Below are 144,179 nucleotides of genomic sequence, written 5' to 3' on the forward strand. Positions count from 1 at the left end.
CGGACTGGAGGCATTCAAAATGCTTGCGTATGCGAAAATGCGCTTCCAGAAAATTTTGTCAGAAATAATTCACAGTTCACAGATGTCACATCTGCATATGTAATCAATGTGGACTTTTTTCCCAGCCTGTCTCAGATATTTCCCAAGTAATTTCATTTAACTTGGGGGCAGCTTCTGCATTCAGCTCAAGTAACTTGGTATTACTACAGGCTACTTTTCTCTTTATCTTTCTCCATCTCTACCTCTCTGACACTACTCGCTATGCCAGCAGGCATCAGGACAGCGTTATGGGAAGTGCTGGTAAACAAGCGTGCAGAGTGACTGTGTGGTGTCTTCACAGAGCACTGACTCATTGACGCCCAGGCAGACTATGTCACTAGGCCTGTAGTGGGAGGTAAATACATCTTGGAAGCAGTAGATTATCATTTGATTTTCTTTGGTTGAGATGACCAAGTGAGGGCAATATTTATGCTTTTCAAACAAGGAGTTCAGTGCCTTTTCACTATTCGACCCAACAATTACATGTCCACCTTAGAAGCGACGCTATTTCACTTCAAGAATGTAAATGACCATTGCAGTACACACGTCAGTGTGTACTGTAAGTGTTTGGTCTAACTATCCATCTAGTGAACAGATGACGTAAATAATGACAGAAACTTTATTTTTTGGGTTGGAGTTATGGTCCCAAAATGTGTTGGATGGAACTGGTGGTGTTTTGGCTGCACAAAAGCATTATGCAAAGTCTTGATTTTGCAAGTATTAGCTGTCACGGTTACAGGCATGGTTAAATTCCTATAGTGAGTTAATTTTATGCATTCATTTCAGTTAACTGTTGATTCAAACATTTGCTCTTATCTCAGATTCAAGCTGATTTTCCTCTATATCCGACATTCACATACAATTGCATTTTGCACAAACTTTCAAACTGGTTGTGAAGCAACCGTTACCCTACGCTTATTCACAATGTTAAATTGAATGAATAATCAATGTATATATTCACACTAAACAAATGACCACCAGTGCATATTGGTCAAACTTTGCACTCATATTTTTGTCTTAGAATACACCACATTCGCTCTAGCAGTCACATATGGTCTAGATGTAAAAGTTCAAATATTTCAATCAATATATCCAAAGCTCAACTCAGGGTGTGTTCACACTTTGTGTTCGCTTGGTTCGTTTGGTCCGGACCACAAAAACAGGTAACACTTTATTTTGATGGTCCCTTTTGAACATTCTGTTAACTGTAAGTAATGTTGCACTTATGTGTCAACTAACTCTCATTAGGGTATTAGTAGACTGTCTACTTAATATCTGCTAACTCTTTATTGTGATGGTCCTCCAACAGACATTCTACTGACTATAAGTAACTTTGCAACTACATGTCAACTTATTCTAACCCTAACCCTACCAGTCTACTAATACTCTACTAACACTCTAATGGGAGTTAGTAGACATGTAGGTGCTATATTACTCATAGTCTACAGAATGTGTTAAAGGGACCATCAAAATAAAGTGAAACCCAAAAACATTTTTTATAACTTAGTCCTGGTCCGCTTAGCATTCACTTTGCCATTTTTAACACAGAACTTAAAGGCATAGGGATACATTCACAACCTGACTGGTTGGCTTTTATGACATATATTTCGAGATGGAACTTACTGAACATCCAAAAAATCTCGTGAAGGGTTTTTAAAATGTTTTGGTGGTGCGCACCACGGTTCAGATGGTAGCGTTCACACTTATTCAAATGAATCGCACTGACAGAGCAATCACACCAGGGATCGTTTAAATTGAACCAAACGTGGCAAGTTTGAACACACCCTCAGATATCTTAAGGCCCTTTCACACTGAACGCGGTGCGATAAAGCTAAGCGAATTGCCAACAAATGGAGATTTCACACTGAACGCAAAAACGTGAAATGTTTTTATTTAGCTTCATGTTTCATCTGTAGCTCTCTTGACTCCCTGACTCATAACAGACATGCAAGGAAGAAAACAGTGCGCTGTACACTGTTTAAAGCTCTTCAGATCACACAATTCAGTGGAAAATGAATAGAAATGATAATCTGTAAAGAACATGATAACACTCAACATCGATTCTCTTCTCTCTTCCGGATTATTTTTCTTCTGTGTTCACACAGGTTTTCAAAACAGTGCCACCTCTCTCATACTTTTGTGCAGCGGCTTGGGTAAGCTCAAATATAATTGGACAGCTCTTTTATCGTGGAGCAACGTGGGGAAAAATCGACACACTGATAAAAAAAAATTCTCGCTTTGTCGTTCTGCGATTGAAGGCGCCCGGTGTGAATAGCTCCATAGGGATCTATTGTTTAAATTTAAGAGCATCATTGCATCGCACATTTTTGGCGCTCAGTGTGAAAGGGCCCTTAGACTGTAAGAAATAAATGGGGCCATTTTTGATCTGAGCTGCATTCATGATTCAGAATAAAAACCCAGTGCCTTCAAGACAGTATTATTGGGAATTATTTCAGTCAGGACTAAGTCAGGTTTAGATTTGAGCTTGAGGACTGTGTAATTTTTGTGTCTATAAAATCATAAAAAAAGAAAATGTCTGCTGAACATTTTTCTGAATACTTGCTTTAGTTCTTGTCCTTGGCCACTACTTGTAAGAAGTTGTTTTAGGTTCAGATGATGAATTAAGGTTTCAAAGAAGGAAGAGTGGATAGAGGGGCCAAAGAGAAAGGGGAAAAACTGCCGCATATGCGAGAGAGATATTTTGCACACCTTCAAAAGCAGAAAGCAGCAGATCGAGAACATTTTCTTTTCCTTTTTTCAGATTTGGAAGGCAGCCTAAAAATGTGCCTGTCGCAGATGTTTCAACAGAAGGTGTTTGCATGCTGTTCGTTAATACACTGCCATACGGGACACAGTATGACCACCACAATACCCAGTAAGTAACACTCTCTGTGTGTGGAGCGGAGAGCCAACTTTACCTTCTGTTTTTGGGGGAACTTATACCCTGTGGATTGAGACATACCTTTCTGCTGCTGCATTGCCCATGAATGATAATGGCATGTGGGAAGTAATGGTTCGGGGAAGATGGGAGCAAAGCTCTTCCTGGAGTCTGAGAATGTGTGAAGGGCTCAAGTCGATCACTCATCTGAAACATAAGGGATAATGGACCATTATTTTTCATGATTTTTCTCTTCATTTCTTGGCTGTAGTTTCTAAGATGGTCTTTGGAAGTGAGCATGTTGTGAGTTCATTTTTCCATCTATATAACAAAATAATGTGGAATTGAAAGGAAAAACAAAATAAATGATGTATGAGGATGAATTTTTAAATTAGAGGCTCCCTTGTTTCCCACACTAAGGATTGAGGGATTGGTCCATCCTCAACTGTTCTGATTCAAATGCAGTCCATGTAGACAAGCTTCACATTTAGACATGTTGTTCGTGTTATTAAAAGAATTGATGCTTTTCTGTTGTAAAATTCATAGGGTGTACGTTGCATTTTCTTTGGTACAGAATTTTAAATGAATTATTGAAGGCACAAACAAATCTCCAATAGGGTTTTTTTTCCCTTCAAGTTTTCCCAAAATCCCATTTCGTACTATGGTGCAGTAATGTGTCTAAAAAAAAGATATATTATTTGGATTTTTTCAGCTGCTAAAAAATGGCTTAAAACATAAGGTTGTTTTCTGGTCTTAGCTGGTTTAAAGTGGTTTAGCTGCTCTCCCAGCCTGGCAAAGGTTGCTAAGCCTGACCAGGATGATGTTTAGCTGGTTTAGCCAGCCTTTTCTGCTTTTTTGCAAACCAGCTTGATTACAATGTTTTTTTTTTCAGCAGCTCACATGTACAAAACCTTTTTAAAACCATCAACACAGACCATCTTAATCAGCTTGGCCAGTCTAGGAGACCAGCTTAACATATTAGGCTGGTTTAATCTGGTCAACCTTGCCCATACACAAAAGAAATATATTTGAAATATATTTTCAGGATATATTTTGGAATATATGCAAATATTTGAAATTGGCCCAATAAATATATTTCATACTTATATTTCATATATTTTTGTTATATTTCAGAATATATTTCAATGTATTTTTTTCTGTATGGGTCCCCAAAAGTGTCAAAAATATATGTGGCATATATTCCAAATACATTGAAATATATTCTTTTGTGTATGGGAATGTTTAGTCTTGGTGGACTTTGAGATGGGCAAGAGGGGAGGAAAAAACTCCTGTCCAATATCGGCTTCTATGTTTGCCATGACAATGAGTAGAAGTGGGAAAGCCGGGCCATCGCACCAGTTCCCACTGTGCCATGTTTAGAAGGAAGTCCCCTGTGTCACGCATTGTGCTGAATGACCCAGAGGGGACATTCCCAAGCTGTTTTCCAATACTGACATCGACATGGGATGGAAGTGTGTGAAGTGGGTTTAATAATACAGTCACAAGCACTCGCAACAGGCTCAGAGGCCACCAGAGACCGTAAAAACGAACACTCCGCCTTTTAACCTAATTCTGCTCCAGTGCATTACATCTGCTTAAACCCACACAGCGTGCGGCCTGCTCTCAATTACGGCATCTCCTCTCTTTCATCTGCTAAGAGTCTCTCTGACTTTCCAGAACAGATGCAGATATTGAGTAATTGAGACCGTCCCTGAATTCTTGGATGAGTGTCAAGAAGGTTTAACGTGACACAGTAGTTTGAATGTGTTGAAAACGCTTGGCACGGCATACTGAGTGGCACTTGATTGCTTATCTTCTGTATCTCAACAGAATGATTCTCGCTTATTTATGCTCTCCAAACACTGAGGCAAGTTAAATTCGTGAGTCATCTTGAGAGGGTTTGTCACAGTGTTGAGGAGTAACTAACTACACGTATATAGTGACACTGCTGCTAACCTATCTGCATTTTTCATTTGAAATTTTAGTGCAGATTTCCAGTAGGGCTGCTCAGTTATGGAAAAAATCATAATCACGATTATTTTGGTCAGTATTGAAATCACGATTATGTAACACGATTATTTCACATGACTTTGGGAACGTGTTGCATTTATTAAAAAGACACGGTAACACTTTACAATAAGGTTAATTAGTTAACATTATTTAATGTATTAACTAACATGAACTAACAATGAGAAATACATTTGTTACAGTATTTATTAATCTTTTTTAATGTTAGTTAATAAAAATACAGCTGTTCATTGTTCATGTTAGTTCACAGTGCATTAACTAAATTAATGTTAAAAAATACAACCCTTCATTTTAATAACATATTAGTAAATGGTGAAATTAATTAATATTATGAATAAATGCTGTAGAAGTATTGTTCATTATTAGTTAATGTTAACTAAGGTAGTTAACTAATGCTAATTAATGAACCTTATTGTAAAGTGTTACCAAAGACACCTTTCAAGAATTCTTAAAAAAATCGAAATTTGAACATTGATTGTACTTTTTGAACTATTAAAATAAATAATATATAACAGATAATACTTCAATGAGTATTTTAATAATTCCCGCAGGTCTACCACTTATAATGCGGGAAATTCCCCCGCAAACATTGATTCAGTTTAGCATGTAGATTGTATGAGTAGCCTAAATGAATCCACACAGATTATAAAATCAAATCAATCATTTTAAAACTTTCTCCAAGACGCAATTTCACAAACCGCGTGAGTGTTCAGCGGTGCTGCGTCTTCTCTCTCTCCGTCTCTCAAAATGCGCTGGACAAGGCAACCGTCGAAACTACACTCTCGCGTTTAGGAGTCGGGAGTCGGGAGTCGGGACATGATGGAATAGTCACTTGTACAATCGGGCCAGCATTGCATCGTAACTAAAGTTTATCATTTTCACTTCTTTTTAAGTTTTATCAGTTTAAACATTCAAGCTGAGAGAGTTTATGGCATCGGGAGGGGCGGATATGCGCGTGCGCGCGTCATTCAGAACACAAGACAAAATAAGAGCGTTCTTTCAAAACAGAACATGGCAAAATAATCGTTTTTACTCGATTATAAGATTATAACTATATATATTACTCGAAATTCAATTAATTGCACAGCCATAATTTCCAGTAACAAGTTGCAGGGAAGTGCAACAGAGCTAAATCACTATTTTTGGTTACCCTGTATGACTGGTCCTCCTCGCACCTGCTCCAAGCAGGATTCAAACCAGGGCACGGGAGGCGGGCGCACTAACAAGTAGGCTACGTTAAAGTCGCTAATGCACCTCTTGAAGCCACCAGGGAAGTGAGGTTTACATGCACACAGCTCTTTACTATCTGGTCTCAGTTCTATCTGCATTGTGTCCCTTTACATGCTAAAGCCCATTTCACTTCAAAATATGGTGATCTGGTGAGTAATCAGCTGATATTTAGTAATTTTGAGAATATTGCATTTGCCAATAACCGCATCCACTTGTCAGTTGTTACCTCCCCTTAATAAGTTACATTAAGGGGAGGTACATATGTGTGTGTATATATATATATATATATATGTATATAGTTAAATATAATAATTTGTTAAATAATACTAATACTTGATATAGTTCTTAAAAAATTTACTAATTCAGCATTAATTAAAAAAAACAAAACTTAACGACCCCAAACTTTTGAACAGTAGTGTATTTTGTTTTAGTAAATATTGTGTTGTAAGTATTGTAAAAGTATTTCAGCTTTTCATTCAGCAATTGCATGTTAATATAAAATTTTATATTGGCCATCCTAGATATTAAAAAAATATATAATACTGGCTGAGCACTAGTTCATAGCTAATTATATTTTGTTTAATAATGTTAACCTAATGGCTCCAGATGAATACCTTAAAAAAGCCGATTAATTAATCTATATCAGTCACCTATTTAAAATGATATTGCTGAATAAATGGTTAATACTCAATGTATTTCTAGTGTAGTGTGTGAAATACACATTACAACATCATTTGTACATCAACATCAAAACATCATTACTTTTGTCCATGTTAATGTTTTCTGTTACACTCGCTATTTTACACTTGAATATAAAATGTCCTCAAAATTTGACATATTGCATATTTGTTTCTCTGCTTCTCTCATTGACTTGCAAATGCATAGGAGAGAAAAAAAAAAATCATCAGTTATTAAAATTCAGGCAATGTATTCCTGTGTCTGCATTCTATTTGAGAAACGTTATTAATTTCATATATCAAGTTTGGAGCGGCCATCTGTTCGCTCTGCACTGCTGCACCTCCCTCCATCTGCCTGGCTTGAGAGAGAGAGAGAGAGAGAGAGAGAGAGAGAGAGAGAGAGAGAGAGAGAGAGAGAGAGAGAGAGAGAGAGAGAGAGAGAGAGAGAGAGAGAGAGAGAGAGAGAGAGAGAGAGAGAGAGAGAGAGGAGAGAGAGAGAGAGAGAGAGAGAGAGAGAGAGAGAGAGAGAGAGAGAGAGAGAGAGAGAGAGAGAGAGAATTGCATGGTGCCACGGGCTCAGGCATCATGGGGAAGTTTCAGCGGGACTTTTTGATTTGTCACTCATCAGAGGCCGGCGTTCGCAGACCTGTCCTCGGTTCCTCTATCCCCCAGATCCACACTGCTACTCGGAGTCAATAACCAGCCTTGCCACCCCCCTCATTCCTACTTCTCCTTTCCTCCTCCTCATCCTCCTCTTCTTCATCTTGCCTCTTTGTTTTCACTCTCCCTTGTCCTCCTCCCCCCTTCACATCCCTCCCTCCGTATCTAGAGGAAGCAGATTGTGAAGCCGGCACAGTGAGATGTGTCCCTGCCACAGTTAATTTAGCATCTGTGCCTCCATGAATATGAATACATTTACAAGTCTTGGATATAATTAGGCACTGAAGTGTGGAGAGGGGCACGCAGCTCCAGGTGGGAAGAAAGATGCTGGGAAAACAGGTTGGACTGTGAAGACTTGCAGACAGGTGACCTTTGTAAACAGCTCCTGAATCCTGGACTGAGCAAGATTGGGAACGACCGCGAAATAAAAACACCAGAATGATTGTATTTTGTCACTATTAATGTTTACGCAACACGGTGATGGCGTGTTTCACTCGAGCGCGTTGTGAGCTGACAAACGTGTGTGTGTTTGTGCATGTACATATGCTTACTGTATGTTTCCATTCAGAGGCTGTGACTGCTTCACTGGCAGTCCAGAATGAACATTGTCTGCGATAAGTGAGTCAATAAGTCATTTCTGATGATATTTTATTTACCAAGGCACTCTGCCATCCAGACACAGGGGAGGAACATGCTCCAAAATGGCTAATGTTGTGTAGTTTTACCATATGCTGCTGTGTACCAGCTTCAGCAAGCTGTAACAGCATTGCAGCACTGTTCATTTGACATCATACATAATATAATCTTGTAATAATGTAATTGGTAATAAAAAATATGGCATGTTGAATAATTTTTTATTTTTTTTGTCAAAACAGCATGTAGGACCAAAATGCATTTCCAGATATTTTCACCTAATGTTTAGCTTGTGTGAAGTGGGACTGTATGTAGTGAGGGCTCAGAAATAAGATTTTTGTTCTTGTAGTTCCAGTCTCTACTTTTACTCACTGGCCCCACCACACCATATAAACAAATTTGTTTATATTTTTTATTAAATGTTTTATCTTTAACATTCTTCAACATAATTTGTATTTCTATATTATAACTTCATAAATTCATTTATGAATTTAATTGTCTAATCAATGTCTAAATTATTATAATATTTGTTACAATTCTTTCTTTGCAAAATAATATAATGTTAATAATAAATACTATTGTTCATAGCCATGTTTTCTACTTAGTAATATATAACATGGTGAAATGGCAAATAATCAGATACTATTTGGTTATTTTGAGCATACTGAATCCGCTTGTCAATTAAATTTACCTCCTAATATTTTCTTTTGATTTGCTTTAGTTACATTTTTTTGTGAACTTTTAGTAAATACTGTGTGAAAGTATATCAGCAAATCTGTGCATCCAATTTACTGGCATTTTGACATAATGTTTAAGTTGTGTTCAGTGGGATTGTACATATTGAAGGTTCAACAATAATAGTTTCAATTTTTACTTGCACTCATTGGCCCCACTACAAAAAATGGTACATTTTTATGTTGTTTATATATCTATGTGGACAAACCATGTGCAAATTCATCAGTCAACACCATTGCTGAATATATTCCGCTTAAAACTGCAGTGTACCAAAGACAGTCTCAAAAACGCAGTTTGAAACCGTGTCCTAACCACAAACGTCATATAATATGTCATGATTCCTGTCCTGTGTTTCCCTTGTCTTGTGTGGACTTTTGTTATTTCCTGTCCTGTGCCATGTTTTGTAGTCCTTTGTAGTTTTTCTTGTTTTCTTGTTTGTCCAGTGTCTCTGGACAAGATGGCCGCCACCGCCGAGCCAGAGTCTGTGATGGTCCTGCCCAGCTCAAAGCCCTCTTTGCCGCTGGTCCTGCCCAGCTCAAAGCCCTCTTCGCCGCTGGTCCTGTCCAGCCCAGAGCCGCCTTCACCGCTGGTCCCGTCCAGCCAAGAGTCTCCTTCGCCGCTGGTTCCGTCCAGCCCAGAGTCTCCTTCGCCGCTGGTTCCGTCCAGCCCAGAGTCTCCTTCGCCGCTGGTTCCGTCCAGTCCATAGTTTCCTTTGCCGCTGGTTCCGTCCAGTCCAGAGCTTCCTTCTCCGCTGGTCTCGTCCAGTCCAAAGCTTCCTTCGCCGCTTGTCCTGTCCAGCCCAGAGCTTCCTTCGCCGCTGTTCCCGTCCAGCACAGAGACTTTTCCGCCGCTGGTTCTCCCCAGTCCTGAGCCTGTCTCCATCCCAGAACCTCAGCCCTCACCAGAGATGGCCGCCGGCATGCCAGAACCTCAGCCCTCACCAGAGATGACGTGCTTGTTTTTGAGCCAGTGTCTGTTCTTGAGCCGGTGTCTGTTCCTGAGCCGGCGCCTGCTCCAGCCCATGTCTCCGTAGCTGTCCCCAAGAAAATTTTGGGGGGGGGCAGTAGGTCCCGCGATTGGACCATGGAGGCCGCGCCGCCATGGTCGCCTCTTCAGCCAGCTCCGCCCTGGCCGCCTGAAGGGTCGTCTCCGCCCTGGCCGCCTGAAGGGTCGTCTTCACCCTGGCCGCCCGAAGGGTCGTCTCCTCCTGCACTGCCTGCTCCGCCCTGGTCGCCTGCACTGCCTGCTCCGCCCTGGCCTCCCGTACCACAGCAGTCTCCAGGCCCTCTTCCGCTCCACGGGCCTGGCCCTCCATCCCGCCCCCGGGTCCGCCTCTGCTCCACCATCCTCCTGAACTATTTCCTGAGGAGCGTCTGGAATCCGCTCCTTAAGTGGGGGGGCTATGTCATGATTCCTGTCCTGTGTTTCCCTTGTCTTGTGTGGACTTTTGTTATTTCCTGTCCTGTGCCATGTTTTGTAGTCCTTTGTAGTTTTTCTTGTTTATTAGTCTCCCCAGGTGTTTCTGATTAACCACACCCCTTGTTATCTTGTTTAGCTTGTTTGCCTGTGTATATAAACCTCTGTGCTTCAGTTGTTGTTTGTCGGTCGTTGTAGCTGTTTCCATGTTCCTGTCCTGAGTTCTGTGTTCCTTTGTTTGCCCTGGAGTTCCTGTTTGTTTCATTAAATTAGTTTTGCGTATGGATTCTCTCTCTGCTTCGTCCTTGCCTCATCATGACATAATCAATCCTGTCAACTTCCTATTATGCTCTCTAACACAGTAAGTACAAGAACATCTTTAAGAAGGGACAGGAAAAATCAGGGACATATCTATAAAGCGAGTGAATTTTGTATATATGATGTATATTACGATGATAAACTATATACCTTTCTCCACTAACTTTCTATGATGTTGAAAGCATTTCTAAGGATGCTGATTTTCATAAGGCTGCTGTCTGACTCTGAGATGGTGAACGGACACATGGTTTGTGCAACATTAGCAACACATTATTAGCTGTTTGATGAAGTAGTTAAGCCAAAGGCTTTCTGGTTCATACATATAGTGCTGAATTAAGCCAGTATTTCCACTTGCCAGTGGAACTACAGTTGACCGAGTGGATCAGATGGTCAGAGTTGGTGGGACTGAGAGGAGGCAGGGACAAATTTAAATATTCACGGTTGCGCATATACTTAATGAAGCAAGTGTGTAGGTGTAGAGATTCAAGCTATTCTAAGGCACAAAGAAATTATTTTTCACAGAAAAAAAAAACTTTAAATGTGTCATTTTAATGATCAAAGATGAGTTTTAAGGGATACAATTATTGACTGCTGGGGGACTTTAATAAATTCATTAATACACCTTTGCTGTAATTTTTGCAAACTCGATAAAACCTCATGCTAGCAAGCTATAACATTATCTTGGTGATTCAATTTTAATTTGCAATAGCTGTGTGGGATGCATCACAGAAAAGTGAAAAACACGAGTTTGTCAACTCTCTGATATCCTTATTTTTACAAATTTACAAAATCACTTTTTCTTATTACAGGAAGTAACCAATATTTTTAGCTTAGCCAGCTAATGTACGCGTTATAGCTTAAACAAACAACTCAGAGTTGGGGATTGTAATGATGATGACTTGCACTGGTATTGAAAATTGTTAATACTGACAAGCCTTTGATGAGAACATTTTATCAATCTGCAAGATTGTTATTGAAGAGCCGCATATGTTTATCAGTGGCTCGCATTGAATAGTTATCTTACAGATCTTTTGTTATTGCTCATTAACATACTCTAAAATGATCCAGCATGACTGGATTAATATAAAATTGACCTTCAGTTAGAAGTCAAAAACGAAATGGGGAAAAAAAGAGGTTAAAGTTAGTGATAGCCTCAGAGTTAGTGCTCGCTCACAGCATGAGATGATGAGAGATAATTGAATTCAGATGCAGCCATGTGGGGTGACTCACCGATAAGAAAGAGTTTTATAGCTGAATTATGTCAAAGCTCTGTAAAATAAATCACATCAAAGTAATAAAATAAAGGCATTAAAAGAGGACAGGGTACATGTAATTAAAGTCACACACCAGGCCCCTACTGGAATTGCCTCTGTGGGGTCTGGATACCTGAGGAGACTGAAAAATTACATTTGACAGGTCGTCTTCATGGAGGTTGAATTTATCTTTTAGTCAACTTTTTGTTTTCTTCCTGAAACTTAGATGATTGCCATAAATCAATTATGAGCAAATGAGTGATTCAAACCGATGCCTCATAGTAGGCGTAACATTTTCTTGTTAATGGACTCGAGTCTTTCTATGTGAACCGTGCAATTTAACATCCCTTTGATCACTGTTAGCTCAGGATCTGATGGGTTCTTTCATCTTCTCAATATGTCATTTTTCTCTTCTCTTTTCACAGTGAATTAAAGCACCAGGGTAAACTCTGAATTCTTTCTCTGGTTGGAGAAAAGGTCAGTATGGTGCTCGCTAACACTTATATGGGCAGATGGTGCCAGTTCAACAGGTGCATGTGGACCATAGTGCCAAGTATCTTGGGCAAGAGGAGATCTGAAAGGAAGTTGGTAGTTCTTCCCTCCCTCTCTTCCTCATCCTCCTCTTTTTGTGGTTATTTGGACATTCAGAAGTGAAGGAGGTAAACAGAGCAGTTTTTCTGGACCTTATCATCCCATACTTATTCCCTCAGTTTCCTCTATTGTAAGCGTCAGCACTATGCCAGAAGGAGGAGCCAGACATAAACAATGAACGATTACTGAGTTTGAGTGTTTTCCAGCTTTAGTTTGAAAACCAGCCCATTTCAATTTATTCTGTCCTTCACCCTTTGGCACATCTTTCATACGGTCTTAATTTCTGTATCAGTTCATTTGCTATCTCCCATTCTCTACTGGCTTCACTTTACACTTGCCAACTTCTGCGAAACTGAAGTTTGAGAGTTTCTTCCGAAGATGTTCCAAGTATGAGAGTGGCATTCTTTGGCAGTTGGTATTGGGGCAAGAATGTTAATGATGTAATCTAGAGCTGATTGAATGAAATGGGAAGGAGGAGGAGGCAGAAAATGTCACCTTGGTTTAGTTTAAATTGATGCTTTGTAGCTTTCCCGAACTGTTTCGGGAAAATCAATAAGTCAGACAAACTTTCTATCCAGCATGTATTGCATCAAGTCAGGCTCTGTGCAGGCCTGCGTAAACTTTGATGCACTCTGTCATACTGTCCAATAATGGTCAGTCATAAATCTACATTGAGTGGTATGTTGGAGAGGCAGCATATCTTAAAGGTGCAGTATTGGCAGCTAGCGGTTGAAGTGGATACTGCAGACCAAATTCAATATATTGGAGAGAGTGGTTGCCCCGCCCCTTTCTCCTCAGACTCGACGCTTACACGGGTTGCCAGATTGAGGACACGCAACATCGAGCGTAGCTGACAATTGAAGGCGATGAGCCTTACCATGTAATTTAATATGCCTCTGGTCATAGAGGTTTTTAGAAGAATGCCGAGGCTTTTTAGGTCGAGTAGAATCTGTGATCTCTAACCTAGTTTGTTTGTTGGCTTCTATGGCTGCAGTACGCCGTGTTTTCTGCCAACTGGCAACAAAATGCTATTGGATAAATTGGCAGTGGGAGGGATCACACTGACCAAAACAAAAACAGATATTCCGACATGGAACACCAATTTCAAAGTAGAATAATTGGCTGTAGCATTGTTTTTTGGAGAAACAAGTATGTGAACTTAGTATGATTCCTAAATATCTGCAAACATATTATGATATTTTTATGCTTTACTACATTCAAAAAAAATTAATTCAGCACCTTAAAACTGAGTCAAATTCATTGGTTGCTTCTACAAGTGAATTATTTAATTTTTTTACTTGACTGGCAAATGGATAAAGGAAAGCAATTGAAAGCAAAACTTTTTTTAAATTGTCAGTTACAAACATACATTTTTAAGTTTGAATTATTAAATTATATTATTAAATTACGGAAGTCCTACATACTTAAGTTCCTCTAACGGCACCAAACAAAATTGCAAAAATTACTCTTTTTCATAAGTTTTTCCTGACACGCCCCCTGGGGTCTTCCATTGGTTGGACAAAAATAACTTTATACCATTGGTTGAGCTCATGGGGCTGTGTCACTCAGTGTTTGTATTTGCACTTCATCATACAAATCATCATACAAATAGTTTACTTATAGTGGACTCAACATGTTCAGCTGCGATAGAGAAAAAAATACACACTTCGACTTGAAACTCCATACCTCCTTGGAGTTTCATACTATAACACTTTTTAATTTAAACAAAAACTTCAGTTATATCTGCGTGACATAAAAATGTTTAAATCTAGAACAGGGATGGGTAGCTTCGGTCCTGTAGGGCCACTGTCCTGCAGAATTTAACTCCAATCCTAATCAAACACACCTGAACAAACTAATCAGTGCCTTCACGTTTACTAGAAAGCTACAGGCAGGTGAGTTTTTAGGGTTGGAGCTAAACTTTGTAGGACAGTGTCCCTCTAGGAAGCCAGTCAGCGTTGGAAAAAGTTCTGTTTGTGTGTGCTGAATATTTTGCTGAGTGTTCCAGTACAAAATGAGTGAGGAATAAGGGGTGGGTTTGCCAGCTCAGTGAAGAAGCAGCTCTGACTTTAGCACATTGACATTGACCTCTAGAAAGTTCCTCTTTTGTCCCGGGCATCAGCGGCGTGCCAAAGCTGCAGTCTGTGCCCTGTGAGCTGGCAGTGCCAGCAGGCTGGAGATAGAAAAGGGTGGCACAGGCCATCTGGGATATCTCCAGGAGATGCACTGCACGCCTCACACTCATCAGCAGGTTTGAATTTGCACCATAATCACAAACAGATGCTCTCTTCCTCCTCCACCGCCCTCCTTCTGCCTCCTTTCTTCCCTTGGTTTGGCTCAGTGTGAAACCTTTGACCTTCACCACATTCAGAGGAAAAGCCTGACCTGATCAATGCGTGAAAGGAAAGGAAATGTTGGCCTAAAATGTCAATGTATTTCATGTATAATCCAACACAATGTTAAATGAAGTCTGTTTGGTGTTATTTCTTTTTATCTCTCTGCCCGTGTGATGTGCGGACTGTGTTTGATTTGTATGAAGAGTGAGCCTTCGGTACTCTCCTCCACTGTTAGGATTCTCATGTAGGCCCCACGATCATTATTTTATTTTATTTGTTTTGTTTAGTTTTGTTTCATTGTCTGTTCTGACCTTATTGCTACATGCACAAGCAATACAATTTTCTGGTGGAATTATTTATTTATTTTATATTTCTTCTTTTAAAATTGCAAGCTACTTGAAGTTCATCTCGTCATAGTCCTCAATTGATATATCAGTATCGGCCGATTGAAATTTAATTGTGCAATGCTCATTTCCTCTATTTTAGATTAAATTACTTTCACGAGTTCACATCTACATATAATTAGTACAATAAGTTTATGCGTATTTGGCGTGCTGTCCGGGGGTAGGGCTCCGAGCTAGGCCCGAACCCAGAGTACTCGACAGTAATCAACAGCTGTGCATAATTTGGTTAATTATCTGAACCTGCTCCTCCCGAACTTTGTTAATAAAACATCATTTTGCAGTCATCTAACTCTCACTTAAAGTTACTTTTAAATAATTTGAAAAATGTATATTATACAATTTTATATCACCCTTTTATCTGTTATCAGCCATAACATTAAATTGGCTGTAATCTCTTTCCATGTTAAAATCCATTTCAGTGTTATTTTAGTTATTGTATTTTTATTAGTATTTTGAATCCGCTTTATTTTTTATATTTTTAGTTTTCATGATAATTTCAGTGTAATTTTGTTATGTGTTTTAGTTTTAGTTTTTATTTATATTCAGTTAATAATTTCTGTCTCTACTTAAACTTATTTCAGTTTATTGTCATGGCGACATTTCTAATTTTCATTAAGTTTTTCAAGTTTTATTTTATTTCATGATTATTTCAATTAACAGATTTTTTTTTAATAGTTTTATTTTTAGTTAATAACCCTGATCCATTCAACTGAATTCTGCAAATTTCCCCACAAAGGATGCACAGAAAATGTCCAAAATGTCAGAATGTATCGGGGGCCTTGACATGGCACCTCCGCTCATTGGCGTTATATGGTGGTGCATGAGTCATGACGTATAGGGAACACTTGTCTTATAGCTCTTTATGTAAATAAAAAGTCAATATATATATAAAAAAAAAAAAAACTTCTGTTCAGTAAAACCTCTTAGCTATCTGTCGCGCCCCACTCTGCTGGTTACCATAATCGTGTTAAGTCCTTTCTTCTAGCCTCATATCCAGTCACCCGGCCGTTCCCACATGGGTTTTATCGATCTGGCAAATCTTGTGCTCAATGTTGCAGCACATCCCGTTGCCTGGCTAGCCTAATGCAGTCAATAATTGCCAGCGAAAGGGCCGGTGCAGTCGAGACAACTTCATCAGCCACGGGACTTGAGGTGGGAGGGGGGGGCTGTAGCGAGGTGACGTCTGAAGGGAACGGGGAGGTGGAGAAGAGCTGGCACTGTTTCTCCATCACATCGCAGAACACCATCAGTGGCTCCCAGGGGCCAGGGATTAATGATTTGTGTCTTTCCGCTACAGTGGCACATTGTGCCGGCGCCACTGATAAAAAAAGGAAAGCTTCCCCCAACATCTGGCAACAGCCCTGTTGTACCACTCTATATTGGCTCTCAGTGGCAAGAGGAAGCTCCTCTGCTCTCTCAGTGCCAGGGCTGTGGTTAACCAGGGCACTCTCTGGAAGAGGGCTCTTACTAGGAATGCACTGCGCTTATTTGTTTTTTTGCTGACTGGTTTCACCGACTGCGAGGGTAGTATTAAGTGTACCCAATAAAATGCACAGCAGATGCTATCTGATGTAGTGTCTTCCTCCGAAATGGAGTGAGGATTTGTAGTCTCATGTTTTCATCATTTATTCATGCAGTATTATAAATTATCTATTGGTATTCATCAAATGGATGAAAAATACATGTACATTCCAAAAGCGAGTTGTTACACAAACTCTATCTTGCATGTCTGCATCCAACAAGGGCTGAATTCCCAGCACCACTTCAAAGTCACATGAAATGTGTTCAGACATTGCTTTTGTTGCCTGGTTATTCAAGAAGTGTTTAAGGTTGCACTACAGGGCCTTTTGTCCTTGTAAGACATATCGATTCATTTCTCAGTTGCTAAGTAACCGCAATAATTGCATCTTTTAAGCAGCCAGCCAATTATTTCCCTGATTTCATGATGGCATGATGAAGAGGCTTGTTTATGAATGGTATACTAAATTAAAAAGAAAGAATAATAATTAAACACATTGAAAGAATAAAAACCTCTAGCGCCGTTAATGTTTATAACCGTTTTGAAATGACCGTGAACTCATGCGCGCATACTTTTGTTAACCAAAATTTGTAAGGGGCTTTGTTGCAAAGTACATAATAGCTATGTGACAGTAATGCTGTAGACATTTTACAAAAATGTTACTGAAAACATTACTCTGAAACATCAGAATGTCACAGTTTGACACATTTTTACTGCTGATTTAATGCATGTCTTTACCAGTGGCCATAAAAAGAAGAAATATCTATTCAAAATGTGTAATTAAATAAATATATATATTACCATTTCAGTCGACTCTTGGTGATTCTATGGCCAGCACTTGCCACACGTTAGAGACTGTCCATGAATTTTCTTGGTAAAGATTTTTATGGGGTAGTTTGCCAGGTTTTTCCCCAACCATCCCCATTACATGGCTTGGGACACACACACACGCATTCACACCTATATATATTTCTGTCATGACAACTTGCAGAGAGATTGGCATGGTAATGGATATGGCAATGTTAATGTATTTGTTCTTGGCGGAACAGATCTGCTACGCTGCTTCTGCTGAAGAGCAAGTACAGAGAATTGCTACTGCCAATTTATTCGCATACATAGCTGTGAGCATGTAAGACATGTAACATACATGAAATAAACCCCCATAGCAGATCCATACAGGTGGAGCTGGGGAAGGTTGAGGACAACAGCAACCAATCAGCTGCGCTATGTAGATGACGATGCAATCGCTTCCAAATTGAAGACCTAGAGTTTCATGCCAGAACTGTAAAAATCACAGTATTTGCTAATACTTCCTAATTAGTTTGATAGGCCTTTACACTTCTCAAAGGGACATTAACATTTGTGGGGAAATGAGAAACACATGGATTCCTGTAGTAGCTTGCTTTAATATTGTATTAAAAAAAAACAAAAAAAAAAACATTTTTGACATGCATCAACAACTACGTTTAGCTTTTGTAACATCTCTGCCCTGCAATTCATATTTAATATCATTTAACAGTGCAGCACTCATGCCTAATGGTGGAGAATACTGTTAAGTTGTTTTATGAGTCTGTTTTATTGGTTCTGGAAATTGTTTGCTCTATACTTACTTGAATGCAAGTGTAATGTGTCAATAATAAAATGAAGTAACATCTAATATAACTGCATTGCTGGAACAGCGTGGGGGTGACTGTTCAGGATTGTCTGCATTGCCGAGGAGCGTAATGGGGTGGGGGAGCAGCTCTCCGTGAGCACAAGGTTTGGAGGGTGATTAGTCTCCGGTGCATTCCCGTTGATACGCAGCGTTTGACAGATCTGCACCCGGCGTGGCATGAAGAAACGTGCCACAGATGGCGTAATTAGAGGAAGCTGAGCCAGGGTGTGAAATTTATCTTTGATCAGCACCTTCTCGCCAGATTGTCATCTATGTTAATATGATGATAGCAGAGCAGAGATGGATGGAAACGCCTCGGCAGCCTGAGGTGGGAGTGAGTCCCTGCTCGTCTAATCTTAATTCTTTGTTCACTATGTAGAGAAGAAAAAAGATGCTTCAATGTATTCAGACCTTGAGCTCTCTTCAAAAGCCACAACACCATCATTAGAGACACCTGTGCTGTTGGAAGGAGTTGGTACAGCACTTGTAAGTTTGGCTTTGGAACGTGAAAGAATGAATAAACATTGATTCTCGTCGCAGTTCTAGGGCTCTGTGGTTTCCACAATGTGGAAAAATGGACAGAATCGTGGAATCCGGTCATAAAAATAGAATTTACAGCATAAAATGTAATGTCAATGGATTTGACAATATTTCGATGATTAAATCAAAAGTAGGGCTGTACAATTAATCAAATCGGGAAATGAACTAGTGTCTGTGAATATTAAAAGGCATGAAGCCTGCTATTAAAATATGAATATGAAGTGTGAATGAGTGGCTCAGTTTTGTCTACTTTCTACACGTACTCAAGCATGCGTGTGGTATTTTAAGCATCCACATGAACTTTAGAGCTGCTCTGAGAGTTCACTTCACGTGCATTTCACCATTTCGTTTGATAAAAACTATCTGCATATTAAACACACAGTAACTCAAAGGTCTTCACTTGGTTGAACTAAAGAAATGATGCCAGAAATATATTATTATTGTACAGAATGTAGGCTACCTCTCAAAGTAAACATAATTATAAATTTAAAGGGTTAGTTCACCCAGAAATGAAAATTCTGTCAGTAATTACTCACCCTCATGTTGTTCCAACCCCGTAAGACCTTCGTTCATCTTCGGAACACAAATTAAGATATTTTTGATTAAATCTGAGAGCTGGATCACTCCTCCATAGGCTTCGAAGACATTATAACTTGCTGGCCCAGAAAATGTATTAAAGACATCGTTAATATAGTCCAAGTGACTACAGTGGCTCAATCTTAAGTTTATAAAGCGACGAGAATACTTTTTGTGCGCAAAAAAACCCCAAAATAAAGACTTTATTCCACTATTCATTTCCTTCTCTCTGGGCCTCGAGTTTTTTCACGTAGTATAACTGCGCTGCGCATCTGTGTTGTACGTCACACGTAGGCTTCACTATTGGCCGACGCTGGTCATGTGTGTGATACGTATGACGTGCAACACAGACGTGCTGCGCTAAAACACTACGTGAAATAACTCGAGGCCCAGAGAGAAGGAAATGAATAGTGGAATAAAGTCGTTATATTTGTGTGTTTTTTGCGCACAAAAAGTATTCTCGTCGCTTTATAAACTTAAGATTGAGCCACTGTAGTCACTTGGACTATATTAACGATGTCTTTAATACATTTTTTGGGCCAGCAAGTTATAATGTCTTAGAAGCCTATGGAGGCGTGATCCAGCTCTCAGATTTAATCAAAAATATCTTAATTTGTGTTCCGAAGATGAACGAAGGTCTTACGGGGTTGGAACAACATGAGGGTGAGTAATTACTGACAGAATTTTCATTTTTGGGTGAATTAACCCTTTAACTATTTTTAAGGAATATCTATAACTTTTTTCTTCCATATTTTAATTTGAAAAGCAAACCTCTTGTGCAAAATTTTGTTTGGCTAAGTTTTAGTTTATAACAATTAAAAACAATTATTACATTTTAAATTGTATTGCCTTTATTTGATTACCACAGTTTTTAATACATTTGTATTAAATCATAAATTCCACAAAAGTTGAATTGAAATTAATTTGAAAGCTATGAATTCAGTTTGCAGAAAAAAATTAAACTGATAACATGAAATTTGAGAAAAATAAAAACAGATTTCAGGCACTTGTAATCCCAAACTTTTCAAGTTCCAAAAAGGACATGAAGGTAACGTGAAATTAATCAAAACGACTGGTTTATTCCACGTCTTCTAAATTGATGCGATTGAACAGTTCAGACTTTAAACCTTTATTTTAATCAAAACATTGATTAGACCCCATTGACTTCCATAATATGGACAAAAACAGCTGAAACATTCTTCAAAATAGTGTTCTTTTGAAGAAAGAAAGTTTTGAATGACTTGAAAATCAGTAAATTGACAGAATTTAGATTTTATTTAATGTACTTATAATTTTAAATAGAATATTTCGATAATGGTAAAGATAATGAAAGTACTTGATTTAAATATTTGAGTCAGAGATAAAACTCATGTATCGCTTAGACTAGAGAGGAAAAAGAAGACAAATGGCATTGATGTTTTAGGATTATTTGCCTGTATTTCAGTTCTTGGAGCCTAGGCGCTTCCCTGATCTGGGAGTTAAGGTGGAAGTCTGAGGAGCGGACGGGAGAATGGTTAGAAGGACCAGGAAATGCAGCTCTAGGGTCCCGTCACAGATGAGGTCCACGTTCGGCTTTCATCTGAACGAGCCATTAAGTGTAATGACGTGTAGGTGTAATGGAATGTGCCTGTAACATCTGCGCAGAGAGAGAGAGAAGGAAAGGAGGATAGAAGGGACAATGTTAATAGATTTGCAGATACACTGCTGGGAGAACAAAAGGTTTTTTTCTTTCTGCTTTATTGCTCGGAGGTCCATCTGGTGCCTGTGCGCGTGTGTTTTGTGTATGTGTAAATGTGTGGCATACTGTGTATAAGAGTGTGTGTGTGTGTGTGTCCGTGTGTGCTTGTGTGTATGTGTGCATGTGTTAAATTGCTAAACTGAATGACAAGAATATCCCATATATAATTTATGCAAGCATGTATGGATGCACAATATATTGGTATCATATTTGTTTACCAATATAGTTTTTTATATGCTTGAAATAAGGTCTGTGGTGAACACAGGCCCAAGATATTTTCACATTTTATTCTATGATATAAAATGTCAGTAATACCTCTTGTGATTTTTTTTTTTTTTTAAAGCTTTTACTCATCTTGTAAAAGGCGGTTGCTAACAATCGTCTAAATGGGACTACAGAGGTTGTCGGGAAGTCATGTGTCATGTGACCGTGGTGTAGTTCGTTTATGGCCTACGTTTATCTTTTGACTTCTATTGTTTTACACTTCAATATTCATAAAAGTTGTTCATTTGAGATTATCATGATGAATCATATTTAAGAATCATAATATTTTGTTAGTCACAGACCTTATTTTCTGCAATAATCCAAAAGCCAATAGAAAAATACTATTTGGTTTTTGTCGATTGAACCAGGATGATGCTAACTTCTGGGTTGGCCTTCAAAAATACATCATCGCTGCACCACTCTATATACTGATATACACATTTTCTTTCACAACTGTTCAAAGGATACAAGGATATTTTGACATGATTTTGGGTGTATTTGTCCGTTCAAGAGCAAGCATGAAAAATAACTCAATTCAGTATTTGTGCACCATATGCACACACACATCCCATCTGTGATAGATATATGACCCTGGATCCCAAAACCAGTCACAAGTCGTACGGGTATATTTGTGGCAATAGCCAACTATACATTGTATGGGTCAAAATTATAAAATTTTCTTTTATGCCAAAAATCATTAGGATATTAAGTAAAGATCATGTTCCATGAAGATATTTAGAAAATTTCCTACCGTAAATATATGAAACATTTATTTTTTGTGAGTGAATGCAGCACAATCGCGAACATGAATGGACAATTTTAAAGTAGATTTTCTCAATGTTTTGATTTTTTTGCACCCTCAGATTCCAGATTTTCAAATAGTTGTATATCGGCCAAATATTGCCCTATCCTAACAAACCATACATCAATGGACAGCATATTTATTCAACTTTCAGATGATGTATAAATCTATGTGACCCATGTGACTGGTTTTGTGGTCCATCATATGAGTTGATACCCATTTTTCGTCTGGCAAAAATCGATCAGTTAGAAATGTAACAGCACACCTTTCCTCAATAAGCCGCATGATTTGGCACTTGGCACCCATGGCACTTCTCGTAAAAGAGTAGAGGTGTATCCCCAGCCACATTCCCTCCATTGGCCCTTATCAATCATGGCCTCCTAATAATCCCCATCCACTGAATTGGCTCTATCACTCTCTCTCCTCTCCACCTATAGCTGGCGTGTGGTGAGCGCACTTGTACTGTGACTGCTGTCGCATCATGCAAGTGGATGTTTTTTAATTTTGAAGTGCTTTGGGTGTACAGCAGTACATAGGAAATACGCTATATATACCTCATTCATTCATTCGAGGTATCATTCATGTCCATAACACAGTGGCGGATGAGTTATACATGACAAAGCACTTATATTAGAGGTTTGTTAGAATTTCATACCCCTACATACAAGCAAAAGTGATGTTTGCTTAAAAAAAAAAAAAGTAATGTTTTTTCTATTATTATTATTTCCTTAATGATATGAATGGTTGTTAACATGGTCTCCTCCACTCCTGTATGTTATCCGATAGATAAATGAAATTGAAACTGAAACACACTGTAAGTTTGTTAAACGTCAAGTGTTCTTGAATACTCTGCATATACAATCCCTCTCTCTGATGTGTGTGTGTGTGTCTGAGTGAATGCTCATGAACCCTACTCATCATTCAGATACTGGGCCGCAGCCAAAACGCCCACCCCAGAGCCTGCTCATAATAAGTAATAATGTGATATTTGCTTTCATGCTTTAAGCGGGTGGAATGTTTGGACCTCCCATTTAGACACAACAGGAATTTGGCACTAAATGTGCACAGGTGCACCAAAAGCGCGAGGGGAAAAAAAAATCCCTGTTTCAACATCTGTGTCAGTGGCTGTTGCTATCTCTCTAAAAACGCAGAGAAGCTGCTTTAAATAGCTGTGAGAGCTGGTGCCAGGCCAAACATGTGTGCCCTGATCGGAGAGGTTTTACAGGAAGGCATGGAGTATTATTTTTGTTCTCTTTTTTTTTCTTCTATCTCTATCTCTTTTGGGGTTGCGGCTGAATCTAGGCTGAAATGTTACTGTTCACACTCCTAGACTGCGCTCTCTCTCTTGCTGAAGGTCCATATGTTCTGCAGCTGGTGTGTGTATGTATGTGTGAATCAGTAAGTGCTCTGTGAGAGTGTGGGTAGACATGATGTTTTTAAAGAATGTGTCATCAATGTACCTGCTGTAATGTTTCCATGGCATTTAAGTGTTTGACAACCTCGTGCACAAAGCTGCAGGTATACTTCCTCTGAATAAAGTGATTGTGGCGTAGATTGTTCTCTTTGCTGATTAATTCCTTAGCCTGTCTTTAATGGAGATGCACACTGGTTAAGGTTTATTCATGCACTCTGCTGTATTTTCTCATTCTGCATGGGTACTGTGAAAATTTAACTTTCTTCACAATTGCACAATTTTTTTATGAAGTACAACATTGGTTTGGGTGAATATCAATACTAAGTTTAAAAACATATAAAGGGATATTCTGGGTTAAACACAACTTAAGATCTATGAACAGAATCTGTGGTTTATTAAAACAAACAAACAAAAATAAAACAAAGAACTTGCTGTTGTACCAGGGGGCTTACAAGCAAAATGGGAAACGTGTATTTTTGTTACTTTTAATTATTCAATAAAAAATAATAATAAAAAATGTTTATTATTTGAACTTCTGGTTATGTCTACAGAGCTAAGCTCTATTTAATGAATTACATATCTTTGTGTGTGTGTGTGTGTGTGTGTGTGTGTGTGTGTACTGTGTATTTTTTTTTTTCTCTTTGCTGTACTTTTGATGCTAAGCTGAGGGAGTTAATAAATAAAATAAACGGGGGAACGAAAAAAAGTATAGTTATTTTAGAATGAGTTCTGTTATTAATGCATTAAAGGGATAGTTCACCCAAAAATGAAAATTGTGTCATCATTTACTCACCCTCAAGTTGTTCCAAAACTGTATTGGTATCTTTCTTCTGTTGAGCACAAAAGAAGATATTTTAAAGAATGTTGTTGGTAATCGAACAGTTGACGGCACCCATTGACTTCCATAGTAGAACATTTTTTACTATGGAAGTCAATGGGTGCTGTCAACTGTCGGGTTACCAACAACATTCTTTAAAATATCTTCTTTTGTGCTCAACAGAAGAAAGATACCAATACAGTTTTGGAACAACTTGAGGGTGAGTACATTTTTGGGTGAACTATCCATGTATTTTTGATATAGACATATATACTTTTTGATGGATCCATCCTTCCTTGCATCAATAGTTCAGGATGCTGGTGGTGTAAAGTAGGGGATATTTTTGGGACAATAAATATATGTTATTATAATATTATTATTGTTTTATTAAAAGAAACCCTTATGTATATTAATTACATTTATCAAAATGAAGTAATCAAAACTAGAACTCAAGTAGTATTTAATGTAAAATGTTACTTTTATATTATTCGAGTGGGTTTTTTTCCCACTTTTGTTCTCATGGAAGTCTTCCTCTTCCTTTATGTTAACATCCTCACATTTGCCAAGATGTATCAGACTGCTTATCAGTAATATCATTCAAAGGACGAAGTAAAAAAAAAAAAAAAAAAAGCCAGGAAACCGCAGCTGAAATGGCTGAGCAAATGTTATGCGTGCCACTTCTTCCATCAAGACTGCTTATTATTCCCCAGCTTTCTGGCTAAGTGGCTGCCATTCTAAAAGGCAGCTTACGCAGACCTTAGCCCATCTTCAACTGTAATGTATTACTGTAGAAGCTATCAGCCAATGAGAGGAGTGCCCTCATGCGCCTTGTAGAAGGGTGTGATTTTGAGTCGAAAATTGTGGCCTGTCAGTAGAACAAGCATTGCCAGGCTGTCGAGTCATTGCGATTTTGATTTGAAGCATTTGTGACTTCACTGCTATAGTGCTAGAAAAACACTGTGCTTTTCTTTTCCTTTTCGCCATACTGCAGCTTTTCTATCAACCTTTCAAAGATATTAACAATTTAGAGCCAAACATTGAATCTTAGAACAGGAATCCGTGCTTCCAGTATTACTAAAAGCTCCTTACTATTTATGATTTACACGAAATGTTCTATATTTAGGCTACATATTTATGTATATTTGCATCTGATAATATTACCATAGGCCTATACTGAATTCAGCATTTATTTAGTGAGGAATCACACTGAATCACAATTTAACCCAGAGCAGGAAGGGAATCTGGTAATGCAGAACGCATATACATGAAGGCATGACGTCTTTTCCATTTTATTAGCAAGGCCTTGAAAATCACAGACCAGAAGTCTGTGGAAATTATTTTTTAGTTGCACTCAGTCTCCCACTTCATTTTTCAAAGATGCATCATTTTTTTATTATTATTTTGTTTATTTGTTGCACTCAAAATCAGAAGGCACAATCTTAGTAGTCATTATGTAGGCATAGGTTTTCTTTAACCTTTCCAACTGATTTTGTTTCCTGGCTAAACGGAGACACTGTTCAGACTCCGTAGCCTGGTGTGAAGCGCTTTTATCAAAACCTTTTTGCCTTTGTAACCCTGGCGACTTACATGAATTTGACTTGTATTTCATGGTAATAGGGTTGTATTGTCTGGCAGCTGTTTGAGGTCCTGTAGACTCCGTGGCTTGCTGAAACACTCTGATTGGAGGTGTGTGATCAAAGCGGGGAGCGTCTCCCCCAAGGCCAGGGAAACGTACGGCTCCTTGATATTCTTTTCTGCTCATTCTGTCTCTTGCACTGTAGGACTAACAAAACGACTGGAATCTATAAGAGCTCCTCCTTCCTATAAACCTTCTTTTGTGATCACTGTTTTCCTTTATAAACTGAGTGGCTGAACTGACCTGGCCTGACCTGCAAATAAATACAAAGCTCAAATGAATGTCATAAATGGCCTAAACACGCACAGGCTGATGGATAAACATGCAATAAATCATTATACTGTATATGAGAAGCAGTTGGCTCATGCAGACGAGCATATTATGCATGTATATGGAAGAAACATCATACTCGCATGTACAGAATGCACAGTGATATTATTAAGTCAAGTTCACAGTAGAGGACATGAGCCTCTTATTAATACACACACAAGATGTATCACATCATTTGGCTTTCATTTCATGTAAGTTAAAAGCAATTGTTTTAGCTTTAAGTTTAAATCAACATGGTATCAAATTGGCCAAATTTGCTTACTAATATTCATTTGTGATCTTATTATGAGCGATTGATCGGCTGACGTTTGGCTGACGTCACCAAATCATAATTCATTGAACAACATATTCAGACTATACCATTCACAGTTTTGGTTGAACAAGAAGTCTCTTGTTCTCATTAAGGACACATTTATTTGATCACAAATGCAGTAAAAACAGGAAAAATTGTATTTATTCTTATGATGGCAAAGCTGACTCTAATCTTCAGTGTCACATGATCCTTCAGAAATCATTCTAATATGCTGATTTGGTACTTAACTTAATTATTATTAACGTATTTTTAAAGATAATTATTATCAGTGTTAAAACACTTGTGCTGCTTAATATGTTGTGGAAACCGTGATGATTTCCATTGCTCTTTGATAAGTAGAAAGAACAGAAAAGAACAGCATTTATTTCAAATAGAAATCTTTTGAAATCTTTTTTTATTGCACAGCACAAAAGGTAGGTATATATGTAGTTTGTAGTGTGTGTGTGTGTGTGTGTGTGTGTGTGTGTGATAGAGCTGTCTTCTGTCCACTCTCCATTTGTTTGCCCAGCATCCACAGGTGGTACAAATGACCTTTCATCTGTTTCCTCTTTCGCTTTTCTATTTTCCACTCCCACTCTTCATAGTACCATTAACCTGTCCGTCCTCCAAAGGATCACTGTAATTTACTTTCTATTATTAAATTCAACTAATGCTAAGCAAAGCGAATCAGTGCTGATTTTAATGAGGATGTTGTTGTGAATTTATCCGTTTTTATATATATTAAGACGGGTCTTTTAGAGTAGAAAATTGTCCTCACTGAGGAGAAAACTGTGAAGGATGAAGCTTTGAAATCATTTAACATCACCAGCACAAAAGTTCTACCAAACTAAGTATCTACAAACCCAGCTGAAGGCCGAATATCACAGCGCATTTAAAAAATATTTCAATAGCCTCAAAAGTACCTCTTGGGTAAATAAAATCAATTCAAGGTGGATGAGCCACGTTTAAAAAAGGTGTCTCAATTAAGAAAGCTAAATGAACTTTAATCATTAAATGGAAAAACGAAAACAAATGATAACTAGTATTACTAAAAAACATCAGTTTGTAAATCCGTTTAACTACGCTGACCCCCTTTAACCAAGCCTTTCTTTTCAGGCACATCTTGTACAAATAAAGAGAAACATTTTCTTCTGTTTCTCCAGTGACACTAATAAAAAACACTCACTACTATCTGTGTACTTGCCAAGAAAGGAAAAAACTTTAGGATTATTTATTTGTTTTCCAAAGGAAACCAGCACTCACCAGTGTGAGGCCTGAGTCATGCTGCCTGTTTATTTGTAATGGGATCCTTTCTCAACACTGTATAATATTTCATCTCTCCCAGCGCACAGCTCATCTGAGGAGTTCACTGATGCAACATGCGAAGCTATTCGACTAAGCATGGAATGAAAATTCTCCCCATCTATTTTCTAAACGCATGTTACAGATCTTATTGTGGGTTTTTCTTTTTAAGTTTTGACCACATAATGTTTAATCAAAATGGACCTTGTGGGGAAATGACAGACTTCTCCAATCATTTAGTCTGCTTAAACCACTGTCCCTTCAAAGTTGCCTTGTTCTGCCTCCACTTTCGAGTGCAACGCCCACATCTCAATATCCAGTCAACAACCGATGCATAGATCCAGTTCCCACCCTACATTTTTTCATTCCATTACACTTAGATGTGTCACATACAGATGAAAAGATCTGTCACTACTTCTGTTTCATTGCGACTTCAATACTGCACCGATGACCCCCTCAAATGCAGTTGTCCTTTCAGAGATCTGTTACTTTTGCAGGGAACGGCAAAGAAAGAGTGTTATCTACTTGCGCCGGGATTCAAATCTCTGAAGCACAGCTGTTTTCCCTTTCGGAAAAACATCTTGATCCGTTTTAGTCTTCTGGTATCCGTGGATGTTTCTTGCTCACTTCTATTGTGTTTTCTTGAGGGAGAGGCCCACAAATAACATGATTCTGGTACTGGTCTATACAATACAGTAAGCTCATTGTATTAAAACACACTGTCATAGACATCTCTGCCATGTAGGGTTCCTTTCAGGTAATTGCTCCCCTATTAGTTTCTGCCCAGTGCATCTGACAGATATGAATTGGATCTTGCCATGCAACCTGCTGATTAATGACATTTAAAATGGGGTCTTAATTGTTGGGGAAAAGTGTGAGATGAAGGAGAGGAGTGATGTTCCTATCCACACACCTGTGATTAGAGAGCATGAGGTGTGTTTGTGTCTGCCCTCCTCCACACATATAGGACGGATGACCCCGGGGGGAGACACAGAGCTCTATGAGGCTTCGGTTGGGCTGAGAGGACGAAGGAGCGGAATTAATACCGTGTGTGATTTAGTGCGCACATCTGCGGCGCGCAGCAAAAGAGGAATTCTATTAGCGCGCACACGCGGCCATAATTAACCTGATGCTATGCACAGCTGGCCACCTCTGCTCCCAAGTGTGGGTGGCACGGCGGCAGTGCTAAATCAATCTGCGCTAATTGCAGTGCCCTTCTACATTCCGTCACGACGCCCGAGCCGCCATCGTCTGCGGTCAGCAGGCTGTGTTTCCCTCCTCACATCCTTTGAACTGAAGTGGACCACCAGAACATGCTCTGAGATGATTGAAGTGTCACCATCTGAAACTGTGACTCCATATCAATTTTCATGGAAGGCCGAGACACTCCGTCATTTAGTCTAATGATCAATTGTGCTTGTTCAATCCGCAACGCACCCAGAGCCAGGAATAGTTTAAAGGTGACATATTATGCCCCTTTTCACAAGATGTAATATAAATATATGGTATCCTCAGAATGTGTCTGTAAAATTTCAACTCAAAATACCCCTCGGATCATTTATTATAGCTTGTCAAATTTGCCCCTTTTTGGGCCGTTTTTGCATTGAATACTCCGGCACGAGCATCGGATACTCCGGCAATAACAAAACTCAGAAATAATCAGTAGCAGTATTTTTTGACATGCTTGCAGAGAAAGGCTTACCAAAACAGTTACTGTGTTGTCACTGATGTGAAAGCTTTAGCTTAAGTTCTGCCAGGAAGACTCAATTACTCCGTCACTTATTACCTTCATTACTATCCAATCACATCTTTATACTTTTCGTATAAAAGATCGGTACTTACACATGTTTGAGTTCACAGATGCCAACGCGACAACAACCTCCACCCTCCCCACCACCACCAGGATGGTCCTGTCCTTACCTCCCAGGGGGGTCGGCTGCGCCCCTGCCTTCGTCTTCAGGCAGGAGATGCAGATCCGCTACCCTCGGATTACGAACTATGGACGGGGCCTACGCCAAAGAACTTTATAATAATGCTTGCTGAGCTGTCAATAAATGTATGCTTCGTTACATCATTTTATCTCCCGAGTCTTTCTGGTAGAACATGTTTTCTGGGTTGGTAGATGCACCGGGGACCTGATTATAGCAAAAAGTCCCCTTTAATAAAGCCCGAGCCAGAAACCCGCAGTTAACTTTCAGTAAAGAAATGTTACCTACCAGCTTGTCTGAATGCTAAGTGATACAATTTCCTTACCTAAAATTTCAACAATATTTATGAGTTTCAAAATGAAACACAACAGGAAGTATGGATATGTGAACAGATGATCATGCCATACCTTGCTGTGTGAATCATCAGCGAAAATTGACAGAACGTACACTATAGCCTACCTGTATGATTCTTAGAATCCACGCAGTTTGATAAACATCACATAGGCGACCATGATTCATTCATTTGCCGCATCCTGTTACATCAGAGAGCAATCAAATGAAATGCTCCTTGAGACATTATAGTGCTCATAAAAACCTCTCATCTCATTAGCCCGGCTCACTAACGGCACGGAATATTCATATGTGATTTTACAGAGCACACGTGGATGAAAAACCAATGGCGTGACTCGAGACGCACTTCTATCAATCACTCATCTCCCTAACATGGCAACATCGTCTCTGACCTTGCTGTGAGAGTTTTTGCTCCGAATGAGTCTTTCAACGTTATTACCGAAAGGGCCTCGTTAGCCAATATCCCGAGGGGGGAGGGGGGTGGGGAGGTACAGGGAGAAATGAAGACATTTGGTGGAGGTCGACCCCATCCTCACACGCTTGTGATGGAGCTATGGATTAAACAGCTGGAGCAGGATCCCAGGGGGCCACTGAGAGAGACATTCTGCACTACCTCAGTAAAAATCCATCACACATATTTCAATTGCCCTGGCAGCATTAATAGACACTGCTGTTCTTTAATATTTGATGAACTGGCTGGTTGGACCATCCAACGGCGAGAAGAAAAGGGTAATCAAGAAAAAGGTAATAGAGAAGTGAGAGTGGTCTTGTCATCCATTTTTAATCCTGACAGGGGAGAGGGGTAAATAAAACTCAGAACACAGCTACATGCACAGATACGTGTATTTTCCATTGGCTTTAGCATCGTATTTTTTATGTATTATTTTTATTGTATATATATATATATATATATATATATATATATATATATATATATGAAGAGTTCAGATGCAAAAGCCTCTAAGTGCCATCTGAAATTTTCTTCTAGAATGATCATTTTGATCAAGCTTGTATATTTAAGTTCAGTAATTTCACTTAAATGACAATTCATAGGTAATTTTCATTGCCATTTAAGTGAAATTACTAAACTTAAATATACAAGCTTGATCAAAATGATCATTCTAGAAGAAAATTTCAGATGGCCCATATTGATAGGATAGCATCTTGCAGTTGATGGAGATTTGTGGGATGCACATCCAGGGCACGAAGCTCCCGTTCCACCACATCCCAAAGATGCTCTATTGGGTTGAGATCTGGTGACTGTGAGGGCCATTTTAGTACAGTGAACTCATTGTCATGTTCAAGAAACCAATTTGAAATGATTCGAGCTTTGTGACATGGTGCATTATCCTGCTGGAAGTATCCATCAGAGGATGGGTACATGGTGGTCATAAAGGGATGGACATGGTCAGAAACAATGCTCAGGTAGGCCGTGGCATTTAAACGATGCCCAATTGGCACTAAGGGGCCTAAAGTGTGCCAAGAAAACATCCCCCACACAATTACACCACCACCACCAGCCTGCACAGTAACAAGGCATGATGGATCCATGTTCTCATTCTGTTTACGCCAAATTCTGACTCTACCATCTGAATGTCTCAACAGAAATCGAGACTCATCAGACCAGGCAACATTTTTCCAGTCTTCAACTGTCCAATTTTGCTGAGCTCGTGCAAATTGTAGCCTCTTTTTCCTATTTGTAGTGGAGATGAGTGGTACCCGGTGGGGTCTTCTGCTGTGGTAGCCCATCCGCCTCAAGGTTGTGCGTGTTGTGGCTTCACAAATGCTTTGCTGCATACCTCGGTTGTAACGAGTGGTTATTTCAGTCAAAGTTGCTCTTCTATCAGCTTGAATCAGTCGGCCCATTCTCCTCTGACCTCTAGCATCAACAAGGCATTTTTGCCCACAGGACTGCCGCATACTGGATGTTTTTCCCTTTTCACACCATTCTTTGTAAACCCTAGAAATTGCTGTGGGTGAAAATCCCAGTAACTGAGCAGATTGTGAAATACTCAGACTGGCCCGTCTGGCACCAACAACCATGCCACGCTCAAAATTGCTTAAATCACCTTTCTTTCCCATTCTGACATTCAGTTTGGAGTTCAGGAGATTGTCTTGACCAGGACCACACCCCTAAATGCATTGAAGCAACTGCCATGTGATTGGTTGATTAGATAATTGCATTAATGAGAAATTGAACAGGTGTTCCTAATCCTTTAGGTGAGTGTATATATATATATATATATATACACACACACACACACACACACACACACACACACACACACACACACACACACACACACACACACGCACAGATTAAAATACATTAAGGGTGCTTTCACAGCTGTAGTCCGGTTCATTTGGTCCGGACCAAGGGCGAAAAATTATACTTTGTAGCATTTTTAAGGCGTTTTGGTTCCTTTTCACACCACACTGATCGCTCTGGTCCGAATCAGTTTATGAGTTGATAAAACGAACCAAAATGCAGTCACGTGACAACATCCACATCACTCGGAACGCATTTCCATAACTGCACTTCGTTTGGTCAGAATTAACGTGCAGACAACAACACGCCGCTGTTTACTATGGAGAGACGACTGCGTGGGCTGATTGTATCCTTGGTAATATTTTATTAGTTTGTCTACACCACTTTAGACAAACAATAATATTTGAGAATGAACCGAGGATGCGGTTCGAAAATATTGTTAATAATATTTTCTATCAGGCTCCGTACCTCCTAAAAACTCCAAATTTGTCCGCGAGCTACAAACTGTCAACAAACATTTCTCCTCATCCTATAATGCACAGCGCAGCTGACTACGGCAACTGGCTTAGTCCAAAAATGCGCAGTTTTTTGGCAGTTGGTTCTGTTCGAGGTCGGATTACGTTCTCACCACAAACGAACCGCTCCAGAGTTCGTTTGAAAGCATACCGAGACCACCTCTTCCAGGAGGTCTCGGTACGCTTGTTTGGTCCGCGTTTGGTGCGCACCCGAGTGTGATTGCCGCATTCACACCTGCCCAAACGAACCGCACCAACGGGGAAAACAAACTCTAGTGCGATTCAACCGAACTAAACGAGGCAGGTGTGAAAGCACCCTAATATGAATATGTGTGTTTTGTTGTACACCAGAAATATATGACAGATATCACAGGGAATAAAAATGTTTGAACTAAGATTTGAGACCATTTCTATTTTCCCAGAGTCTAATAATTTCCATGTTTCTGTCATTGCTTTCAGTCGGCCAGGCTTTTTTTACTTACATGTAACTGCTGCAATTAGAGAAAGAGCAAACAAGGTGCTGGCGAGGACCCGTGTCTACACATGGAACCCATTCTATCCTTGTATGCCGTGCCTGTATACGCTTCACAAACGCTTGCGTCCATTTGCTGAAATTTGTCAAAACTAATATGGAATCAAATTGATTAAAACGTTAACACATGTTCAAAAGATCCAACTGGCTAATCCATGTTTAAATGCTGGCTAGTAATTGTAGCCACTGGCAGGACAGCAGGGCACACTTTAGAGTTGTTCGTTCTTGACATTGAAGGATGAAAGCCGTATGACATTTTGAACCATACAAGTATCATCCTCTGGGTTATAAATGGAAGTGTGCAGTACTTACACATGAAGAAAAGGCACTTGTGAAAGAGTTGTATGATTTCTCAAATTTATTGGAACACAAAATTTACAAATGCTTGATAGAATGAAAATGTTGCTTATACTGCCTGCTTATGGCTAGAGATAGCAAATAGCAATCATGCATCTTGGTTCACAGCTTTGACGTAAACTAAAGGCTATTTATAGTTGTTTAAAAAGACGTGATGTCTCAATAGGCAATATATCAACAACGTAAATAAAAAACTGTGATATAATGGGATCTTTACAAGAAGAGATTGTGCGCATGCTAACCATGCTTCAGTTTTACATTTGCCCAAATGTAACAGTGTTAGCCATCAAACACACACAAGCCTCTTGAGCGCCTATTATGTCTCCAGTCGATCAGTGCATCCAAAACCTCATAAAACATGAAACTAAATTCTGCGTTACATTAGAACAGGCTCTTTTTTCTTTGTCGGTAATGTTCCTTGAAGACCATTACGCCATGTGTGCTGATGGACACAGTTGTTATTGCATCAGTCTGAGAGTATCGGTATGTCACTGGAGGCCTGTAGTCTCGTTCACTCTCCCACTGCGTGTATCCGTGATGCAGCTCAGCCTCCGGGAGAGCTCCACAGAATCGGCCTTTCAGGGAGTGTTTATGTAAACCAGGGCAAATTATTCCACCAATTACAGGGTCGCCAGGGTCAGCGCAGCTTGGAAGGGAGCACGGAATCCAGGCTGGGCCGGGCCGTGCTTAAAGGAGTTCAAAACATCTGCTGTGAGGGTAAGGAGTGGAATAGAAACTGGAAGCTTTCCCTGGCTAAGCAGCCAACCCATATGAAGATGCTTTACTTTTTAACTGATAAATCATAGCGGAGGAAGATTTGCCAAAGTAATGACAAAACGGGCTGATTTTGATTCCAGGTGAGATGGGGAGGGGACACAAAGGAAGAAAAAGACAAGGAGGGTGGAGGAAATGGGGGAGGAGTGGGAACAAAGGAAAGGATACTCTGGAGGAATTCAGCAAGAATTCATTTAGCAGGTATCACTGCAAACATGCCCAAAAAAATGCAATTTGCACTGTACAATTCCTAGTCTTGTGGTTCAGATCTGAGTGCTACAATTACCAAAGGTGCGCTTTTCTACACCACACATGAATATAATTGATAGAATGATAAGCATGATCCATAGAAAATAAGGAATTCTGTTTACTGCCTGCTTTCCGTGGGCGATAATAGCGCAACGTTAATTGCGACAGGCAAGTAGTGCCTTATAGTTCATAAGGTGAGTGATTTACATAGAAATTAAACATGTTTGTGCTGAAAATAATGGCTTTTTTATTTTTATTACGGACTGGTTAAATCAGTGTTGTTAGTGCAAGGAATCTAAATTTTATATATATATATATATATATATATATATATATATATATATATATATATATATATATATATATATATATATATATATATATATAAACTTAAAATAACATAACTGGAAAAAAAAATATGATTAAACAAATTGGTTTCCTTTTTAAGCTATAACACCTTTGCAACCCACGTGCATCAAACATTAAAATGGCACTAGATGACAATAACACAACTCTATGATGAGAAAATGAACATGGTTAAACATTTTAAATTAAATTACACCAGTATGTCCATAAAATGAAACTAGAAAACTATAGTAACATGTAACTAACAAAAAAAATGTAAAAGGCAAATTAAAGGGTTAAACTAAATTGTGGCTGCTTTGTGAATATACGTAAAAATGACACAACTGAATTCGCCCTTCTGTTCAAGTGTAATGATTGGTTTCTCGCTGCTTCAGTGCTCATCTCCGTCTCTCTCTTTTACTCTTTTCTCTTTTGCTCCCTCTCAGCAGCGCAAGGGGAAAATGTGAGAACCAGATGTGAAGCCTTGACTGCAGATGTGCTCGCTTAGAGGCCAAGAAAAAGCTAATCTCAGGACCTCGGAAACACACACTCCAAACCCTCACGAACAGACGGCGAGGCAAGGAGCATCTTTGAGGCAATACTTCATTTTGAATAATTCATTTAGGAAATGATAATAGCACTGCACTGCTGTCTAATAAAGAGCGTCAGTCTCTCATTACAACCAGATCCTGCTCGCCACATTTTAGCCGCTTCCAGGAATCACAGGAATGAGAGATACAGTGTGCTCCTTTATTTACTTAGCAGATGATAACCTCTTACCACATACTCTCTCAACAGAGTTAAAAACATGCTTTCCTCTCTCTCGCAAACAGCCTAATGGGTTTAAATGCTCTCAAATATTAATGCCTTTCCTTCAGACGCTACAAGCCAAGCCCATTATTATAACAAGCAGTGGCCTGGTGGACTGGGACAGTGCAGACAGGGAACTCATTGTTAATGAAATGAGCGTGAACGGTAAAGGTACGTAGGGTGTACAGCAATGGCATTTTTCCGATAACTGTAGCTGTGAATTAAAATCCAGTTTGTTTCTATTATCAGCATATAGGCAGAGTTCATGAGAGTTTTGCACTCACAGTGGGGAGAGATGATCTTGTTTTATCATTGTTTAAAAGAGGACAAAACAAATAAATCACTTTTTGGATAGAAAATATTTATTATATATTTGATTTTTGCACTAGCACTTTTTACATATCATAGCCTTATGTTTTTTATGTATGTCTGACTTTGTTTCAATTATTGATTAACTTTCAGGCAAAAAAAAAATCTGGAATAACTGATAGTCAATTGTGCCATTTTGTGGTCAGATATTTTAGTAATGACTCTAAACTGTATAATCCAATTTCCTCTTAATTGTGCAACCAATTTCCTACATTTTTAAGTGTGTGTGTGTGTGTGTGTGTGTTTTTATTTCCTATTATTATTTTTATAAACATATTTATTTAAAATCTGCTTTTGCATTTGCTTCAAAGTTTATCCAAAAAGTTTATAGGCTTATAGGATATTCCATACAACAAAGCGAGAAGAGGTGTAAAAAGTGCTGGTGCAAAAGTAAAAATAAAGCGCAAAACAATATCAGATTTTTTATTTTATTTTCATTTCAACCTACATTATTATCCACCATAAACAGGCTTGAAATCCCTGGAAAATGCTCGATGAGAGAGAAATGAGCCTTCCACACAATTCTTCTCCCTCATTACTGTTCTATTCATCCTCTCAATTCCAATGAGTATTGATTGGACCACATTTGCCATGGAGTGTGCACCTTATGCTGACAGGCTTCCTGATGTGTGTGTGTGTGTGTGTGTGTGTGTGTGTGTGTGTGTGTGTGTGTGTGTGTGTGTGTGTGTGTGTGTGTGTGTGTGTGTGTGTGTGTGTGTGTGTGTGTGTGTATACAGTGTGTGTTGGTGCATGAATGTTTGTGTGTGTGTGAGTGAGTTTTGTGGCAGCTGTCAGCTGGTGTCTCCCCAGGATGAGCTCAGCACAGCACAACCCATCTCCAGGACCCTTTGACCCCTGCGTTCTCACCGGGGACCAATAACATGTCCCTTGATTTAGTGCAGGGAGGTTACATGGTACTTATGTTTAATAAGCAGCACACAGAGCTGGGCCTCCCCAGCAGGACTTTGGGGGTAATCACCTCATATCCATCTTGGGCTGGTTTTGGAAGGGAGGAGCGAGTCAATGTGAGCTCCTGTGGTGGATGAAACAAGCTCTTTAGGTTATTGGATATTTTATGATTTTGGTAGAAGGACGTTATTTATGGTCAATTATAGAAATGTTGTTAATCAGATTTCATCATCCATTAAAAGAATTCTCTTAGAAATAAGTGAGAAGATTGTTGCTTTTAGAAATTGTGTTTGGTTTAATTGGAATTGTTTTATGGAGCTGTAATTTGTTGTATCCTTCTGGATACTGGGGTTTATGGAAAGAGACCCATGACTCTTGAGTTCTTACAACAAAAACTGTCAAACACAATCAGTACATCACACTTTCACTCATACCTCCCAGTCAACTCTGGATTGTTATCCTCAATATGACCCCTCTTTGCATGACAGTCCTTGTCGACCAAGCAAAAATGAGGTGTAATTCGTCTTAAATATGACCCTTATTCCAAATATCTTTTTCTGTGATTTTCAATTTAAAGTCCCCCTGTAGTTAATCATTTTATCCCTTAAAACTCATCTTCGATCACAAAAATGGCATATTTAAAAATTATTCATGCCTTAAAATAGCTTGAATGCACCCTTGACCTTGCCTCTTTTAGTATATGCGGTTCTATGAATTATGCAAATTAGCCCCGCCTCCACTTACTCACACCAGCTCAGAGATCCACTTGTTGATGATCACACATTGACCTGATTGGTTACAAGGTAGTTTGTGACGTCAGAAACACCAGCGATTTCAAATGGCGTTTTTGAGACTGTCTTGGTTCACTGCAACTTTAAGGCGAAAATACTCAGCAATAGTGTTGATTTATGAATTTGCACATGGTTTGTCTTAAAGCATATTAAAAACACCAAATAAACATATAAACAACATTAAAAAGTAGAAGTAGCCTACATATACACACACACACACAAAAACTACTCAATTATGTAACGCGAGTAAATGTAATTCGTTAGCCTACTTTCCACCTCTGCAAACAGGAATTAAAAATGAAAATAGAATTAACTGAAATTCATGTAGCCTAACCCAAACAAGAAAAAGTAAAATCTGTCCTGGCGAACTTTGAATGTTGGCTTGGACTGCCTTGTTTGGAAGAACTGTTTGAACGCGCAAAAAAAAGTGATGCAGACCCAGCTGAAAATGAAATGCAGTCGAATTATTTTTTTAAGCGAACCCCTGGCCAGTATGGGAATACTTTGGATGTGGAAAAAATGCGTGGCTGTCCTCGAGGATAGGCTAGATATCCAATTTGCAAAAAATGTGGACGCAAAGTGGCTGCAAAAGGAGGAAACATAGGGTGACCATATTCCAGGACATGTCCGGCCGGGATTTCGAGATCGCCCAAAATATCCGGGATACGGCTTTTGCTTTCTTGTCGCCATATTCATTTTGTTTACATGCACACCTTTTGATTCAGTAGGACTGAATTAATTCCGATTGGTGAATCTGAATGTAGTGTTTACATGAATGTTAAACAAGTGATCGGTTGATGTGCGTTTTAGCATTGCTAAGAAAATTCCTGTTTTCGTCTTGATCGGGATCCGTGTGAAGCAGAATGCATGACCTGCAAAGCTGGCACGTACGTGTCAGTGTCAAATAATGTAATAATGTAAACATAATGAATGGTGACTATAAAAAGCAAAAGCCGAATCCCGGGCATTTTGGGCGATCTCGAAATCCTGGCCAGACATGTCCTGGTTAAACAGGACGTATGGTCACCCTAGGAAACACATAAAACACCATCCATCTGTGCAGATCCAGACCCGTTTATAACTTAAGGCCGAATGATTTCCGTGATGCAGAGGGAATCCCAGAATCCAGTCATTAAAATGGAATTTACAGTAGCCTATAATGCAGATGTCATGTAAAACACGCAAACTAATGGATGGATGAATAACTCGAAAGTACAGCTGTGCAATAAATCAAATTCCGACATGGTCTGTGAATGTTAAAGCGCAAAAGACTGCTATAAATAATTTTGTCTGCTACATAGCCTACTCAAGTAGCCTACACGTGACTGGTGTTTTCAGCGTCTCACAAACAATATGAGGACATGAATACATGGACATTTCCAGAATTGCTCTTTGAACGCCTAATAAGCATTTTCATCATTTTATTTGAGAAAAACCATTGTCAAATAGGCTACACTCTGAAACAGGTCTTCACTACAACCCGTCAAAATAAAAGTTCGGTTTAACTAGGAGAAAATTAGAACAATAGAACGTAGGCCTACTTCTCAAAATATGATTAATAATAATAACAACAACAACAACAATAAAACAATTTATTTAAACATTATTTAAGGAATCTTTTTGTCCATGGTTTTAAACATTCATTTGATTTCCACCGTTTTTGATACAATATTTGTATTAAATCATAAAAAGAAAATGAATTTTCTGAATAAAATAAATTTCATAGGACTCATATTATTCTTAAACATTTTAATAAATTATTAATGTTAAAAATAAGTTGTTAATCTAATTCATTATCAATTATTGAATTTAGTTTATTAGACATGTTTTATTGAAATTTAAATATACAAAACAAACAAATGGTTTAAAGTTTGCAATAATAAAAGCATGTTTAACCGAAAAATCTGTTTTCATTCATTTAACTTTCATTTGAACTGATTATAATAATGATCATCATAATTTAATACCGTGTATTTATTTAATCATTTATTAATACCGTAAACCGTGATATTTTCTGAGACGGTTATCATACTGTGAAAATCTACCGTTACAACCAAGCGGCAACCTTCCTGTCTTCCAACACGGAAGTTACTTAAACTGCAATTCATCGAATGGCCACAAGAGACAGGCTGCAAAAGAGAGTCAATCCCAAAAATACCCCCCATGTTAAAATGGCCAACTTTACAGCAGAAAAATGTGTTTACAGCCTGGTGCAAAAAGTGATTTTGGTCTATATAGCTAATTTTGCCCTTCATGACAACTGTGAGGGAGGTGAACTGTTTTATAACTCATTCGTTTAAATTATATTGAGCCTTAAAGTTCTGCATAATTAAGGGCGTGGCCACTTGAGTGACAGGTGGATTGCAGCTGATGTTACTACTAGCCGTTTGCCTGCTGTCTGTTAGTCGTCACGCCACCTCAGCTAATCCCGCCTCTTTGCCATTTTCATTTATCCTGGAGTGACGAGCGGTGATGTGCTGCCAAGATGGCGACGGCCAGCTCCATGCACTTTGGGCTTCAAAATGCTCTTCAGAAAACTAAGGGTGACATCACGAACACTACTACACCACTATTCTTTTAACAGTCTGGTTAGTCCCCCTATGGTTAGGGAGTCTCCCAGCCCACCCCCGCTGTTAAAAATGTTACTCAATAAATTTTACTCTGAGTACATTTTTTGACTGGTAATTTTACTTGTACTTAAGTAAAATTTCATTGAAGTATTGGTACTTTTACTTGAGTAGAACATTTTATTACTCTGTCCACCTCTGCATGTTTGCATACCTCAGGTCAACTACAGGAATTTAATTAGAATTTAAAAAGCATTCTCCATTCAGTTCTGAATGGTGCACAACCCTCCCAACAGCCTTAACAACGGTAGGAAACATCTCCTGTTTTAAAAAATGAGTGAATTTTGAGCTAATATAGTGTAAGTCTTCATTTCAATTAATTTTATTTGCTATAATCAAAGGATCACCCTGCTTTCTAGATATCAGCATAGACCCTTAAAAAAAACTCATATTTCTCAACCACTAGTTTGTATTTAAGCCCTGTTCCACAGTTGCATGAAAAGCAAATCAACTGCATCAATTGCCTCAGGCTTATCATTGCTAAGCATCATGCTTAAAATTTTAACTCAAATACAAGACTAAGTCTGGCTTAGGATGCTGGCTGACACGTGTGTAAAAGATAAAAAGCGATAAAACTGCGCTCAACTTTTTTTTCTTTTTTTTTTAGGTGCATATATCAGTGGAAATTGCAATACTTTCAAATAAAGAATGGAAGATCCACACTCACTTCTATCTTCTTAATGAATTATTAGTTATAACTCCCATATCATGATTCACTGAACAAGGCTGAATGCCGAAACATTTGATCTTGATCTATATGTGCTTTGTTGGCATTCTTTATTTGAATTATGCATCAAAGAACATATATCTTCCGTTCTTTTTTTTAAAAAGTGACACATGTAAACACATGGCGAGACAAGACAAAAGGCATATGCAGCCTTATTAAATGCCTCTTCAAATCCTGACAGGGTGTTGATGTTAAGAAACACCTACTATCTGCTAAAACACATTACCAAACTCCACTACATATCATGAAGGCTAACTTCAATTATCAGATGCGAAACCCAGTAATAGCATTAATGAGCAAGAAAAGGATTTCTTTGAAGAAATGTCTTTATTAGGATGCTAATAATTTTTAGTGTTGTCTCAAAACCTTTGTTTTTTCTTTAAGAGAACCATTATATACCCCACATATTCATTATTTATGGATAGTGTTTTAGTTTCACTGTCCCCACCTCCATTCTTAATAGGCTGCATCCCAGCTATCAGAAATATGAATGTTTTGCTAACGTTCCCATTAAGTTATTGTTTTTGAATGTTCTCTGATGGTTTAAAGCATTCAGTTTTTTTTTTTCAAAAAGTTTTTCAAATGTTAAGGCCAATTCATACCGCACAGACAAACGCCAACAAACAAGTTAGCCGTTGGATTTAGAATTTTATATGAAAAATAACTGTCATGTTCTCACATACGATCATGCCCGAATCGTATGACTTCATACAAATGAACTACCCCTGACCCTTCCCTTAAACCTACCTGTCACTGGAGTCATACAAATTCGTACGAATTAGCCACCTCGTAAAATACGTACGAATTGGTCGTGAGAGAGCGTTGGATTGAACATGTTCAGTTGGGTGAAAACAAACACATTGATCCAACAAAACCCAACAAACATGGTTGTTAGAGTTTGTCTGTGCGGTGTGAATTGGCCTTTAAGGGAACATTCCATTTTATCATTTTGCAAACAATGAATTTATATATGATATATGAAATATAATTTGTATTTTTATTTTGAGAACATTATTAAATATTAGAGAACCTTGCCAAAACGTTAACCAAAGTTCTGAAAACCTTCCCTGTATGCTGGGATTCTGTTTTTGGTTAGTATCAACATGCAGATTTACAGACCCTTTCCAAAAAATTAGAATATCATGGAAAAGTTTATTTATTTCCATAATTCCATTCAAAACATTAAACTTCCATAGATTATAGATTCAGGGCCCACAACTTAAACGATTTCAAGTATTTAGTTGTTTATTTGTACATAATTTGGGCTTCCAGCTCATAAACCCCACGAAAACAGGATTTCAAAAAAATTGAATATTACATGAAATCACACAGTAATTACACAGTAATACCATGGTCATTGAACCAGGTTTTGGTTATTTTGGCAGTGTGGGCAGGTGCAAATCCTGCTGGAAAATGAAGGAAGCATGAAGTGCTCTGAAAATGTCCTGGTAGACGGCTGCGTTGACTCTGGATTTAATAAAGCACAGTGGACCAAAGTCCTCTTTTCTGATGAGAGCAAATTTTGCATCTCATTTGGAAACCAAGGTCCCAGAGTCTGGAGGAAGAATGGAGAGACACACAATCCAAGATGCTTGAAGTCCAGTGTGAAGTTTCCACAGTCTGTGTTGGTTTGGGGAGCCATGTCATCGGCTGGTGTTGGTCCACTGTGCTGTCCACTCAACGCAGCCGTCTACCAGGACATTTTCAGAGCACTTCATGCTTCCTTCAGCAGACAAGCTTTATGGAGATGCTGACTTCATTTTCCAGCAGGATTTGCACCTGCCCACACTGCCAAAAGAACCAAAACCTGGTTCAATGACCATGGTACTGTGTAATTACTGTGTGATTTCATGTAATATTCAAATTTTTTGAAATCCTGTTTTCGTGGGGTTTATGAGCTGGAAGCCCAAATTATGTACAAATAAACAACTAAATACTTAAAATTGTTTAAGCTGTGGGCCCTGAATCTATAATCTATGGAAGTTTAACGTTTTGAATGGAATTATGGAAATAAGTAAACTTTTCCATGATATTCTAATTTTTTGGAAAGGGTCTGTATATAGTATTACTGACCAAATGGTAACACGTGCAAATATTAAAGTTGTTGTCCAGGAATGCACTGACAGGCCTGTGTATCATCTCTACTCCCCCTTGAATACACCCAATGTCACCTTTGGCTGAAGCCCATGTCAGAGGGGCGGATGCTGGTGTGAGGGGCTGTCATTCACTGGACACAGTGGACAGTTTTGTACAAGTCACCTTGTCTTTTCTTTCAGGAGCTAGTGAGCATTTCCTTTCTCCATGAGTGCCTGTGCTTGGCCTGAGGGAAACCTAATGATCCTCTGTCTCTTCTGGTTTGTCATGTTGTCTACACCCCTCCCTAGCTTCACCAGAATCCAAAGCTTTCCCTGCACCATTTCCAGCTGTAATGCTGCAAATTTGCCTGACCTCCCTGTGCCCTTGAAAAACAGGGCAGTTCAGTTTAGTAGATAATAGCACGTTACATTAGAAGAAACATTATTTCTTTATATCCTTCAAAAAGAATCAAACTGAAATCAGTTTCTATTTGAAATTATATCTTTTTAATATCTTGTGAATAAAATGCCCCTAATTTCACTTTATTGCAAGTGAGAGACGGTTTTTTTTTTTTTTTTTTTTCTGGAGACAAAAGAATGGTAAATGGGTAAGTGCCTTGAATTGCCGTTGTTAGTTGAGCTCAAATATGCAGATTTAAATGTGCTTATTACTTCCATTCTGCTCATTTCAACTGTCTGACTGCACTTAATTAAATCAGATTGATTAGACCTTTCCTAGACGTTCCCCACAATCAAGTAATTATGACAAATAGAGCAGTTGAAACTCCAGGTCTGAGGACTTCTTTCCTATAACGGAATAGTCCTGGTGTCAACTTGTGCCAGAGGAAACAGCCAGACAAGCACGTGACATTATGGAAATCTTGCAGTCGTTGGGGTCTGTTCACACTAAATGTGTTTTTGCATTCTCCTGTTCTGCTTTAGCTTTGTTTTTCTATGTAAACATGTACTAGACAGATGATCTTGACCGTTGTGCTCACATCTCTTTTGCAGCATCTTGTGCATGACAGTAAAAAACGGCACTCAAGTTAAAATTAGTTAAAGATGCTTTTTAATGTTTTCCATTTCCTTTAGTGTGTATCTGATTGTACATGTATAAGATCTGCAAAGTTAAAAAGCTCTAGTCTTCCACAAAGGGATTCTATCTAACAGAGAACACTGATCCAGACCTGCATAAAACGCTTCGACTGAAGTCTAGATTTTACTATGTTTACATCGCAGTTTGAAATAATAGCATAATGCACGCCCAAAGGCATGTGCAAAGAAAGAAGGCAAGGCTTTAGTACATTGTAGTGTTGGTTCTGATCCATTCGCATTTTTTTAGAATCTGACTCAGGCTTGAACTGATACTGTAAACCAATGACATTTTTAACTGTTTGTGTTTACATTTGCTTAAGAAGCTTTGGAAGCTGAAACTAATGATTATGATATGAGAGACATTACATTTCTTAGACACACTTGAGGTGTTTGGCCAATCACATTGCACTGGGTCGGATGGTCAATCACAGCACTCTCGGCTCCTCAGAATGAGGGGCTCAATCAGAGCATTTCAGACAGACTGGGAATAGAGGTGCTGCAATAAATGTACAGTATGGAAAAAATAAAATGTTTTTTGCATGTAAATATTTTGTTCTTCTATGTAAACACATGCTAGATTGGTGTCTGTGACTGTTGGGTTGATTTTTTGGCCCCATAAATGCAGTATTTTTAAGATTTATTTTTTTATGAAAACAGCATTAACTTCATTGCAGGTCTAAAGGTTTGAAATTAAGTTCCACTTCCACTGCAATGTCTTGTTGTAACTGTCTTTCAATGTAAAAAAAATGTTTTCTTGTCTCATGCCGAGGTCACACTATTGAGCAAAGTTTCTTCAGACACTGCAACGGACAAGATTGATACCAAGATCATGCACTGAAGTGCCTTTTTTAAATCGTAAATTTAACATACAAATAACATTGAATATAAAAATCTGCAATCTGCCACACATTTCTGTAATGCTGCAAACCTGCATCTTTAAAATTTGTGTCCTTTTTTTAATTCAGCTAAGAGGTTGTGCTGTGATGTATCAATATGCTATTGATCACACTGATACAAATTGATACTGATACTGATATTGATACAAATATGCAGGTCAAATTTCACCAAACTTGAACCTTTGAACACAGCGATATGTGAAACTCCTTTGCATGAGTTTGCTTTTCCATCTCCCACATTTACACGTGTATGAATGGAAGTCAGTGGAATGAAACGTGTTGTGTGACTGTCCTTTTAAAGTAAAAAAAAATAAAAAATCTTTCTCATATATAGCAATGAGATTAAATGGCAAGCAAATGGATAATGACCCCAGTAATCATGTGCATTTCAGAAGAGATCCCAAACATATGTCACTCAAATTTTCAGAGATTGCCAAGTAAAGTGTAATGTATCTCAACAAACTCTTTCAAGATCAAATTATCTATCACATTCATTTCTATACTTTTATATACTGTCTGTGTGTCAACAACTAATTTCTTTCTGTTTGTATATTTTAATCCTTTAGTGAAAACATTTACTTAAAGCTTAATTCTGATTAGCTATAAAAGAGCAACATCTGAGCAGTACATTCCTCTGGTGAGTTTGAAAAGACTGTGTTATGAACCTCACGTACCCTACAATTCAGAATGCCTTGCCCTAGACAAAGGTTCAGCTATATTTTTATAGCTCATACAAAATGTACAATTTCTGTTATAAATGTACAGCTTTCATGTAATCAGAATAAGGATTCGAAGGTCTGCTCAATACTTCTGCTCAAGTACTTTTTCTTTTTTTTGTGCAAAGAGGCTTTGAAGGACGTTTATTGTTCTCGAAATAAATAAACGCCCTCTGTTCAGCATCCTTTAAATTTATGATTAAACGTCAATGTTGATGACATTAACAGGGCAATTTTGCACGACAGAATAAAAGAAAGGATGGGTTGGCAAAAACCAGAGGGATAAAAAGTTCCCCCCTAGGAGCCGTTGAGTTAATATTGTTGCTGAAGTGTTTCGGCAGCTTTGATTGCAATTTTGAGAGGAAATTATCTCACTGGGGGGGTGGCATTGTCCAACTGTGAGTACTGTTCACATTAATACAATCTCTCTCTCTCCTCGCTCTACGCTCCCTCTTTCTTTCTGATGTTTTGTCGTAGTCAGACTCTGATAACATCCAGCTGGAGAAGCATGATGATGTGACTAAGTGTTGCATGCCTCGGATTTTGACCGCATTCATAAATTGAGCTCTTTGTAGAAGCTCTCTCCTTATCTCCCTATTGCACAGCTCTCACTGCATGAAATGGCCTGAGCCACCAGACCAGAGAATAAAAGCTATCTGATAAGAGTCCGAATGGTTCTCTATCAATTCATTCATCGTGTGCTGCAAAGCAATGTTTTCCTGCATTGTCTGACATACTCCACATGTGGTTGTATAGGTATGGTCAGATGTGAGTTGTGTTTGCATTGTCATTTTAACCTTGGCCCTCAACCAACCAGAAAGTCATCGCTCAACGAGAATCACTTGATGGTGTGAAGAGTTCATTTTTCAGTCTTTTCCACCCTCCACCATTGATTGGACAATAAGAAAATGATCTCTTTGTGAAAATGACTCTCTCAAAGTGGCATGGACACTTGGCATTCATATTCATTTAATTACCGAGTGCATTATTACCTTCAAAGTGTTTCCACCCTTCTAACATAATGGCTTTTCACCGATTCTGATGACATTTCCTTTCATAGGCGGCTGCACCTCCATAAATTGCTCAGGCTGTCTTTGACAGCTCCAGTCTCTCTGCTCACATGCCTGATCAGACAAATCAGCCATGCCTTAATTGCAACACTATCGTACTGACACAACCTGAGCATGCCACACTCCCAGTACAACTTTGTTCACAGCATTATCGCTCCATCATCTCTACCTGTTGTCTACTTAGATCTCCTTTTCTCTTTCTATTTTTTCTTTCTTTTTGATTGGATAAATGCAATTTGATTTTTAAAGCAAACTTGAGAAATTAAACTTATAACTGTAGTCATAGTCCAATTAATACAATACCAAACATTTAAATGATGGTGTTTAAAATATACTGTGATGTCGGACAGGTGTTTTCACTTTCATGCCATATGTTCGGAATGGAATACTAGCTTAATACTTACTGAATGTGCAGGGTAACACTGTGTACTGCCTACTGTTTTAAAACGGGTAAGGGAAACAGAAAACCTTATGGCACAATAAACAGTTTAAACGGTATATGCAATATTTTTATCATATGACCTTGCTATGTTTATCATTGGAAAAAATAACTTAAAAATGGCAACATCTAAATTAACTAGTTCTATTCTATTAAAAAAAAAAATCAACCTAAATACATAAATGTATACCCACAAAATACATTTTCATGGTTTAAATACCAAGTTCTGTCATGAAACGTAAGATGGCACAGGCTGATGGGTCCTTAACGCAACCTGCTAACAATTACATCGTTAAACATGGCACTAGCTGATTGGTTCCTGATGCATCTGCAGCCAATAAGCTTGCTGTTCAACATTTCAATAGTTGGTTAGTGTTTAGTAGTTTGCAAAGTGCGTTCAAAGTTCCTCTGAAACCATCCACCTTCCCCAGCTCCACCTGTAAAGATCTGCGATAGGTCATTTCATATATTTGTGCAGCAGCAGTACATGTTGGCAGTAACAAGTCTCACTTGCTCTTCAGCAGCAGCATAGCAGATCTATTCCGCCAAGACCAAGTACAATAACGTTGTCATATCCATTACCATGCTGAACTCTTCTGAGTGTACATGATAGAAATAAAGTAAAAAATAAACCGCTATTTAGGTTAACAGTTGCAGGTTACCACTTTTTATAGTGTATGGTGCTTGGTTAATTCAGTAAGTGGTATCCAGTTATCATCTTGGAAATAAAAATTGGTATTGGGTATTTTTTACATTTAGCAATCTGATCAAATTTGTTAGGATTAGTCAAGAAAGATGCTAGAATTCACAACTGATATTATTTCTGTTTCATGCATCACACTGGAAATTGACTGTCAGGTTGAGACAGACTGTTGAGGCATTGTGGTATATCAATATATTTTTTGCATACAGAAAATCTAATGTGTAGAAATTATATACTGCCGCAATAGGAAGGTGTTCTTTTCTGAGCATAGCCATCATATGCTTTTAAAAATCAGCCTACAAACAACACCCATAAAACTGCGACTACTACTACAGTTTGTAGCATACAGTATCTTACCTGCAGCCCATCTGCCCTCTTCACCTGCTTTCAAATGCATTTCATATAAGTGGGGGGAAGGTAGAGAGTCCACAAATGTGAGCCATTTCCTCCATCAGACAGCAGACAGACGACAAAGGTCTGTGATGGGGTGGAGATGAAGCATTTGTAAAGGTTAGGCAATGATCCGTGACAAAAAAGCTCTTTTCTACATAGTTAAAGCCTGACATCTGATAATGGAGGGACAAGGACAGGGAGGAACATGCAGCTTGGGGAAGTGTCCTCATTTCTGAGAGCAAAATTCGCTTTTAATGTAACATGTTTTTTTTATTATTATTAAAAACAGGGTATCTGTACAATTACACAGGCTGAACCTAATTTGCCAGCCACTGTAATTAATGCAGTATTGATCAACTTCAATCGGCACTTTGATGTTATGTGCTCAGACAAGTTTGTTAGCCTGCATGCGTCAGTAATAGATTAAAACACTAATGATATTGTTTTCAAAGAAGCAGACCAAAGCTGATCAAATATGCTATTATTCGAAGCAATTCACATTAACCAAAAAGGTTGCCGTGCATGTAGGAATACACAAGCTTTTAATTGGAGTTTTTAATTAACTGTAGTTAAGACACTCATTTGATTTGTAGACATTGTTGCTCTCAGAATACTTGAAGCAATGCCAAGCTTAACTGGGTAAAGACATTCCCATTCAAATCAAACAAAAGTTAGAATCCTCCACAAATGGTAGTCATGGTTACCATAGCTACAGCAACCACTGTCTCTATTAGATATCCACTAAGGCCTCGCCAAGGTCATAGAAATAAACAAAACCCTCACATAAAATGTTTGTGAACTCAGTGATGAAAAACTACAGATAGCGGCGTTGACTCTTTTTATTAGCTGAATTCATAGCTGAAAATTACGAACTCTTAGACATCCGTGTTCATGCTGTGTTTAAGTATTGAACAATTACAGTTTTCATAAGCAGCTCATTCAGCACAGACTGATATGGTCGGGTGTGTGTGGGTGGGTATCTGAGTGGTGCTGTGATGACCTTTCCATTGTCACTTTTAGTGTTGTGACCTGACTGTACTCATTAAAACCAGTGTAACGGATCATTCCCCCTAATTGTTTTTGTTGACAAATTAGTCCTCAGACTCAAGGCTTCCACAGAGCCTGCAGCAGAGCTCTAGCTAATGAGAGATCCACTATACAATCCGTGTGTGTGTGTGTGTGTGTGTGTGTGTGTGTAAGAGTGAGAGAGAGAGCGAGACAGAGACAGAAAAATACACTTTCTTGGCTTTGTTCCAAAACCTAGAAAGTTGACTCACTGCCAACATAGTCAGCTGCCTTCTAAGGGAGCATCCTAACCATCATGGAGCATCTTATGGTGAGAGTTTGAGAACACTGCGGTGAACTCGAATTGCAGTAGATTTCAATAGTTTGACGTTAACATGTTGCTAAGCTAACTGCATTTTTAAAAAACAATGACTACTTTTATTTTGCAAAGATGCATTAAACTGATCAAAAAAAGACAGCAAAGACATTTATAATATTAAAGGTTGTTCGTGGTTTCCACAAAATATTAGGTAGCACAACTGTTTTCAACATTGATAATATTAATAAATATTTATTTATTTAGCACCAAATTACCATATTAGAATGTTTTCCGAAGGATCATGTGAGACTAAAGACTGGAGTAATAATTGCTGCTGAAAATGTATGCTTTGCCATTACAGGAATCAATGGACATTTTTTAAATATATTAAAATCGAAAACATAAAATAAAAAATCTTACAGGCCCCAAACTTCCGAAGAGAAGTATATATGTAACCAATGCTGCATAATTAAGTTGCCTACCTTTTTTTGAACAGCTTTCACATATGTTGCCTTAAAATGCTGCCTCAGTAGGCGGCTAACTAGGTTTTCGAACAGAGCATCTGCGCCTGGTATTTTGCTGAAATAAATTGCAGTTCTTTTTCTGTGCTTGACTAAAGGACAGTAATGATTATTTATTTGTGTGGGGTTGGTGTATAGCTCTTGGGGTTCTCAATTCATTGGTATTCAATGCAGGAAGTTGTGTGCATTTTTCTATCCACCGCTCTGCTTCAACCTTGCCCCCCCACTCCACTACGCATGAAGTCACTCCGTTTCTCTCTCTCTCTTTCTCTCTTTCTCTCTTTCTCTCTCTCTCTCTCTCTTCTGCACATCCACCTGTTCCATGGTCCAGTGGAGGGCTGTGAATGCTATCAGGGGAGAGCGTGGTGCGGTGCAGCCTGCCTGGCTCTAGTCCATCACGGGTGCACTCAGGCTACTTTCCAAGCCCACACCGTATCGAGGGCCCAGCTGCAGACCCAACTGCCGCATTACAGCATGACGGATGGCTTCATATCAGGTGTTTAAACCGAGTGGCCGCTCCATCTGCTGAAGGATTTGGGAAGTCTGGAGTTCCTGTGTGATGAATGGTGAGAAGTGATGCTGCCAATCAGGCCTACCTTTGGCAGTGGCGCTCCTCTGCTGTCGGTCTCTCCTTTCCTTTTCTCTTCTCTTTTCCTCAGCCAGAGACAGCTCTCCTCATCCCAAACAAAGTCTCTGTTTTCTTTGCTTCTCTTTTTCTGTTTATCCTGTCTACCAGTGGAAAAAGTATAATAGCAAGTTTAAAGGGAGAGTACATCAAAAATTAAAATTCAGGCATCGTTTTCTCACCCTCATGTTGACCCAAACCTAAATAGCTTTCATTCATGGTTCACTTTTTGATAAATATCCTGGATACTCTTTATAATATAATGGAAATAATTAGTTTTTATTGTTGGTGGATTTCAGTTCACAAAATCTCTCTGAATGATTTGTTCTCTGACTAAATGGTTCAGATTCAACAGTTAACAGCCTAGTGAAAAATTTTCAGAGAATAATGGCTTTTAGTTATTTCCTCACACAGAACTATTTCAGAACACTTGGGATATAGTGCGCAATTAATTTGGGCTACTTTTTATGACACTTTAATGATATTTTTATGGTGCTTTTTGAAGTTTGCTAGTCCCAGTCCTCGTTTACTTTCATTATATTGAGTGGCCAAGAGTGGCTATTCTTCAAATAATTCACCTTTAGTTTTCCATGGAAGAAAGGAAAGTCCAACGTGTTAGGAACCACATTAGAATGAATGAATAATGAGAGTATTTTCAGTTTTGGGTGAACTATTCCATTAATTGTAGAGTGTGGGAAGTCTCTAGACTCCAGCAGTCAGTTTGAGAGTCAGATGTGCTCTACATATAAATTGTCTGCAGAGCTCATTTGTTCCAATGGCTACTGTGCATAGCCACCATCATGTTAGAGTCAGCCAAAGCAAGTTCCGCCTAAAGGCTTGTATTAAGTTACCATTTATGTTCTTAGCAGACGCTTTCTTAGCAAAGTGACTTGGAATACTAGAATAAGAATCAGACTCATGGAGCCTTTGGAGGTCTATAATACATGGAGAAAGCTATGCATTGGCACTACCCATGCATCCCAAGGTAAAACTTTCTCATTTTGTGTTATGGGCACACTGGATGCAAACCAATCAAACCTGAGCCATGAATACCATGTGACTAGGCTTGAAGGACTGGGGCATCAATGACAGAAAACAGGGATTAATGTAAATCCATTTCACACTTTTAAGAGCCTTTAGAAAGTAGAACAAATTGGTAAGATTTTATATAAAATATTTGCAACATATACAAGATTTATGACAAAACTATTACAGCAAAAAACATGTCAAAAGAGGAAGATGCTTTTTGCACCCATAATGGTGTAATTTCATAATCCAGGGCTAACTGGACAATGCTAACTGTTGGACTGTGCCAAAATTTGACTAGAACTATAGCTCAAAATGTATTAACTTTCTTTTAGTTGCCGTCACCAATCCCTCCTTTTTAAACCCCTCTCTTCAAATCTGTAACACCGACTTTTCATGTTCCAATGAATTGATGGATAAAGTCCTGCCCTGAATTTTTTTTCTCTTGGAATATCTTGTTCCATTCTCAGATATGTCAGATTATAAAGATAAAATGGGTTGCAATGTTGACCCCCAAGTTTTGTGTCTGTTGAGAACCTCATAACAATTTGCTTCATTTAGTTTATGTGAATTAAGGTAGGCCAAGCCTGTAAACACAAGCTCAAAATACTCCCTTGTTAAAAACATATTTGTTTAAATCCCATTTCACTGAGGTGATTCTTGTTGATGTCTTCTCCCGATGCAAACAAACACTATTCCAAAAGCAGCCTTAGCTTCCTTAAATCATGTGTGTCTAATGTGTCTAATGTTTGTGTGTGTGTGTGTGGATGGGGTGTCCTCATATGTACTGTATGCCAGAGTGTGTTTATCCTATCTCTTTCTGGCTTCTTCATTTGTCTGCTTCACAGACAGGCTTCTCGTGATGTGTGGGAAACCCATTTGACTGAGAGCACTTCCAGTTGTTGAAACAAGGCAGGTCTGGGCAAATCAATACACTGTCTTTCATTCTCATGGCACAACGACGAGGACATATTTCAAGGAGCAGGGTTCAGAAAGACTGTTTGTGAGTGTGTATGTGTGTTTTTACATCTGTGACTGACAGTCAGGGCAACATTACACTTCATATATCTTGTCTGTCAACTTTTGTTGCCGAGCTGGGAACTGGGCTGGTTGAAGGCACTAAGATGTGTTTTTCACATGTGTGCACTTCAAAAAGAACTGTACATATCCCAGAACCCAGAGGACGCCCCCAGATCCCCAAACTTCAGCATTGAGAGACTTATATATCTGCCACCTTACGAGATACCCAAGAGCAGAACTGTACTGTATTGCTTCCCTCCATATTTGAATTTACACAAAGTGAGGTCTGTTGGTTGATTTATCTGAGGAATTGTCTGAGGGATTTAAAAAAAAAAAAAAACAGTAAGTAAATGTAAAGGCAAGTGTGATTTGTTGAGAAAAGGGAAGGTGTAAAACATCATCTAGTAATATACAGCCTTCTGACAAGAACTTGGTTGGAGAATTAGGTGAAGCTCTGGAGAACGGCCCGCTAATTACATTATCGCAGAGGTAGAAGCGCTTGTCAATTTCTTCCCACTTAGATTTTCCCCTTCACTCTCAGGAAAAAAGGAGCTGCCAGACGGAATTTGAATTCAATAATATGCCAAGTGAACCGTCAGCCTGCCGTAAAGATCCTGCACTCTCTGTTTGCAAGAAAAAAATCTCTTTTGAAGTCATGACTTTTGCAGAAACAATTTTGTAGCTGTAGAGCTAACTTGTGCATCCTTGTCAATAATAAATTTAATTTGCTTTGCAAAACATTGGACAGTGCTGCGTGTAACCCCTCCACCCGGGTCCTACTCAAGCCCGGGTCTCGGGGAGGCTAAAAGGAGGCTAAAGACTGCAGCCTCAAATGGCTGTCGCTAGAGCGCTTATTGAGATCAGAGGAGTGAGGTTTACTCGCACAGCATCTACTTAGCTGGCCTCCGTTACATGTGCAAACTTTAAATGAGCGAAAATAGGACACAACAGTATGTGTGCACTTTCAGTTGATATTGACGTTATTTTCCATTAAGGATAATAGCAACTCCAATGGAGGATTAAACTGCATGAGGCACTCTGGAGTTTTAAACGTTTTAAAAATCCAATATTTCATCACTCCACTTTTATTCTGTTATTTTGTTTTGTGCTCTTTATTGACTAAGAAGATGCCTACATTTAAAAAATATATATATATTTATTTTTTCAAGGGTTCACAGCAGAAATGCTACATGGAGAAAATATATATTTTTTTATTTGTACATTCTTTTTTTCTTTTCTTTTTTTTGAGGTCCGGTGAGTCCCTGGTTGTTCTTGAGTTGCCCATATCAATAAAAAATTGCAACAAATTGCAGATTTTTGCTCAGTTTAGGCATCTGAATAAAACAGTTTTTTTCATCCATGAGAATGAGCTTCATATTCTCAAATATCATACTATATAAAAAAGCTGTAATAAAGATGTATCAAATATGACGCTTATCAAAAATACATTTGCAAACTTCTTTTCTTTTCTTTTTTTTTGTTTCAGTTAAGTATTCCAAAAAATTATAAAAAAATTTGATTTTTTATTTTTTTATTTTTACTATTATTTCATTTCAGGCTTTACGGTGTTAATTCTCTTGCTGTTAAGGATGTGCTTTCTAAATGTGTGTTGCAACCATAATGGGTCAAAGGGAGGGTAACTTTATACAAGTTACTTCCTTAAGATGAATTGCTTTGTTGTATTCCTCATTTGTATAAAAGTGTCTGCTAAATTAATCAGTAAATATAAATGAGTTGCACAATGTCAACACACACCATTAGCATCTTTTTTTCTTTTTTTTTTTACTGTTGTTTTAGAGTTCCCAGACAGTGGCTTGATTCAGCGTGCTTGCATGCATGCCACAGGTGGCTGACCGGTAGGTGGGGAAATGCAGGAAGTCTGTGTGGCCGTTTGTGTGTGTCAGACCCAGCATGTTTTTCCCTCAGCAGAGGCGAGGTATCCTGTGTGTGTGCGGCCCGTCGCCTAGGGCGGCTAACTTTCAGGAACCCCAGTGGCAAAAACAGTACTGTGTGTTTCCTGATCTCTTGTTCTGTTATCAGTGGACACGACACCCGCTCGTGCCCCTGCAGGTTTCCTAAACCACCATCCCTTTTGCCTCCGGTGTCAAGATGTTGCCCTGTGATTGCCACAAGAAGCTTTTCTCTAACGCACGCTGTGCACAAAAAAGATCGGATTGAGTCCTTGTGATAACAGAGGGTCGGGTCTGTTTGTGCTGATCTGACACAAGCGTGTTTCATTCAGCCGACGGCTCGCGGGTTCCCAAATTGAGAGGCATCTCAGTGAGTTGTCTTTGTCTGAGAGGAACAAAGGCTCAAACCTGCACATCACAAACTCCGGTGAGAGAAGCCTTGTCAGAATTCCAGACTTTTCATCATCTCTGAGAAACCGTAACTACGCAAATGAGGAAATAAATTGCCAGAATTAAGCTCATTCCTGCAATTAGATGAATAAATCTCCAATTGAGCAACTGAATCAAGAGGAAAACATTGTTAACATGAGTACAAGACATCACATTTTGGGCTGTGGCCAAGTTAATGGTAAAGCTGCCTGAATGATTTCATAATCTTGTTGCAGAACCTTATTGCAAAATAAGCCCCTCTAGAATATACATATCTCACTTGAAGCATACAGCGTATGGGTCGGGTTGGGGTTAAAAGCAAGGTTTGAGAGAGAGAGAGCCTGCGATGCATTAACTTCATGAACGGCGTCTGTGTGAAAGAGGCTGTTATCATCGGGCTGTAAACGGCGCTTCTGCTTTTCCTGGCTCGGCGGGCCGAGATGAAGTCCAGATGGTCGGGGAAGTGTTTGCCCAAGGATGTAACCAAATATTCCAGATTGAGGGGGGGACCAAATGTAAAAGTTGAAGAAGGGGTCATTGAAAAACTCATATGGATTGACTACAAGTCTATCTCTTTTTTGGGGGGCTTGGAGGGGATGTTGGGGATATCCATGTCCCTGTTTACACCTGGTAAGATCTCGGTATTCTCGGTTGATCCGATCACAAGTGGACAGCTGAGAAACATTGTGTTGCAATGTGTTTTCATGTCTCCTTTCGTTTTTATTTGTCATGCGAGAGTACCTGTCTTGAAGAACATTTATTATTTAAGCCCAAAGTATACTTCTTCTTTTTTTACAAGTACTGTTAGCGTGCTTTTGTCAGTCTATGCACTATTTCTCTCCAAAAGTTCAATGATGAATGATAAATGTCTTACGCTTGGTTAGAAAATTCAGGTGTGTACTGTGCTGATGACAAAATTTGCATAACATGCATATGCATATAAAGTAGGCTATACTATGGGCTTTATAGTATGTCTGATATCACGTTTCACGTATGACTCCCTTTAAATTTCTATGTTTTGGAAGCTAGTTTCCAGCTAGTTTAAAAAAGTAATTTATTTTTATATTCCTCTTTATATCTCACAATTGCAACTTAATATATCACAGTGTGATTTTATTTCTTAGTTTAAATTTTGTCATAATTAAAAAAATAAAATACTCAAAAGCGGAAATGGCTTCTGTACTAGTATTTGGTGTTCATACCAGGTGTAAACAGGCCCTAGGCAAGTGTTTGCTTAAAGTTACAGCAAGCTGTGTGACAGAGACCACAACAAGCCTTATCCATTATTATCCCATCCTTTTCTCATAATCTCATATGGCCCACTCTCTATATGCTGTTTATCCCATAAACCTGTAAACATTTTATATCCATGCCTGTTGTGTTAGGCCACGCCCACCTCTAGAGAAAGCCCCCCCCACCACTCTGCACCTGGGTTTCCCGCCGAAGCTCGCCGACTAGAGGCAAAGTACCACAGCTTCTCCTAGCAGCCGGGTGGGCGTTAGAGGCTCTTCGGAACAAGCCGTTTTCATCACTACTTCGCTGTTCTCGAAGTATTTCTGACTCTTGTCGCACACCAGGATCAAACGTTTTCGCGTGTTTCGTGTTCATGCACTCGGACAGTTGAAGGAAAACGCCGCACTTAATGAGTTGAGCTTGAGACGCACACAGCATCATCCGCTTGTCAGGTTGAGCTTCATCCGAGCCTCGAGCTCAACTGCCCTTCAGCACACTGGAGCGGTTCTAGAGCTGTGCACTGGAGTTTGACGGACACATTTTCTTCTTCGTCTTGGGAAGTACACGTTTATGACTGAGAAACATCACTAATATATCGACCGGAGTCGAGGACAGGAAATTAATTTTTTTCTCTCACAACGGCGTTACGCATGGTGGGAATTTCTACGTCTTTTCAGTGTAAGTCGTGCAGTTATCTTCATCTTGTTTCTCTCGTGATCTCAGAGATGAATACTAATCTGTGCACTTTAGCCACGTTTATTAATTTTATTAGAACGTTTTATTGTGCGTTTTGGGTAAATGACAAACACTTTTATTTTTCTTTCGCAGAATATTGTTATAACTCGTTTCGTTTTGCCCACATTGCTTAATTTAATATTATTCACAACGTAAAGTGTATATCACCAACAATAAATACTGATATGCAGTTTGTCATATTTCCCCATAAAAAGTTAAATGGTCACTTACAATAGTAATTGCTCACCGCTGTAGGCTAAATCTTAATAAAATTGACGTTTAACAGGGTTTGATCGCGTTTAACTCTATTCATAATCAACAAATAAACAACGCTCATACAACGCGTTTCTCTCATGTTACGCGTATTAATTTCATTTGGATTTTATATCATAATAAAAATCTTTCTCGTTTTGAGATATTATTGTGAATGCTTTTCCCGTAACTATTTGTAATGTAAACACATGCATTTTATGTAAAGCTGCTTTAAAACGACATGTTGCCTGTTTTGAAAAGCGCTTTACAAAATAATGTGAATTGAACTAAAGGAACATATTGTGTAAGAGGGGAAAATACTATAGCCTATATGTCGCTATTGTAATACTATATAGAATATATGTGCTCTGTCTACAATCTCACGTGCTCAGTAAATTCATTATCTTAGAGTTTATGGCCTTACAAATCCAACACAACACTGTAGCCTAAGTCTTTATGCATCTTTTAATGCAGCTTTTAGATTTACTATTCGTCATTTTATTTTTCATAAGAATGTTTTATTACACACATTTAATACCATCCATAATAATGAAGTCAGCCAGTTAAACATTAACTGTCGATCAGCATGTCATCCATCTGTTGGCCGAATGCAATATCACCTCCGTCTATAAACACGGTCTCTAATAAGCTTGAGGATTGTTGCTGGCCAGTCCGCGAGATTCTCACGCGCTGCAAATTTGATCAAATCAAATGTTTGATTACAAACACAGGAAGGCTAAACATCTGGTGTGAGACAGGCAGAAAATTGTGACACCACAATGGATTTTAAAAATGTTGATAAACCAAGTGTGAGAAGACGCGTTTGACAATAGGGATATCACTTTGGATTAATTTAATTGTGAAATCACAATTGAGAAGATGTCTTTAACAATATTGATAAAATATGAGAAGATCCATTTACAATTGTGATGTCGCCATGGATTAAAATGCATCTGACAAGAGTGATATCACATCAGATTAAGGTTAAGTAAATGTAAATGTCTTTAACAATTGTGATATCAAATTTATTGAACAGATCCATTGACAATTGTGACTTGACAAGATGAGTCTGACAATTGTGATGTCACAGTTTGATTGAAAAGCTGTATTGACAACTGTGACATCATGGATTGAGAAGATGCGCTTATCAATTGTGACTGAGCCAGCTTTTTAAAAGCTTCTCCCGTCACAATTGTCAAGCTCATCTTCTCAAATCCATCATGATGTGAATAGTCCATTCTCAGCGCTTAAGCCCTCTCTTGACTGAAGAGTTTCTGAAGTTTAAGGCTGGGTGGTTAAAATGAAAATTAAATGGTAGATTTTTATTTCCATTGCTATCAGGGGCAGTCCTCGTGTATTTAAGGCACACAAAAAAAAAAAAAAAATTATATATATATACTTTGGAGACCCTGTTCTTTGACGAAAGATGCTTGTTCTCATAGCTCATGTTGCTCATGTCACAGATTTATGCATTTTTTTAAAACAATCAGTTGTCTTGTACACATTCTCATCATATATTGTCCATCTCAAGTAGATTTACATTTTATTTTCTTAAAGGTATCTCTACTGGTTTCTTGAAGATATGTTATTCTTTATTGATTTTATGTATGATTCAGAAAATGGAGGCTATGCTGGTCAAATGGAGGCTATGTAACTATGGCATTATGATTTGGTCATCCCCTCATTAATGTCATTGCCCTCTGCTCCTGTCAACATGAGATATAGCCCAAGGGACAGTGCAGGTAGTGAACGTACCTTGATTAAAGGCAAACATGGTCTGTGGTGGCTGGAGGTTAGGGTTCGGTTAGTGATAAGCAGTGTGTGTGTGTGTTTGAAGCCAGCATTTGCAGGCAGCAACATCCTCTGGCTGAGGCCATCTGCACAGCCACCAGCCTGCCTGCCTCACACCTGTTCCCTCTCCTCCACTCCCACTGGCCTCACATGGGTCAAACGCATGAAACCAGACACTGCCACAGCATAATGAAGAGATGACTCGGCTGCCCACACCAACATGCACAGCTGTGTGTGAGAGAGAGAGAGATATGGAAATACTCATCCATTATTTTCGAATATGTCTGGGAGATGTTTACTCGTATTGGTTCAAGCTTATATTTTATTTAATTAATATATTCTGAATTAATTATCTATAAATATGCATCATGCATCACTAGAAATTAATTAACCATACAATGCAAAATATTAGTTTTTTTTTTTAAGACAATGTTCCTTCACTGATAAATGCGCTTCTCATTTACCTTAAACACAGCAGCGTAAAAACATTTGTAGTTAAGTGCTTACTATGTATTTTAAATGACGAACAGCAGACGTTCTGGCTGAAAGCCGAGCGTGTTATCATTGCAGTGACTCATTTCATTAGTGATGTCATTAACCCCATACATAAACTGGCAGACATTCTCACCAGACACTTGCACAAATACACAGCATGTCTCGTTGCTTCACAATTTCTCTTTCATGCACATTTAAATCAAAACCATGCTCTTTGTGCATAAGGATACAGAAACACACTGTAAATTTTGCAGCAAGCAACCGTATGTGTCCAAAAAAGCCTAATCTGACAGCCCATATAATTTCTCTGGATGAATAAAAATTGTAATAACAAAAGAGAAGAAAAACGAGCAAGTTCAGTTACACGACATCAGCCGAGTGCATTATATGCGCTCTTAATGTTTCAGCTCTTAAGGGAAACATTCCCAAAATGCATTAGCGGTATTTCACTCACATCTCTTTCCATTGAGCTATATCATGTATGAGGCTCTTTATATTCATTGAGGGCTACTGTTGGACTTGCTGACACACTCAATCTTGCGCAGTAAATAAGCGACGCGAGATGTTGGGATTCGTCAGGGGGAGAAAGACCCCTTATTTGCGAGGGCTCTAGATTTGACTCGATGTGAGTCTCTGTGGAGAGCAGGCCTTGAATGATTGAGGCGGCTGCCGTCTCCCAGAATCCATGCTTCGGATCGATAGGGGGCATAATGGCTACAAATTTTTCAATGAGAGGAATTTAGCGTGTGGTTATTGGATTTCATAAAACATGAAAGTATAATGTGAGAGAAGAGGATGATTGGTTTTTATTGTATCGTAAGGCTGGAGTGTATAATATAGCGAGGCAATATAAAGTCAAGGGGGGTGTGTAAGAATTTACATGGGGCTTTTTTTACAAAACAATTTCGTCCTAGATATTAGACATTAATTTATTTATTTTATATATATATAATTAACAGATGTGTCTGATCTGGGAATTATTCAAATCCTTGAAACTGATGAATATAGAGCAGAACTAAATACTTTTGTGGTGTCTTAAAACAACTGAAGGATTCCTATAAAGTTGGATCTGAACTTGCAGTGGGGTCGATCTGAACCTGAGCCGTCTTTGTGTTCCACACCAGGGTTAACTAAACAAACCCCAGCTCCAGCTGACAGGTGTCCAGGCTGCCCAGCCTTGCTCGCTATCTGTCTTCCTCTCTCATTTACTCTCTCTTTCTCTCTTTCTGTTAATCCAAGATTCACTTGCCAATTAACTTCTCTTTTATTATATCTCCTTCCTCTCTTATTCCAACACATACTCTTTCACTCACATCTATCAGCCGCACTCACTCACACACACAAACGCAGTCACGCGCACACTAAACTACCTCTCTGTCTTCTGTCTCTGTCTCTCTCTCGCGCTCTCTCTCTCCCCCTCTGTTTATTTTCCTGCCTCCATCTGGACCAGGCTGATATTGTAATCGCCCTAATGCACATTGCCTTCCCCTTAGACACACACACAATGTGCCATCCTGACAAGCCCCTTTATATTTCAGATAAGCCGGGGATGTGTGTTTAATGAATACAAAGCCGCGGTGTGTCGCCGTGCACTCTGCCAGAAGGTAATCTTATTGAATAGGTGCTTTTCAGCGATGCAGAAGACGATAGCAGTGCAGGAGTGAAGATGTAACCTGTTAGCTCGTGCCTCCTCTATTTTCCCGTCATAGAATTTACATTTAAAGATTAGCTGTAAAAGGGTAAAAGATTCAGGGTGGTGAAGGTGTCAGGATGTGTGTGTATGTGTGAGTGTCGAAGGGGGTTGGGGGGGGTTGGGAGGGGTTGGGAGGGGGAGGGGGGTGATCGAAAGGAGCATGACTTTAGCAGGAAGGAGTGAAGGAGACAAAAAAAACAGGGCCTGTCATACAGAGGCTGTATCTGGCCTGCGTTTCAGCCTTGCGGCATCGCTATCTCTCTCCAGACCGACTCTCTGCTCCCTGGGAACAGAGATTAGCACATTGTTATCTGTAATTGGGTTTTGTCTGTGGATTCAAGGGCTGCTTTTTGCCAAGGAGAAGGTGAGAATGGCACATGACCAACATTACGCTTTGGCATATCAGTGTAAATGCATGATTGATGGAGAATATGGACTGTGTAATGGCTTCATTAGGGTTTACTTCTTTTTATGAGGTAACAATTGCTAAGGGATGGACTCGGCTCTTGCAGAAAGTCTATAAAGCTCTTCTATAAAAAAGGTGTTTGTCAGTGACAAACTGCCAAATAGACATCAGAAACATCCCTTTGCTTCGTTTACAGTTGCTAGGGTATGACCAAAATCCTGCATACTGTCATTTCATGTCACAACATAATATAGTAATTTTGCTTGAATTTAAAAAACAACAAAAAATATATATATATTTTTTTTTACAATGGCCGATACAGGAGTCATCTTAGATTGACACCACCCAAAAGCAAAAATGTTTTCATTTGATCGATTCCAGTGTACCTTTAATTACTTAAGAAATGAGTGGCACTTCACCTTATTTGATCAGTTTTCTTGATGCAAATCAAAAGATAAGATTCAAGATTTTGCTTTCCACATGACACAAAACAGAAATACTATAAAACAGATCATTCTGACTAAATCAGATGAGCCACCATCTGGGCTGTTGTAAAGAAATACATTATGTCTGAAATACACCCAAATGAATCGGAATCAAATCGAAATTTGAATCAAACCAAAGCTAATTGAATTTGGGAAATCTGTATCTATACCCAGCCCTACTTACAGCTATTACTGCATTCTCAGTTTACATGAAGCACAGATGCATTAAGGACTACCTTTTTCCTGAAATTTATGCGATCAGAGTGGGAATCTGTCAGCTGTATCTGTTCAGTCACTAATGTATGATTCATGGGCCGCTCACGCCCATTAATTTTGATTTATGGATTCTGATATGTATTTATGAAAAGGGCACCCACTCCAGTGCAGCCTCTGTGGCCCAGTAAAGAGGAGTGTAATTAAGATTTGTTTTGAGCCTAGAGGCTCAACTCCTTCAAGAGCTATGGATCAATAGGCAGAGACAGTAGACCCCTGTGTGTTCACTGCACATATTGACACGCTCAGTCAATTAGAGCTCCCGAGAAAAGGAGAGAGCAAGCGAGCAGAAAGACGACGAGAACAAGATGGATCGGTAGAATTGTACTCAACGCTCGTATGGTCTGAATAAATGAAAAATAATGTAGTATGCAATTGTGTAATGCAGTGATTTTCCAAAGCACACAATGCCATATGGTGTGCATTCATTATAACGTCTATAGATTCTTACACAGCTAGAGAAAATAACACCTGGTATTAGATAGCTTCTTCATAAACGGAGTGTACAGACTTTTGAAAAGCATTTGTTTTTGTGTGTGTGTGTGTGTGTGTGTGTGTGTGTGTTGTGATCTCTGAATTATTCCGAATTGTATTGATGCTATAGTTTGGGCTTCCTGTTGTTGGCAGTTAGTGTCACAGACACTGTGGTGGGACAAAAGCTCTGTGGTGTAGCACACTAGAAGATTGTGTTGTAGTTGAACGATCAGCAGGTGCCTTCGAGATAAACGCTCTGTGTCAATTATTTCTAGAAGAGGTGATTCATAAGACGGGGCTGAAGTGTAGAAGTAGAGGAAGACAGAGGTAAAGAGGAGCATGGGCCCCGGTGGATGAACCTCTTCGTTTTCAATGCGGCTTCACATAAGAGTCATTTTGTTAAACGTCGTTGCATCTAAGCTTTTGTTATCTATGAATGGAGGGGGCACCCCTTGCACATTAAAACTGTTTGGAGCTGCAGAACAAATAGAGAATTAGACTGAATTACTTGACATTATCTCCCCATGTTACCATCATCGCCATTGGAAAGAGTCTAAAGGAGCCGTTTAACACAAAAGACAAAATATAGCACTATATGAAACACTGAAGAACAAGACAATAATGCATTTATTACTCAATCGCTTTTTTAAACATAATACATTTCATTGGCAGCTAAGACCGTACCAAGTTTCCTGACAAACGAGGTTCCTCTGATAGGAATCTTGTATACAGACTTCTTAGAAGCTGTGAAATGAGAATGAACCTTGTCTCAGATCCTGTTTATGGCCGTATGGATGTGAGTGTGTTTTTTTTAAACAGCTGGGAAGGAATTCACCCTGCCAGGAGCCATTCCTGGTCACTCAGAACTTCCGCCATTAGCAACACGGCTCCACTGCACGCACATGACCACAGAATGAACCCACAGATGGGCACTGGTCTCGGCTGCCGCAGACCTCAAACATGTCGGTCACATTTCAAACTCCTCCGAAATAAGATATTGAAGAAGGTTATCAAAGCAGATCGAGTCCAGGTAAATGATTTAGTGTTCATGCGGTTCATTATGGATCAATAGGGTCTGAGTTGAGGGGGTTGGGAGACGAGAGCAGTGATCCATGGCCGTGCCACTTCAGTTTGTGCAGATTATGTGTGTGTGGCACAGCCTCTAAGGACACGAGATGGATGCACCGATTCCTGACAATTATTTTCATGTTATGGCTTATATTAGAATTCTGTATTATTATGTCTAAATAAATGAAAAGTAATGCACTAAAAAGTAAAATCAATCACAACATTATAATGTACAGTATAACAAATTTATATTAATTTTGCGATTTGTTAACGAATACTTTAAACATTCTTATTATTTTTAAAGATTAACTTTAAGTGAACGTTAGATGAAGATAGATGTTAGATGAAAATTTTTAATGAACATGCACAATCAAATATCCAATATCGACTAAATTTAACATCTCTAATTTCATCTAATAGCTGATCATTTGTATTTGGGTGGACCATTTTATTGACTATTATGATGCATTTGGTTTTACAGTATGTATTTTTATGAATGTTCCTGCTTTTATTGTTACTCATCAGTGCATGTTATTTCAAAGGAATAATCTTTCATCAAAAAGTAACAACTTGGACTGCCTCTGGGACAATGTTGCTTTCCTGCTGACATCACCAAGGCCCATGCGGGTTATTGAATTATGTTAACCAGTAGATAAATAGCAATTTAGGCATTTGTTTGAGTCCCACTCAAATGTTTTTGAGGTTTCTTGTTTGATATTCTGCACTCCACATATGTTGCATATGCCATTTTATGTTGACTTTAAGACTTGTAATTGCACGAGTGTGCATGAGTCCCGACGAAGTGGTGATATTGTGATATTTTTTCAGTTTGGATGAGAAGTTTCTGAACAACGTATCCAAGAATATAAAGGGGTACGTATGGATTGGAATGGCACTGTGTGGTATTTCATTGCGCTGTGGTCTCTCTCTGATTTATTCCTTTCAAAATACACTTCAGCGCCAGTGTTTTAAATAGCCTCAAAGTGCGGCGAATGGCGCAGCTATGGCAAAATCGAGACCCCTTTCCGAATTGGAAGGGGTCTCATGGAGCAATAAAATGGCAGAGCTTATAAATCCATCTTGCCTTATAAGGTCAGAAATGTTTTAAGTTGTTTCAGGACAGTTGTGTGTGCCAGTAATTGTTCTCCCATCTGTCTTAATGTGTCTTTATCAACATCTGGTTTTGTAAGCTATACTTCAGTAACAAGTATCCGTTATGTGTCAAGGGTTCCCAGTCCTGCTAGCGCGATTAGCCTAGCCTTGACTACCGCTCTGAGTTCAGCTCCACATATGATTGCCATTACTCCATACCATTGACAAAATGTAATAACTTTTCAGGGGAAAGATGTGTGCATGTGACTGTTTTTCTTCTTCTCTTCACTTTTTCCATAACTGTAAAGAATTATTTTGGTCTGGTTTTAATGTTCCCCCGGTGACTGGACAAATTACTGGCTCGCAGGGCATTTAGGGCTGCCTGAGTGAAATGTGAATGGCTCATCCCTCCAAGCACAGCCCTGTCTGCACCTCCCTGCATACCTTACCAACAGAGAAAGCGAGAGAGACGTGAAAGGAGATGCGTCTGTTACGAACCTATCCCCTCCTCCGAAGCATGGGCTCAGAAACAAGCGCACACTTTGGCAGCGATGCAAAGATATGATCTTAATCTGCTATTTCCTCTTTGGCAGTATTAAATTGTCCACATAATATTTCACAGCTGCACTGGGATCAAATCTAATGGTGCAGCTGTAATTTTATGTTTGCAAATTTTAACTGTTCTTTCTTTCTGTCTCTCTCAACGTCTCCCTCCAGCCCCTCCTCCTCCTCCCGGCACCATATGGGAGATGCTGCTACACTCATATGAAGGGGGTTTGCGCGTACGATATGGCACAGCATTATGTGTGGTTGAAGCCACATTGATGGTTAGATTGTGTTGGAGTTGTGCGCAGTGTAGCGTGCCATCTCAATAGAGGGATTAGGAGCTTGTCATGGTTTCATTCACCCTGAGACACTTAATTCCGAACATTTTCGTCCTCCAGAGACCTTCGCATCTAGAATTTGCGTTGGCCAGGTTACGGTCTGAATGCTCACCCTTGTATAACTACCTACAGCTACCCCTGCGGTATTTTTGTTAGCGATGTGCAAAACGATATATTTTTAAGTTGACTTGTCGGAGGATTGTCTGAATGACTAGTTGAGTAATTGGTATTAAAGAGATGGTTCACCCAAAATTTTTAGATACTGTCATCATTTACCCTCATGTAATTTCAAACCTCTACGACTTTCTTATTTTGGAATAAAATATGCTAAAGATATGTAACATGTTATTTATGTGATATTGTTACAGTATTTATTAAGATTTTCAGTTTTCATTGTGGCTTTATTCATTTTATATGTTTTCGTTTTATGTGCTTTTGTCATTTTTTTATAGATATTTTTTATATTTCTATATTGCTTTAATTTAGTTTTTTATTTCAGTTTTAGGTTTAGTATTTCAACTTAAACTTATTTGACTTTTGTAAGTTTACGTTTTTCATGTAATTTTTATATTGACAAATTCTAAATATTTTTTTGGTTTGGAAGGACATGAGTGTGAGTAATTAATGATAGAATTTTCTTTTTTGGGGGGGGGGGGGGGGGTGATCTATCCCTTTAAAAAGGACTTTACAATTAGGCTGGTTTTAGGTTCACTTGACCCGATGGAACATACAGTGCAAACAGTTTAAAGCACAGTTTATCAAACAATTAAAGCGCAGCATGCAAATGAAAGTACAGTACGACTGCTAAAATAACTAATAGAAAAAGATTACCTCCCAAATCATCTAGTCAGTTCTTAGACAACTAATCGACCATTGTGATCCGTTCCTATTTTTAATCCGGTACACAGATATATCCTGGGGTGATTCGCCACCATCATTGTGCACAGCATGGAAGCGTGGAAGACAGCGCTCGTCACTGACAAGGGGGTCCTTCTGGACGCAGCCTCCCCGAGCACTTATTGCCAAAGAGATGATTTGTCATGCACGGCCTCAGGCTATTGCTTTTAATGACAGTGTAAACGGAAAAGTCGGCGGCTGATTAGAGAGCGTGCACACTCACAGCATGCTTATTCAGATCTCACTTTTGGCTCCCGTCTGGTGCTCCCTGTCGCTCCGCGCCAAACACGATTCTCTTAAAAGGCCCCTTGCATCAGCTGAGCGCTGGAGGCGCCTGGATGTGTGTGTGTGCGTATGTGTGTGTGCACAAGATGGATTAATGCTATAAACAGAAAGTTGGATTTATCTGCGATTGGCACCACGTTTTTCTTTACGCAGGATTTGGAGCCCAAAGAGGAGGAGAGAGAGGAGAATGCCTTTATTCAAAACAACTGTTTGTGAGTAATTAACATATGAAAGGAAGCTTACAGTCTGGCAAATCCCTGCACTTGTTTTCAATTATTTATCCACATTCTGGGAGGGGGGAAGGGGGTGACGGAGGTGGGTGTCGATCGTGAAGGGAGGGTGGCGGGTTATTTGGAACCATGAAAAGAAAAGTGATTTTTTTTTTTTCCTCTAACACAACCAGAGGGCCTCTGGGAATATGCTATCAGACATGATGAGATGAAAATGGAGTTAAGCCAAAGAGTGGATTATGGGTAACGCAGAGAGTCGATGAAGAGTGGTCAGTAAAACGGATTCAGAGCGGACTAAAAGTCCAGATCTACATGATTATTGGATACAGCGAGAGCGAGGCATTGATCTGACGGAATCGGACGGCACAGAGCAAAATGGATGGGAAAGACAGGGCTGGGGCCACAACTGACCGTAGGACACAAGGAACGGCAAAGATAAAGGGAGAAGGACTGGATGGAATAAAGTTTTCACAGGCATTTGTCAGGGTGGGGCTTTCCTGTGTTCAAAGATGCCACAGGCTGGAGATTGATGGGAAGTGCTGCGGGCCAGGACTATATCAGCACCGAGCAGGACCAGTCTGGACGTGGCAGAGGAAACCAGAGGGAGGAGGAGATCAGGCAACCCTGTAAGAGACCAGAGAGAGAGAGAGAGGGAAGATTGAGAGTGGAGCTCAGAGCGATTGAACAGACGTAGAGTCACTGTGCCAGATGCCACAAACTATAGAAGCAGGAAGAAGTGAGGGAGGAATGAAACGGGAGGAGATGGTCTGTACAGCGGCACATCCAGAAGCATCACATAGTATCATGTTTTAATGTGCAGATTTGATTCACTCTTGCAAGCTGTGCTTGTTCGCCAATAATCACTAGCTTTATTTATGATGGGCTGTGGAATAATGTTATAATCAGATCGCCTCGTTCATGGATAATGCAGGCTGTAATGTAATGGGTAACTTATTATACAGAGCAACATAACTTTACAGATTCATGCATTCTTTATTAGCGTGATGGTGCAAACCAATGCACAATATTTCAGTAGAACTGAACAATTGTGGTAGAAATGTTGCATTTGTAGTAGAAGCATGTAGCTGGAGGCTATGGAGTTCGATTAACTCCTGTCCTCATTCTCGCAGATCTTACTTTTTCAAAGACGTCTGCCTCTGTGCATGCCGCACATTTCAGACTTTGTAGATAATGTTGATTACATTTTAAAATTTAAATAAGTATAAATAAAATTAAAACAAAAATTGTGTCCAGAGAGATATTGACATCTTTTTCATCATGATAAAGATAAATGTAATTTATTCAAAATTTGTTTACATCGGTAATAATATTTAAAAGGACAAAATATTCTTTATCCATATATATGGCTGTTGGTAGATTTGGTAGGAAATATTACAATAAGAAAAAAATGACCGTAAATCGCTGATGTTCTTTGTGCACGAGAAAAACAATTTTTTTCCCTTTTTTAACAAAGCAAATTATTTTCATTTCTTTTTTCAGGTGGTGAGGCCGTTATGTCCCTGGCTTTTCTTGGCTGATAGAGGAATGTAAACCCTGAACCGAGTGTAGCAGTTGTTTAGCCCCCTCTTTCCTTCAATGCTTTTCCTCTCCCGCCTCAGACTTCATGCCATCTGTGGGTTTGATTTAGTAGCTAAGAGGCTTTCTGAGCAATGGACAAGTGATGTTAATAGCACACATATGCCAGAGGACTGATTTAGTTTTACGGCTGTGACATGATACTGTTTTGATTCGAGCGAGGTCGAGCATAACTCATCCACTGCTGCGCTGCTGATCACTATATATTTTAATAATAGCAATGAGTTTCTCTTTTTATGTCCTCTGTATCTGTTTCTTTCTCTTTTTTTTCCCTCTTTGTAGTAGTGGCGGTGACTTTATTTAGCATGTACTACACACACAAAAGCCCCTCTGCAAGTTGACAGGCTGCTCACCTCACAACATATCTGCAGTGCCCGTTGTCATGGCAACTGCAGCGGGCTGCTGGCGGTACTATGTGGTCGGAGGTGTACTGAAGTAGAGCAGTGCTGACCAGAGGGATGCTCGGGGTCTGCCCGGGACACCCGGGGTCAGTGTGCCACAGAAACACAGCTCTATCTGTTCTCACCTTCGCTGGGGCTAGTGAATATTTCATGAGGATGCTGGAGAGTGTTTTTATCATAATCTGTGAGTATAGAGTGTGGGCATATATGAAATCCATACCTCAGCCCCTTTTCGAGGGACTTAGTATTGTTTAGAAGACAGAAAGACAAGAGGGTGAGGAAATTATGACAAGTTTCACTTTTGGGTGAACAATCTCTAAGAACAAGGGATTTTTGTGGAAATCTGTGTAGTTTCTGCCATTCATTTGCCTGCTGGGTGTTCCTCAAGAAGGACAAGAGTGCGGCGGATAGCGGCAGCTTGTTGATGCCCCAGCCGTGGCTTGCGGAAGCCTGATAGCGGGACCAACCTCTCGACCAGGACAGTGGAGGTCAGGCCATGAGCTCGCCTGCCCTCAGGGCTTCCGACTCTAATTACCTGAGGAGCAAAACATCCCGGCTTGCCGGTGGGGGAAGAATGTGTGAACGTAGGATATCGGGGCCGCGCAGTCCCGCAGCAGCGACATCCTGCCCGGGAAGGCCGGGCGGGCCCTGTCCGTCCTGGTTCCTGACAGTGGGCTATCTCTGCCGGGCCCATGGTTCCTTCCATTCTAAAGGCCATTGTGTGGAAAAGGGCTGGGCCAGGAATGACTGGTTCCTGTTGGGCTCGATCTCTCGCTCAGGCAGCTCCGGTCCCACTGACAGATTCCTCTTGTTTTGTTTTGCTCTCTCTCTTGTTGTGTTAGTCACTCATAAGGATACTGAAAGTAAAATCAGAACTGAGAAGAGGCTGCATTGTGCTGTTTCTATCCTCTTTCCACAATATGTTTGCATTACATAATCTAAACATAAGCTGGGACAGCTGGTATCCTCACTTTCGAAAAAGTTGACAAAAACGTTCTAAAGCAGAAACCTCTTTTTTTTTTTTTCTCTTCAGCATTTGCTGGTGAATCTGTCAGTGCGCATCTGGACTCGCCTCTGAAAAACGAACGGCTCGTGATCAGGATTTAGAAATGAGACGTAGGTGTTTTTGTTTGTTACCTAAATGCAGAACCAGACAATGAATCTGTCACACTGTATGTGTTGTGTGTGCGTGTATGTGTGAAAATGTAATTTTTGAAGTATGTATTAACAGCACCACCTAGTGTGTAAACACTAAAGGATGAGCCACATAGGCATCTCTACTTTCACGTCCCTTTCTCTGTTATTATACAGACAAAAGAATTGTAATTCATCGCCTAATGAAACATGGTCTGTTTTCCGCAATGAGAAAGAGCGACTCAGCTGTCAAGCGGTGCAAGTGTCTATGACTGGGCTGAGAGCAGAGTCTGGCTCGGGTCTGAATGAGGGGGCTGATGACATGCTTTTCATGAATCAGCACAACTGCCTGTTTCACTTTCTAGTGTGAGCCCCACATTCAGATGATACTTACACACATTATAAAGACTGGAGAGCGGGATTATTCTGCCGTCACTGGGGGTGAGGAGGGAGGGTCTCTCTGGACCTGGTGACAGTTGTTCAACTTGATTGGCGTGCACTGTGTGCCACAGTCATGCTGAAAAGGTGGAGTGGGAAAATCATGAATAGCTGTGGAACACAGATCTGGCCCCGGCCCTCTGCCACAGCTTGCTCTGGGACTTAGGGACAGCAGAACGGACAGATGGCTCAGGACTGGACACGCACACACAAACACACACACATGCTTGCTTTGGCTTTTTCTCTTATTTTTTCATGTAGACCCTCAACACTAAGGTGGCTAAGAAAGCTATGGTGCCTTCATTCACACAAGATACATACAGAAACCAGTAGTGATGCACAGAAATAAATTATTTACGAAACTGAAAATAAAATTTCCATTTAGCTGGAAAAAGAAATTAAAAATAAAGTTTTGGTATTTCAGAATTTCAGAAAGTTTTCAGAATTGAATTAGGGTAACTCTGTATGCTGTTCTGGGTGTTGTTTTTTCAGGTGCTAAATTGAAAGTTATAGTAAAGTTCTTTGGCAAATGTCTGCGGTTCTTTAAAATTGCTACTCTATCATAATTTTTGGTTACAGGAAAGTGTGTACCTGTTGTAGCTTATCCACGTTGTGTGCAAAGCGCATCATCAGAGAAGTCCTTATGAAACGTCACTGGTTCACCAAATGTATTTCAAACAAATATTTTGGTTGCCGAAATCTCAGTGCATCACTAGAAAACACAGTATCACTGTTAATGTTTTGTTTATTGCTTTTTGCCTTTATCATATAGTGCTGTTTAGGTTGACAGGAAAGGAGAGGGTTATTGGGATTGGGATTATTTATGGGATTGCTGCATAACATGGGTCATCCATTCATAATAATATTCCTTGCATTATGTAGACAATTTATCTGTGGCTTTATATTAAAATAAGTGTGAATTGACAGCACTAGACCAACAGAGGCATTTCCAATCTGTTTGAGTCTTCATATTTGTAGCAGATCTGCATGAGATGAAACATAAGCATTCCTATCACACATCTTATGATGTTAGCTGAGTACTTTTTTTTGCTGTGTTTGCTTCTTGTATCCAGTGTTTTGCTTCTGCAAGGAGCCGTTCATGTGGTTTCTGCTGTCTGTTGTGGCTGAGAAACATTTACACTGTGATTCGTACCCTCGGTCGTGCCCTTTGGGGTTTCCTCTGAGAGACAACATCATACTGGCTGATCTAATGATCGTCTTTCTTTCCACAGTTCCTCCCTTCCTCTGCTCTCTCTTTTTCTGTCTTATTGCAAGCTCTCCAGCTCAGCCACCCTGCATATGAGCAGATCATAAGAGAGCTCTAATGACTTCCAGCTGTGTGGAAGATAAAGTCCTTTGGGTTAAGTCGAGAAGTAGACTATAAAAAAAAAAAGCCTATTTGGGCATCTTTTTTCAGCATCAGCAGACCACTAAAAACATGTTCCCACTATGTAACCTGGCCTCCAGCACAGGTCAAGGGTCTGAGCGTGAGGGAACACTGCATGTGTGCAACTCCTTCCCGCTTTCCCAGTTGGGACCTTCGCAGGAAAAGACCCTGCTGTAGAGGTATCTGTATGCTCACTGGCTTTTTAAGAAGCTCTTAAGCCAGTCACAAAAAAACTGGCGCTATTGGTCCTTGGAACGCGAAAGAAGTGGAATCCCTTCAGCTCACAGTTTCCTCATTTCGCATTGTCTCGTTCCTGCTCTTTCAGTCTGTTAATACAGCCAACTCTTAAAGCTGGGCTGGAAATATATTCTCTTCCTACCGGCTCTGAAAGGGCTGTCAAATTGGTTTAAGGGGAGGGAGGGGACGGAAGGGACCCACAGAAAAGCCTGAATATTTAGTTTGCTATGTTGCCTCTCAATAAAATCATAGATGTAGCGAATTTTGAGAAATGTACTCGTTCAGAGGCTAGGGGAATTGATGAATCTGGCTTTGTGCTGAGTGGACATGAAGGTGTGTAAGTGCTGACAAAAAGGAAGTCGAAAGGACATTTTCTCACACACCTCATTGCAGGATATAAATGCAGCAAAGTATTGTTTTTTACCTCATGGTAAGTGATCATCCTAGAATTGTTCGATTATGTTTGCATTTTCTGAAAGAGCTGCTGTAAGCGTCAATCATGAAGTTTGAATGCTTTTCTGTCAGTATAGCGGTGTAATTCCTTCTTATACCTTGTTGCACAATTTGCCTTTTATGACTTTTATGATAACTGCACTGCATTTTACTTTATAGCTGCAGGATAAAGCAAATGAGGAATTCTGGCATTGTTGGAGATTTGGTAATGTTCGTAATTTACAAGTGAATGCAACCGCTGGCAATTAAAACAAAACAACATTGTTTGACGCTATGCCAGTAAGAATTTTCAGAAAAGTCATTCTCTGTTTTTGCTGGTGATTGAACATTTAAGGTACAATTATCCATACTGTATTATTACCCAACTCTGAGACAGTTGGGGTGGCGAATCTCACTGCTATTGGGATTGAAATGTTTCTTCGCCGGTGCTGTTTATCTCAAAGTCACATTCTGTCCAACCTCCACAGTGGAGAGACAGGTTCGAGGTGCAAAAAGAGTAGATCCGCCACTAAATGTGCAAGAAGAACAAATCTCTCTCTCTCTCTCTCTCTCTCTCTCTCTCTCTCTCTCTCTCTCTCTCTCTCTCTCTCTCTCTCTCTCTCTCTCTCTCTCTCTCCTGAGTGTTTCCTCCACATGGAGCTCATCTGCTGTTTAAGGCGGCTGGGAGAAATGCCTTCAAGCTGACAGGGGCTGAAAGCCCAGACATATGTTAATCACATGCAGTGATGGCAGTCTGGGAGGGGAGAGAGAGAGAGAAATGGCAAATCTGAGAAAGAGAGCAGAAAAAGAACGTGTGCGAGGGGTGGGGGGAGAGGGGGAAGAGCGCCACTCTAGAGACTTAAAACACAGCAGTAGAGGCAGATGCATGCCTTTGTTTGGACTCTCCAAATTGATTTTTCTTGGTTCTAATGAGGTTGTTCCTGCCACTGCTTGCAAAAAGAAAAAATGGTGGATGGGGCTGATTGATGCAGGTAGTTTGCTGGTATTTTGCATGGATCTAAGTCTCATTTAAGCATCAACACAGTACATTTTTAGACGGATGAATCAGAAGGTTGATTAGTGAATCTGATTATCTGGACTTCACAAACATGAGCAAACACGCTGTTCACCTCAGATCTATATTTTTCATCTGATTATGAATGTAGTAGTAAAGTATGAAGTGAATCTGGTTAAGCAGAAGCAGATGTGAATGAACTCAGATTGGCCAGTTGACCAGAAGAGGGTTGTTTTTGCAAGACTGCACTTAATTCAGAGCATATGAGAGGGCAGATTCACAGCACAAATCTATCTTTCTGTCTTACTTTTGTATATCTATCTATCTACTATCTATCTACTATCTATCTACTATCTATCTACTATCTATCTATCTATCTATCTATCTATCTATCTATCTATCTATCTATCTAAACCCTCTGCCCCCCCCCCCCCCCCCTCTCATACGCGTGCTGTGTTTTGTGTGGCTGCCGCACATCAGTTGGGAGGGGGCAGCGGAGGAGGCGGGGAGCGTGTGTGCTCGCATTTGCGTGCGCTCTAGCTGTCATTGTCTCAGTCTGCGGGCTCAGGGAGCAAGCGTGTGCAGGATAGCGCGAGGCCCCAGCGGCCACACGTGCCCTTGTTAGTGCAGGGCATCCCTGGAAGCAGAGCAGAACGAGAGGCAGGTCTCCATCTGTCCCTCTAAGGCTCTGAAAGCAGGAGGACAGGCTGCTCCAATCTCCCGTTTGGACCTGGTGTACCGGCCTTGGGGTTCTGTGCCAACCCCCGTGCCCCTCGCAGAGCACAGAAAGACGCAAAGAGACTTTGGTTACAGGGAACCTGGTAGAAATAGAAAAAAATACCCTGGATTATTTGATAAGATTGTCTCCATCATCTATGATGCCAGGTGAGATTGAGAAGCTTTGATTGTTTTGACTGTCGGTGGGAAATTGTGCATGTGCATTTTTGAATGTAAATATTTTGTAAAATATAGAATTAGCCTATTTACGGCAACTTCTACTGCTGTTATTGCCTTTTTGAATGCATGTGGAAGAAACAACCTTATTAAATTGACGCTGTTCTTTATATTTTTTTGTTAAGACTAATGCATTTATTGATCGAGTTTTTTGAGAAAGAGTTTTTTTTTTTTAAATGCAGTTGATGCCTTTTTTGATTAGCTTAGATGAATTTTATGTCTGCTTGTGCAAGGGAATGTTGGTAAACTATAAACATAAGAAGATATAATAGGGGGAATAATACAGGGCTCAATAATAAGGTTTTTTTTTTTTCGGAACAGGCCAGTAGTCTACTTTTTATTTACATTAAATATTACGTTTTCGGTGCATAATGTTTCTAATTTGCCAATCCTATAAAATTATCATATTTATTTAAAAAACACACATTTTGTGCTTTTTAGAAGGCTTCCAAGACTATCTTAAAGTCATTCTCTATGTTAGCCTTATAACTTTACCTTGGTCACTGATTTAAATCAACACAATTTGCAACATTTCATTTATCACTGAAATTCAAACGTTTATGTTCTCAACACATGAAATCTCAAATGCAAGCCCAAGAAATGTAAGATGTAGAACCAATACAGCAATGGCCTGACAGTACATCAACTGGCCTTAATGTCGCTCACATCCTTATTTTTGAGCCCTGTTCAGGAAGATCAGAGATCTGCTATAGAAACAGTAAAATCACAGTGCAGGAGCATGAAAGTGAAGAAAGCAGACTGAACGAAAGAAAATGAGAGAGGAGAGTTGCAGAGGGCAGCTGGCGTGCTGTGTGTATGCAGGCTGCAGGGAGATCTCAGTGCTGCTCTTCACAGATGGTGTTGTGAGACAAGCTCTGTTGGCACTGCTGCTCTCCTGTGTGCCATGGCCACTACCTCTCTGCCAGCCAACCCGTCTGGTGCCCACCTCTCTGACTCCCCCTCTCCATCTACCCAGCCTCCATTCTCTTTCTGTTTGTGTTTAAACTTCCAAGTGTAACATTGTTGGCTGTGTATTTGGCTCAGTTCAACTGTGGAACAATATGGAGCAAAAGGATTTCTTTTAAAGAGTCTCTTTCGGGTTGTTTCCTTACCGAACGTTGCAGCACTTAAAACGTGTTTGTTAACATTGGCCTTTGTGTACAGTGTGTTTGTGAATAGTGTGTGCATGTGTAGAATTGTTCTGGGAAGCTCTGGAGGAAGCAGCTGTAAGCAGGCGCGTGTGCCAGGTCAGGGACACTTGAGCAGAACTGACACTGGGTTATTTCGGACACCCATCTGCACTGGAGCTACCGTTCCTCCAGGCCGCCGCCACAGACAATCTGTTCACTCGCTGGCAGAGTGCCAAACACAGTGCCGTCCATCTGTGGCAGGGACTGAAGCTCTCAGTGCTGAGCAGAGCTTGGCTCCTTCCTCTCTGCTTGTAGTTTTATAGCTTTTTTTGTTAGCGAGAGTGTTTTCGTACAGTTTGTTTATAACGCATGTTCTCAGTTCGCAAGAATATGCTACTTTAATTAGATAAAGGTCATTCGGGTAATACAGAAACATGACTAAGTCCCTGTATTTTTGTAGCTCTTTTCTTACCTACAGGGTTTATGTACAGTATACGTTTAACAACATAGTTTTCAACAACATAGAAAACAACAGTTTTCATATTATGTTTTCAATGCATTTTCTTATGCAAGTTATGCTTCTGTAACAAAAGAACATGTTTCCTTGGGAAGTATAGAAACAAGGCTAAGCATCTGTAGTTTTGTGGCTTTTTTGTGCACAAAAGTGTCATGCAATGTTTTTTAAAAATACTTTCATAGTTTAATATGTTGCTTGTGGGTTAATCTATTGTATTGGAAAGTATGAAAACAACAGTAAGGCCATTTTTTCAGTTGAGACGCTTTGCTTGTTATGATACGGAATATCTGCGAAAGTGTTACTACTGTAGTATCTCATTTCACACATATTTTGTTTCTGTGTTGATTCTATATTAAATTGTCATTACAATGTAACGTATTTTCTCTGTTGTCATCTGTTGACGTTGTGCAAGCAGAATGTGGCGGTTGGTCGGTGTGGTATTAGTCGCGCCCCTCCTCCACTGTGATTGGACGTTTGGGTAAAAAGTGACAGTGATGAGCGCTGCGTTTTACCCAAAGTTGAACATTCTTCAACTCTCGGCGACCAGTAAAAAACGCCGGGCGCTCGGCGCCTCAGCGTGAAAAAAACGTTCAGCGCCTCGTTACGCTCATGGCTCCCATTGAAAACAATTGGAAAAATACGCCAGCCACGTGAAAAAAAGATTTTTTTTTTTTAAGGGCCTAAGTGCCTGTATTTTTCTATCTATTCTTTTGTTAGTCAGGGTGTTTTTAACGATATATATGTAACACTTTCTCAGTTTGACATATATTGATGGTGTATTGTAGTACTTTAACATAAAAAAAGGCAGTATGGAAACAAGTCTCTCGTCCTGTAGTTTTGTAGATTTTTTTGATATAGCGACAGTGTTTTGTAAAATGTGTTATGTACTTTGTCAGTTTTTTTTTTTTTTTTGTCAGTACTTTAGTTTACTTGCATTATGTTGATGTAAATGTAGAGAAGGTTGTTCTCTTAGGTAATATGAAAACAAGTAGCATATCTCTTCTCTTCTTCTAGCTTTGTTACTGTTTTGTTAGAGACACTATTTTTGGTACAACATGTTTCCCATGCAATTTCCTGATTCTTTTTTTTTTTTTTTTTTTGTATGGCAGCAAGGCTTTTGACCAAAGTTTGAGCATTAAAGACAGCCTCTCTAGAGTGTATTTAGTCATTAAGAAGCCACTCAGTGATGGCAGCCAATCGGTTCAGGGGCAGTCATTGCCTGGAGCTACGCCTCAGTTCCTTGTACTGAAAGCCATTAGCAAACTGTGGCCAGTGCCACAATCATGCGCACACACACAGAAAAGCGCTCAGGGTGGAAGTGCCCTGACGTTAGGTCATACTCCACCATCTCCTGCGTCTCCTGCCTGCCAGATGTGACTCGAACCATTTTTAAGGTCTCATGGAGGGAAAGAGGAGGAGAAGGAGGGAGAGAGGGAGAGATCGAGAAGGAGACAGTTTGTGCATGTGTGTGTGTGCGCATGCAGTAATTGGGCGGGGGTGGGGGGGTAGTTGTTTTCTGAATCTGTTTCTACTTAGTAAATCTCCATCCAGGACTGCGTTTCATAAATTGTCGACATATTTTTCTGCACAGCGGACTTAACTCACTCTAATTTTGAACACATGGCTTCTGTCATGTGATATTTTCAAAACACTTGCAGACAGAGGTCCCAGCAGAAATAAACCGTCATTCTGCCGCCAGGGTCTTTCTTTTTTCTTACAATCCCCCCCCCCTCCTCCTCCTCCTCTGTGCCTGTCAGTTATTCTTTTATCACGTAGCTGTGTTTTCAGTTAGCGAGAGCAATATATTATTAGCTCACATTTTTGAGTGTAGTAAAATAGCGTTTTGTTAATGTAAAACATGAGCCTCTTTATTATCTGTCGAAAATTGATTTGGCATCCACCGCCATCGGCTCGACTCGTCCTAGCATCAGAGACTTTGCCACGCTTTTTGTTGCCAAGCGTGGAGAGACGTCCGTTCTTAGCTGCCACAGCCAGTGAGAATAAGTGGCTGAAATGAATAAAGTGAATAAGTGGATAGAGGCCTACAATTTGCAGGTTTGAGTGGTACTAAGGGCAATGAGCAGAGTGCAGAGGTAATTGCAGTCTTTTTGAACTGCAGGAGAGGAGAGGACAGGAGCTGTATACGGATATGGATGAAACATCTGACGTGTGTTTCTTAGCATTTTGAAAACTTCCAGGGAACCTCATGAAGTTCTCTGGGCTCTTTCAATCTAGACTTCCGTTAGGTTGTCAGCAGTTGCATGTTGTTGATCGATACAGGTTATTCGGTGGCCAATCTGTTGCTGAGATATTCATAGTATTATTTAATGGCAGCGTACTATTTAAATTGCAAGAAATGATACGGCCACTTGTATGACCAGTCAAAGCTTTGGACACAAAGTTTATGTTTCTCGAGATCTTGAAAAACACTTTTAATCTAAAAGCTTATGCTTCAATGTTTGAAGTTAGTTTTGTAAATAAATACATTTACATTTATGCATTTACATATAATTTTCTTTACAAAACTAAAATTTTATTTCATAGTTTTATAAAAAGTGTCATTTCATAGTTTTGATTACTAATTCTAAAATGTGTCCAAACTTTTAATTGGCAGTGTATTTCCCAAAGGAATATACTGTAAGGTCTCTTGAACATTGCAATTAGGTCTGCTAGATAATATTAAATGAAAAGCAAATGAAATCTTTCTGTGTTTTTCTCTTCTCAAAATTAATAAAACCTTAATAGTCTTCTAGAGATTTAAAGATCTCAACAATGTCTCAAACTGTGCTCAGATTTGCCAGTATACCAAAGACTGTGATGAAAAATCTTATCTAATGATCTAATCACAGTAGAATCTGATGAGAAATTTTTGGCTTCAGATTGAAAGCTTTTTCATCACAGCTTTGGTATCATGACAAATCTTAGCACAGTTTGAGACATTCTTGAGATCTCTTCTGAATCTCTAGAGGATTATTAAGGTTTTGTCTTTTGATAAAAATTGCAAGGAAGAGGTCTAAACATTCTTCAGGTTACACAAAAAAACTCAAAAATGAAATGACGACAAGGCTGACTGTAGATTCTGGAACAGACGCAAGCAGAAAGTACCACTTCTGATAATCTAAAAATAGCCAAATACCAGTCAGTATATATATCTCGGTCTATCACAAGTTTTGAACGTCTACTTTTTCTGGCTTCAACGTCTCAAGTGTTGCTTGTGGACCAAGCGCAAATCCCTTGAGGATGTGTGTGACTTTAACCTACACGCTGCTAATGAGGGACACAGTGAAAAACACAGCAGTGTTGGTGGATAGCCAGTTAAAGCCATGTGTCTAGGTGCTGAGCCATATTGCATGTGCCATCTTTCTCTGTTTCTCTCTCTTTCTCCCCACTTTTCAGCTGGCATCTGATCATGCCAGGAAGCTGAGTGAGTCATTGACTTGAGAGTTGGACGGGCTTCATACTAGCGTTTGAGAGCACTAATCTCAGTATGAAAGGCCTTTTATTGAAAAATGCTCTAATTCTGCCTCTCTAGATAAGAAGTCAGTAAATAATTATTTACTGTTTGTTCAAAAGATGCTGAAAATTGCAGTCGGGCTCGTCGTGTAAATGCAAAACCTCCATTATTCCTATTTCAATTATGATTGTTTGTAGATGAGGCACGAGAGGAGATTACAAGTGTTTTTTATGCGAGTTCCCCTGTGAGGTCTTACACTCTCACAGCCTTTAAGGATTTATCCTTTTCCTCATTTTTTTTAAAGTCTGGCAACAAGATACCACACAAATCTCTGCGATTTCAACGGATGCGTAACAGCAACCGTGAATCACTTTTATTGTTCCTCTACACTTGTTTTCTTCCTCTGCGCTTCATGCCAACGGGGCCTTATTTCAACAGATGGTTAAAACAGACGTTAAGATAAATCCATTTTGAAGAAGAGGACGAAAGGAAAAAAGAGTGACTTCCAATATAAACGCTGCATCTGTTTTATTGGTCAGTCCTTTTTTTTTCCTTTGACGCAAGACCATATTTTGAAATGGATCAGCAGATGGCTCCAGGCCCTTCCTATTTACTGCAGAAATGCTCCAGGAACACATTATCTCACATTATAGCCACACTGTAAAACTAACAGTGCCCACTCGTCAGTGTCCACTTAAGCCAGCACGACTGGCATCAAAGTGGGTAGCTATAGTGTGAAATCACTTTCTTTTAAAGGTTACTGCCATCGGTAACTGATGATGGCATTTATGGTGCGTTTAAGAGGAGGAATGATTCATATGTCTGTTGTAATCCAGAAATAACATCTCGGTTGGGTGTGCTGAGGAATGAGCCCGACGGAAGAGTACAATCTCTTTAAATATCGGAGTGCACAGGTTGCCGTGTGCTACGGTTGGTGGTTGGGTGGGTTGGTAACTCTTGAGTGAGCACAGACTGATGCAGGTCCCTTCAGCGCGCGTCATTTGATGGGATGGAATGGAACGTTGGCACACCACCTGGTGCCGGCCAAGTGGGGCTCATGAAAACAACTGCGCCTGGGGAGAAGCCTTGAAAAGTGAGGGCTCGGGGAGAGAGGGAATGAGACGGAGAGGAAGAAGGAGATCCAAAGGGACAGGCTTTGTTGCAGGGAGAATGAGCGGAATAAGTGATGGGAATGAGTTCCAGGAGGGTGGGGGCATCCATACATCTTCCCTGTCAAGCTGGCAGGGTTTGATGGGCCACGCTCTGTGCGCCGTTCCATCTGGCGGAGATGATTGCATGGTGCATCGGCGTGCACAAGTTCATAATGTATTCATACCGACGCACAACGCGCTCTCCCAGTTCACCCTCGGCCTCGGATACCTGAGACGTCGTCTGAATTACAATTTTCCAAAGAGTCGATGTTCTCGCTCTCTCTCTCTCGTTCTCACCACATAACTGACTTCATCATCTTTAATGCACGGTGGATCTAAAGCGCAGCAGCTGGTTGTAATGCCACCTTCGTCATCTCCTTTCAAGGCGCTATCTGTCCCACGAGATGTCTCCTATGAAAGGTGCTCTCTATCTTTGCCTCCCTCACCTCGTGAACCTGATCTGATGAGCGCGAGGCCACTAAAAGCAGCCGTCTTGTCAGCATTAGTATGCGGCTGATTGGCTTCCTGTGGCTTTTGCACGTCATGCCACACATTACTGGTCACAGCTTTTCTCAGAGAAAAAAACAATTTTCCAATTGAGAGAAATCCTCCCTGAACTTCCTGCAAACACAACTGTGGGGATTTATGCATTGCTGCAGGCACTACAGAAATATAAGGCTGAATCATCACAGCAGATTAGGTTTCACAAAGCTTCTAAACTAAGTCGCTAAGTGAATAAGCAAGTTTAGCAGGCATGTGGGAGGATGAATGTAGTTTCAGCTTTACCGTTTTCACAATGACACAAAAGTGGAGATGCGGCTATGTGATTATGATTTTAAATTCATCACGTGTTTGCACATGGGGAGGTCTGCTTCAAAAAAACATCCTAGGGTTTCTAATATGCAACAAGAAAATGAATGAGATGATTTGTGACCTCCTTTTTCCTCACGTAGTGGATGTGTACACAGATAGCTGTTTTACCCACCCTGGAATGAGCCGAACATTACCACTTGTGCAGTGAGTGATGATGTAAGAGACATGTAAGTCGAGCTGTGTGTGTCAAACATATGATTTTTCTCTGATTTTTCTGGTCATGTTATCAGAAGAAAGGATCTTATACAGGGTGCATGTATGAAAGGAGCAGAATATATATGGATAAAAGAAGACTGATATTGATTGATAGAATACAAAAGTACAGGCTTTAAATTAGCTTGAAGTTCATAATATTTTAAACCAGAAATGTACTTTGTTTTGTATTTCTGTGTAATTTTCTGTGCAGATTGTATAATATCCATGAAACAGAGTTGTTTTTTACTCAAAAAGAAAAAGAAAATGTGTTTACAGAACACCTATGTAGTGTCACTTGTTCAGGCATGTTTATTATTATTAATATTATTCAATATAAATACTTAGAAATCCTTTAAATTGCCAAGAGTTGCTCTTTTATTCACCTTCATAGAAGACTGTAGAAATAGACAGCATGCACAGCTGACTGTTTAGATCATGGCGAACTGGCTAACGGACCCTGAAGGATGTGACTCAGTTCTGCACCAAATCATGCTGGTCTTTAATAGTGGGCTCTTAAAAATAGTGTGAACATTTGCAATTCCTCTTTGACTTCTGGTAGTTGTTTGTGCATGCAAATTAGTGATATAAGCACAAAGATATAAGGAGAGTGGCTAGGAGAGCCAGACACGTCCTAGCAAGATATTCACTGCCACTGTCGGGTCATGAAAAATGACCAGGCGTGGAGTGAAGATGAGCGAGTCTGTGCTTTCTAATGCTCAGTTTGGTGTGCCGTTTAATGGCGATCCATATTACTCGAGAGCTCTTTTGAAAAGCAATAAAAGACCTTGGCGAACAGGAAAATGGAAAGCACTTCATCGTCCTTCCTGGGAGCCACATTAAATCTCTTGCTGCATCAATATCCGTGGTGGCCCGCCTAATATTCATCTGTGCAGCTCGTCTGCCAATTTCCCGTTTTGAAAAGCCAGGTAACTGCCAAACAAATGCACTCTGTGCGTTAACTCTGCACAGATTAACTTTATGAAATCAAGGCAGGATGGATGTGCACTCTGGTATGTTTTTGAGCCTGTTTAAAATGCAAAATTGCTTCTTTTCCACTCCAAGAGGGAACTCATTTGAATTGAGTTATGCATCTCTTTTTTCCCACAGCATATTTGCGCAGTCAACCACTTTTAGGTGGGTTTAATGCTGCTCTTGTACAATGCATTTTTATTGCCTATCCTTTTCGCTTTGACTAATAGGAGATCAAATATATAAAGATTGTGCATATGTACCCTGCATTGCATTCCATATTATGTATGTAACACCTAGATTTTATTCCAACACTCTTAGTCTAATTGAAATAGTGAGATTATAATATAAATAGTAGAGAACACTTTCATCTGAATATGCTTTTTTCCTTTTCTTCAGATGGGTTTTTACAGTCATTGATTGTACTTGATGTGGAATTCATCCATCCTGCCAGTATAAAAGTGAGATGTATTATGGTGATTATTATTTCACTCAAACACGGCATGACACATACTATAGGAAATGCAATGCTTTTAAGTTGTCTGATGTGTAATATTTCAGCCGAAAATAGTGAAGGAAATATGAAACTTAGGCTAATGGATATGTTGGGCTGACTAATGGACGACGTTCCACATTTACACCACTTTTTCATATTTCTTCTTCCTTCCTGTGTCTTCCAAGGGGTCAGAATCTTAGCGTGTATGTCGGCATGCTTGTGAACATGCACATAAAAGTCTGCACACAGATTATCATCCATTTCTGTTCGACAGGTAAGGAGAGAGGATGAGGTTTAGACGTCTCAGGGTTGTTTCTCTTTTCCCCGATTCCCAATCCAATCCCAACTTTGACCCAGATGTTAATCCTCAATTACACATGTAGATCCACAAGCTGCTTTTTAGGTTGCCCTGGGCTGCTTCTGAGACCAAAGCCAAATAAAATCCTTTCCCGTAGACCTTATCTGTCTTGGGACAATTAATATATATTTTTTCACAATTTCATATGATATTTTCCAATTATAATAATCTGACAGGCATATTGGTTTAGAATAGCTTTCGCACTAGAGCTTGGCCTATTTTATTCATTTCAGACTCTCATAAATTATAGTGCCTGGACTTGCCACGTTGTTAACATTTAAAGGTAATAACTAACCCCATACTGAGATTTTAATGTTGAATCAAGCCACTTTGCTTTGCCTTGTCCCTTTCACTGACTCAAGAATCTTTCATTTCTATCATTGTGTTTTAAATGAATATCATAGGCCAAATGCAGAGTTGCCTTATTAGAAATAATTATGTTTTCATAAGTAGTCTGTCCATCATCTCTTCATTCTTTATATTATTTTCTTTTTCATTTTATTTATTTATTTATTTATTGACAATACAGATACAGAACTGTTTATCAGCACAGGTGTAGGCGTGGAATAAAGACCCCTGCTTATTATTCTGTCATAAAAGGTTAGCTCAGGCTGGGAAAAATGGATCTGTCCCTGTGTAATGTATAATGCTTGAGCTTTGTTTTTAGCACAAGTGACTTTTTATGAATTTGGGAAAGGATTGAGAGTGCATGGGGAGCAAGTATGGGGCAGATTAAGCCTGACACATATGTTTAGGTTCTGGCGCACACATACAGCCATAGAGGTGCCTGTGGAATGGGAGCCATTCGTAGCTGAAATTCCCACCCTTTTTATCTCTTCTGCTTTCCTGGTCAGACTATGATTGTCTAAGTGCACCCACCTTTCTTTTTAGATTATTCTGCAATGTGTACATAGCCAGTAAGACAATAGCCGATATCTCTAGCTGTGAAACATTTTTAAAGGGATGTATAGGCGTTATTAAAGGGGTGGTTGATTATGATTTCACTTTTCTAACTTTAGTTAGTGTGTAATGTTGCTGTTTGTGAGCATAAACAACATCTGCAAAGTTACAATGCTCAAAGTTCAAAGCAAAGGGAGATATTTTTTCTTTTAAAGAAATTGCTTTTTAAGGACTACAACAAACGGCTGGTAGGGACTACACAAGCTTCCTCCCGGGTTAGTGACATCACAAACCCTAAAATTTACATAAATCTATATAGATTATCATGACAGAATATGCTGACTAGAAGATAACTACACATAAGCTACATAAATTCATCAACTAACCATTCAGAAATGTCCTGTTGCATTCTACATGTTGTCACTTCTTCTTGAGTCTCTCCATCTTTGTCTGACTCTGGTTTGAACATAAAAGGCTAAAAGTTTTTGAAATTTTCAGTGCATGTCTATGTGAGGTAAAAGGACACAAGCTGTTGAAGCTCCGCCCTCTGTGCGGGGAGCAGCAGCTCATTTGCATTTAAAGGGACAGACAAAAACAGTGCTCCCCCTAAAAAAGTGACATTTTAACATGCTATAAAAAAATATCTGTGGGGTATTTTGAGCTAAAACTTCACATACACACTCTGGGGACATCAGAGACTTATTTTACATCTTGTGAAAAGGACATTATACCACCCCTTTAACAGGCTGTATTTAATATTCTTCGGTGGAGTAAGACGTGCTGAAAAGGGAGCGGTTGGAGAAAGAGAATTGGAAAGACAGGAGCCCCTGCTGTTATCAGAGTCTAGGGGACACACAGGACAGTTGTAATCAGGAAAGTCAGGCTACATGTCCCAGACGTAGGGCGTCTGCTCGCCCTGACACAATGTTCCCACAGCTGGTACAACGCGCACGTACACGTCTGTCTATATGTAAGAAAGAGAAGAGTATGAGAGTTCTGATGGGTCAGTACAGATGCTGACAACTAAAATGAGAATGAATTTGCTATCATAAGTCTGATAGATAAGCAGACATTTAAGGTTCACTGCTATAGCAACTAAAGGACACTGTGACCGCAGCTTTAGTCATGACCTTCTGAAGTAAACACTATCTAGATGTCACGTTGTGTGCGGTCATATCTAAGGTCTTGAAGAACAAAAAAAGCATGCTCACATGCCCTAAAACCCATCAGTGTTGCTACTCATAGCTTTTATTTATATATTTTCAGTTTTCATTTTAATTTAGTTTAAGTTTTAGTAATTTTGTTATGTGCTTTTGTCATTTTTCTTGGATTTTTATTTTATTTTTGGTTGTAGTCATTTCAGCACCTATAATACATTTAATATTACACCTACATTTAATATAAAAATTATTTCAGCATTATTTCAATAAAGGAATACTATTTTTAATCATTTTAGTTTTAGTTAACAATAGCAACACTGACGCTTTAAGCAATTATAGAGAAGTAGGCAGGACACTGCGTTAGACCAAATTTGAAGAAAGTGTTACAGATGAGTAGCATCTTACAGACCTCTCCATCTATACCAATGACCTCTTTGTCAAAACAGAGAGATGCAGATAAGTCCTGTTAGATATTAACCACAATCAGCATTCTATTTACTAATTATTTTGCTTTTAAAAAACCTGTTGTAAATAAGGGGCTTTCGCACCAGGTGGTTATAGGAACTAAGTTATAGGAACTAGCCACCAGGGCGGTCTTATTATATATTTAAAACATAATCATGTTTCGCTTGGTCCCTTCAAAGTCGCGTTGGATATCCTCAGCTTAAAAGTTTAGAAGTCACTGGACTTCGGCGTTGGTCCATCTATCACTGTTTTCTATGTCCGTGAAGTAAATAAGACTATAAACTGTGTTTTTTTTTAAATGGCGGGTGCTGGTGTTTCGTGTGCGTTCACTGGTAGTAGTTCCTATTGTGCTGGGTTAGACCCTACTCTTAAGTAGGAGCTAATTTAGTCCCCCAAAAAGGAGTTCCTATAGCTAAAGTTGTTCCCATTTCCAGTGCAAACACACCAAAAAGTGAGTACTTCTGCAAATAGTTATAGTAACTATGAAAAGGTTCCTCCGGTGCAAAAGCTCCTATAAAATTCACATTTTAAGGAGCTATGAGCATACTCAGAGCTATGGGTTTGTTCAAATTCTTAAAGACATGAATGATACTGCAAATTATGCGGTTTATTGAGGCATGCTATTGTTTTTCTAAGCAGTCAGAATTTTTTTTTTTGGATGCCTTGGCAACTAACTGACACAAAATAAATTACACCTAGCAATGATCTAGAAACCACTCACAAACCCTAGTAGTAACACATGATAACACCTGAGCAATGTGACTGTGAGTTTTGCACATGCAAGCAAATATACAGTGCAAAATATACTTATTTCTATTATTCTTAACCATAGTTGAGTGTGGAATGGGTTGACTGACTTTTTAATCTGGAAGAACAGGGTACTTTAGACATTACATGTCTGTTGAAGATGCTGGAGATCTCTGTGGGGTTCCTCCAGATTTCTGAAACGTTTTAATGAGAGTATTGCCGGTGTCTTTGATCATTGGGGAAATGGGGATGACAGCTGGAATTTGACTGGTGTTACTATCTATGAACTCTCTAAAGGCGTGTATCGTGTATGTAGCTATGTGTGTATATCTTACAGGAGCTCAGGTGCTGTGGAGAGGCAGCTGTTGGGATATCATTGAGGTCTCACAAGAACTGTTCCACTTTTTCTTTTGCAGATCGTACTGAGAAGCGCTCCACCATGCCCGACTCACCTGCTGATGTGAAAACACAGTCCAGGTTAACTCCGCCCACCATGCCTCCTCCCCCCACCACACAGGGAGCTCCCAGGACCAGCTCCTTCACCCCAACTGCATGTGAGTATTTGTACAAAAGGGCTGTGTCCAGAATCGCATACTCTCTTGAGTACTGTAGGTACTTATTTTGAACAATTACTTCACGACCACTAAAAAAGTATGTTCTATATAGTATTAATGTATGTAGTATGAATGTTATCTGGAAGTACTACGTACATTTGCCATGTTGTCATTATCATGTGACCTACCAGCGCCAATTACGTCGCTTCACTGCCATTCATAAATTCTCTCCCGTGACCTCATGGTCACAAATATTTTCATAGCAAACGTTTTATACTGAATCCAATTCTGTTCTTTCTTGAAAAGTGTGCATACCTAAATAAATTTCCAGCATTCAAACTCTTTTAACCAAGTCAGCCTAGGCAGACCATTGCAGTATAGTTTTTTTGCATTTGGTTTACGGAGAGGGCGTTTATAGAGAGGCATTATTTCATTTTAATATAATGATATTTGGACTTCCATTTTCATCTTCCAGCATTTTACAGTTTGCGATATGTCAGAATTGTTGACTAGTTGGTTTAAAGGAGATGCTCTTACAGCAACTCAGTCAATAAACAAGTTGGGTTTGTGTCCAATGGAGAGAAGTACGGGAGCTTTGGAATTCCTGTCATATGCATATGTAGAATCTTGATTTGTGCTTTGGGTGCATAAATTAGTTGACAGCACTACTTTTACGGTTAGACCATATGCAACTACTTGATTGGACGTAATGTATTCTAATCAAAACTTTGAGTGTGAGGTGAGAATTTCCAATATTTTGCTCTGAAATATTATTCTTTAAATGCGATAATCATACACAAATGTCAGAGATAGTGGAAAGACAACTTAAATCGTCCTAATTAATACAGCTACTACTGCTAATGTTTTATTTATATAACTCCTTTCTAATGCTCAATGTTACAAAAAGGTAGAAAAAAATGACAAAACGAAACAAATGCAGAAACAAGAAAAACAGAACAAAGATTTCAAAAGTAAAGTGGTAAAATTATACAAGGCTTTAAGGCCAACTTGTTGACTAGCCATTCATATAATCTTTTAAAGAATATGTAGTTTTGCACTCTCCTTATTACAGCTGACATGAGTTCCCCTCGTCTTCTGACCTGCAGATTTTTGCATCTGCCCGCTGGCTGATGCCACAAAGAGCATCACACATGGCAGCTCAGGGGAGTGCTGGAGTGGCTCACTATCAAAGCCGTCCGTGCCGCAGCCTCCCAGCACCATGTCAGTGTAATTGAGCAGTGGTGTGCCGTCAACAGCAGTAACACATTCCTCTCTCTGATGTTACATCCCTAAAAACAGATCAGTTGGACTCTGCAATTAGCGCTTATGAAAAAAAGAGACAAAAAGCAAGCCGGGTCTGAAGCAATCCGGAGCCTTTTTAAAGGCAGACTCTAATTATACATTCTGAAGGTTTAACAAAGCAAGCGCTTTGATTTCCCCTCCATGTAATTGTTACCAGATGCAGCTCAAGTATCTCGTTTCTGTTCTGTTGGAAGGAGGCCAGGCAAACGAGGCTATCACGCAGCCTAATCTCATTAGAGAGACGTTGATTCCAAGCTGCATCCCTCCGCCGCGTATGTTTCTCATCGTGGCACGGGGGGCACTCGACCACATGTCTTCTCCTCCTCTGGACTTAATATGTCTGATGTATGGAAGCAAGAACGCACTGCTTCCTTCTCAAAGCTGCCGTGGCTGATTCAAAACAAATGTTCCACTGTCACAAGAGCCTCATTCAAGCACCGTCAGTCACAGGCGTTCATACACCAATGTCATTTTTGACAAAGGATCCTCTTGCAGCTTCTTTTTGAGGAATGTTCCTGGCAGTGTTTAATATGAATCTTTTGGGTCTAGATCATTCAATAAGCTTTGGTTAAAAATAAATGCCAACGATCTCTTTGTGGCATGTGGAAATAATATGTTTCTGTTTTTCAGTAACGAATGGCACCAGTCACTCTCCCACTGCACTGAACGGAGCTCCATCTCCACCCAATGGCTTCAGCAATGGGCCTTCATCGTCATCTTCATCCTCACTGGCCAATCAACAGCTGCCGCCGGCCTGTGGCGCAAGGCAGCTCAGCAAGCTCAAACGCTTCCTCACGACACTGCAGCAGTTTGGCAATGACATCTCACCTGAGATTGGAGAACGAGTGCGTACGCTGGTGTTAGGACTTGTGGTAAGTCTGAAATCACACACTCGGTGGCTAAAGTCGGCATGAAATTTAAATTCACCCATGTTATTGATCTTATTGTGAATTGATTCATCCATGAATTTGTTTTATTTTTTATTTTTAATCAAAAAGATAAAACTCGATCTTACAGTGAAACAACATTTCTGTGGTGATGTATGCCAATCATGTATTTGGGGTGTATTTTGCTTAAACTCTGCCCCTGCTCATGTTCATCTGCCTCTGTTTATGAGTGCAATGCCCACATCTCAAAACTCAGTCAACTACTTATGAATTGAACTGTGCCCTAATTTAATTTTTTCCAATAAGCCATTACACTTGGATGTACGTCACAATAAAAGATCTGCCACTACTTCCATTTCATCATGACCTTAATTAATGAGGATTTTCAACAGTGTATTGTGTATATTGCGACAAAAATCTTTAAGAAATAAAACGGTTACTAGTGATCATTGTGTCTCCTGAAAAGTTTACAGACAGTCGAAAATTATTTGTTTAGCTTTTTTGTCACCAAAAAGGTTATGCCACCAAGTCTTATTTGCCTTTCATCATAGGAAATAAAGGCATGTCCAACAGAGATAAATCAAATGATTTGATAGCAACATAACTGAGGAAAAAAAATATCCACTTGACTAGATGTGCACCATAAGCTGTGCCACAGCATTTTTTTCATTAATATGTAGTTATGGACTAAACAATGGTGAAATAGCTGCCTGTACTAGAGGAGGGCTGCTTTAATTAGCCATTCCAAAGGAAAGCTCTTTTTTTCGGCGGGCATTTGTTTATTTTTCGCTGTGTCTACACGCAGAGGCTTCCTTGTGTCCCCTTGGCTTCCATGGCTCTTTTTAATTCGCTCCCCACTCTGCCTTATTGAAAAGAGTGACACACTTAATTAGCGCCGCCGATGCTGGAGAAAAGCTCAGGAGGCTTTCTGGCTGTCAAAACAGGCCGCTGCAATCTGGCCGAACAGATGTAAGCTTAATGTAACAAAATTCAGGTCTGGGAAAAGAGGGGAGAAAAAAAAAAAAAGCCTGTGTATTTTTCTCAAATGTATGACTCCCCGTTCTGCTACCCATCTTTCCTTCCGCTAGCTCTCTTGGAAATAACGTCTAGAAAATTGAAAATGGTGTCCTATCAGTCCTATCAGTCTGTTAAAAGATGATAGAGCAGAGAGCAGGAGGGATAGAAATTAGTCATTTCTCTTTTTTTTTTCTCTCTTTTTTTTTTTTTACACTGCCAAGTTTAACAGGGGTAAGATATATGTCAGTTCGGTAGGGAACAAGACGCGTTTTTTTAAAGCTGCATATCTTCTGTGTGTGTTATGATGTTTATGCCATGTTTTATCTCGCAGAGCAAGCTGTATGGTGTAATACTGCATCTGTAGTTGTGTTTGCCTACGTATTTGTGTTTGTTGATGCAATGATGATGCGGTCAGCGCGTGCACATGTAAAAGCCACCAGATCAAACTTCCCCATATGAGGCCTTTCACCACAGCCATCCATATGCCTCCCATTACAGTCTTCAAATCATTCAATCTCCAGCAGGATATAGTTTTGCCTCCAATAAGTAATATTATCACATAATGTTTTCCACATGTATTCATGCGTGCACCGTCTTTTTTCCTCTCTCCCTGCAGAACTCCACTCTAACCATTGAGGAATTCCACTCCAAACTGCAAGAAGCGACCAACTTCCCACTCCGACCTTTTGTCATCCCGTTTCTGAAGGTATTGCACAAGCAAGCAATCTGGAAAACATTTAAACAACTGAGGCACAGATGTACATAATTCTCCCTGCTCTTGTTGTTTTTTGTTTTTTTTCATCCCTCACTTCATCCCTTTTAAATGGCCTGAATGGATACATGGTTTCCTCATGAGCAAAGAGGCATCAGGTTTCTTGGTCACTGGGACCTATTTTTTAATTTCTCTTTGGAAATACATGATATGAACTCACATTACTCAGTGTAACAGCACCATATGGGACCGTCCTACAGCACAATGTCTCTATTTATTCATATGTGTCGATTGACGCCCTTGTTCGACTGTCGCTTTTCTCACACGCTGAGTTTCGTAGGGCAGGCCACATCTGAAACCATTACCACAGTAAGACGATCTGTTGTCTGGGAGAATATCAACCTTTGCCCTCTCTGCCGCCCATTTGTCACTACGGCCCTTATTTCATTACAGTTAAATGTGTCTCTGGGCCTGTTTATGTTGGAGCACTTAACACGAACCATTCAAATAAACACTCTGCATATTATTCTTTCGACTAAGGGAAGTATTTGAATTACACATGACACATTTTTGTATCGCATTATCATGTTTGAGATTAAAGTGATTGTAGCCTGCGGAGCGAATGTATAATTTGTTAATTTATGACATATGTAGCAAATAGACATCAGCGCTTGATAGAGATTAAATTCTCATGAGCTTTGATCCATATGGTGACTGCTGTATCCATCCACCCTCAATCGTTCGCCATTCGTTTTCATCTGCTAGTAAGTGACAGCTATTACGCACCAACCTACCCGTTCCCCTCCCTCTTTGTCTAACCTTCACCCCCTCCCCCTGTTCCTCCCATCTTTCTCTCGCGCTCTGCTTTCCTCCCTCTTCCTTTCCATAATAATAAAATAAGCGACCAGTGGAGATGCATCAAATCTGTGTTGTTTACTCCATTAGATGATGATGGAAAGGGGTCCGTCGGTTTGATGCGGCCTCTGTTCTCGCGGCGTGCGGTTCGAAGGCATTTCATCTTGTCCACTGCTTGTCCTGGCTGGCTCTGTCGTGCAGAAATTGGTCCCATTAGGGGTTGCGCTGGTCGCTGACGGATGCAGAGAAGCATACAGTGACACTTCCCTGACTCGTTCGCTCTCACACAACTCCACACCATATGGTTACTGTATCATCCAGTCAGGAGGGGTGGTATCAAAGATGCAACTTGTGTTTTTTTTCTCGCTCCCTCTCTCCCTCTCGTCTAATTTTAGTGGTTTTCCTCAAAGGAGCCTTTAATGACAAATACCATATGGCTGTGGGAACAGGGGCTTTTATAAGCGTGCAGAAGCGCAGCTGCAACAATGTGCATTAGCAGCATTTTTTCATTAGGCTAATGTTGTCTAGCGACCCTCCCGTCAGCGTTGGGTTTTGCGGGGAAGTGTTTACAGGAAGGGCAGCGTGCATCACACTAATGATATAATCCGAATTTGACGCCAGCTGACGGCCTTTGTGCTGATGGCTTTTGTTTATGATTTCTCCAAATGGATTCCTCATCAGATAAATTTGTAATATTTAGCCGTTGTTTCGTTCAGCAGTCTCCATGAAGCCTGTAAGCACATGTGTTCCTCTGCGGCTCTGTGCCTCATTGCTCAGAGACGTACTCAGCGTGACATAGTCGGCGTTTCACCACATGCTATCAGTGCAGAGGAAGTGAGGATTACATATACACGGCAAACTGCTTTGTGGCTTGTGTTTGATATGCTGGTTTCCAAATAGCTGTGTGCTAATGGACCACACAGGAGCTGGAGAACACACTCAGACATAATCGGAGCAAACGTCAAATCATTGCATGCTTATAAAGCTACAGGATTGTTTTATAAAAAATACATGATGATAAAATAGTTTTTACCGTCATTATCCAAAATGCTTTTATATAGAGTTGCACTCAACGAAAATTAGACTGTTGCATTAACGTTTTCTGATGAATAAGCTTTTCTCATTCGTTGGCTGGAAATACACTGCAAAAATTATTTTCTTCCTCACTATTTTGTCTTGTTAAATATCTTAACTTTCTTTAAAATATGAATGATATTAGGTCTTGTTTTAGAATTTATACTTTAGTTTATACTTAAAAAAATCTGCAAATGGGATTTAAAAAAAAAAAATTCTAAAGGAAGACAATTTTTTTTTTTTTTTTTTACCCCACTGGCAGATTTTTTATTACTATTTTTAAGCATAAAATCACTTAATTTCGATTTTTTAAAAATCAGAAAACTTTATATCTTTTGTCATTTTGCTCCTCAAGCAAATGTATCTTGATATAAGAATGTGTATATATTCATTCTGGAATGCAAGGGGAAAATATTGAGGAAGATTTTTTTTTTTTACAGTGTACATTAAGCACTCCGTGAACACCTGCTATTTGTGAACTGCCTCTAACTATGAGGACCTCCATTTAATAAAAGTCTAAGGTCATTTAAGGTCAAAGCAATTTCACTGCCTCTGGTAATTATCACCATAAACTACTAACAGACCATTACCTCATACAGCTGGCAACCAAGAGGTCCTTTATAAACAATCCCAATCATTATCATAATTAAAATGAATCAAAATAACTTTTATTTATTTACCTGTATCATGATTTTTTCTGTATCATTACCAACGGCTACATTTTTTGCCATGCTTCCTTTAAAGTCTATGCTTTCATTGTGCTGCGTTCAATATTCAATCAACGTACTACTCCTAATTTTAGCCATTACATCACTGAAATGGCACACTGTGAGAGTACACTGAAAGATATTCCAGAGCTGAAAATATGTTTGATTATAGTCTTAGATCAGAGTCACAGGCCAGAGAGAAAGAAAGAAAGAAAGAAAGAAAGAAAGAAAGAAAGAAAGAAAGAAAATAGACATCATCCTCCAACTAACACCTTGTGCTGTTTAGATGCTGCAATAATCCAACTGTTGCTGGATGGGGATTCACAAAAACCTTTCATCTGCCGTGAAAATGCTCCTACGTGTGTCTTTGAAGTGGCGAGGCCTCCTAGTGCTTTCGGAGAAAGCCAAGCCAGCTAGTAATCATGACGGAGATGCAGAGGAAATGAGACTGAAAGAAAGCGAACGTTGCCCCCCCCCACCTCCAAACCATCTGCTTTGAAGATGTCACTTTCTATGTTGACCATTATTGCTCATATCGAAGGCCCAGGGCACTAATGCATGTTTCAGGTCACAATAGAGTGCTGCTCGAAACGGCGCGAGAGCGTCTTTATTTTGGAAGAATGTACCTGTAATGATAATAATGAGTAAACAAAAAACGGTGTTTAGAGCCTCTGGCTGTGGACAGCTTCATAGTGTCACATCTGCTCAGCACAACCTGACCACTATCTCCCCCTACAGGCCAACCTGCCGCTACTGCAGAGGGAGTTGGTGCACTGTGCACGGCTGGCCAAGCAGAACCCGGCTCAGTATCTCGCCCAACATGAGCAGCTCCTGCTGGACACAAGCACCACGTCACCCGTCGACTCTTCTGAACTCTTGATGGATGTCAATGAGAATGGCAAGAGAAGAACGCCTGACAGGTGAGCTGAACTGTAAATCATCAATCAGTCTTGTAGTTTTGTTGGTATTTAGCCAGTCACACTATGTTTTAAGAAACATACAATTTTATTTGCTTTGAGGCAAAAATACAATTTATATTTTTCTATAATTTACACAATACATTTATATTATTCTTTATCAAAAGACAGAAAATTTACAACAAACTAATTAATGTTTCCAGGGCTAACAGAAGTCATTCTGACAGTTTTCTGTCAGAATTGAAATCAGAATTCACAAACATAATGTTCAATTTATCACACAAAACCAAATTTTTAAGTTTGCAAGGAATAAAAACACACAATCAATGAAAGTAAGTAGTAATGACAATGCAAACTTTCTCACGTTGGCCTCAGGTCAGTGGGCCTTTTCTTACTTTCTTAGAGCTCAGAGTATTTAAAATCTTTTTTAAAGTTATTGATAAATGTTTAATAGCGCATTTGTTTGGTAGTGAGTGGACTTTAGGCACCTAAATATATAGACTAGGAATACATGCTTGTAAAACAGCTGGAGAGATGTAGAAATGGTGCAGGAGGTTATGAGTGTCTATATTGTCATGCGTCATTTGGATCCTCGTCCTTAAATGGAGCAGAACCTTGAGAAACCAGACACATCTGGAGAATGCAGGTAGATTCTTTGGAGACTTCCTGTTGAGATGGACATGAGTGAGAATTAGCACTGTAAAGCAAATCTACAGTCTGTGGACTGAGAGAAAAGAAAAAAAAATATTTTATGTATCAGTTCACTTCACTCCCAGGAGCTCAGAATCATTTCCACTTTTAAGTGAAGATACTTTTTTAATATGCTATCTTATATGAATACATATCAGCTCAGGTCCCTGTGGATATTAGAAAAGAATATACAGCTCTCTTTTTCTCTTTCCCTCTATCTTTTTTTTAATGTAATACCTGCATTTTTGCGTGAGCTCTAATGTATGGCTAGGTGAGCCTAGGGACATGGCTGATAACACATACAGATGAGACTCAGCTCAGATACGGCTGGCTAAGCGCTTCTGTTTCTGCTTAGCTCGGCTCGGCTCGACTCGACTCTCCACGCTCAGAATGAGGAGGTGCAAGAGAGAGAAAAGCAATATTGGAATTTGAAAGGGAGCTATGCTGTCCTTAATCACGGAGTACAATATACGGTCACTTCAGTCTGATTAATATCAAAGGAATCAGGAAACTACAGCTACGGAGAGGAGCGCATCCCACAATGCAGTCTTAGCACGCAGACTTATTTGAATAAAATATTCCATTGTGCTGCACGACCCCTGTATATTTGAAAAAAAAATAAAAAAATAAATGGTGTTTTCAAAATGAGGTTCAAATTCAGTTCACAGCTTTCAGTGATCCTCAAAAGAGTGTCATAAACTTGGATTTTAAAATGCTTACACCCAAGGAATATCTTACTTGAATACACTACCGTAAAAAAAAAGAAGAAAGTTGTGGGTCGGTAAGATTTTTTTTAAAGAAGTCCCTTTTGCTCACCAATGCTTCATTTGTTTGATAAAAAAAAAAAAAAAACGTAATAAAATAAATGAAAAAAGAGATCCAAAAATACATGTTTTGTAGATGGTAAAAAAACAAGATGGACAATCACATGAAAATCACATTCAGTACCTGAATCAGAGACACAAGTTCATGAAGAATGGATAGAATTAGAATTGGTAATAAAATGTATGAGACTGGGGTAAAATAAATGCAGCTGTGTTTTGGAGGTGTGGGTGGAGGAGAGAGGTTGCTTTGAGGAGCATATGGACGGTGATGGATGCGCATTAGCAGCTCATAAAAGCAGCTCATTAGGAAATTCAGTCTCTTTCAGAGGTAACCGAGGGACGACCGCCTCACGACACACACACACACACACACGCACTGTGACTCACACGAGTACCAGCATCTGCGAACACCTGGACCCGTGACACATGAAAGTGAAGGGCAGAGCAATGTGAAAGCACCAGGGTTTAGGTGCGCTGAGTGAGTCCTGTAAGTGCACATCTCTTATGGTCCTCATGTGCTCTGTCAAGACCTCCTTTTACGGACAACAAAGTGCTCAACGGAGGCATAGTGGCTGCTTTTCTACTTAGCACATTATTAGATGACAGACTCTTAATGCCTCAGGAGCAGTTTCGCATTCTCCCTCGACTAACATCATAGGAAAGTACATTACATGAAGGAGCACACTGTCCTCAGAAGACATCTCAATGTCAGACAGTGTCTGTCTCGTTGGAGTGGTAAAAACAAAAACAAACTAGTGAGTCAACATTGTCCCTGACATGGAAAGACAAACAGTTGTGTAGAAGAGGAAAGAAAAGGTCTCTATATATCTATCTATCTATCTATCTATCTATCTATCTATCTAACAACAGTGCAACACTTCTACATTAGTATAACGTCAGTGCAACACTTCTACTTCTTTCCTACTCCTCACTCTGGAATCTTCTTTCTTATTCCAGAACCAAAGAGAACGGCTTTGAGCGGGAGCCGCTCCATCCCGAGCACCCCAACAAGAGGCCCTGCACTATCAGTCCCGGCCAGCGTTTCAGCCCCTCCAACGGGCTGTCCTACCCGCCCAACGGCCTGCCACACCCCACCCCGCCCCCTCCACAGCACTACCGTCTGGACGACATGGCCATCGCACACCACTACAGAGATTCCTACCGCCACCCCAACCACCGCGAGCTCCGCGACCGCCCTCGGCCTCTGGGTAAGAGAGGGCAGATTACAGCAGCATCTGGAGACAGTCATTAATAAGAGCGTTACTGTGCTGTGAAAGATTGTTAGAGCTTGAGACATGCAATTTAAGCCACCTTCTCCACGGCTGCTGTCACCATTGCCTCCAATCTTCAAACTTTATGAATAAAATATTCCATTTTCATGTCCCTATAAATTTTAAGGGTAAAAAACAAGTTTCAAATAAAATGAGGCTCAAATTCAGTTTATGGTCTTTAATAGGCCTCAATAATATAGAAAGTCACGGATAAAAGGACTTTTTTTTTTTTTAGGAAAATGTGCTTATTAAACTGTAAATTAAATACATAGTAACAATAATAAAATAATGATAATTTACAAACCATATATATGTATATCCATTTGAGAAAATAAGAAAAAGTGCATTTATTATTTAAAATAAATTTCTCAAATTAATTGACAATATAAACAATATGAGCCCTGAGGCTGAGTTTGCCAATGCCTCAAATCCTCAAAAGTCCACTGCATGCCGCTCAGACTCTTAGAAGTTAAACCAGGCGAGGCTCAGTTGGATCAGGAACATAAACTCTTTTAAAAATGATTTGAGGTTCACATAAAGCCAACTCGCCATATCAGGTTTAAATGTGCTAAAAATACTCAAGCATGTTAGCCGGTGATATATGCACAAGATATGCATGAGCCTGGCAGCTCTGGTGCGGTGTGGAGGAGAGAGGGAGAGAGCGTGCCTGCAGGCAGCACGAGAGAGCGGAGTGAGGGATGAGAGCATGTGAGGAATGAAGAGTGTGTGAGCGATGGAGGATGTCAGGAAGCGGGTGAGCTATGGCTGTGAAACAGACGGGCACGACATGCCGCTGAGGGCAAGCAAGAGAAATGGAAAACCAAGGCCCAAATAGTAACACGTTTAACACTTGCTCTCTCTCTTTCTCTCGTTCTGTGTCAGGGATGCACGGCAGCACACGCCAGGAGGAAGTCATAGATCACAGGCTCACAGACAGAGAATGGGCAGAAGAGTGGAAGCACCTTGACCATGTAAGAAAAGTAATAACATTTTTTATTACTATCCAAAGTGTATGTGTGTGAGAGAATGAGAATGAGAGAACATGAGAAGTGTGTTTGCTAGTCATTTCTGTGTGTTTGCATGTTTGTTTGTTTTGTTTTGTTTTTGCTTCATCACAAAAGCTATCTCTCTTGCTTCTAGACAGCAATGAGATTATATTGAGCTCAAATGGTGATTCTTCTGTTTCTCATATCTTTCACAAAATGAGCAAGACCCTGAAGTCTGGTTTAACATGAATGCAAACTTTTTTAAGTTATTCCAAGATCAAAATTTTGTGAACAATTGCTTATTTGTGTCTAAAGAGTTTCAGGAGAAACATATGAGACAGTTGTTATTTAAAGGGATAGTTCACCCAAAAATTATGAAATACCCTTCATTGACAGCTACGCAACTACCACTTTGACCCTTCAAAAAGTTCATAAAGAGATTGTAAAACTAATCCATATCAACCGAGCGGTCTAGACCAAATTTTCTGAAGAGACTCGATCGCTTTATATGATGAACAGATTTAATTTAGGCTTTTATTCACATAAACATTGATCAGTGAACATAAACAGAAGCTCAACCGAACTTGCTTGACATGTGAGAACAAACCTTATTGGTTCTTGCAGAAGCTCAAACGTGCTGCGTAACACGAAAATGAACCTCATTGATTCTCACACGTCAAGCGAACATGCTTGAGCTTCCGTTTCCCACATATATCTTCATCATATAAAGCGATTGTCTCTCTTCAGAAAATTTGGACTAAACCGCTCAATTCATATGGATTAGTTTTACAATAATACACTCTTTATGAACTTTTTTAAGCGTCAAAGTGGTAGTTGCGTAGCTGTCAATGGAGGGACAGAAAAATCTCAGATTTCATCAAAAAGTGTCCCTGAAGTTGAACAAAAGTCTTTGGGTTTGATTCAACATGAGGATGAGTAATTAATGACAAAATTTAAAAAAAATGGTAAACTAACCCTTTAAGTTGTAATGTTTCCTGAGCTAAAAAAAAACAAACACTGAGCATTAACTTTTTCTCAGTGGTTGGTATCAGTGTTCATTACTTCATTCAGTACATCATTACTTAAACATAAAGATGTGTGAGTCAGTGTTCAATGTAAGCCTTTTAACATTATATTTTTATATCTAAATTTGGTCAATTCTATTTAGAGAAGATGTTGTGTTGGTAACACTCTGCCTGTATCTCCCCGACAGCTCCTGAACTGCATCATGGATATGGTGGAGAAGACACGTCGCTCGCTGACGGTGTTGCGGAGGTGTCAGGAGGCCGACCGGGAGGAACTCAACTACTGGATCCGTCGTTACAGTGATGCTGAAGACCTTAAGAAGACCAGCAGCACCAGCAGCAGTCAGTCCCGACAGCAGAGCCCCGCCAGCCAAGAAAGCAATGCTTTAGGTAACACATATTCAGCACAAGATGTGTGTCTGAGACGTCTGTATCACCCAGAAAGCATCACATCCTATTTTCTACATCTATTTGATATGTCTGACCTTAAAAAAGAACAGATTTACAGTTGATTTACCAATTGTCTTGATGACAATATGGTAATTTATCTGTTATTTTGACTGGGAAACATGGCTGTCTATTGAGTTCATTGTAAATGAAGTGTCCTTTGTTTTCTCTTTTACAGATATCCATAGGGAGCTCCTTCACAGGCCAGTGTCTGGATATGTACCTGAAGAAATCTGGAAGAAAGCCGGTTAGCATGCTGTCTTTGTCACTTTTTTAAACATGTACACATACTCATAAGCACAGGTGGAAAATCAAAGCTAAATTATTCACACAGAGCTCTTTCAAAGCCTGTCTGTGATTTAAAAGCTCTCTGAAATTCAATCAGTCAGTCAGTTAGTTATCTGTATGCAGAACTGCAGTCAGGTAGGAACCTGGTCGATTTCACACCAAACTCAGGGGGGATAAAATCAGGGGGGAAATTTAATGCACAACAAATGAGGTGCATACTGTATAATTGCAGTTTAAGCTCTCGACAAAATCATAAAAATAGTAATGCACAAATAAAAAAAGGACAATAAATTAACCTACATTTATAAATAAGTGAATAAATGATAAATAAAATTAATTAATTAATTAATATGTTTTTGACAGATTAAATTCTTTTAATGCTTTTGAAAATAAACATATAATTGTTTTCCTTTCATGCACACTTGTGGTGTCAATAAATATAGAAAAAAAAATATATTCTATTAAAAAAATAGCATTTTATTAAAAATTAAAAGGTTTTGTCATCATGCATTTACATTTAAAACCAACATTAACAAAAATGTTCAGAAGAAGGTCTTGGAGCTCTAGAGTGCATTTGAAATGTCTGTCTGTTTTTGTGGCATTTTGTTTGACTCCTGTGATGTCCCTGAGTCATGTGTTGGGCAGTTCAGTGATTGGCTTTCACTGGAAGCACCTCTACACATTCCAACAGTGATGTCAGATCATAAAGCTCTTTTATTGCTCTGGCTGAACAGGACACATAAGTGCTCCCAGCCTTTACAGCACTTCAGCACTCTTGCCATTAGCTGTGCAACAGGCTCTCAGCTTTCCACGGCACTCTGTTTTATCACAGCAGAGGAGCTGGTTAAAAGACGGATAAAGATATTAAAAGGCTTTGTTTAAAGAGCAGTTGATCTGTGTGAAATATGACAAGTGATGGGTTCTGTAATAGCAGATTGTTTACCTTGGCTTCGGCTCTCTAATACACGACAGACGCATCTGGTAAAGCAGTTTGTCTTCACTGTGTGGTCTTACCAAAGGCTTTATAAAAGCAAACAAACTTTGCCATGAAAATGACATTACAAAAGACGCTCTAAGACCACTCATTTCAGCTAACACATTGCCTTTGAAACACAACGGCAGTAGTAACACCCTAAACAAATCACCGCAGATTGAAATTCCATCTGAATAGTCAAGTATAGATGCAGTAAAACATATCAGGGAATGTGGTGCATTTTCCGTGACCTCAGCCCATCAAGAGGACGACTCTGTGCACCAAACCACCATGGTTTTACAATTCAGTCCAGTCTTGATGAAAATGTCCCTGGCTCTATAATCCTTCATATTTAAGACTGGGGTCTGCTTAACCACAGCCATCCATTTCTGCAAAACAAGAGACTGGCATGACAGTTTAGTCTATTAAAACTCCTTAAGAATAGTATTTTTCTAAGCTATTGTATGCCTCTAGTGATGGTTACACAACCTAACACAAGCTAACAGTTTTTAACTCTTTCCCCGCCATTGACGGGATTTCCCGCCATTTATGAGACACCGCTTCCCCGCCATTGACGAAAATGTACGGCTTTCCGTGTTTTCACTGTTATGCGGTAGGGGGCACTATTAGACATCTTCTGAAAGAGTACAGAATCTTCAGATCAAAAGACATGTGAAGAAGAAGCAGAAACAAGCGATAGCATATGTAAGTAGATGCGCATGTAAAAAAAATAAAGCAATCATCAACATTAAACAGCATATAAATCAAAACTGCCTAATGTTACCGAATGAAATGGCGACCCAGGATGAGGTATAGGACTGTGAAGCTTTGGAGGTGTTGATGGAAGCGATGTTTTGATCATCGTTCTGAATCCGATCCAGACGTGGGGGCCTATTTTAACGATCTAAGCGCATGGTCTTAAGCGCACGGCGCAAGTTCATTTAGGGCGTGTCTGAATCCACTTTTAGTTTAACGACGGGAAAAATGGTCGGCGCGCCAGGCGCATGGTCTAAAAGGGTTGTCCCTATTCTCATAATGAGTAATGGGTGTGTTTTGGGATTTACGTGCGTTAAGTTTCTTTTTTTTTCTTTTTTTTTTAAAGCAGAGGGTCTGTTCTTTCTTTCTTTTGAAATATTGCATGTTCAGATTGTCATACAACAAAAAATTCTAGGGGCCGTGAAACTCGCTGGCTTAGAGGGATAGTTCACCCAAAAATGTAAATTACCCTATGATTTACTCACCCTCAAGAACTAACCCTTTAAGAGTTAAGAGTCAGAACTGCCTTAAAGCGGCCTTGACAAACGTAAGAGGTGAATGCCTTTTTCTTTAGAAAGACTGTGTACAGTAGGTGATGAATATTCAAACCCTTTTCTCACACAGTGCCATATCCTGATCTGCATGGTCCATTGGGGGCGCAATTGAAATGCATAATTTAAATATAAATTGCCCGATTTGCATATGCAATTAGTCAGGCTGCAGCCTTGAACAATGAAAACAAACAAACACAAAAAATCCTTAGTCTGCTCTTGAGATGAGTTTTCCTGCCAGAAGTATTTACGGTTAATGGGATAACAATGTAAAAGTAGAGATAAAGTGCGAGTTCAAGGAAATACATTTATACTTCATAGGGAAAAATATCAAGGATTACCTGTAATCTGTCTTGTGCACTACAGTAGAGTCTTTGGTTTGAGGCTAAACAAAAGCATTCCATTCTTGTTTATTTGTATTCAGCAAACACAGAAAGTCATCTGAGCACATTCAAATAAAAATTGATGTTTCTAATTAATCCCCAGATTAATCTCTCAGCTGCTTTTGAACAAAACAAACCAATAGGATCAATTAAACAACGTAAAAATAGTTTTCAAAATGGACACTAATTAGCTGAGTTACTTTGAATGAATACAAAATGTCAGATACTATTGTTTTTAAATTAGAATTTGTATCTATTAGAATTTTTAGGTAAGTGTATTTTATAGGGGTGTAACGATACCCTCATGTCACGATTCGATACATATCACGATACTGAACTCATGATACAATATTATTGCGATATTTTAAGAAGTATGGTAAAAGGTTAACAAAAAATGTTGATTAAAATGCTAAATTTGGTATTACATTGGGGGTGGAAATGAATAGGCTTGGACTTGATGCTGTTAACCCAATGCACAGGACAATGGTGACACTAGATACAGATTGTCACTATCCACGATACATATTGTTGCATTTTTGTATTGCGATATATTGTTACACCCCTAGTATTTTAGAAGGCATAATCTTTAGCTGTGAGATGTCATGTCAACAGTTCAACATGTGCAGTTGTTAACTTAATGAGCTATTTCTACTTGGTCTGACCCTTAAAATGTACTTGATGTAACACAATGTATACAGGTTGATTAAGACATTTAAAATAATATTTGACTTCAATAAAAAACATTTAATTTTGTTGTCACCACATAAGTTTGTCCGATTTTCTGCAGATAGCAGAGCTGCAGATTATATGTGATCCATACATCGGTTATTCATTCTACACAATTTTTGGGGTTTCTGTTGCTGTGCTATGGACACTGTAAAGCACTGTGCTCTTTCTTTCAGAAGAGGCTGTGAATGAGGTGAAGAGGCAGGCTATGTCTGAGCTGCAGAAAGCTGTGTCAGAAGCTGAGCGCAAGGCACACGAGATGATCAGCACAGAGCGAGCCAAGATGGAGCGCACGGTGGCCGAGGCTAAGAGGCAAGCGGCGGAGGACGCGCTGTCAGTCATCAACCAGCAGGAGGACTCTAGTGAGGTAACAGCTTGTACGCCTACCGCACATTATTATATTAGCGAACAGCTGCAGCATTCACATACTGCACAATGATTCATTGGGATGGTAATATATTCCATAATTTATTAAATTTTGCATTAGATATTATCTAGGGGATTTTCTTATATTTTATATGATTTGTACATGCCTGATTTACTTGGTTGGGTTGTTTTATTTCCATGGCTTACATTTGATCTCCTTAGTATGGAAATCTGTAGGGAAACATAGATATCATATGAAAAGCACAGGGGGAAGAGAAAAGTGTGTCCCAGATAATTCCTCATGCAGGCTGGTGTCACGCAGAGCCGAGGAATATAACATTGCATTTATCACCTCAGGCAGAGCGGTGCGTTTCCTCCACTAAATGAAACATGTGGACAGTTAAGGTGGTACTGATTTGGATGCGGGAAATTGGGAAGGGAGCGCCGAGTGTCTGTGCACAGCGGGGGTACGGCTCGTTTAATCAGTTAGCAGAGAAAGGCGGCACGCATCTGAGTTTAATTGCACGAGCCATGTTTATGCACGTCTCTCCGGAGGATTGCGTCGGTAGCCGTTTATAACTCCGACTTCTCGTCTCTGGGACACATTCGAGACTTTGTGATAATTGCTCTTATTTGGCCCGGAGACAAACACAACGAGGCCACAGTGGTAACCTGAGTTTCTGTGTGATCTTTGAGCGTTTTGTAGTTAACCTGTTACAAATGTGTCCTCACATAGCGCCATGTGGAACTGGGTAAAATGACTGGGTTTTTTTCCCCAGCTAGCTCATTATTTCCATGTTTTCAAAGCAGGGAGATCCAAAGAAAAATAAAGCAGAATTCTCTATTTACACTTAAATTCAAATGGGAAATGTTTGCTGCTAATGAGCCGAGACTTTCGCACACTTTTCTCAAAGGTCTGTGCATCTATTATTTCCTAATTGGGATAATACCCATGGAAAGAAATCTCATTTTTTGAATATATTACAGTTTAAATAGTGCTGGGCGGTATACCGGTTCATACCGAATACCGGTGTTTATTTTTGTTGTGATATGAATATTTAATATACCACAATACCGCTGTATGTGTTACTATGTGTGACGGTGAAGATGGATAGGTTAAACTATAATTAATAGCTGTCAAATTATATTACAGTGTTTCCCATACATTGGTTCACAATATCAACACTGCCCGCCACAAATAGATTTTCCAAGAGGCTTTGACATCATTGAATAAACATGAGCACTGCACGTTTCAAAGTCAAAACGCGGCGTGGGTGTTTTTATATAAATGTATCTTTGAAGGGAACTGACTGTCCTTAGAAAAGTTTCGATGTTATTTTCATTTAATCTACTTTATCTTTCCTGATAAAGCGGCGTTCATGAGCGCTGCGCTGCTTTGTGTACAGCCGTTACCAGGGAAACCGCTATTTCTGCCCCTCCTAAAGCGACTCCTCTTTGCACCTCTGTGTAAACAGCATCATTTTGTGGAGCCTTGCAAACCTGTATTAATACTAGTGTGAATTTTTTCTACAATATTCACTCATGACAGTATAATAGGGCATTCTAAGTCAATCTAATGCAGTATTTCCTCTCTCAATTAGTAGAAACTGTGGTTAACACCCAGTCATGCTTGAAAAAAGAAAAAGGCCGTCATATACTATACATTTTATAAATATAAATTTTTGGTCAAACCACCCAGCACTAAGTTTAAACCTCCCTTCAACCTTCCCTCTTTTCCCATGCAGAGCTGCTGGAATTGTGGGCGCAAGGCGAGCGAGACCTGCAGCGGCTGCAACACGGCGCGTTACTGCGGTTCTTTCTGCCAGCACAAGGACTGGGAAAAGCACCACCACGTATGTGGCCAGACTCTGCAGGCACAGCAGCAAAGCGAGACCCCGGCCACCGTCAGCTCCTCAGCCACCCCCAGCAGCGGAGCCGGGAGCCCAGCGGACACGCCGTCCGCCGCCACTCCCCGCTCGGCCACACCCGGCACGCCCTCCACCATAGAGAACACGCCGCGCTAGAGTCCGAGCGGACCCTTCCTGAAGCCTCAGCAGACTGGGGACTGACTCACCTGCCTCACTCGCTCGCTCCAAAATGCTAAAGCTAGCGCACTAACAAAGAAAGAAGACTGTACTTAGGGCGATCACCCACAGGAGGTCCATTTCGGGTCATATTGACTTGCCATGATAGAGAACGCAAAGATATTCTTTGTTTGAAATTCTCATTGTTCTTTATTGTTACTACAGCTATTATCGATTACTGCTGGTAATGTCGTTTATTGATGTTGTGGCTCTCTTGCATTCTTGTAAATAAGAAGACAAATGGAGTAGACAGCTGGGACCTCTTGATGAGTGTATTTGACCTCCTCTTCATTTTGTTTTTTTGTCGTTTTTTTTTCTTTCTTTTTTTTCTCCTCCGTTCTGTTCTCAAAGCTCTTTATCCAGTAGCTGGGATATGAAACTATTTGACCTCATTAAAAGACACTTTAAATAACAAAAACCAAGGAAATATTTCATAGCTGACGTAAGCAGAGACTCTGAATATTATTAGGACAGCGTTCCTTGTAAAGAAGACAACGAAATGTTGAGGGGGAAAAAACATGCCGTGAAGGGCATCTGTGTCGGACGTGGTGGAGTAGACGGCGGATGGCTTTTCTGGCTCGTGCGTTGAACTCTGCAGATGTGCAGCAGATTGTGAAGGAACGCAGATGTTCGTCCCTCTTCTGCAAGATAATATCCAGGTCAATGGTTCGAGAAATAAAAAGCTGTTTCACTGAGGAATGTAGGGGCGAGGAGGGCCCGCGCTGGATGTTGAGTACTACACGGCGTAATGAAGGATGCACTCTGAGCCCTGATCCCAAATGCACTCCATCAGCTCCCAAAACAGGAAGTGAAGTCATCGGCCCACCAGAGCAGGACTGTCAGAACCTCACTGTGACAGCCGCTGGGAAAAAAAGGGCTGAGAAATAACCCATAAATCACTGGCTATTGGAACCAGTCCAGAGCCCTCTCCTGTCCTGCCTGTCTCTCGCCATCAGTCCTCGTTCTGCTTCTTTTTGCCCTTCTAGATCTCATTGTGTTAAACACTTGTGTCCTGTGCCGTCTCCAATGGTTATTTATTGTACATGTGCTGGACAATTGTGACGACGCATTAATAGTTTAAACCACGGTCACAACTTTTTAGTCTTTCTAGGTGCAAAAAGGAAGAACATATTTTCTCTTTTTTCTCTGTCTCTCTTCGCTCTCTCCCTCTTTCTTGCAAGCTGCTTTTCTATTTGTATGTGTTTGTGCTAGTCCCCTTGTAGTTCTCTAAAGAAAAAAAACCCTTTTCCCATTGTCCTCGAAAGACAAACGCTATCTCTCAGAGCTGCTACTTCAGTCTCATTCAGATGTTTTTTCTGAGAACTAGCATGTTACATGGAATGCTAACATAAATGTTTTTGTACATGGGACGTACATAAATGTATTTGCACTGTCACGGTTTCTCTCGGCATGCTTCTTTTGGCAGTTTTTTTTTTTTTTTTCATAGGGAGCCTCACTTCATAGGTTATCTTTGGAGTGCTTTGTTACATATCTGTGATTTTCTTTTCTTGTTAAAAAAAATGGAGAAAAAAATTATGAAAAAAGAGCAAAAAGAAAATGGAAAAAAGACAAAACAGAAGTATCACAATCTGCTTTTGTTAACATTTTTTTCCTAAACATTTTGCTTTGAATAGTTAAGGACAGTGCATGCACATGCATACTGAACGCTATGGTATATGTTGTTTTTGTTTTCTACAAAAAAGAAAAAAAAATACAAAAAAGACACTAAGAAACTAACTTTCCAAATGCAGAGGTGAAAAACAGACAGCTTTAACACTGCAGAGCACCAGGATACACAGTATTACAAAAGAATTAACATGGAAGACAGCCAAAGACAGACATGAAGGACCAAAACCTGATTTTATCCAAGATTTAAACATGACAAAAGAGACTCACTTAAATGCATTTTTGTTTTCTCGACGCGTTTATCAGGGGAAGCCACATTGAGCAATGTTTCCATTCGAAAACCTTTAACTCTCCCCTGTCCAGAGCCAAGACCAGCCCTGTTCAGATCGTAGGGAGGAGGAGCCACTCAAAACCATGTAGCAGGTCCTAAGAAAAGAGGGTTTCATGTGTGGATGAGGCGGTCTGAATGATTGAGCAATAACTGAAAAGGTGGATCCCATATCTAGATCCTCCAGGGCTAGGTTTTCACAACCGTTTCATCGTCGTCCTTTTTCTTTCCGTATCGTTCCTCGAAACGGATTTGTCATAAGAACGTCACCCCAAAAGGCTACCTGCCCGACCGAAGCGAAGCTCTTCTCGTTCACGAACGGCGCATAACCAAACCTTTAAGTGTTTCAGCTCAAGATAAAAAGCCATGTGAGAAACTAAAACTAAACGAAACAACCTCGCCAATGGCTTAAGAGGAAGAGGGGTCTAAACCAGCACTTAGCTGCACTCTGATGTTTCACGCCCCCCCCCCAAACCATGGTGCTAAACGCTGTGCATTTGACCTCTTTGGAGGAGGGGCTGGCCCTGGATGCACTCCCGGCCTCCTCCGGCATGCTACGGTTAAATAATCCAAAAAAACAAAGGTGTAAGACACCTGTACACATCTCCAGAGAACCTGCCAGCTAAGCTGTCTTGAAACACTAATGTACTATTTTTGAAAAATACATACAGTTAGTGTAGTAACTTCAATCAGGGTGACCTGAATAAACTAAGCACGGACAAAGCATCAAGAAACTCCTCCTTCCCACTCTAGTACGTCTGTTTTGCTACAACCTTTTTTCCTCGGTGGCAAAAAGTCTCACTCTACCTCTGACAGCACGTTAGGAGCACCAGTCGCCGAGCGGACACTGGTCTAGTCAAACCAAATGGGCACATGAGAACAGGACTTAAACCCAAAGTTAAAAGCTCAAATAGCTGCAAACCATATCACTACTTGGTAACAATGCAGACCTCATGAGAAAAAACAAACAAAAAAACAAAAAAACGTAATGAATAGAATACATAAAATAAAAAAAGAATAAAAAAAAAGAAGTTATGTTCATTTTAAGTTTGTCACACGTACAAATCACTTTGAGTCAGCTCAAAGTTAAAAAATGTGTCGACTCCATTTGATATACACTATTCAATAAATGGTCAAAGATGAGAAATGTGATATATACCAATTGCCCTCCTCTTATCCTGCACCCTCTTTTTCCCCGTTTATGTCTTCTGTTGTGAGACACGCTTGGCCGCTCAGTGTCATTTAGGTTCGTGTTATTGGGGGATTCGCACCAAACGTGAGCGAAAAGTAACGGCTGGTGAATTTGCGCATGCCTTTTTTGCCAGGTGTTCTTACGTTTTGTTTTGTTTTTCCTCCAATTTGTAAAGTTAATAAAACTTTTGGGATAACAAAGGGACCGTGGAAACTTAGTGAAATGAATCGGTGGGGTGGGTTCAGGACGGGCAGTCATAGGGTTCTTCGAAAATCTTTATTGTGAAAAAAAAAACAAAAAAAAAACTCATGAAAGTTGTTGTGCAATACTTAACGGAAACATGAACCACAGGTTACAGGTGGGCTGGGAGGGTGTGGTCTCTCGTCACACCGTTTCAGTATACTCTAGGGTTTTTGAGTCTACTATGTCAGAACTGTGGTTTCTTGTTTAATCTGTTTTCTTTATTTTATTCTCTCATTTTTGGGGGCTGTAGTAAATGGTCTGTCAGTCTGTGAATCTTTGCAGTATGATTCTGGTATTGTTGTACTCTTTACTGTGTAATAAATATGTTCATACCTGCATTGGAGGCTGTGGGTTTATTTTTTGTCTCTGTTTAAAGTGCTTTGTACCTGTTGCATGTTACAGAACAGAATGCATCGTTTACATTAACGTTTATTCATTTAGCAATTTAGAAAATGAGAAATACCACAAAGTGGTTCATCCTAAAGATGCAGTAACATGAGAAGTTCCAAGCTTGTTCAGAGGAGTAGAGACTAGAATAGAGATGCATCTAAGAAATAATGAAAGCATAGATTTTTTTTTTTCATGCATTTATTTTTATTTTTACAGGGTTCCCACGGTTATGTAAATCATAATTAGGACATGAAAAGTCAAAATAAAGATATAATTTTTAACTTTGTAAAACATAATTGTGACATGAAAAGTCAAAATTAAGATAGAACTTTTAAATTTGTAAAACAATTGTTTTTGTCATAATTTCAACATTTTGTTGAATTCAATTCAAATTATTGTTTTTATATCATAATTTTTTACTTTTTTCCTATAATTGTTTTTGTCATAATTGTTACTTTTTATGTAATTTTCTCATAATTTCTTGTCCACGGAAGAGGATTAGGGCCAAGCAATAATACAAAAATAAAACCATCTCGAGATAAAAGTCATTATAATGCGAGATTAAACTCGTTAAATTTCAAGAAAAAAAGTCGAAATACAATCTTGAGAATAAACTCATTAAATATCAAGAATAAAGTCGTTGTGTTTCGAGAAAAAAATCGTTAAATTTCGAGAAAAAAGTTGAATACAATCTTGAGAATAAACTCATTACATTTCGAGAATAAAGTCGTTGTGTTTCGAGAAAAAAATCTTTAAATTTCGAGAAAAAAAACTCGAAATACAATCTTGAGAATAAACTCATTAAATTTTGAGAATAAAGTCGTGTTTTGAGAAAAAACTTGTTAAATTTCGAGAAAAAAAGTCGAAGTAATCGTGAGAATAAACTCATTAAATTTCGAGAATAAAGTCGAAATGAAATGTAGAGAATAACGCATTCGATCAGTGTTCATTGCATAGCCTACTGATATCAACCTCTTCGAGGTTTCGTGGTTTCCCAGGATACCATAATAAGACGCATTATTAACATAGACAGTATATAAACTGGACACAGCGACCCCATTGGATTCAACGGAGACAAGTGAAGTCAACTTCCTGATGGTCGAGCGTACTGCGCAGACTCAAACTGAGCTTGACGACGTAGATGTGACGTGAGCAACCCGTCTGTCTTCTAGTAGCTGTGTCAAGAGAAATCTGAATCATTCCCTTCCGAAACCAGAGGCGGAGAGTGTGAGTAGGAGCTGTCCATGAGCTAGGAGCAGGAGTAACTTTTGCTAAGTATTCTGATTAATTACTTTGTCATTTTGCCTCCACATCCCCCCGATTGCCCGCGAGCTTCTCCTCCTGTCCATACGGTAATTTCTCTACTGTGCGTCAGAGAGTCGCGTGGTTATGACGCAATCGTTAGCCTATTTTTACAAAAACTGCATCTATGGGGCCATAACGTAAGATACAAGGTAATGGAGCCTTTTATACATTTTCGTGTTTCTTTAGAAATAAATAATGGACAAATGGAGTCTTTAAACGCCTCAGATGTAAAGTTATTCGCTGTCAAAGTGACGCCAAAATGAATGGGAGTCAATGAGATGCTAACAGCAGGTGATGGTCCGCTAGCCAATGGCGGCGCCCGGGGAAACTTCAAAATAATATAAAACCCTGCCGCCCTGATTATTAATCGTTGTTGGTTGTGTACGCCTCCATCCACAGAATGTAACGACTGTGACCATATATACAGCCATTAATGGCAATGCCGTACGGTTTTAATTTATCATAGCTGTCCATATGCCAGAGTGCATTTGGGCCAGCGCAAGTGTAGCCTATATACTGGCGTCTTCTCAAGCGTCTTCTTCGTCGAAATTCCACACCTTGAGGATCAACAAGTTTAATAATGCGTCTTATGGTATCCTGGGAAACCACGAAACCTCGATGAATTTCATGTTGGACAAAAACGAGTACATTGCGCAAATTGGACTGATTTTTTCTTCTAAAAAGACCTAGCCGACCTAGACCTAAGAATGTTCTATTCTTTGTTACTGAAAGAAAGTCTAAAATATAGCTTGACTAAGTGATGCAACTCTGCCATGTCCTCTATCAGTAGGCTAGGCAATGAACACTGATCGAATGCGTTATTCTCTACATTTCATTTCGACTTTTTTTCTCGAAACACAACGACTTTATTCTCGAAATTTAATGAGTTTATCCTCACGATTATTTCGACTTTTTTTCTCGAAATTTAACGTTTTTTTTCTCGAAACACGACTTTATTCTCGCAATGTAATGAGCTTATTCTCAAGATTGTATTTCGACTTTTTTCTCGAAATTTAACAAGTTTTTTCTCGAAACACAATGACTTTATTCTCGATATTTAATGAGTTTATTTTCAAGATTGTATTTCGACTTTTTTTCTCTAAATTTAACGAGTTTAATCTCGCATTATAATGACTTTAATCTCGAGATGGTTTTATTTTTTTATTATTGCTTGGCCCTAATCCTCTTCCGTACTTGTCATTGACATTTTATCTCATAATTACATCTTAGTATCTCTTCATTTTGCCTTTTTAACATAATTATGACTTTTTTTTATGTCATAATTATGATTTACCAAGAATGATTTGGAGTGACTTGAAAAGTCATGGTTAAAGGTGTGGGAATTAAAGACTTCTAAGCATTTCTAAACTCAATTCAAATGGCCTTTTTTCTTTTTTTTACAACAAATGTCTCCAAAACTAAAGCTATACTGCAAGTAAGAGACGTACTGTTAAAGGTTGAGTAAATTGTGTTTTGGTATGTACGTATACTTGAGAAAAGCTTGAAGTGAAATTATCCTTTGAAAGGCCGTTTGAAATGCCTGCTATCCCCAACATAAGTAGCCTTGTGAACTGAAGAGTAAATGCTCTCTGAAGGGAAGCTATTAGTGTGGAAGGTCTGTATTTAAAGTGTCACTTAATTCCCATGTCCCCCGTTTTACATTTTACGTAATGTTGAAATGTTAAAATGTGAAATATTCAGCCCACTTTGTCCTGAAATGTGACAGCAACATTGACAAGGCAACACATTTAGTCCAGCAATTACCTTCGTCCCGGCCGAAAGGCTTCATAAATGCGTCCGCCCCCCAAGCCACGCCAAAATGAACCCTGCGATCGCTTAGCCATTACAAAACCTTCAGAGAATCACACGGCTCTTCCGAGAGGTCTACGCTTTTGTGAACCTCTTACGCCGCTTATCTGCTTTTATTACCATTTAAGAGATCATAAAGCTAAGGATAAGTTGAAACACTGTGATATTCCTGCCATTTACCACCTTTCGCGTTTCAACTCGCGTTTTTTATCAAGTGGCGAGAATTGACAGACCCTCAATTAAGCGAGGTCCGGAGAACTGTTCTCTGCCGATAACAATACAAATGGATTCTCTCAAACAGAGAAAAACAGCTGTCTCTATTATTTGAATGCTTCACCTTTCCCCGCTCCATTAATTGGGTCTTTGATCACAGGCAGAGGTGCAGAGTGCCTGATAAGGAAAAGGTTATTAGTAAAGTAGCCCGTAGGACCGAGCTGCGGCCTAGCGCGGGCTGCGCGAGATGAGATAAGCCCATAATGCCTGTGTGTGCATGTGCTCGTGAGCGATAGGGCCTCCGTCTGCCCCCAAAACGCTCGTGCGAGGAAAAGAGCAATACTCCGACGAGCTAATGCAGGATATAAATTCGGCTTCCAGGGATGGAACGTGGGATTAAACTCCATAAAGAGTTCGCCTTTAAATGGTTTACATTTTTTGCCTCTAAATCAAACTGTGTCGCAAAATTTCACCGTGCTTTTTTTGAACCCGATATGCGGCGAGGAATATTACTGTAGGCCCACAGTGACGGAGGAGAAAATAACGCTCTGCCTTTTGAGAGTCAGGCGAAAGTGTCTCTTTGATATGCAGCCGAGCTAAATTTGAGGATTTAAATCTGATTTCATCTAAGCCTGTTTATAGTCCCATGTCCACGGATGAGGCGCTGAGTGATTCGAAACACCTCGTTGAGGAATCTTCGCGAAACTCTCTTGTAATAGGTTTTTTTTTTTTGTGCTCTGCAACCACAGAGGAATACAACTAGGGGGTACGAGAGCATATTAGGCCTGTTATGGTGTGGGCAAAGTGACTCTATGGAGAAAACATTTTTGATTAAATTACAGAACACAAGGTTATCTTTCTCCAGCACATGCCTCACTGCCCCCGGGCCTGGATAATCTGTTAATACCATTCAAGCAAAATGACATTATTAAGGAAGTGGAGTACTGCATCTCCACCCAGGCCTGAATGATGCATGTAGCCGACCCTCCATCATCCTAGCAGAAGATGTGGGAGAAAGAGAGAGAGAGAGAGAGAGAGAGAGAGAGAGAGGCTGCTTGGCAGTGACAAAAGCACTGCTTAAATGTCAGCTAATGGTTCCTCGGCACCCTGCTGATGAACAGGGCAAAAAAAGAACAGAAAGATATCTATCGTTTATCTCCAGGGGCCGAAGAGCTCAAGCCTATATTTATCCTGTGGAAAATAAAACAACACTGCTCTTTCTCACACCGTCTTAAAATCTGCTACACCAAGAAAATGTGTAATCCATTATTCTTGGTGGACATATAAACCCTGGTTTCAAACTTGTACATCTAGGATCTAGGTTGAGTAAATAAATTGTAAATCTAGGTTATAAATCTACGGGAAGGTATATGTACAAGTCAGTTAAGCAAAATCAAACAATTTCTCAAGTTTCACAGACCTGAAGTTTGTTTATTGAATGATTCATCCGACCAATTTAAACTTGAAAATCTATTAAAATATTTTGTTAAAAGAAGCGGCTCATAACTGTCATTTGTTGTGATGTAATTTGCTATCAGGGAGAGGAATGATAACTTGCAGTTCAGTGAGTGAGTCAGCTGTTGATCCAGAACATACGTGATGCATTCAGTCAGTTCGTTCAGTGAAGGATTCTTCAGACCAGTTCATGAGTCTATCTGATTGATTTGTTAAAAGAACTGACTCATGGGAGACAGTTATGTTATGATTCACAAGATAAGTCACCATAAAATCAAAATTGAACATCCCTATTTTTTAATGGAATATTGCTGTATTTATAAAGGAATTAAAATTAATGTCTTGCAGCAACATCTCTTCCCTGATGATGCGTTCACTGGCTTGAAGGCGGGACAACCTGTCACTCACATGAGATCACAGCAATAGCAAACCACATCAATCAAAATTAAGTCTCTCCCTAAATTCTTTCTTGTCTGAGATGCCATTTCACTCAGATGTATGTCACAATCGGGGAGAAAAGACAATCAAAACTTCTGTTTCATGCTGACTTTAAGAGCCCGTTATTTAACTTATGAAGCGGACTACTGGTTGTGCTGTATTGTTTTTTTTTATAACACAATTTGCTGCAATTAAGTCATTTAAAAAGTTAAGACATCACAAATGTTTGTTTATGTGCAGCTTGTGAGGACACGCTTCGAGTTAATGAATCCATTTATTTATTTTATGGTGATTCAGATTCACTGCATGAGCACTTTTGTGTACTGCAGTAAATACTGAGAGATTGTATGGAATATATTGAAATAAAAAATAAACAGTAATCAGTCTAGGGTTAACCGATATGCCAGAGCATACTTCTAAGGGGGTGTTACATATGAAAAATGTAAAACCCTCCGGCTCTACTTGCACCGCTCCAAGCGGGATTCGAACTGCCGTATCTGGCATGGGAGGTGGGCGCGCTAACAAAGACGCTAAAGACCGCAGCTTCACCAGTGTCAGTCGCAGGGCCGGAGTGGGGCCACTTATCAGCCCGGGAGTTTCAGGCCCAAGACCGGCCCACTTTTTCCGTGGTGGAATTCCAAATTAGCACTTTTTCCAAATTGGATAAATGAAGCAACAGTTCAGCTCTTACTATTGTGTAGTTTGTATTAATACCATGGTTCAACAAATAATGTAAAGGTTAATATTTCACTTAGACTTTATAAGAAGCAATTGCGACTTTATTTCACACAATTCTGACTTTATATCTTGCAATTCTGACTTTATATCTTGCAATTCTGACTTTATAACACGCAATTGCGACTTTATTTCACGCAATTCTGAATTTATATCTGGCAATTCTGAGAAATAGAGTCAGAATTGCGAGATGTAAACTCGCAATTGTGAGATAAAAAGTCGCAATCATCTTTTAAAATGTTTTTTTCTGTGGCGGAAATAAGCTTCCATACCTCCTGGCCTCTTCCTCCCATCCATCCTCCCTGACGCGTACCCAGCTATTGGTAGGCGGTGCCGCGGTAGCCTACCTGAGAAAACGTTTTGGAAAAGACGGGCTATGGACCCAACCAACTCTATAGGAGGGGAGGGGAGAACTCCCTCACATGGTACAACCCATGCAGAGGCTGCGCGCTGCGGTGTCAGAATGCGGAACGTGTGTGAACGTGACAAATGTGGAAAAAAAAAAATCCCAAAAGTGAAGCGGCCCACCGGGAATTCTCCCGATTACCCACCCCGGGCCTGGTCAGTCGCTAGTGCGCCTCTTGAGACCAGGCCAGCTCTTTACTAGCTGACCTCCAATACACTCACCCCCTGAACCTCACTCCCACCCGGGTCACGGCACCAATGTAACTGGTCCTACTTGCACCCGCTCCGAGCAGGATTCAAACCAGCATCACCGGCATGGGAGGCGGGCACACTAACAAGAATGCCAAAGACCGCAGCCTCTAGAATCAGTTGCCAGTGCGCCTCTTAAAGCTAGTGGAGTGAGGTTTACTTGCACAGCTCTTTACTAGCTGGCCTCCTTTATTCATCCCCCTAAACCTCACTCTCATCTGGGTCAGGGCACCAATGTAACCCCTACGGTTCTAAGTGCACCACTCCGAGCGGGATTCGAACTGCCGTTTCAGGCATGGGAGGCAGGCGCCCTAACAAAGACACAAAAGACCGCAGTCGAGTGGAAATGCACCTCTAGAAATGCAGAGATGAGACAGCACAGGAGAATCACCTGCAGTCCCCCTGAAACTAAACCGGGGCTGGTTTGTGAGAAAAGTGCCGACGTGCACACCGTCAGAAGCCCAGAGCTGTGGGTCTAACCCAGCTGAGATGACTGATGGCTAATGAGAGTAGAGTGAGGACCCAGGCCGACTGCTACCCACTGTGTGTTTAAAGCGTGATTGATGCTTTTCATGGCTCCCGAGCCCCCTCTTCACAGGAACAGCTTGCTCTAAGCACACAGGGCAGCACTTGCTGACTTAAATACAAACTTTGTGTTTACGAGAGCCAGCCTACTGCACAATAAAACTTTAGGAGGCATATGGAACCCACAACTTTCAGACCTCACTGGATGTGCTCTGCATACTGTCAGTTGGCTAGGCTTGAAACTAACGCAGCTGTAAAACAGGCACGTGGCTCATCTTATGACCTTGATGAGGAGTCGATGTAAAATGAAGAAATGTTGGTAGTAATGTTTCGATCAACTTTGGGGCCGTTGAATCATCATAGTTCCCCACCAGGATTTTGGCACTAGAAACGTCTGAATTCACAGTGGGACTGTGTGTTATCCATCATTCTGCTAATATAGTCTTCCACAGAGGATTTCTCATGTGAGATATCACACCAACACGATCCAGGCTGCCATCGTCGGAAATATTGCAGCCAGCTGATCCATTTTTGTAATCTGTTTTGTAAACTGTTTTGAGAAACACTGCTAAAGAGATCACAGCGGGCAAGTTTCAGAGTAAACAGAGATGCCTTACACTGTGTTTCTCCAAGTGCTTATTATGTTGATAAATGGTTCCAAATAAATGTGACTTTCAGTTTGCCAGCAAGAGGCGAAACAGCGGAGCAGCTGGGTCAGGTGCTGCCCGACATATGTGCCCTCCTCTTTTGGAGCCAAATGTACGTTTTATTGTAATATTTGAAGTAAGCATTTATTACTTCGCTTATTAATTTAAATTATATTTTTATATGATTTTTATACAATTACAATTATCGTATTTATTATACAAACAGTTCATTCTGCGGCATTCCAACACTGCTGAAGTGACTCTTTACATCTTTCACACCAAGAACGATAACTATATTAGCTCCCACACCAGCGCACGATAACATTCTGTTAATTATAAGTGTGCTCTGGTTATGCCGTCTGACGCTTTAAACGCTTGAGCTCTTTAAATTTGGGTGAATTCTGATTGGCTGTCAATTTTTTATCATTCATCAGCTGAAAAAAAAAAATGTTCTGATATGATTCCTGTGTTGTTGCTGCTATAGCTTCGGTGTGAATTTTGCTATTCTCTTTCATAAAATTAGAATGATTATTGAAACTTTATAGTTAACTTGTGAACAGGCCTTTATTCCACAGGGTGTTGACAAATGACTGTCTTTATGAGTGAGTCATTGAATTGTTCATTCAAATGATTTGTTCAAAAACACTGAATCATTTAGGTATGAAACAAGTCTTTGGCTGTTGTTCAAAATCGCCATTCACTATTCCCTACATTACTCCACTAATATAGCCCACTTGAAGGAGTGAATGAAAACAAGTGAGTGAATTCAGACACTGAGTCTGCCGGAAGGGCTGCCGCTTTTGCATAGTTTGTGCTCGCGGTTTAATAATCATTTTAAACTTTGCAAACTGGCAGCTTCAGTAGTAATGAAAACATTTATCTTGTACTCTTTCATTGAAAATGTACAAACCTTAATTGAACACTTTTTTGCCTGTTTGATATTACGGAAAATGGATGGATGCGCACTCGATAACATCCACTTTGGTTTCAGACACCACTACAAATGGCTGTTCTCTATAGGAACACAGCCATACTGAATGTGTCATTGAATCATTCACCCAAACGATTCCTTCAAAAACAGTGGTTCATTCAGGAAAGAAACCAGTTTTAACGTGTGACACATTCAATCATTAATCAATTTGTTAAAAAAGGCTGATTCATTCAGCAACTAAGCACCACTGCTGTATGATGCTCAGAGATGTGCAACCATTGCTGTGGCTTTGTAGGGAAATTCGATAGTCGAGCAAACACTTGGATAGATTGTTGGGTTGAATTTGAGAGCAAGTCAACCACGGGTCTACTTCAAAAGTAGAGTGAATTGGTCTGCCTTATATCCTCGTCGGATGCTTATTCAAGTTTCCTCTCTCGCACACACGACTGCACTGATCACTGAGGAAATGGAGGATGTGAGAAATTCAGTGTGGCGAAGCTGGTGATGTGCCTTTCATTCCACCAAATAAACAACCAGAGAGAGGTCATAAATCAGTGAGGCTCCGTCTGGCCTCCCCACCCCCATCCTTTTCCCTACTGAACGCACAGAGTAACGGCACGAGGAGCGAAAGGAGGAGGGTGGCAAATGAGAAATATAGAGCAAAAGAGAGCTAACGTAGAAGAGAGAAAAAGCAAGAGAAGGATTGGAGGTGAATAAGTGCAGCTGACGGCCAGAGGAGTGACAGGACACACCTGAGCTCCTGCGCATGATTAATAGTGCTAGAGAGACACGCCGGTGTTAAGTACCCAGAGTTCCTGCGCAATTTATAGCTCCTGCCGCGCTCTCCCCCCATCCTCATCTCTGCCGTCCCCCCACCACGGTCTTCCCCAGCTGTTCCACACCTGGACGTGGGCCCGGGAGAGAGACGAGCCATCCATCTCTCACAGGCCACAGAGGGAGGGGTGAGAGAGCGCAAGGACCCAGCAGGTGCTCTATGGAGTAAGGATGGAGAGAAAGCATCATAAACACACGAAACAAAACAGCATTGCAGGTAAACGCTGTTCGGGTCTCAATGCGAAATGCAGCAATCATGCATCTGCCGCATTTAAGATTAGCAAGCTCTCAATATCTGCTTATCAAGCCCCCAAATCATATTTCATGCTGACAAGCGTCATTGCTCAGATTCCTATAGAGTCTCCGGGAAGCGAATAATTCGCCTCCCTCAGTCACACTTTGATGAGATGTGATAAAAGTGGCCCCTGTTGGAATGGGAATCTATATGGATGGCCGATGCCTCAAAATGTGGAATTGATTTTTCAGTAAATTAAATTTTTTATAGCGTTGAGACTTAAAAGGCACCTTATCTTCACATGGGAATCCCACCCAAGACCCTCAGATGATTTGAAATCACACTGAAATATGCATCTGAGCTTTGGTCCTCTAAAAAAAAGGGGTGGGGGTGGGGATAAATTTCAAGCTGCAAGATTATCGAGAGCATATGAGTAAGAGATGTCAAGATTGGCACTGTGTCGCCCTATTCACACTCATCTTGATCAATCCAGTGGCAGAGATGACACCTCTTACCCCTCATGAGACGGAGCCAGTCTCGCATGCCACAGCTCTTTCATCTTCACCTTCACGCACATTGATGAATGATCTCATCCTCCAAAACCTCAGAGAGGCAAAAACTACTTAAAATTGTACATTTTCTAATGGAAATGTGAGTGGTACTGGTGCAGAACTCATTGGAACAATCCTAGAGTGGTTGCTTAGTGGCAGTGTTATCATTAACTAAAACAAAAATTTTATTAAAACAGTTTCGTTAACTGAAATAAAAGTAGAACCTAGGTACTCATTACTTCATTACTAATTAACAAAAAAATCTAACTGAAATAAAATTATGAAAGTAAACTTTTAGTATTAGTTTTTGATTTAGAATATTTTTGTAAATTTTTCCATTTTAAAAAAAAATCAGCTGCATTAAACGTGCAAATGCCGTAAAGGACAAACTGAAATAAAAATAAAAAATCCAATAATAAAGACCCCACCTGGCCTATGGATATGGCTTTTTTGTTGAGAATTATGGGAACTATCTAATTAGATTTCTCAGTTTCATTTTGGTTGAAATCATCTGATTGGATAGAAAAATTGTTTAATACTTAAAGTCGCCATGAAATGAAAATACGCTCTGCATGTTATATATGTTTCATTAAAACGTCAAATGTCAAATAAATTGCCCCTGTAATTTTTATCAAAATGTCATAACTGTATCTTTATTTTTATTTTTTTAAATAATCCATTACTCTTGGATACGTCACATTACGAGACAAAAGATATGTTTCATCGCAACTTTAAGGTCAGGGATTATAAAAATGTAATCATCATTTCTCATCGCATGTTTGAGATATTGTAACAGATCAAAAGCTGTATTCCCACTGGTGAAGAAGGGATGCAGAACATACTGTGGCATACTTACTACATACCTGTAGGCATGTAGGTCTGCAGCTGTATTCAGCATTTGCCCTACGGATACAAGATAAATGTGTGACACTAGCCCATGTAAATGAGACTCTATGTGCCAACAAAACCATGTTCCGTTCTCTCCCCTCGGGCGAATCGTAGCTGCACCCTCACATTCAATGTCATGCTTGCCTTAATCATGCAGATTTACTACCCTCTATAATTTCTTCAGCATTATACATCTTTGTTTTTCATACCCTGCACTTCCCTCCAGCAGTGAGTCGCTGGGCTCAGCAGTGAGATTTCCTCACCCTCTGTCCCAGCCATCCATCTACAATGACTGATGCCACCCAGATCTAAAACAAATGTTTGACCAAGCTGTTCAACTGTATTATTCAGCTGTGCGAAGAACCTGACACATTTGACATAACACATTTGCCCGTTTAATTATATAGATTCCAGATAAATATTTACAGACGGTCTTTTGTCTGTCTCGGCGAGAGTGATTTATTCGGATGTGCCGAGGAGGTTTCTGCCACCTTGACTGGCTTGAATGCATCATTTTCAGCTGATCATTTGCATGGCACACATCGAGTTGGCATTTCAAGACAGCTGTATGGAGATGATTTGAATAAGGATCATTTTTCACACATTGAAACTTATATCAACATCTGATAAAAAGAAACACTTTCTGAACTGCTCAGATTTTCTTTCTTTTTTTATTTACTCTTTAAGTACATTTTTAAAAATGAAAAGAAAATGTAGAGTAGTGGAGTAGTTTGAATTTTTTTTAAAAAGATAAATTAATTAATACAAATAAAATAAATAATAATAAAATAAATATAAAATACTAATAAAAATAAATACACTTTAACATTTTTCTTAAAAAAAAATTGTGCAACATATTAAAGGGTTAGTTCACCCAAAAATGAAAATTCTGTCATTAATTACTCACCCTCATGTCCTTCCAAACCCGTAAGACTTTTGTTCATCTTCGGAACACAAATTAAGATATTTATGAGGAAATTTGAGGGCTTTCTGTCCCTCCATTGACAGCCTATGCAACTACCACTTTCAAGCCCCAGAAAGGTAGTAAAGACATCCTTAAAGTAATCCATGTGACACCAGTGGATTAACCTCAATTTTATGAAGCGACGCAAGTGCTTAAAACAAGAAAAACATTTGCAAATGGGATAATTTCATTTTCTTTTTACTAAGATTTCTTTTTTCTTTAACAGTGCAATAACTACAGTATCTGAAATAACCTGCTGTAATCATAAACAAAACATACTATCATTAATCATCCTTTAGTATGCTGTTATACATCAAAGAACGTATTCAATTGTAGCACGTTTTGGCTGTTAAAGAAGGAACTTCAAAACCACTTCAATGGTGCTCAACCCTCCACCATTCAGACCAGGCTAATAATGCCAAAATGATTCAAATGATTAATTAGTCAAAAAGTTTCCAATTAATCCATGTCGGAGCAGTGACCTACTGGTGAGCACGTCACATTAAGTCATGGCATATAATTATGTCATCTGTTGATAAGTAAAAAATTAAAGTGACAAAAAGTCTTGAAAAAAGGAGCCGTCTTATTCTATTCTAATGTGGTGTGGTGTAATCATGAGAGATGTGGAATCATCAGCTCTCTTTAATATTATGGCTTCAAAAATATGGCCAGTTCATCTCACCGGAATTTCTTTTAGCTACTAGATCCTAACTAGACAGTCTGAATATCAGTCTCAGTGGGTCACAGTCTTCATCGTCTCATTTTAGAAATGTTCCTTGCATTACCAGAGCGGTAGCATTAATGGCTGGGTTGAGGAGGTTGACTTAAGCCAGGTGCTTCAATTAGGCTGGCTGTGTTCCAGCACATACGGCTGCAGTGCCGCTCGACACCAGCATTCGGAGCGCTTTCCCTTCCTCAAACACACCTGCTGGAGCAAAGTCAGCCATCCATACGCTGCACTAGACCAGCACCATAACATCAAATAGATTCATAATATTCATTTTATGGGTATTTATGGGTAGGTCTACTCTACTAGAATAGGTTTTCATGCTTGAATGTTCAAAACACATTCTTTTTCACAGATTTTACATTGTTGCAGCACCTCTCTTCCCAGTCTGTTAGTAACGCTCTGTTTAGTTCCTGTCTCTATAAAGCCCCTCCTTCCAACATGGCTGTGTGCTCTGATTGGTTAACTGCTTCGGTTAGCTTGTTTCGGAAATGTCACACCCCTTATTATAACCGTGAGTTTCAACCATAGACTGTAAAAAAATATGGATGTAGTGTCCGTGACATCAGCCGTAGGTTTCTGAAGACCGTTTTTGAAGCCTAAAGTGGGCGTAAAAATTCACCCCCCTCACAGTTGTCATGAATTAGCCATATAGACAAAAGCCACTTTTTGCTCCAGGCTGTAAACATGTTTTTTTCTGCTGTAAATTTGGACATTTCAACATGGGGGAGATACAGATTTGACTCACTTTTGCAGCCAGCCTCAAGTTGATGAATTGTGAGACAGAGAGAGACAGGGAGGTTGCCGCTTGGTTTCAACACACTTCTAACGCACCTCTTACACTTCTCAACCAGGCCTCGCCCTTTTTTTTGTGTATGCCTTGGGCGAAAATGATTTAAATGAGGAATATCGTATGTGTTCGCTCCCGGAAGAAAACTGAAAACTATAATCGAGGTGTTTCAGGGAGTTCAATAACAGTGCTAACTGATATAGAGAATAACCAACCCGATCTCACAGCACTTCGTATGTATTTTACGAGGTGGTTAATTCGTACTAATTCATACGACCTCACTCGTACGAATTCGTAAGATTTTTGCTAAATCGTACATATTTTACGAGTTGCCCAATTCGTATGAATGACCTACCCCTGACCCCGCCCCTAAACCTACCCATCACTGGGGTTTAGACAAATCGTACGAATTCGTATTAGTGAGGTCGTACGAATTAGCCACCACACCTCAAAGATAGCATTGGAATATCTCCCTTTGCAGACGTTTTCATGTTCAAACTGCAACACACTACAGAAAGTTGAAAATATAAAAAACAGGTCCCCTTTAATAGATCTGTTATGCGTGTAGTCAAAATCCTGTTGTCATTTTAAGTCTAATCATGAGTGCACATATGAGCCAGACATATGGCAATGTGATAGGGTAAATGTAACATATGACAGGGCAATGACTGATGCTGTGGTGGAGAGTTACTGCAATAAAGAGCGAGAGAGAGAGATTAATGAACACAGCGGACATATTCCTCAAGGACGTTGCTCCTGTCCCTCCATATGAAACAGATGTTGATCCAGTGGAGGTAGAATGCCACAGGCGCGGCGTGTTCCAGAAAAATCCTGTGTGCAGATGCCTCTACCTGGGTCGTGCTGGTGTCAGCTGCCTCTCACATTGAGCATGCTCCTCGGGCCATGTGAGCCATCAGCGAGCAATGGGGAAAACAGACCCATATTACTGAGACACAGACAGTAGACGGCACCTACTCTCAGATGGTCAAGACATTATGCTGCAGACTGGCAAAAATGACATACAAACACTTCACAAGCAAAGGAAACATTTATAACAAATGTAGTGCTATTTTTACACAAAAATTTTTTTTAAAGGAACATTTCACTTATATAAGCGTAAAAGTCAACAGCATTTGCAACTAATTTTATGTCATGTATTTTACAAAATGTGACAGAATAAGCTTTTTTATGCTTCACAAGCATGAGGATTGAAGATCTATTGACAATGATTCTTTATATGAAGAATAATATTAAATAAACATGTTATTGTGTGCACATAAAAGTGTGGATAAATGTACCTGATAATTATATAGGCCTGTTGCCATGGAACTTTTTGTTAGCTTTGACTTTAATGAGACATATTTCTAGATGAAGGATATTCAAGGAGAGAAAAAATAGGGCTTGGAGGACTACTTTCATAATGAAACACCACTGACATCCACCTTTGAGGAGGTCAAGTTCATCCTCAAGAGTATGACGTTCCCCAGAGGTAACACTTCTTTTTGAAATCTATCATTATTTGCTGTTACCATATAGTTTATCACATTAATGTTAATAAGCATTAAATTACTATTGGCACACAGTGCCTAAATAGCCTAAATAGACATGTGGAATTGGTTAACATGGGCTTAAGTGACCAATAAATAACCCAAAAAATTCAGAGGTGGAGCAAGTCATTATGAAATAAAAAGATTACAAAGACAATATTTTGAATTGTTTTGTATAATGTGCACTGAGAATTGTGCACAATGTTTAAACGTTTCAGTTTTGATTTCATGTCTACTTTAAATAGACTTATAGAAGAGAACCAATGCTCATATCATCCTCAGTGTCTGTGCTCACAATTTGCTGACCTCTTTTTTTCTTTTCTTTTTCTTTCAACCAAGGCGCATCAAAGGATTGTTTGGTTCAGTGCATCCGCTGTAGTTCGTCTCAAATTACAAAACTTGAAAACCGACTTTCCGAGAAAAACAAAGCCTCTCAAAAGTATGAAAAAGGCCCAGGTTTATAATTCCCCTATGGATAGTCTACAGTCATTATTGTGACTACTGAAACTCTCAAAGAGCAAGAAACAAGATTAAAGCTTATTTGCTCTTTGAAGTTTTTTTTGCTTCTTCTGTGTTTTCTTGCTCTTAACAACACAAGGTGTTTTTACACTTGGAAAAAGGGGCGAATGACCCAAAACTGCCACAGCGAATGGGTCTTTCTGTGGCGCTCCAGCTAATGAGAAGAGGGCCAATGATGGTACAAGCCTCATCTTCACCTCAAAGCCTCTGCGCTTCACTCTGTCTAACACTTACTTTCATATGTTCTGAGCCAAGACAGAAAAACAAAGGCTTACATGGCTGGGATGCTGTCTTTTTTCTTTTTTTTCTTTTAAGAAAATCAATATATCAAAAGAAAAATGTTGCAGTGGAATAATATGAAACATTGGATGCACATTTTCTTTAAACCCCAAGTTTTGGCTTTGATTTGGGTACAATTATAAACGTGTAAATCTACAAAGCTTGACACTTCAGTCTTTTTGGTATCCTATTGTCAGTGTTCCTGATTATTTTCTGGTTACATTTTGGCACATCTCCAGTCCTCCTCAGCCATTTTGTTTAGTGTGGTATTCTCATCCTCATATGCTTTCACAGGCTCTGCTTCAACGCTTTTCAATCCTAAACGCTGTCGAGACGTTTACCAGAGAGACACAGTGGCCCCTACTGGCGCCTAAAAGGAGTGTGGCAGATTGATTGTGGAACCATCATGTTGACAACGCCTTGGTGCCATGCCAGCAGCTCAATAGGAGAGCCCTCGTTCAGCATAAGATGCCAGACAATAGATTTCCCTGATTGGAGAGTGCTCTTCGTAGCTTGACAGTGGTTCACTGCGTGGTATTGAGTAGCTGTTTTTCCCCTTCTCAGAAGCAGTCCAATACACCAATCAATGATGCTAATTTTAATACTTGAACACAGAAGATAACAGGTCTGGTTGAAGGACTGAAAATCGACCCACACCAGTCATATTCAGAGGGGTAGGCATATTCTCCCTAGGGATTTATTTGACATATCGGAGAAATGAACGACAAGCATTGATGTATATAAGTAATGATGTGGTCATTACAGAATGCAATTATGTGAAATATTCAGATTTGCCAAGAAATAAAATATATAAAGCCATCACTTTAAATGAGTGAAGACAGCATCTGATCATATAGCGATGTGAATCACACTGTTTGCAAAAACTGCAATTCACATCATGTCGACAGAGAAGGTAAAATCAGTTTTATTATAAAGTATATTTGAGACGATATAGATCTGGCTACATGAAAATATAGTTTGAATTAACTTCTTTTCTTTGCATGACACATTGACATTACAGAATAGCTCTTTCGGCATTATTATCATATTATCACTGTCTCATATAATTTGTTTCATGTGTCTTATAAGGTCACATCCTTTTGATCTTCCCGGCAAAAACGCCTAGAGTCCTTCACATAAAAAGCATTCTACAGCCAGGCTTACATACACAACCTAGGAAGTCAGGGATTCTGGGAAGGTCTCATTTTTAAAGTTCTGTTAGTTGTTCTCACATTGGCAATAAAAAGGTGATTAATACATGAAAACTCTTAAGTTTGAAACCCATTTAAGTTTCTGAAAACATTACATTCAGCGTGCACTTAAGTATATTCTAATAAAGTAGGCCTATATGATTAGTAAGTACTCTTTTTAAGTGTACTTCTTTTGTTTTTACAAGGGCTGTTGTTTAATTAATATGCCATTAAACCCCTTTTTGTGCTTTTCTGTGAGGCAAGGTGACATAAAAAGAAAAGATAAACAAATATATGTCTCTTTTCACTCTTTTAATGCATATTCTTACAATGACTCAATTTCTGAGCAGCCAACAAGGACGTTCAGGGGTATAAAGCTGGACCCGGGAGACTGGGCACGGGTAGGAGAGATGAGCAGGGACTCCTCGGGCAAAAGCACAATCAAAGCAATCTCATTCCGGTTACTTGCGTGCAAGAGATTATGAAAGCAATATGGTGCAATAAAATCTGGTTTGGCTGTAAGCTCGATATAGTAAATGTATGCAGGTAAATAAAGTGAATACATTATGTTATCTATCACTGTGTGTAAAACCCTATTTTACATTATAAGTGATGCCATGATGCATTACGGAGAAATCTCTGAAACGGGTCAAACGAAACCCAATTAAAGAGATCTAATCTGTAACGTAGCTACTGAAGCATTCTTAATGTGCTCATGTTTGTGTGTAGAGGCTTGATAGGAGCTTAAATAGTCTGACAAAGGAGAAATGTAATAAAGCTCCGGCTTTCCAATAGATCATCCTGAGTGAATTTGCCAACATTACTCTTCCCGTTTCAAGGCTAGTAAATTAAAATTTATGCACACCTACTTTATCTTCCTTTACGTTCCCCATGAGGTGGCGGGGAGATATTCTCACCAGGCAATATTCCCTTTCAGTAATTATATGAGTGTAGACTTCCTAATTAACATATGGCATACATTTTAGAGTGTAGAGGCATAATGCTCTCAGTTCGCCACAACGTCACCCACTGTGTGATATTTTCTCCAATGACAGATATTCTGCATTGCTATTAATGTCAATCAAACACATTCTCTCTATTCAGGCGGCACAAATGCCCACAAATAAGGGATCGGGCACACCAGACGTGTCGTGACATTCCCACATCGGTGATGTATGAAAACAACAGTGGAGTGTTTGTGTGAACCGAGGTTAGCAAAACAAGAGGAAAGGCTGGGCTCCGTTTTAACAAAGTGGTCTGACAGAAGAGAGCTGCTCGCGCACATATACACATCCGCAAACACACACACGCTGACACCAGACAGGGCCCGAGGCGGTCCTGCTGCTCCAGGACCCCAACATCTGCTCTCTGGAATAATGCATGTTTCATTTCAGATGCTCCCTCTCTTTCTAAAATGGAGCGGTGATCTGCCTGTAATGCAAAGGCCACAGATCATGCGGTAAACTCTGCTCTGGTGGCCTCAAAGCTGTCCTCGGGCGCTCACAATCCAGCTACAGAGATGGAGGAGACTGGTGCACCATTTGTTTCCAGTGCACTGAGTAATGGCTGCCACTGGGCTCTGCCACAAAGGCAGACTGTTTCTGTCTAGACTCACAAAAGAAATACTCAGGCTGGTGTGCTTCCTAATGTACACACAAATGTAAATGAACACAAACAAATTAACAAAAACCCCTCTGGCCTATATGTATTTTTAATCTTACAATATGCACTATAAAAATATGTTGCTGCATTGAGTTCAGTTCTCTCAATAATTACCTTAATAATTGCCAAATGTCTTTATGTAAAATATGAGCTCATTGCCACACACACACACACAAAAAAAAAAAAAAAAATTAAAGGGACTTCCCAGAGTAACATCTGTACTTTATCCATTTCTGAAGAACTGGAAAACATGAGGTTTGAGAGTTTATAGAAGTGATTCTCTCCCAACTTTTTATAATTACCACAGTGAAGGAGAAAGCGTGCATCTATGTCGACCACACCATGTTTGCCTGCATCTGTCTTTCTCTGTACCCCTGCAGCTGGCGTCAAGTGAGTGAGTGAGTCACTGAATCATTCACTCAAGAATTTGTTCAAAACACTGATTAATTCAGAAATTAGAAATGTGTTACTCGGAAATGCAACATTTAATTCTGCTGTCGCTTCGCTTGGAACTTCGTTGGAAGAGCACAAGTAGACAGGCTAAACAGAAATATGTTTTCTAACAAGTTAGTAAGTTGCTGTCACATTAACGAAATTTCGTGGGCAAAAAGGTGTATTTTCTATTGTGTCAGTGTAGCAATGTATTAAGTACCGTTCACACAGAAGTAGCTTTCAAACCAAGTAGCTTCTGTTGGTCCAATGTTCCAGAGAAACAACAACTTCTTTTGGTTTTAAAGCAACACTAAAAAACTTTTCCTCTTCGGTCCCCCTACAGGTTGGAAGCGGAATTGTCCATTACCGCTGTCGTAAATAATTTAGCCTACTGTTGCACACACGCTCGCTGTTTATCCAGCACTGGCTTTGGAATTAACGATGTCCACAGACAAAGTACAGTATGTTGCATGATTTTATGAAAGTATGATGTATTGCGACATCAGAAACGAAGAAAAACAAAATAATGACTATTGTAACGCTTGCCGTAAAGCAAGTCAAATTTGTAGTTTCTTATGTCTCATTCGAACTACAGAAACGCTACCCGATCTGGCAAACTTGCATAGTGCGGTTATAGCAGATATAGGGCCGCAAAGCGAATGCAGAAGTGCCTTTCACCCTGTTACGACTTGATGAACCACTGAAATGATGTTGGAAACATTATTTTAAGGCAAAGCAACTTAAAGGCGCATTACGTCCACCTACTGATAGTAATAATAATAAATAAATATATAAATACTAGATATTCGTACTAAATCCTCTCTCTATCCCAGTATTTTTCAGATCATTTATTAGGAGACTGTGCATTTTCCCAAATGTTTTCCCCAGCAAATTCTCCAGTGTCATGTTTTGTTTTTAAATTTGCATCTCTAACTCCATTCTTTCTTCCTCATATCTTTTGCAATCTAATAGAACATGTTTTACCGTCTCTTGTGTATTGCAGCAGGTGCAAAGTCCAGTGGGGTGTTTTCCTGTTCTATGTAATGTTATATTTAAGCCAGCATGACCTACTGTACTAGCGCCAGAGAAACAAGCGCACAGCCATCTTTAGAATCTTGTGTTTGAAGTAGCTTTGTATATTTCTATGGCATCGCTGTCAAAGACTTGAAGAGTAATTAGCTGGTGAAGTGGATTTACTTATTGTAGAGTTAATGAAAGTTATCATAAGCATTATCTTTGAAGCGGATGTCTTAACAAATGTCAGTAGACCGGGAAGATTTAAAAACGAGCAGATCATTCATTAATCTGTAAGATTTTACCTTCATACTGTGGAAATACAAACCAGAAGACAGAGCAGTGCTGAAAAGGGACAGGGGGGCTACATAAGGTCTATAGAAATTACTGGATTTCGCAATCAAAAATTTGCCGTACAACCGTAAATGTGATAGCACCTTTACTCAACTTTAACTTGTTTGTTGAACTGTTGTATAAAATCCATATCACACTGAATTACTGTTCTGAATATCAGCATAGCTGTGATTATCTATGACGTCGTGCCATACATTTGGATAACATCACTCTTGTTGTGATTAAATGGCATGAAAAAAGCAACAGCTACACAATCATTTTTTAATGGTAACTGCTTAATTTAGTCATGCATGTTGAGAGCCTGAAATCAGAAAGAAATCAGCAACTTCCTTCAATATGAAATTGTTGGTTCAGATAACAATCCAAGGCTAGTTGAGTTAGGAATATTGATGGTCTAACAAATGTAGATTCAAAGTCATTCACGTTTTTGAGTATATGTGACTCAATGTGCCAAACCATGAACAAAAGATCTGTACTCTTGATGATTTACAAAGACAGTTGTGATCGTAATACAGGGGATGGTTCGGGAAGTGTTATATTGAGTTTTGTCTTTTGGTTGATTGATTTTGCTGATGTCTGAAAACAATACAGTCTTATCATGGCCGAGCGGCCGGCTCTCCTGACAGCTTTCTGCTTGTTGGTTCATTTGCCTCAAAGAAAGTAATTTAGTAACATCAGACTGAAACAGACTTGTTTACACTATCTCCTCTCCTCCTTTCACGGGGAGTCCATATACCATTTGTGAGGCGCATTGACGCCCTCCAAGTGCACAATCACTTGGAAATTGAGGCAACTGCTCTAGAATAATGGCTGAGCTTGACTGAGGGCTGTATAATAAATGACTGAGTCTCGTGGCACTTTTCAGTGGACATCCACACAGTCACCATTAGTTTCCTAAGTGCACTTTCCCCCGCACTTCTAAATTGATTGAAACAAAATGTCACAATTATGCCCTGTAGCTCAAGCTTAATTATTCATCAATTAGCGTTTTCTCCCCCCTTCTTTTTTTCTGAACTGATTTTTCATTCAGTTTGCAGAGATGTATGGTTCCCCTGCTGTTAACCAGTCCTAAGTCATTAGTTTCTGGCTTTGCAATTAAACCTGCTGCATTATTCATCAGGCCCAACTCGGTAGACTCTGCTCTGAGCTCAGGAGGCCTGCATGAGAAATTAATTTGGAGAGATGAAGTTTCCTCTCAGGTTAGAACAGATGCCATTGGCCCAAACAGAGGTATGGAGCGCATTCATTGTAGGGAATTATAATGGCAAGCATAAAGCTAGACTATAGAAAGGTCAAAAATACTAATGGAAAAAAGATCAAAATTGGGAATAGCCTGTGGGGGAGTGCTTCAGATTACTTAAAAAATCAACTCAGGAGGACATGTATAATGACTATAATAGAAGTCAAATTGTGCACTTAAAAATGAATAAAATCGATTATTTCATTTTACTGTAATAAAAAAATTCTTTTTTTAAAATGTTAAGGATAAAGGAAAAATAAGTGTATGGCATTTTAATCTAATACAGAAGGATACTGATGTATATTATTGTGAGATTTATATATATATATACAACTTACTGGACTGATTCACTTCAGCAGATATCAATCTGACAGCAGATCAACAAAAAAAACATCAGTGATCAAATGTTGCCATCTGCTGGTGTGTTGTAAAAACATCAAAAATTAATTCTTTAAAATAAAGAGATTTAGATCATGATCAGTCATTGGGGAAAATAAAAAGATACATTTTTAATTTATAATCGTGCAAGCCCATAGTATTGGTGGTCATCTCTGTTGAAGCAGTCGTAAGAGCACAGCAAAACTCTCACTGGAAAAGACTGTGAGCTTTTCATCCCCATGTGCTGTTCAAAGACAATAGAACAGACTCAAATTACTATAGGATAGTCTAATATTCTCTTGCACTTTATTGACATGCAATGTGTCCTGTTACTGTGGACCCTGTTAATCTGTTGATTACAAATGTCGTTTATTCGCCTGATGCATATGAAATGCATATTCAAAAAAGAGCTGAAAACTCATCTCTTCCGTGAGCACTTAACCTCAAAAAATAAAAAAATAAAAAATCCTTTTCCTTTTCCTGTAAATTCTCGCTTATCGGGCTTATGCTACTCTGAATAATGCCTGGACTTCGTATTTTGAGCACTTCTTGCGTTGTTTTTGCCTCTTCACGATGACTCACTTAATTTAGTCCCAATTTGTAAGTCGCTTTGGACAAAAGCGTCTGCTAAATGAATAAATGTAAATGTAAATATAACTGTCTGAGCGAAGCATATCCTGCCAGTCTTTACAACACTTTTTTTTTTTTTTTTTTTGCATTTATTGCCACAGGCACTGAATGCTGAACATTGGTGTTCTGGTAAAGTGATATGCAGAATGAACTGATGCTGTACCTTCTTGGTGTTGATGAACTGCACACACTCCAGCCAGGTGGTGAGGAAGGGCTGTGAGCACAGGCCACACTGGCCCCAATGAGACAGCATGTCCTGCAGATCTGGGTACATTGGCAGAGCTCTGGACACCACTGAGAAACTGTTAGTGCTCTCCTGGAGGATGAGCCTGGCTGAGAGTTCCTGAACACATTAAACCACAATCAGCACCAGTATGGAAATGTTATGGTTAAAAAAAATAACCGTTTTTATTTAATTTGAATGATTTTCTGGAAAAAAAGGGAAGAAATCACATACAAGGCACCAGGGTTATTATAGTTAACTAAGGCCGCATTTACATTACATGGTTCAAGTGACCCAATTCTGAGTTTTTTCTCCCATGTGGCACAGATCCTCATTCATATGTGGAAATATATCTGAAATTAATCAAATACGTGCATTTGCGTCTGCCCTGTAATCGGACAGATTGGATATTCCCGTCAATGCGAGGGTGATGGTCGCAACAAGTGTGAAATAATAGAATGTTACTTTTAATGCGAGGACTTCTTTCTCTTGAATGGACTCCATCAGTGTGAACTGAACTAAACTGTTTCCTTCGAAGAACAGTTCATCCAATGTGAGAAACTGAAACTAAACATTAAAGAGAAAAACATCAGTAAAATTTATCTAAAAAGTTAACAATAAAGTTAATTGTGTATTTAGGGGAGGCTGAGGTCCTTCTAATTAGCATTTAGCATCAGCTATGTATTTCAATTACACAGCTTATTTAAAAACTAAATACATTTACATTGACAAAATTATTATAAATAGCAAAAACATAAATGGCTGGCACTTTGTCCAAATAACTTACACCAACTGGAAACACAGATAAAAAATTTCCGGCAACATCTAAGATCTTCAGATTTTTCCAACCAAGAACACCCTAAGCAAAGAATGGACACATATTAATCTAATAGACATAAGAATGGGTTAAGTGTGATGATAATCGTCACTCTTGCCTCTGGTAGTTCTGTCAGGTTGTTTCGGGCCAAGAACAGCTTCCTCAGCTGTGATAAATTGCATAGCTGCTGTGGTATTTGAGTCAGTTTATTATTAGTGAAGTTAATCTCAGTCAAACTCTTCATCAAGCCCAGTTCAGCTGGAATCTGCTGCAAATGATTGTCTGTGACACTGATGCTCTTTAGACTACACAGTCTGCAAATAAACAAGAAATGTTTTAAAAACCAGATAGCATGCATGATAATCAATTAGCAAAGTGTTTGTGTGTGTGATATGTCCCCCCAAAAAACTTGATTCATCTTACTTTTTAATTTCTGCGGGAATGACTTTGATTCTATTGTGGTTCAAATTGAGAAGCTTGAGGTTTGGTAGGCCTTCTGAAAATATATATAACACATACTAAAACCCAGTTCAATAAACTAATATGATAAACCTGAATAAGAGTTTGAACTTACCCAGCACCTCTGGTGACAAATGGCTGATTTTGTTCCCATATAAATAAAGTTTATTTAGACAACAGAGGTGTTTTAACACGGATGGAATCTCCTCAAGAACATTATTTCCCAGATTGAGCTCTGTCAACTTAAGATGCGCATTAATAAATGTACAGTACAAACTAACTAAACATTACAACGAATTACATGATCTAGATTAAAATACTAGATTTTGGCTTTGCAATAATTAAGTTGTCTTGGTCGTTTTAATTACAATGTTTTATTGTTGGTTAAACGTCTATGACTCAACATTGACTCACAATTATGAATGAAAACTTTACTAAAATGGTAAGTTATTAACATATTTTTTGGGCTCTGTCATAGAATAATGATATATTATTGTTAAATTAATCATTGCTATTGTACATAACTTAAGTGTCTGAACTCACCTTCTGTAAACACATCAGTTCAGACGGCAGACTCGACAGATAATTATTATTTAACTTTAATACAGCAATCCATGGCAGCTTCGCAAAAACTTCTGGAAGATGTGTAATTTTCCTGGAACTCCAATTAAGCGACTTTGATTTCGTTTTTAAAGCTCTGATAACTGAATCATTAGCCATTTGATTTGACTTTCCCAACGTTTCTATGGAGATGTAACGCAACTTGTCTGAAGCCACTGGCGCCGCCTGACGGCCTCACATGAGTATAGCATGCTATCATTGGCGCCTCATACTGACCACAGAAAATGAACAAGATTTTTGAATATTATACTAAATATAGGACATTAAACGTTTTAAAACGCATTTTGCCTTTTCAGAAAATGCTAAGTGAAAGGTTGTCAACCTTCAGAAAATCTTGATGATCAACGATGGCATTTTTATTTTTTTACTAATTTTCTATGGGCTTTGCGATTTGTACAACCTAAAAGTCTAAAGACTGTTAAATCCCTAATTTGTGTGATAGCATTACTGCATTTTTTATTTCAGCAGTAAACATTAAACAAAATATAACAGAATGACATTTCATCATGCTTTTGAAAGCTTCCAAATAATGTTATTTCTTCATACTTTTACATTATTTTTTAATGGGGGAAATCATGTAGTGACAGGGTTATGTGCAAACACAGCTAAATATTAAAATGTTGTCATTAAAATTTAAATTTTTGTTATCAGAAAAAGCTTTTTTACTGAATATATTAGTATGTCTAAATTATTATGAAGTTGTGATGTGATCTTGTGAAGTTCAGATGTGATTTTGATGGTTTGATACAGTCTAACCTCTAAGCCTGGTTTCACAGACAGGGTTTAGATTTAGCCAGGATTAGGCCTGAGTTCAATTAGGACATTTAAGTAGCTTTTATAAAAGCTTTAGAAAAAAAACATTACCTCTGTGCATCTTGAGACAAAACAATGGCACTGACATATTTTAAGATATGTCAGTGCAAGTTGCTTTCAGTTAAAACAGATGCATTTTAGTCTGGGACTAGGCTTAAACCTTGTCTGTGAAACCGGGCACTAAAGTGTTTTTTCTATTGGCCAAAATCCCCATTTTAAAGAGGGAGACTGTATTTGTCTAATGTGCCATTAAGACAAAAGCTTGTTGATGTTGATAGGAAGTTCTGTTCTTTTTATTCAATGACGTAAGCATGATCATGAATGATCCAGCACCTCTTAGAGCAAATGCCTTGCAGATATGCAGCTTTCCATGAATAACACAAATCACATAGCAGTTTATTCATAAATAACACTGTGAAGCATGGACTATTTCATTAAACTCGTCCAGTGCAACTGAAGTCACCATCAGCATGTGTTATTTCAGCATCTTCTATGAGCATCCTGACTGAACCACCTTAATCCCGCTCATCCTAGCAAAATGGAATCAAACTCCAGAAGGTCCATTTCTACGGGGTAACTACGCACAGATGCATATACTAATGTGTGTCAGTGACTGGGTCAGCCCTCTTCCTCATTTGCCAAATCTTTCAAAGGCTCCACAGAGTTGTAGTGCTCACCAAGTCCATAAGCATGCCGCATATAACTGAAAGAGACAGTGAAACAAACTTTAGTACAGCAGTAGGGATTATACTTATGCACAGAATATTAATTTTAAATATATAAAAATACAACTTGAGTTATTTACATTAATGTGATTGGTGGCTTGTCATATTCTTCACCAATAATAATAGTGGGGGATTCTGCCTGAATGACTTCTATCGGTAGCTGGAGGACCTGTGAAAGGGCTTTTAACTGCCATGGAGAAAATATCAAAATATTAGAAAAAAATATATAGGCAAATGATGAATTATGACTTTTTAATGTTTGTTGTTGGAATAGATGGCTGGTATTCTTACCTCTAACTGTCCACCCCAAGCAGCCGTGTCTGCAACATCATTGCAGTATTTCTCAAACTCATCTAAAGTAAAAATTAATCTACAGTTAACAACAGAATCCATCCATTCAAAATAAGACTTTATGACACACAAAGATCATCATTAGTGTTCCGAAGATGAACGAATGTCTTAGGTGTTTTCAATGACATGAGGGAAAGTAATTACTGACAGAATTTTTGGTTGAACTAACCCTTTAAATTGTGTCAGAAATCAAAAGTGGCACTTTTTTTTTTTTAAATATTACAAAATATTTTAGTTTCAAAATAACTTTCTAGTCATCAAAGAATCCTGAAAAAAATCAGCAGCACAGCTATTTGCAACATGGATAAACAGAAATGTTTCTTTAACAAAAAATAATAATTTGAGAATGATTTCTGAAGGATCATGTGACACTGAAGTTATGAGGCTGAAAATTCACATCACATCAATAAATTACATTTTAAAATATATTCAAATAGAAAAGTTATTTTTAATAGAAATAGTAAAATTATAAAATATTATCTATCTATCTACTGAAGCGTATGGCACAGAGTCTGGCAGTGCACCTGCAGTGTACATGTCTCCTGAATTGGGGTCAGTGAGGAACGGGAGGAAGTCGTCTGCGTGGCTCCTCATGTACTGAGCTGTTTGAGCCCGAAGCTCTTTGAGACTGAGGCTGGTGCTTCTCTCCGTCAGCTGATCCTCCACAGCGCGGTACATGCAGTGGCCGTCAGAAGAGATCTCTTTGATCTGCAGGTGCTTCTCCTTCAGCTTCTGTCTCAGCTTCAGCCCCTCCTGATGACGGGAGCCTGTGAGATTCTCCACTTCCGCTTCAGCAATCCGGACCTCCCGCTCCTTCTCAAGAGCAGCCTTTTTGTCCTAAAAAAAACCACCAAGAATTTTCAGTGTTTTCAAAATAGATGCAAGTACAGGCACCTTATATGATTAAAATAACTCACCCGCTTCTTCTGGGCTTTAGATGTCCGACTTGGCTTGCTTGGATCCGTTTTTTCCTCATTATTTGCCAAACTCACAGATTCCAATGCATTTGAAACCTCCTCCACCTTGGAACAATCCATGATATCAGAATGAGTGAGCTGCAGTCATGTGTATCTAGATGATGTGTCTGGTTTCTAATAGGGTGTTTTAACATCTTCTAACAACATTTTACTTACAGAGGAAGAGTTCTGAAGATGTTTGAGCTCATTTTCGTGTTTTTGATCAAGTTCAGTCTCTAGTTTGGCTATGTCTTCTGTCAGCTGTTTCCTCCTCTTCTTATCATTTTTGGGAACAGCATTTTTCATAGTTTGTATTTTAGCTATGACATGAAAAATACATCTATATTTAGTACTGTGTACTTTTATGTTTCGTTTCTTAACCCATACAGTGTCATGGCAATGCATTTTGTGGTATTTCAAAGGGAAATTTCTGAGAAATTAGTCTTATAATATTTATAGATGTAATCGTGACATGTTTTCTTACCTTGCAGGTCTTTCTTTTCCTTGCGTTGCTGTTTGGCTAACAGCTCTTCTGCTGTCTCCACTTCCTCCATGTCAAAATTAACTAATATTCAGAGCAATAAAATATGTACAAAAAAATTCTAAACGAATAAATTATTCGTTTCCATCAGGTTTACTTATTTTACAGCAAGGACTAAATTGCGGTTTTCAACTCATAGAAACCAGTTGTTTTTTTCAGTTCAATTGATCTGCAAGTCACACGCATGGGAACACAGACACTGAACACAACACATCCGGGATGTAACATTTCAAAATAAAAGTCTTAGAAACCTAGAGCTTTCGGTATTTTGATATAATGCGATAAAATGGCAGAATATATAACCAGTAATTTACACTAACTTAAATCAGTAGTTTACAAAGTAACTTAAAAACAGTGTTTTATTTTGATCCTAATTATTTATTCATCGCAATTTCTGGGTAACGTTAAATGCAATTATTTTGAAATCAATATCCAGTTGTAAGAGTGTTGCCGCTTCTTTATTAATAAAGTCACTTATAAAAAATATATAGTCGTGGGGGGGGGGGATTATTTTCAGAATCATTTTTGATGTGGCAAATCGCTTTAATCAGTCTGTGTTGCTAGTTTTCCCAATGAAATCTGGCTGCACTGCCAGACGCAGCTAATCGAAACTGTTCATTCAAACGACGCTTTTGCGACTGATCGATACACTCCGTGGGCTTTTAATGTCTGACATGCAATTCATGTTGACAGTTCTAGCATGCTGATTTTAATACCACGGATTAACTTCAATAAGGTATAATTTTGAAGTAGGAGCGAGGTTTCTGCAGCCTTGCAGGCAATGTTGGGAAGCCAAGGGATTCAACCTGTCACTCTGGTCTTCAATAACTCCAAGAACTGCTTTCTTCAGCTGTCATCAAACTTCGCCACTCATCTCTGTCTTCATGAGGTTCGTGTCTAGCTAACGTTAGCTGCTTTATAATAATATACATGCTATTTACTAGTCCGCCACTGTACTGTATGTTTACCTTCCATCATATGTCAAGTTCTGAATGTTTTGAGGGTCATGTGTCATTAATGTGATGTCAGAACCAGATCCTGGAGTTGTCATGGGGTGTTTCTGCACCCGTGTTCCTCAGCTGGATCAGGTCTTCAGGTCCAGAGGACAGAGTTGAGATCAGCAGACAGCTGGGAGAGAAACTTGGGCTTAAGGAGGGAGAACAGGTTTGCCACTGGTTAAAATGTGTTGCATGTGACTGTGAAATGATTTGATGGAGCATGGCTGTAGATAAGTTGCTCTCAACCAAGGGACCAGGGAAGTGGGCCTTAAAATAAGACAAAACAATAATTAAAATAAAACAACTAAAACTGAAGATATTTCATATTTTATTTCAGTTTTGTATGGAAAAGACCTGGATATATGCCTCATTTTAAAAGTGTTATTTCCAGACTGGGAAAAGTCATGTTAATTAACTCCATGGGCATTTCTTATACATTTCATGAATATACAATTTTTTAGTTATGCCAAGCTCTAAAATATTTTAACAGGTATACATTTTGAGTAAAAAATATTATTATAAATGCTACTTATCCTTAATCCTCATCAATTAAATCATGAACAACTGGAAAAGTCATGAGGCCTTTGAATATTGCTGTGGACAATGAGGGGCCTTGGAGTCAAAACGGTTGAGAAGCACTGATGTAGATGCATGTAACATGGTTGTGATGTGTTTTAGGGGTATCTGCGGCCATGTCATCAGGTGCAGTCAGTGCAGCAGGTGTTCGTAGAGCCTCTGTCTCCAGATGACTGGGAGATCCTGGTGAGGCCACAGTGGCATCATTTATCTCTGTCTTCAGTCCCAAGGAGATGTTTAGTTGATATATAGTGGTATATGCCCATTATAATGCATATACATCGAAATCACACATCTTTCAAAGCCTACGTGAAATCTAAATGGACCCAATTTTCATTCATGATACACATTATACTGGTCTTATTTTGCACGATTCATCAGTGCTTATCATTCTAAAAGAACAACAAATTTAGTCCTTCACAATCCACTGCAAACATTCGCATCTGGCTCAATTTTGGTATGAAACACTCACATTTCATGACCCAGTCAATAAAATGTATTTTCATTGAACACTTTTTTTTACTTTATACAAATACATCAAGTAAAATGGATTGTGAATGCCTTTTCAGTCAAAAAATTTGATTGAACTTTGTTCCAGGAGCTTCACAGCATTGTTCTGGAACAGCGACTCCTGGATCAGATCCGAGTGGTCTTCAGTGATGGTGTGTTCCCTGTATGGGTGGACCAGCACACTGTCATCTATATCAGGATAGGTCAGTCTGCCCTATTTTAAAGGTCTGTCATATTGAAGTTTTCATTGGGTATAAACTGATTCTTGTACACTAATGATTCTTATATTTTTTTTAGCATCCCTATCTCCATCTGTTCCTTATGGCCGACTGGAGCAGTTCACTGAGCTCATTGTCTCTCCAAAACTACATCCAGGAAATGAACAACTCCACCAAACTCGATCAGTGGAGCCACGTCAACATCTACAACAGCAGAATGTTGATGTCACGTCTTCCTCCAGCTCAATCATCCATCGGGAACCCCTCAGTGATCATCTGGAGAGTCAGAATGAAGGCCATTGGGGAGGTGTAGCTGATCTGAAAAGCTTGTTTAGATACTTGTTTACAAGAGGATTTGAGCCTGCAAAGGAGAATCTCACAGTTCCCACAATTCCCACCATCCTGAATGACTGTATCCTCAGAACATGTGGAACTCCTCCTAGCTCTGTCAGCCATTTAGGCTCATGTCATGGAGATGTCCATATACTGCCATGGAACCTGCAAGAACAAGATAACTGGAATCCAGGGCAGTCTGCCTTAACATACGGTAGACTTTCAAAGATCCTTTCTCCTAAAGAACTCAGGGAGAAAGTCAAGCAGGCCATGGAGAAGAAGAAAATCAGAGATGGACCTCACAAAGGGAACGACGCAGAGGAATGTAAGGAGAACGCTGTTGTGGTCAGGATGCTTTGTCACAATATGAAAAGGCTGCAGGAAGACCAGAAATTCCATAAATGTGAAGAAATTTACTCAGGGAAGGTTTGGGTAAGTTATTACCCAATTTCAGTTATAAAGTTTCATAAAAATATTCTTTATATTGTATCCAACCAATACAAACACATGAAAAAAACGAATATAGGCTAATTACCGATATAACACAGATATATTGTGCATCCTTAGTAAAAATCGTGTTAAATTTTTGTTGTTGTTGTAGATCCCAAAGGTGCTTCAAAGGCATTTGAAGATTGAACCTCACTCGGCGGTGAGGATTCAGCCTTTAAAATCATTCCCAAGAGTAGCAGAAGCAGTCATGGTTCGACCATTACTACCGTTGGTAATATTTTCTTTCAGACTAGTGCTTTATGTTGTCAGGTAATGAAAATATTGTATTGTAAAGTTATTCCCTTTTTTTGTCTGCAGGCAGAAAGTGAAAAAGAAGAAGATATTCAGTCTGCATTCCTCAACTGGCTGCATGCTCAGAGCCATCAACCTTTGACCTGTCTGACCGGACGCACTAATGTCATTCTCTTACCCTGTGCTGAAGGTGTGAGGAAGAACCATAAAAATGTACAGTATGTTTTCAATCATTTTACAGTTATTACAGACTATTCTGTGTTTTTCTCTTCTCAGGGAAAGAAGAGTTTGTCTTGACTGTGCTAAAACCAGAGCAACAGCAAGATGATGAGATGTTCTTTCTATCATCCAGTTTACTAAAGAAAACAGACGTGCAGGTATAAAGACATATCGTTTTTGGAAATTAATTTTCCTTCTCATGCATGCTCAACAAACCAGCTCAATCTGTTTAGATTGTCAGAGAGCCACAATATTCTGACCACAGTGGCGCTGATGATGATAATGAAGATCTGTATCTTGGCTTTCCCTCCATCAGCTCTCTTGGGTATGCTCGTATTCTTTTTAAAAAGAGGAAATATCAATTAGAGCTGCACGATTATTCGCTAAAAGATCTCGATTCAAACACCCATGCAATCTTTTTTCTAAATGACAACAATGTCTATTAAACCTTTGACAAAATCACACTGGAATATTCAGATCTGCGTTGCCGTTGCCACTGACCCAGAGAAAGCATAGGTAAGAAACAGCTTTACAAATAGTCTTTTCAACCACACAGTCAGTATCATATTTCTGTGTTGCAAATTATTGCAGAATTACCGAGATAAAAGTTTATAGTTCGGACATAAACACTGATGTCTATGGTAGACAAAATAGAGCAAAACACCTATCAATTACATCGCAAGAGTGAATGTTTTCAAAAATGTATTTGTCATTGAATCATTCACTCAAGAGATTCATTCAAAAACGCTGATTCAACTAGTCATGGAACAAGTGAAGTC

The 144,179-nt window shown here is 39.4% G+C and overlaps 4 protein-coding genes across 9 annotated transcripts in view; 2 read left to right on the forward strand and 2 right to left on the reverse strand.

Annotated features, from left to right (window-relative positions):
- Positions 1-57,333: 57,333 nt before the first annotated feature.
- On the forward strand, positions 57,334-110,486 carry runx1t1 (RUNX1 partner transcriptional co-repressor 1). 6 transcript variants are annotated; one of them, XM_084131540.1, is made up of 12 exons: positions 57,665-57,788; positions 71,201-71,283; positions 88,596-88,733; positions 90,666-90,907; positions 92,556-92,645; positions 96,026-96,207; positions 98,676-98,926; positions 99,872-99,969; positions 101,189-101,390; positions 101,626-101,694; positions 105,301-105,491; positions 107,236-110,486. In XM_084131540.1, exons 2-12 carry the CDS (start codon positions 71,277-71,279, stop codon positions 107,512-107,514), a joined length of 1,749 nt encoding a protein of 582 aa, XP_083987666.1. In that variant the 5' UTR covers positions 57,665-57,788; positions 71,201-71,276; the 3' UTR covers positions 107,515-110,486. The 6 variants fall into 6 exon arrangements, with proteins under 6 accessions (XP_083987663.1, XP_083987665.1, XP_083987664.1 ...); XM_084131537.1 differs by lacking the exon at positions 71,201-71,283 and having other exon boundaries at positions 57,334-57,788; XM_084131539.1 differs by lacking the exon at positions 71,201-71,283 and having other exon boundaries at positions 57,334-57,788; positions 99,872-99,960.
- Positions 110,487-133,805: 23,319 nt separating this feature from the next.
- lrrc69 (leucine rich repeat containing 69) lies at positions 133,806-136,518 on the reverse strand (the record flags this gene model as incomplete). The annotated part of the gene is made up of 8 exons (XM_084131514.1): positions 133,806-133,913; positions 134,463-134,642; positions 134,988-135,089; positions 135,310-135,381; positions 135,458-135,653; positions 135,763-135,835; positions 135,914-136,040; positions 136,342-136,518. 8 exons carry the CDS (start codon positions 136,516-136,518, stop codon positions 133,806-133,808), a joined length of 1,035 nt encoding a protein of 344 aa, XP_083987640.1.
- A 976-nt stretch (positions 136,519-137,494) lies between these two features.
- Positions 137,495-140,308, reverse strand: otud6b (OTU deubiquitinase 6B). Its single transcript, XM_084130931.1, has 7 exons — positions 139,749-140,308; positions 139,442-139,584; positions 139,226-139,330; positions 138,833-139,145; positions 138,249-138,310; positions 138,038-138,144; positions 137,495-137,935 (listed from the first exon to the last, which is right to left on the reverse strand). Exons 1-7 carry the CDS (start codon positions 139,816-139,818, stop codon positions 137,851-137,853), a joined length of 885 nt encoding a protein of 294 aa, XP_083987057.1. The 5' UTR covers positions 139,819-140,308; the 3' UTR covers positions 137,495-137,850.
- Positions 140,309-140,562: 254 nt separating this feature from the next.
- The window catches only part of pex1 (peroxisomal biogenesis factor 1), a 13,490-nt gene continuing 9,873 nt past the window's right edge, over positions 140,563-144,179 (forward strand). The window contains exons 1-9 of the mRNA XM_084130930.1: positions 140,563-140,694; positions 140,835-140,969; positions 141,482-141,565; positions 141,978-142,092; positions 142,187-142,872; positions 143,042-143,161; positions 143,248-143,371; positions 143,458-143,558; positions 143,634-143,725. Of these exons, the coding sequence (XP_083987056.1) occupies positions 140,587-140,694; positions 140,835-140,969; positions 141,482-141,565; positions 141,978-142,092; positions 142,187-142,872; positions 143,042-143,161; positions 143,248-143,371; positions 143,458-143,558; positions 143,634-143,725 (1,565 nt within the window). The 5' untranslated portion in view covers positions 140,563-140,586. The remainder of the gene's footprint in view (positions 140,695-140,834; positions 140,970-141,481; positions 141,566-141,977; positions 142,093-142,186; positions 142,873-143,041; positions 143,162-143,247; positions 143,372-143,457; positions 143,559-143,633; positions 143,726-144,179) is intronic.

Source organism: Abramis brama (assembly GCF_963993115.1).
Source record: "Abramis brama genome assembly, chromosome: 12".
Classification (NCBI taxonomy): Eukaryota; Metazoa; Chordata; class Actinopteri; order Cypriniformes; family Leuciscidae; genus Abramis; species Abramis brama.

What these genes read in the sequence shown, in the direction of transcription:
- runx1t1 (XM_084131537.1), top strand. Translation starts at nt 57,761, where the DNA reads ATGGTGGGAATTTCTACGTCTTTTCAGT. An exon ending in TTGTCATCCCGTTTCTGAAG is followed by an intron (nt 92,646 to 96,025) that starts GTATTGCACAAG and finishes CTCCCCCTACAG; the next exon opens with GCCAACCTGCCGCTACTGCA. An exon ending in CGACCGCCCTCGGCCTCTGG is followed by an intron (nt 98,927 to 99,871) that starts GTAAGAGAGGGC and finishes GTTCTGTGTCAG; the next exon opens with GGATGCACGGCAGCACACGC.
- otud6b (XM_084130931.1), bottom strand. Translation starts at nt 139,818, where the DNA reads ATGGAGGAAGTGGAGACAGCAGAAGAGCTGTTAGCCAAACAGCAACGC. An exon ending in ATCTTCAGAACTCTTCCTCT is followed by an intron (nt 139,331 to 139,441) that starts GTAAGTAAAATG and finishes GATTGTTCCAAG; the next exon opens with GTGGAGGAGGTTTCAAATGC. An exon ending in AAGCCACCAATCACATTAAT is followed by an intron (nt 137,936 to 138,037) that starts GTAAATAACTCA and finishes TGTCTCTTTCAG; the next exon opens with TTATATGCGGCATGCTTATG.